General features: G+C 47.8%; 3 protein-coding genes across 5 annotated transcripts; 2 read left to right on the top strand and 1 right to left on the bottom strand.

Moving 5' to 3' along the window:
- Positions 1–19282: 19282 nt before the first annotated feature.
- LOC127390923 (opsin-5-like) lies at positions 19283–25155 on the top strand. The gene is made up of 5 exons (XM_051633081.1): positions 19283–19370; positions 20600–20762; positions 21313–21440; positions 23256–23584; positions 24374–25155. The coding sequence occupies exons 1-5, from the start codon at positions 19283–19285 to the stop codon at positions 24926–24928; spliced, it is 1263 nt and encodes a 420-aa protein (XP_051489041.1). The 3' UTR covers positions 24929–25155.
- A 4617-nt stretch (positions 25156–29772) lies between these two features.
- On the bottom strand, positions 29773–55095 carry SLC9A8 (solute carrier family 9 member A8). Of its 2 annotated transcripts, XM_051633103.1 has the most exons (16): positions 54990–55095; positions 54245–54423; positions 52034–52114; positions 48365–48423; positions 45346–45429; positions 44865–44966; positions 44144–44178; positions 43051–43194; positions 41652–41790; positions 39949–40054; positions 37804–37920; positions 36195–36277; positions 34419–34530; positions 33798–34018; positions 32586–32732; positions 29773–31340 (listed from the first exon to the last, which is right to left on the bottom strand). In XM_051633103.1, the coding sequence occupies exons 1-16, from the start codon at positions 54995–54997 to the stop codon at positions 31233–31235; spliced, it is 1725 nt and encodes a 574-aa protein (XP_051489063.1). In that variant the 5' UTR covers positions 54998–55095; the 3' UTR covers positions 29773–31232. The 2 variants fall into 2 exon arrangements, with proteins under 2 accessions (XP_051489063.1, XP_051489064.1); XM_051633104.1 differs by lacking the exon at positions 44865–44966.
- Positions 55096–59072: 3977 nt separating this feature from the next.
- On the top strand, positions 59073–107770 carry B4GALT5 (beta-1,4-galactosyltransferase 5). 2 transcript variants are annotated; one of them, XM_051633289.1, is made up of 9 exons: positions 59073–59092; positions 96032–96166; positions 99053–99166; positions 99989–100113; positions 100774–100890; positions 101663–101850; positions 102084–102206; positions 102707–102808; positions 104858–107770. In XM_051633289.1, the coding sequence occupies exons 2-9, from the start codon at positions 96049–96051 to the stop codon at positions 105003–105005; spliced, it is 1035 nt and encodes a 344-aa protein (XP_051489249.1). In that variant the 5' UTR covers positions 59073–59092; positions 96032–96048; the 3' UTR covers positions 105006–107770. The 2 variants fall into 2 exon arrangements, with proteins under 2 accessions (XP_051489249.1, XP_051489248.1); XM_051633288.1 differs by lacking the exon at positions 59073–59092 and adding an exon at positions 73813–73970.
- The last annotated feature ends 15923 nt before the right edge of the window (positions 107771–123693 follow it).

Genomic DNA, 123693 nt, shown 5'->3' with positions numbered 1-123693 from the left:
ATTCTCATGATAGTCATACTGTTCTGAGATTTTTCATCATCAACCTGCTTTAAAAAAAGAAAAATCAACCCACAACTGCTTATCAGCTCCTTAGTGAAAAATGTTGCTTTCCCCCAGAGTAAGTAAAATCTGTTCTGTAGCTTTGGGTGCAACATGCTCTGATATAGCTGCCTTACCTGAGATTTTCACAGACCAGCTTTCTAAATCATGGCCAGTGCTGGCAAGCTGCCTTCACCCAGGCAGCAGTCCCTGCACCTCTGTCCATCACTGCAAGGGTGTGAACTCTGCTCTGCACTTTCCTTGCAGTTTGGCAAGACTGAGCTTCTGTACGGATGCAGCTGGGGATCCTTGCCAATGGCATCTATAAAATGCAAACTCTGATAAATGAACTGTTAATCCAAGCCGATGCTACCAACCAGCATGTTTAAAAAGGGACAGCCTGTTTACAGGTCTTGTTGACTTACACTAAGTAGAATGTTCATGGTGAAGCTTCCCACAAGGCAGCTCTGTGATGGAGAGGAGAGACCTCTCCTCTTCCTCTCCTGTGTGGTCTGCTGTGTGTGTCCCTTGCACCACTGGGAGAGGGGGGATGTGTGTGTGGTCCCACAGTGGGGCCACAGAAGCTGGTAGAAGCTCATTGACTAATAACAAGAATCTGTGTGGTCCCCTAAAGGGTACAGAGGAGCCCTGTTAGATACCCATATTAGCACAGTGTTGGAGGATCTCCCAAAGAGCTGACCCCTGGCATGAACATTCCCTCTGTGTTCCTAGGTGGAGCATGGCTGGGTGGGAATGCTGAATGCAACCCTTGGAAATAGCTGCATAACTTCCTCAGCAGTTTCTGACACTAGAAGCCAGCAGACACCTGACAGCACGTTGCTGGCTTGGTTGGGATGTGTAGGTGGAGTTGTCTAACTGCAGTGACAGGGTTTTTGTTTGGCTCTGTTTTTTGGGGCATCCTCTCCCTTAGAGCCCAGCATGCAGTGGAGCCTGTAATTGCTCATTTGGAGAGGGTTATGTTGTGACCCCAAAGGGATGGGGGGCATCAGCAGAGTGCCACTGGTGGCTCTCTCCATTCCTGGCAGCACCAGTGCTTGGGTGTGCCCAAGGAGGAGGGTGGCTGTAGGATTTGCTGGCTGCAGCTAGTTCAGGTTGACTCAGTGGCAGAAGGGGACAAGGATGCCATCTGCCACATCATCTGTTCAAAACCTGTTTCCTTAGGCTTCTTTGCTGGGGTTAACCCATAAGCCTTTCTGTCTGGAGGGGTCACTTGGCACCCCTGTGGGTCACCTCCCCAGGAGCTCAGTTTCCCTTGGAAAGGGCCAGTGGACGTGGCTTCTTTATCAGTCCTGGGATGTGCACTGTGGGGAGAATGTCACCTCCATCTCCTTCTGCTTTATGCTTGGTTCCTGGCCCTAAAAACACAAACCATTCTAGCATCTTCTCACACAGTATTAAATGAGAAGATGTATTCTTATAGCTGTAGCAAGCCTGTTTTATAAGCTGGCTTTGGGCCACCTCAGCAGAAATCAGTGGGCTGTATGCATATGCTCTGCCTCTCCTTTTTAGGGGAGAGTGGGGAGAAGGGCTTCGTTCCCCACGGTGCGCCTCTCACTCCGGGAGAAGTGAAGCCTCTCTTGGGCAGCTGCTGTTACATCTTTTGCTGTGTTTTCTCTTACTCTCTCTTTTGCTATGATTAAATTATCTTATTCTCCTGACCTTAATGACAGAAGTTTCATTAGGTATTCATAATGCCAGGGAGGGGAATGAGCATGTATGTGCATTTTCTACTCTGCCTGGCTGCAAAGTCATGTGCAATAGCTATAGGTGGCACTCTGGTATTGAGTACTGCTTCTGCCTGGCTGTTTCCCTGCTGTGAGACTCTGTCTTGAGAGGGTAAGATCAATTTGGTCAGATTCGGAGAGGACATTTATGTATAGCTTCTGCAGTGAGCACACAGTGTGAGCAAGGCTATAGTTAAGGGTAGGATGGGTAGAAATTAAGTTTAAGGAGTAAGATGAAGCCTAGTGGCAGAACAGCAGCATATAGGAGCACTATTTCCTGGTTTTCCTGCAGATTTCTATAGGCAATTCTTCCATGTAGATGATCTGGCATTTTGGGTCTTGTGTTGATATGGATTTAAGGAAGCTTCATACCTTGTTTAAGGGGATGTTTTATTCAGTGTCAGCCAAGGCCTTCCATGCTCTGGGGTTTGGCTATCCCAGTGCTGCTCCTGGAAACAACTGGGGTGGTGCTGGCTGACTGGAAGATGCTGTTAAGTTCTGTTTCCCACTCCTAGGTCTCCAGTGGAGAGTCAGTCTCAGGGGTCCCTTTCTTTCCCTTTCTATCTCCTGCATTTTAATGTTAGGTAGAGAAGCACTGATTCATTTGAAATGGGTTACCTACTCCAGAGATCACTGACAGGCTCTGGGAATACTTTGCCATGTCTAGGTTTTCAAAACTGCCATTTGCTTGGATTCTTCTAGTGACTTCTTCCTCTTCCAGGAATTGAAGTCTGATTCATTTTCCCCTGCGACTCATAAAGTCTTGGACTATTTAGTGGCATATCAAAAATTGAAAGAGTCTTTTCTGGCAGCATCAAAGCCTGTGGTGTTTGAATCTTTAATATAAAGTTTTTTCATGCTTGGAGAATAGTTTATTTTAATGCTGGGAAATGGAGCATGACAACTGTGCTGTTCTGTATACTACAGTGAGCATTATGTGCTGCTTCATATAACAATGCTTCTGTCCAAGAACTGAAAGAAGGAAGGTGCAGTATTCAGATACTAGTAACTCACCTCAACCTTTAGGCACAAATTTGTCTTTAGTGTAATTCTACTACTTGCAGCTGGGGTTGAATTCTTTCTTTCTGGTTCAGTGCTCATTGCTTAAGATACAGGCTGTTAAGTGTTGCAATGGTGTGGATACCTTTGGAGCCTGGTGTCTGTCTGGTCTTGCTCTGCAGGGAATTTGTTAAGCAGAAGGGTTGAGTCACAGAGACATGGTGTGTAGCCATTGTTCTACTGGGGTTTAGCTGAAATACAATGGGAAGCTGAGGAGGAAAACCTGCTTCCCATTAAGTCATTTTTTTGAGATGTTTTTAAAACACTGAGGCCCACAAACCTGCTTTGGGAGAAAGAAAGGTGGGAGATCCCAAGAAGCAACATACAGCTGTGGAAGTGCAAGACCTACAGGCCTTTGCTGCCGAGAACTCTGCCTGCTAGGAAGTATCAAAACAAAATGTTCCTTGTTGTAGAACAAGCTTAGGTATAGTTACTGTATTTTGCTTCTTGGCTATCCCTGAGCCTGTAGTCTTGGGGCAGGTTGTAGCATCTTTAGGTACTTCTCAGTGCTTGATTTAAAAATCCTCTTTTTCCATTCATTGTACTTCCTACTTCTTTTCAACAGGCTAACAGCCTGTTGGCAAAATGACTTTTACTGAGCTCAAGTAGGATGCTTACATGTCTTGGAAGTGAATGTAGGTTTGACACTGATTTGATTCTGCTCTTTCTGCCTGCAGCTTATCACTCAGGCTTCCCAGTGAAGGACTTTATTTCTTCGGTCAAATATTTTCCATATGACTAGATAACAGCTAGAGGCAGTGATTTTTCTGTCAGTGCTTGGCACTGTGGGTTTTCTGTTCAGAAATCATGTAGCCATCTGAAAAGTAGTCCTAAAAAACAAGCACTGCATTTGTTCAGTGACAGGATAAAATGAAAAGATGGAATATTTTTATTTCCATGGCACTTAAAATTCATCTTTTTTTCCCCCCAAGAAAGCTTGAAGTCAGAGAGGTTCATTCATTGTCAGCAGACACCTTCCCTGTCAAACTGAAAGTCATGCCCCGGTTTCTCCTTTTGTGCTCCCTGAAACATGCTTGTGAAAACCACCAGCTTGGCTGCTGGGGAAGGCCAGATCTCACCCTCCTCCTCAACAGGCTGTAGCTGTGAAGTTTTTTCTCCTGATGCACTAATGTCGTGACACCCAGGTTTGCCCCAGAAGCAGCTTCTTGAAGGGGAGTCTGATTTCCAGCTGTTTGGTCAACAGCTTTCCCATTGCCAGCAAAGAGGTCTTTAAGTGGGTTTGTGATTAAGGAAAATTGTTTGCTAGAAACCTGGCTGAGACACCAAACTAGTTAATGCACCAGTTGCCAAGGCACTATCTTTTAATCATGACTGATACAGTTTTATACTGAAAACAAAGCCTGGCACTATAATTGTGCTGGTTTCATGCTAGTGAAGAACCATGGGTTACAATGTGGTTAAACCTGATCTGTACAACAGGGAGAGGAACGGAGGGTGCAGAATTAATGCTAGATAAGACCACAGGTGTGAAAAACTCATTAAAAACTATCAGGCCATGGAGTAAAGAAATGTGGGACAGAAATTACAGCAAATGCCAAAGAGCAGTAAGGGTAGGAAGATAAGGGGAGAAAGTTATTGGCCTGACAGTCCTTCAGAGAGGAGGAAAAAAAATTGGCTTTAAAATTGAGCCTGGTAACAAAGTGGTATCTAATTACTCCACATGGAAAAGTGACTTTTCCTTGAAATACCGGAGTTTCATATTCTAATGCAGAAAAACAAGGTAGTAGCAAAGGACGTTGGTAGTTTTTAAATGGAATATTAATTAGGAACAATTTGAAAGTCCTGCCAAAGATCTCTTGAAATTTATGCATTTTTAATGCAAATTATTGTGCCATGTGTTTTCCTAAAATAAAATAACTTGTTAAGATACTAAGTCTGCATGTGTTCAAAGTCAACTTTGAACATTAGGAAAAAAAAAATCAAACTAAAATCAAATTAATTCACTGTAGAGTGTGAAATGGTGGGTCTGTACCCCTGCCTGCTGTGGGGCTGTGCTGTGGGGCTTGTCTTCCAGCCTCCCCATCAGAGCTGCTCTCAGGGCCAGGAAACACACAGAGCTCTTAATAGGAGGGGTTGAGGTGAGTTCTTCTGTCTTTCCAAGATGTTCCGAGCAACAAGGTACCAATTCTTTTGTAGCCTGTTAAGATGCATGTTGGCACAAGCTGTATGCTTGGTACCTTGCAGTGTTTTTATCAAACTAGTGGCTGACGTTCAGCTCCTGTGGGCGGAGCAGGTGGGGCTGGGGAGAACAGATGTATGTGGCTTTTGGGGAAGAGGGGAGATGCTATTTGAGGCATCTGTGTGTGATATGTGCCTGGGAAGGTGGGTGATTGAACAGTGAACAGTTTTCTGGTTGTTTGCCTCTTTCTTTGCTGTCGCATTACAAGCCCTTGTCAGCCGCTCTGTCTTGTTCCTTTGGTGTCACCTAGAGCTGTGTTTGATTTATTCCAGTTGAGAATCTAGTCCATCATTCTTAAGGATCTCGGAATGGTCAGGGTTGGAAGGGACCTCTGGAGATCATCTAGTCCAACCCCTCTGCTAGAGCAGGATCCCCTAGAGCAGATTACACAGAACACATCCAGGAGGGTCTTGAATGTGTCCAGGGATGAAGACTCCAATGAAGGATGAAGCCTTATTCACCACTACAGAGGATACATTTCTTTTCAGGTCACTTACCACATGTGGAACCTTTTACAAAGCCACAGCACACAGATCTCCATGCACTTCCATTTGCCTATGTTGGGATATGTTTGTTTTGTCATATGGCCACGTGGTCTTTGCAAACTAATGCCCAATCTACTGTGTCCTTGTGCAACTGAGACTCATGCTCCCTTGGTGACTTCTGGGAGAGCTAAGGGTGTTGAGAAAATCAGCATTTGGAGTCGTTAATGAAGCAGAGAGCCTTGGAGAATAGTTGAGTGAAGCAACAGACCTGAGAGAATTTTAAAATCATAAATTTTTGCTTTCTTGGACCAAACTCAAATTCTTGGCATCAATGCACCTCAGTGCCAGTGGGATTCTGCTCCTGTGTGTGTTAAAGGCCAGGAGGCAAGCACTGGTCTCCCAGTGCTGGGAGCACTAGTTCCACTTTGCAATGCAGATATGAGACATGGATCTGCCTGCACACTTGCAGACATCCTGCAGAAAATGCAGCTCATGGGCCTAATGTGTTCAGTGTATCATAGGAACCTAAAAGTGCCAATCTTCTCAGGTTTTTTTTGGGAGGAGCAGACAGGTACGTGTCATAAAGGAGAGCCACAGTCGAAGGAGAGAAGGAATGGCTGAGCTAGTGAGTGCTCTTTGATCTCAGCACATCTGTTATCTTTGAGATAACTTAATGAAACACAGAGACCCTTTGCACCATCCCCACAGCTCAGCCCTCATAGTTGCTATGAAGAGTTTTCTCTCTACTGATGTTTAAAGAAGACTGTCAGGTATTCCCTCTTGTGACCAGGATTGCTACAGTCTCTGCAGATGGTTCTTGGCTGGTCTGAGTGCTGCCTGCTTATATTTGGAGCTTTTACTCTTTGCTTTCCAGGCTGTTACCTGATCCTAGGAAAGTAACCCCACAAGGCACAAGTTAACTCTTGACTTCGAGCATTGGACCTTCAGCTCTGTCTCCACAGATGTTTGCCCCTCTGTCCTCTGATTCAGTCTCTTCACTAAAATTTGACTGCTGAGAAACTGTGTCAAGGGGTGAAATGAGCCCATCCATGGCAGGGAAGGTGGGGACAGAGCACCATGGTTATTGTGCTCGCTGTTTCCTCCTGGCAGTGCTTACATGGGGTGGGATCCAGCCCCTGGAGTGCTCCTGAGGATGCTTTGCAGTGTTCTGTGTGGGGCTGTGGAGCTGAATGGGGCTGATTTAGAGAGATCCTGGGAGAAGATCTTGAAAGTTGAGGGTTAAAGTCTGGCCAGCTGGACTTCAAGCAGCAAGCAGTATTCGAAGCACAGAGGACAAGTGGGATGTGAGAAGCCAGAATATGCAGGCACTGGGAATTGTGGGTGGCATTGAAAAGCCAAATACAAGAACAGAAAGATATATTTTAATATATATTTCCATTACAGTCACAAGCACAAATGGGGGGGAAATCTTAAGAGCAACATATGTGTTATCTCATGCCTCCATCAAAATATACAAGCATGGATTAACGTCTATTTAACATAAAGCTGAAAGTTTGGTGTACAGATGGTAGGAAGTTGGGCAACAGCATGTGTGTCTTGTAGCATAGATCTGCCTTAAAAGAATGCCATCACCTAGGGTTGTTTCTCATAAAATGTTACCCTTCAAATCCATCCCTAACCTGCTGACAAAGATGCTGCCTCTTCAGCACGGGTGTACTCAGGAAGTCATTGGCCAGTGAGTCTGACCTCAGTCGAGCTAGGTAAGGATCTAGTGATGATGAAATGAGATGAGAGCACAAAGTGGTGTGAGAAATAGGAGCTGGTAAAAGTCAGCCAGAGTGGCTGAATCTCGTCAGACAAATGTAGCAGGGTTTCATCTCCCTCTCCTCTTTCAGGTGGTGATGTTCTGAGTGGAGTTGTGCGCAGGAAGAGGTGGACACAGACATCTGTAAGGCACTTGACACGGCGAGGCCCAGCAGACTGATGGGTAGGATTAGGAGATACAGAGTGTACCTGGGAGACAGCAGAGGAGTAAATGTGACTGGTGTGCTGGAAAGCTCATTGCATGCAGATTTCAGAGCCATGCACAGGCAAGTAATAGGCAGGATCTCTGACCAGACTCTGTGCAAAGTAAATACTACTAGTGCTGTTTGCAAGCGAGGAAGCAGAGGCCTAGTGAGATGACAGCAACTAATCTGGAAGTCAGGAGTGAGTTCCCAGAAGAGGCTGAGGAATGCTGGAAAAAGGGTTTATGCTGTAGTTCTTTGGAGGTGATAAATATTAGTGGTAACCTGATGGTGTGCATCCTCTAATTCTAGGAATTATAAGGAAAATCAGTGTCAAGACAATGGTTTTCTTGTGTGTAGGTTTATACATGAAGATGCCACCTTGGCTTTTGTTGGCAGTTTGGCTTTGGCTGGTGGTCAGTGTTCCCACCATCTCTGTGGACTTCTGTGCCTTGAAATACAATTAACTTTTTACTGTCCTTTGAGACAGGATGTTTTAAGGATGCCATGGAAGAGGCATCTAGGAGCAGGGGCTTTCAGTGGCCTAAGCCAGCTGTCTTGCAGTGGGTGGGTTGTTAGCTCACTGCCAACACCTTTTCCTTGGCTTTGATGAATACAGGCAATTGCTTTGGTTGCACCACAGGAACAGTATGTGAGAAGGCAAATTATTCTTTAGAATGGCTTGTTCAGTCTCACATGGCCTTTTTTGCTCATACAAACTGCCAACAAAGGAGTGTGTCCTCCTGAGGATTACTGTTTCCTCTAGCTCCCACCTGAATCTTTTGTTAGCTCAAACAGATTTGGGCTGCAGTTGTGCTGGTGGCTAGTATGGAGAACACCAAGCCAGGGCAGAAGTGAATCCCTAGTGAGGGTGTCACACCAGAGTCACCCTTTTGTTCTGATATTGCACAGGGTTGTGCTCTCTGCGTGACTGGAAAAGAAGGTTAAGTGTGCCCATCTGCACACCAAGGCCTTCCTACCCCATCCATGGCTGTTTGGTTGCTGCCCCTCATGCTCAAACTAGAGCTGTCTCTTAGGGAACCCCCCTTCCTCCAGCTGCCAGCGCTGCCTGCACGGTGGAGATAGTGTTTGCAACTGGTACAGAGCTCTTTGCTGCCTGCAGATATCCTTGGTATCGGACACAGCTGTTTGGACAGTTCTCTGAGTCATTAATCCAGGTGAGCATTGAGATATTTTCCTCCCAATTGTCTCTGCACTCCCTTGTCCCATTAATACACCCACAGACTAATTTTTCATTGGACTGAAGGACGAGGCCCCTTTCAGCTCCCTGACAAAGCAGGACTCAGCAGCGTTTGGTGGGGCAGCACAGCTGGCTGACTCGTGTTCCTTGTGACCTCCCCTCTCCTGGCATAAAGACCCTCTAACAGGGCTGTGCTATTTCTGGCTGCTTTCACATTCTTGACTCTGTCCCCTTTCACACAGGAGTTGGAATTTCCACCTCCTTCTGATGTGCCTGGGCTGCCTGCTCCTGCAACCATTGGCTCTGCCTCCCTGAGCTCCTTCTTCACAGGTGAGTGACCGTGAGGCACAATAACTCTGATTTCACCTCTGCATCCCACTACACTGCAGCTCTCCTGCTTGGGGATGGTGGAAAGGACTCCTGTCTGAAACACTGTGAAGGGCAAGGCCACCCCCAGAGTCTCCACCTTCTCTGGACAGCACGAAGTGATTATTCAAGCCTCTCTCTGTCATGAATAGTTTCAATGGAGCAATATTCCTGGAGCACAGTATCCTCAGACCTGTTTTGCTGCTTGAGCCCTGGATCCCTGCTGCCTGTCACTTTATTTTTGCCACTCCTGGCTTGGTTATTGATGGGAGCAATTTGCAGTATGTGCTGCTTTATTCAGCAGAGACAAACTGGTTGTACAAGAGAGAAAAATATTCCCATCCCCTTTGTAGGAGATTGAGCAATGTGCTTCCAAACCTCTGCACACGTGTCCTGTCATTGATTCATGTTTCTGTGGACAACTCTGTCATTTGCATACAAATGACTGTGGTTCTTCCAGGCTTTGATATGCCTCAGACTGCAGCTGGGCTTCATGTTCATGCTATGGAACATGTGCCCAATCTGTATCTGTCACTGCTACCTAATGAAAAAGCTTAAACATCACTTCTCTTGCAGGCTCCTCTAATGGTTCAGTTTTAATTTGCGTGTCACGAGCTGATTTTCTGTTTAGATTATGATAAATAATTAAGCATTCAGAACAGGTCCTTAGCTGGTGATCTTGCAAATTTAAATTATGCCTCTCAACATTCCTTCAATCCACTTCTCCTGAAAGGGAAACTGAGGCAACCAGAGGTGATCAAGGAAACTGAGAGTCTTAATGCTGGAAGCAAATCTCTTGCCGGCAGCACAGAGTCACAGGGCATTGCCCACTGTGGTCCAGTTAATCCCTGCTCTGAGTTACCAAGGACATACATTGAAAGATGTGGAAAATCTCATTGCAGTGGTTTCAGGCAATCCCATCCATGGCTGTCTGCTCTGTTCCTCTGCCCAACAGGAATGTCACTGCAGCAGAGTCTGCAGAAAGGAACATGCTCCTGTGCCTCAGCCCCTCCAATCTCAGCCTCATGTTTCATTATAAACCTTCTTTGAGCTGAAACATCCAACTTTGCAATGAAATGGTTCAAGTGTGGTAGAATTTAATCTCTTTTGGTTTGGTGGTGAGGGTCTTCTCATCCGAGAGGTTTCTGTAATACTTTATTCCTAGAAGTTATTGGAGTGGAAATGAAATGTTGCACTGGACATTTACATGTGCCACTGCTGCTGTGGCATGTGCAAGTGGTGCATATGCACAGTTATCACTTCTGACATCAATGTTCAGCATATTAAGAAGCTATTCATATTAAAGAATTTCAGTGCTTTAAAAATCCTAAATGGCAATCTGAACTGCATCACCCCTTCACTTAAAAGCAAAATAGGTACATATATGTGAAGAACCAGGAGCAGTTTGGGAAACGTAGGAGGGCTGTGCTATAAAACTGGCACTTACTGCCTTGGGAATGGATCAGTAACAAGGAAGAGCCTCATAGCATTTTTATTTAGCTGAGGCAGCTTCTGGATGCATGTAGCACATCCACAGAGCTTTCTGCTCAAAAGGCAGAAGCCAAAATCTCAGCCTTGGTCATTAAAGTGACTGTCATGGTCTGGAAGGGCTGTTTCATTCATTCTCTGAGCACAGACCATATGGGAGCTCACTCAGACCTGTCACCACCTTGCCAGGGGACATGGGCTGGGAGAAGGGATGGCCACTGCATGGTGGATGTTGGTGCTCACCAGCAGCATTGACCCAAGGAGGCACCTGGGGCCTCCTGAGCCTGGGCTGAGCTGTAGGCTGAGCCTGGAGAATTGCTGTGAGGTGCTCACTGGAAGCACTGAAGGTGAAGCCCAGGATTGCTCAGTTGGGATGTACCTCAGGTCTGGTTGAAGGCATCATCCCTGCATGACAGTGACTCTTTCTTACTTTGTGTGCAAGGGTTTTGATAGAGGAAGAGCAAGATATGAAGAATATCTTCATATTCAATATATTCAATATATTTTGAATTTTAGGGGCAGAGTGTGTAGTTCATGCTGTCTTCTTAGGGACCCTGGTTTAGTCAGACCTTTCTGTGGTCATGGCAGGTGGTCTGGACTTTTGTTGAGGATAATAATGGATAATTAAAAATTCTTTAGTTAGATTAGTACCAGATGTTTCACAAAGCACTGTTATAAACATCTGTCCAGCTGCTTTAGCAAAATCTAGTTAGGTAATGCAGAGTCTTATTGGTCTTCAGTTTAAGAAAATATACTTGATGAAGTTTTAATTTTTGGCTCAAGTTTGTGTAAATATTTAAAGATTTAGTGGATTAATAGGACTTCACAATAACTCCAGAAACATTATTCTACTTCACAAATGCGAGTAGGGTCTTTTTATATATAGCAGCATCCAAAGATGGAAGACAGGTCTCAGTCTGATTGTCAGTTATCTGTCAAACAGAGTATAAACTCATAACTTTTTCATGGTGATTTACTCTTCCTCATAATTAGATGTAGCAATGAGAATGTATTACATATTTTGCTGGAATTTTCTTCTAGTGATGCTGTAGCTGGATGGTCTCTCAGACACCTGTTCCAGTTTGCATGGAAAAGGTTGTCGTGTTCACACAGACAAATCAAGTGCACAGTTATGTAGTTTAGGTGCCTGAATGCACTAGAATGCTTGCAAATTATTGCAGTCTGTGTCCTCCAGCACAGGGGCAGAGTCACATGGAAGGAAGTCCAAACTCAGCCAGACTAATGGTTCCCAAAGTCTCATCTCCTCCTTGTCCCCAACACCATCAGAGTTGTGCTGCCAGCATTTGAATGGGGTGCTCCTAGGAAAGGGTCTTGTATCTGATAGTTTCTGAAAGGCAGAGGGGTACAAGTTTCATGTTACTTCTCACCATCTGGAGTGCAGAAATGCTAAGCTGAGGTTGGGCAAGGACATGGCACTGCAGAGCACCTCTGATGGGGAGCAGCTGGGCTGCACTGTCCCTTCTTCACCTGGTGCAAAAGTGATACCTGTAGCCTGGCCAGGCCAGCTGGGGAGCAGGAGAGCTGAGCAGCATGCAGGGGAAGCAGCAACCTGCCCTGGAGGGCTGAAAGCCTGAGCCAGCAGCAGGGAGTAGAACATTTCCTTGGTGCAGCTGCAAAACAAGGCAACTTTAATCGTTTTTTCTGTCACCATGTGTAGAGCTGTTGGAAAGCTGTAGGAGGTGAGCAGTGTTGTTCTTTGGCTGTGACATGACTTCCTGGGTTCTTCTGGACAGGAAGATGTAGCATGTGTACACATATGCTTGCATGTGCATTTTCTTTCCCTACCAGCTTCCCTTGGCTGAAGGAGAACTCAGATACCCATTTTGAAGAGCCACAGGAATTTGTTTCTATTTGTTTTCATTTTCAAGTTCTTTGTAAGAAAAAGAGCCCATAAGCTTCATTTCAAAGGTGAAGTCAGGAACACTTGCACCTGGGTCTGGAGGCTGGTGTTGTTCAAGGGGAGGTCCTGCAAGGTCCTCCTGCTTCCTTGGTGAGCATGGGAGTTCTTGTTTCCCTGTGCTCACTGCCACACCCCTCAGTTTTTGGCAATTGTGTTGCACATTCTGCATTTATATGCTTAAAAGCCTAGATGTTGAATTACATTTCAAGACTTGCTTGATTTGATTAGCACAGGCTTTCAAAAGCATCTAGAGAAAGTATCTTCCAACAGGGAAGCTGTTCTTGACAGGAGAACAGGATGAAACAAGCATTTAGAGAGTTAAACCCTGGTCTCATTTGGAGGCATAGCTGGAATTGAGACCTTAGACCAGCAGGATCTGCTGTGCAAAGCCACCTCAGCTGGTGCAAATGGGCTCAAATGGATTGGGAACAAAACTTAGTACTTAAGAGTCTCAAGATTGACTTTGAGTAGGTCTTGTCAGGAGGTGACCAAAGAGAAATAAAAACCTTCTGATTAGCCATCTCCTCTGGGTGAGAATGGCTGATGAATGAAGTGCCACTGGGGAGGAGCAGTGTTGCTGAGGAAAGACAGGCTGAGGTGTAGGTCTGTTTCCCAAGGAAACCATACTCAAAAAATAATGCAGTTGTGCAAACGTGCCCACAAAGTTTAGTGACTATTTGCAGTCCCTGTGTGCAGTGTGGAGTGGAAACTGCTGCTGCTCCTGTTGGACCTTGTGACTCCGGCAAGGACTCTGTGTCCCCTGGTGTGTCATTGAGTGTCGTGTCTTGGGCCCATCCTGGGTGGAAGGGAGAAAATGGGGCCCATTCCTTGGTGGATGTTGGGCTCTTTGAGATAACTCTGTGGAGGGGACTGCACAATGGGGCCTCAAACTTGGCTGAGGCCTTTGTGTTTCTGGAACACAAACAACAACTCTCTTTCTGTTTATAGTAATCCCAGTATGTATCTATTTACATAGCTGTTTGGTCCATAAATGTTTCTCATGAAGGCTCCAAAGCACGTAGAGTACATGAGGCTACTGCTGTGCTATTGCTGTCTTTTTCTCCAGCTCTGGGGTTCCTTTCTAGAAGGAAGTTCAAGCACCCAAGTCCAAGCTGACCAGCTGTCCTGGCAATATTTAGACCTCTAAAAAGGAGCACTAGTGGGTTTTTTTAATATTTTTCCCACTTCTAACTGGCAACCAAAGGGAAGCTTTTGGTGTGGGGAGGATTAACAAAACCTATGGCTAAGTGATGGTTGTGACTGGTGTTTTGCCAAGCAGAGACAGGTCAAATGATCTGAGTGGAGAACAAAACCCGGCTCCGATTGGCAGCAGGCTCAGCACAGCCACCCCCACCTCCTCATCTCCTGTGTCACTCCCAACATGTCCCTGGAGCCCCTCACAGCCCAGCATGGGGTCGTGCAGCATGGCCAGACAGACCTGCAGGGAGAGGTGAGTGAATCGCCAGCCTGAGAGGAGAGGATGGATGGATGGATGGATGGATGGATGGATGGATGGATGGATGGCCGAGGGGAGGGAAGAGCCAACCTGGGAATGCCGAGCCCACGGGCTGCTGCTTTAAACCGCTCTCCCCGTGCCTCAGTTGCTCTCGCTGGGCAAACAGCGGCTCCGAGGGCGGTCAGGGGGGCTGGGGAAAGGGGGGTGCGGGGCTGAGAAGCCCGGTGGGCAGCAGGGGCGGCCGGGGGGTGCAGCCCCTGGCCCTGCCCGCGCGCGGAGCGGAGCGGAGCTGTCCGCGGCCGCGGTGCTGAGCGGGGCCGCCTCCCGCCGCGGAGCTGCTGCGGGAGCCCCGGCGAGTCTGTGGCTGCGGAGAAGGGAGCGGGGCTGCGCCGGGAAAGGTGAGAGGGGCCCGGGTCAGGGGGAGGTGCTGGCAAACCCCGGGGGACACGCAGTGACCCCAGCATCCCCGCGTGTGTGTGTGTGTGGGACACACGGTCCTGGTGGGTGTCCCCCGGGGCAGGACACTGGCTGTGTCCCAGGGGCTGTGAGAGAGACGTTCCCCGGGGGGGATGGAGCACAGCAGCGGGGCAGTGAGTGTCCTGGGGTGGGGAGAGGGGACTGGCAGTGCCAGGCTGGGCTGGGCAGCCTTGGGGACTAGGGGGGTGTGACACATCGCACCGAGAGCTCTGGGGTGTGCACTGCCTGGGCTCGCAGCCCTCTCCGAGGGGCTTGTAGGAGTCCTGGGAGGCTAACGGGGAGGCAGAGAGTGGGTTTGTCTGTCTGTGCCCGGTGGGGATGGGCAGCCCTGACACAGGAAAACTCTGCAACCTACAAAGTAGATTTTGAGTAGGGGACTGAGGGCTGCCTTGTCCTTCCCATGCTGAGCAGTCACCCAGAAATGGTCTTTGCTCTTCTATGACTTTTTAAGGCTTGCTGTATCTGCTAGGCAGGCAGCAGTGTCTAAGCTTCCCCTCTGCTAGGAATTGCAGAAATCGATTCCTGCTATTTACTATTGAAAGAGACTGGAGGTCAGCTGAGTTTTCAGGCTCATCAGGTTTCCTCTTCTCCAAGAAAGGCTCTGACTTTTTTTTTTTTTTTTTATCTGCTTGAAGGAAAGCAACTGTCCAAGTCTGGAGAGAAAAAGGGCAAAACTGACAATCTTACAAAATAAACCATCTGCTTTTTCAGGTAGACAGAGTGCATGTGACCAGGCCAGTCCTGCTGTGCCAGTGTCTTTCCAGGTGCCAGGTATGGACGTGGGATGTAGGTTTAGGTTTGATTCTTCCTGTCAGCACAAGCACAGGGTCTGGGATGCAGAATATGAGGGTTTCCTGGTAACGTACCTGTGGCGGCAGATGCTTGGAAAACTTCATTTCATTTTGAGGTCTGATTAGATTGAGGGGAAAGGAGCTTTCACAGTCTGTCTCTTCTCAGAACAGTCTGAGCAATGGAGCTTAAATCAAATTCAACAGCAGCTTTGTGTGCCCAAAGACTACATAGCCAAGCAGTTTGATTTTAAAGGGCTATGTTGTGCCTGCTGGGTAGCCCCTGATGGAGACATTCTTACCTGAAGTCTCTCCCAGAGCAGTTACAGGTTTAGTCTTGATTGAGCATACTCATGTTTCTGAACTGTTTTAGAGTTGGAGGAAAACTCCAGCAGCTGTTTCTGTCAGAAATGTGCGTGAATGTGTTTAGTACCTGCACTGATGGTTCTGCAGCTTGTGACCTTCCACTAAAGGTGGCAGCAGAGGGAGAGGCTTGTGCAACCTTCCCCCAGTCACACGCTTACCTGAGGGAGCAGCTCAGAGAGGGGGAGGCCTTTGGGCAGGTGTGCAGCAGACAAGCAGAACCAGAACAGGTTTGAATTGTCGGGGAAGCAAGTTACTCCCTGTCTTGTTTCCACAAGGGCAAAGACCACGTAAGCACCTCCTAGGGCCAGGTGTGAAGAGGTCTCAGCATCCTCCTCACAAAGGAGCTCTGACAAGCTACACCATCTTCTAAACCATCTTGGGGGGAAAGACTTTATGAGCCCCTAGTGAAGGCAGCAAAGGAAAATCTGAGATTTTTGCAATAGTTTTTGTACTGATCCCAGCTTCACTTGCCTGTACACTGCACATAACTACACTGAATTTACAGGATCTAGTTTGTGATTTATGTTCAGGCACAAAAATAATGGCTCTCTGTATTTCTATAAAGCTGATTTATTGTCCACATCAATGACATCAGTGTATCTATCAGTGCAGGAGATGCATTTGTATCATTTTCTGTTTTACAATGAGGTGTGTGTGCTTCACAAATAGCTCAAACACAACCATAAAAATAAGGTCTATCCCAAGTAATTTGTCAGAAATAGAGGTTCCTCTCCCCTGCATTGTTGTTACTTTTTGCCAGCTTGATCTCACAGAGACACTTGTAGTTCCCCTGATGTATTGCAGGATGGAGACATGCCAGGGATCTGAAGGAAATAAAAGTCCTGTGAGCTTTGCCAGTTCTCTCCTTCCTTTGCTGCCTGTGTGTGTGCAGGCTGAGGAGCAGGGACAATTCCTTCCAGGCTGTTTATGTGGGGCCTTGCCCTGTCTTGTCACCAGTGCAGCTGTGTGACCACAGTCCCTCCTTTTTCCCAGGCTCCTTGTTTTTAATACTCATATGCTTTGCTGAAGCATCTTGGAGAAGTGGAGTGCATGTCTGCTTCCAAAGGCTCTTGAGGAAGAATGAAATATGGCCTAGGGGAGAACTGTGCATTATGAGAGTTTCAGGAATTATTTGCTCAGCCCTAAGTAAAGGTTGTTTCCACTTAGGTTAATGAAGGACGACATTGGCATGGCCAGAATCACTCTGTCTTGTACAGGGAGGTATAAATCACATGTCCCTGTACCATGGACTCTCTTTACCCTCCAAAGAGCAACAGGAGAGTAAGAGAAATTATTTTCACTGTGCTATGAAGCATTTAGCATCCAGGATGCTCTGTGGAGGAGATGAACCCAGCAGCCTTTCACCACCAGCACTATGTCCTCCTGCCCACCCATAGTACAAGGGGGGCTACCAGTGTCCAGCACCTCAGTCTTGTCTCCTGCTGGATTCACTCTCCTCTCCACAAACTTTGCACCCAGGGTGAGGGACTCCCAGTCCCATTCCTGGGTACTGCTCTGAAGCCTGGGACATCACTCCAGCACTCTGACCCATTGGCTGGGTCTTGAGCTTGCAGGGCTCTCATCACCAGAAGCTGCAGCCTGATGAGTGTAGGGATGGTTGGAGCAACAAGAAATGCTGAGAGTCCTTGTATGGACAAGTGGTGTAACTTGCTGCCCCAGCCAGAGCTGGACTGTTGGTGTGTGCATTGATCCCAAAAGCATAGGCTCACATCTTCATGTATCCAAAATGTGGGAGCTCTGCACATTTTTTATCTGTGGTTAAGGGGAAAGGAAGGGTCATTTTCTCAAGAAGTTCTAAAGGGAAACTTAGAAGCTGAAGAATATGTAGCAAATCCTCCTCCCTCCTTCCCCTGCAGTCTCTGCAGCCAAGCAGTGTGTGCTGTCTGGGCCTCTCAGGCTCTGCTCAGGTTTCCTATCAGTTTGGTTCCCCAAGCTCCCAGGCAGCAAATGGGAAAAGCCCCCTTGGCTGCTCATCCCAGTGCCTCAACTGGGCAGGCAGGGAGGAGCTTCCCAGACCCACAGGTGCCCTCAGCCATGCTGAGGACACGGTGAGGGGACAGTCACCTTCAACATAAACTTGTAAGTGAAGCCCACAAGCAGGTGGCTTGCTGAGCAAACTGAGTTACTTTAGGATGTTTTTAGTGTGATGCAAGTGCAAAGAGACCAGGCAGTGAACTGCTTCCCTGGCTATCCAGTGCAGGCTGAGGAATGCTGTGCAGCTTCCCAAGGTAATATTACCTGGGACAATTTCCTACCTAAACCCTTTTCCTTCAAAGCAGAGCTCAGGGTGGGTCTTGGCCCATTGTTGCTCAGTCTCCAGCCTTGCGTGCCCTGGTAGTTCTGTGGTGTGGACATGGACAGGGAGCTTGTGCTCTGCCCAGAGCAGCCAGGAACCCCAACTGAGTGGGCGGAGGTTCCTGTAACTTCTCATAACCTTCTCATGAGCAGCACCTGCTGTCCTTGAGTCTTGCTGCCAGGGCTTGGTTCTCTGCTCCATGGCCAGGCAAGATGCACAGGGAGAGGGTGGGAGGGGTGAAAAGCAAGGCACCCTGTCAAGTGTGTTTGCTAAGAAAAGCAAATTGAAGCAGGTAGGGAGCTTTGGGAAGGAGGCAGGAATAAAGGATGCACTAAACAGCCCAGCAAGCCAGCTAACAACTACTGGAATGTACAATCAAACCATAAGTTTCTCTCACCACCTCTTTTTTTTTTCCTTCACCTGAAGAAAATATTTTTCTATTTATTTGTTATCAGTGAAAGGAGTGAAGATACTGAGACATGTCTGCTGTTCTGCTCTGCTACCCCCTGTTAGCTTCCTGAGGACTTGGGAACCTTTGGCTCAGCTGCATGAAATAACAGGGAAACTAATTAGGCTGATAAAAGTCAATCATTGAGTCAGGCAACTTGAGAAAGGCAGTGACTTTTCACCACTTTTTCATCGTGGTTGTTGTTCATAGACATGTTCCCTCTCAAGTTCTTCAACACCTGCACCTCAGGCAGCATGGATCAGATTCAGTTACAGTGGGAGAAGGAAGGTCCCAGCCAGGAACAGTGGTGATCAGGGTGACAATTCCTTCCTGTCCCCAGCTGTGGGGTCTCCTGGGCTGTGGTTTGACTGACAGCTTGTTGCAAGTCCCCTTGTCGGGATGGGTCCTTCTCAGCACAAACAGGGCACGTCTCACAGTAGAGGCAATTAATACACCTCTGGGGTGGCACATGAGATCTTGTTCATGTTGCAAACAGAGTTTGGACCAAGTCTCTGCTGTTGTGGACTTGGGGACAGGTGGAGCCACAGGAAGGATGGGGCAAGCCTGGAGGAGGGGGAGGGCTTTGCAGGACATGAAGCCTCCAGCTCCAGCAGCTGGACCCCATGTCCAGACTTGCTGTTGCACATGGCCCAGACATGCAAAGAACATTTAGGTCCAAAGGCTAATGCTAATCAGGAATATCTGTAATTGAAGAAAGGGTAATCAAGTGAGATTACCAGGCTGATCCTGTTCTGGGCCCCATCCCAGCTGTTTGGTCAGGGCTGAACGTTGGGTGATGAAGCCACTGCCCACAGTGGTGGGGCTGGGGACTGCTGGCTTGGTTGTAGCACAGTGCCAGGAGCAGGTTGCAGAGCTGCCCTCCCTGGGAACCAAGGACACTGAACACTCCTTCATTAGCCAGAATTCACTCTCACTTATGTTTGTATCTTGCTTTGCAGATGGGAAATGCATCCAATGCCTCGGTGTTCACCTCCACCTTATCAGAAAGAGAAGACCTGATTTTTGGCACACTCTATTTAGTCTTTGGTAAGGAAAGTCAGCCTGTTAGACCTCTGCCTGCAGCTCAGCTGCCTGCCTGCCAGAGACCTTCAGGCCTTTCAGGCTTTTTGCAGTCACTGGCAGTTCCAGAAGTGTTCAGTCATTAGCAGAGAAAAACCTTCCCATTTTCTGAGTCCTGAGCAAGTTGTCTCCCAAAGGCTAGAAGAATTTTTCATGCCTGCAAGGATGGGGAACCCAAGGGCTGCTCCAGCTGCTGGGACTGCCAGCAGTCCCATAGGCACCTGCAGCTCCTAGGAGTTAGTAAAGCTCATCAGAGATACTTGGTGCAGATGGGATACTGGCTTTGTGGAAACAACTCCTTATGAGGCCGGGAACAAGGGCAAACATCTCAGTACTCTACCCTCCAGCAACTCCAAAGCTCTGGATTTGACCCAGTCTTGCATGGGAATCCTGTTCCTGAGAGGAACCTTAATGTTGACCGTTCAGGAGCTTTGGAAACTGATTCTTATAATGATATTAAATTTGCAGCCTAATCCATTAGGGAGAAACTCTTGTCCTTCCCAGCCTGCCCCAAGAGCAGCAGAGATTCCCCTTCTAAAGACACTGAAACAATTTCCCCCCCCTACACATAATTAAATAAAGAGAGAAAGCCCTTATTATAAAATTTTAATCACCACTGTTGTTTTAAATATACTAATAGCAAACAAAGAGCCTTCTTTTATTTAGTCTGGATTTTCCTTGATCTTCATAATGCCTTTCTTCTTGTTTATTTTGTTACCATGATATTGGACGACACAGACTCACAGGACTGACATTGCCAGCAAGAAATTAAAAAGGCAGAGGGGCCCAGCTCCTTGGCCTCACATCAGAAGAGTGATCATACAAAGCTCCCGTTATTTATCTAGCTGGAAGGAAGTGCCCCCTTTGCTCCTTCCAGCTGGAACAAGTGAGTCTGGCCAGATCGTGCACCAGGAGCCCACTGCAGTCTCATCACATCACTGCCCTCCTACCGAGCACCTCTGTAGGATCTCAGGAAGGGGAAGAAATCAGATTGAATGTAAAGCAGCTCCAGATGTGCTCACAGAGCTCTGCAGGTCCCATGGGCTCCCCTGCTCAACCTGCTCTGGAGAGAGAGAGGAGCTTCTATAGACATCTCCCATCTCCAGTGTTTGCTTCCAAGTATCTCAGGATGGTCCTGGCTCCTTTCCCTCTGAACAGCTGTTACAGACAGTGCTGTTCCTCTGCCTTCTTCACAGGCATCATGTCCCTCTCTGGGAACTCACTGCTCCTGCTGGTGGCCTATCAGAAGAGGTCCATTCTGAAGCCTGCAGAGTTCTTCATTGTCAACCTGGCCATCAGTGACCTGAGCATGACGGTGACACTCTTCCCCTTGGCCACCTCCTCCTTCTTTGCACACAGGTACCTTGTGGGAGCAGCTCTGCAATGGCCAACAGCCCCGGGTGCACTTTTCAAACCTTGTCTTGAAATGGGGAGGCCCCTGACAGGAGTACAGAGGGGCCCAGGGGGTCAGTCTGGTGGCACTGGGGCTCTGTGTCCCACAGCAGGTCCCTGTCCCTCTGGTTTATCACACAGACCTGCTGTAAAAGGGGCTTGGGGGTGGGTTTCTGAGCTGGCACCCATGGTGTGGGCACTGCAGTGGTGTGTGCTGGCTTGGATCAGGGCAACTCCTGCACCCGTGGCTCCATCTGTGCTTGTCACTGGGATGCCAGTGAACAAGTTAAGAGCAAGATCATGCCCATGTTCCCTGGGCAACCAGGTGCTGGTATCATTGCAGCCACCCCATGCATGGCCAGCCTTGCTTCTGCTGTGGGACCAGCAGCTGAGGCCCCATCGCCAGGAGAGCAGCTGGGGAATACCCAGCCTTCCTCCAGAGCAGGGCCCAGGGATCAAATTCCAGGAGCCGCGGGCAGGGGGCGGGCTGTGTTTACCAGCAGGCTTTCCCTGGCAGGTGGCTCTTCACCCAGACCGTCTGCACCTTCTATGCCTTCTGCGGGGTCCTGTTCGGGCTGTGCAGCCTCACCAGCCTGACAGTGCTCAGCACGGTTTGCTGCCTGAAGGTCTGTTACCCAGCATATGGTAGGTGCTGGGACGTGTTATCTGAGCTGTATCTACGTCCCTCCCTAGTAACCCTTGATTTTTATGGGCCAGGTCCACCTATTCTGGGAAAGCTTTGCCCCAGGGCAACCTACTCCCAGTCACTACACCCCAGGGGCAGGCTCTGAAGGCACCTGGGGCTTGTGCATTTCCCTCTCTGCACCTGTGGGGGCTGAGGAGCCCCAGCACCCTGTGCCCTTTGTGTGCATCTCAGCCATCCCCTGCTTCACTCCAGGGCTCCCGAAAAGCATCATCCAAAAAAGTGTTAGGGAGGTTGTCCTTGCTCTGTAGAAAAGTCCCAGCTGCTGTATCACAGCAGGGTGCAGGGTTTTGAACGTCCAGGCAGAGACTTGAGCTTAGACTAGGGCAGACTCTGCAGCTGGGAAGCCACACGCTCTGGCAGTGCAAGGAAGAGCTGCTTTCCCTTGTTCCTGGTGGGAGAGCCATAGGCCAAATGTATTTAATTCACTGAAATAATGAGTACAGGAAGTGTTATAGCTCATTTCTGAAGCCTTATTTCCTCTGCAGAGCTAATGTGTTTGCAGCTCTAAGCTTGAGCAGTAGCTCCTTGTGGAGGACACAGTGCAGAGAGCACCCAAGGAAGCGAGGGGGACCCAGGGGTGTCCCCCACATTTACAGCTCCTCCTGTTTGGAGTTGCTTCATAATTTCCTCAGCTCAGCTGCTAATCCTCCATCTAGCGTGTATCTTCAGCACAGACTTTGTACAAAAGGCCAAAAATAGAAATAAAATGGGAAACAGAAGACAGTTTGATGTGCAGACCAGCACCCCAGGGTGCATCCCCAGCCCCTCTCCCATGGCTCCCTGTCCATCTGCTCTGAGCCTGTGACTGCTGCCAACCATAAATGTCCTTTGTCCCCAGCAGCCCACAGTGCCTCAAGGACAATGCTGGAGCAGAGTCACCTTGGTTCTGTGCTAGCACAACACCTCAGGACATCACTAGAAAGGTGGAAAGAAAGATAAAGATAAAAGTTGGCTGTTAAAAGGCAGCCCAGGTAGGGGTGGCTTTTCCCTCTGCAGGTTCTGCTCTCTAGATGAGCCAGTGCCTGGCACCTGGAGCTCATCTCCCTGTGATGCCCTGGCACATTTTCTGTGAGGAAATGGCCAATCTCAGTGTGCTTTGAATCGCTTAGTTTCAAAGAAAAATGTCACTCCTATGTATGGCTGAAGATTTAGCACTTTATACTGAGCTCTTAGAAGATCGAGGAGTTTTAGATTTGATGGGGAATGGGATAAAAAGGAAAGAAGTCCACTTTCATCAAGGGATGAGAGGAAAAGGTCCTTCAAATGACAGTGTCTGGGATGGCTCGGAGCAGTCCCACTGCTAGTTCTCCCTGCCTTGTACTCAGGCTGCTGCAGTCAGGCAGCCTCCCTCCCTCCCTCCTGGCTGCCTGTGGGTGCAGTGTGTCCCCCTTGGCAGCAGCAGCTTCACGAGCTCCCAACAGTTCCTCTGGCAGCTGATGGGCTGCACCACAGCTCCTGCTGCTCTCTGCTGGGCTGGGGCAGCCCTTCATCTTCCTCATGGCTCCTTGCTCCGGCTGCCTGCCCAAGGGGGCGGGAGGATGCCCACATGTCCCAGTGCCTGGGGTGACCGTTGGGATGGCTCTGCCTGCTCCACAGCAGCAGCACCGCCACGCTGTGCACAGCAGCTCCTGCCCTACCTGGGCAGCCCCAGCCATGTTCCCAGCACTGAGACGTGGGCAGCTGGAGGGCACAGCCCCTCTCCCCCTCCCCCTCACCCACGGGAACCCATCCACAGCCACGTCCCTCTGCTGCAGGCAACAAGTTCTCCCCCTGGCACGCTGGGATGCTGCTGCTGTGCGTCTGGGTGTACGCCCTGGTGTTTGCCACGGCGCCCCTGGCCGAGTGGGGCAGCTACGGCCCCGAGCCCTACGGCACAGCCTGCTGCATCACCTGGAAAACCTCCAGCAGGGAGGCCACGCTCTACATCCTCGCCCTCTTCATCTTCTGCTACCTTCTCCCCTGCCTCCTCATCCTCGCCTCCTACTCGCTGATCCTCTGGACGGTGCGGGTGTCCCAGCGCGCCGTGCGGCAGCACACGTCCCCCCCGCGCGGGGCCCGCGGTGGGCACAGCCTGCTCCTGAAGGTAGCTGGGGCTGGGGGGGTGGTGTGGGGTCTTGGGGGTGTCCCCTGCACCAGCCCACCGCCCCCTGGGCAGGTGAGGGGTGGCAGGACCCTGCTGCCAGACAAGGGGTGTCTGAATCCTGCAGGTGTTTCTATCAGTGTGGGTAGCAACACGTTGCTCCTCATTTAAAGCTGTCAGCTGGAGGAGTTTTCATTTTAAGTTACATTGGGAAAGATCATAAAAGGGGCTTGTGTGAGTCGCTGTTCCCCAGACCACAGGCTAATACTGTAATTTACCAAGGATATGTGGAAGAAAAAAAGCAGCTTGCAAGCCAGGCTTCCAAGGGAATGTCCGTGTTTGCTTAGGGGAAGGGGTTGAGCATGGCCCGTTTCCAGAGCTTCCGGGTTGGTCTGCACCCTGGCACACCCAGAGGGATTTGGGTGCTGCCAAAAGGTTGTTGGAGTCCAATGCTGGCCTGGCCCAAGCCAGGTCACTGGCTGCTTCATACCAGTCTGCTGTGGTGAGCAGAGGCAATTCCCAAGTTTCCCAGGTGGGAGGGCTGTGAGTCCCTGGAAGTGCAGGCTTCTGTGCCCATCCTGGGATATGCTGAGGTGCTGCCCTGGTGTCTGACACCCCAGTGCTCCCCTGTGGTGGGTCTGGAAGGCTGAGCACCTCTCCCTGGGGATGTGACCCACTCTTCAGGGTCCCGTTGCACATGGTTGTCAGGCTCAGGCTGGGTTTTGGGGGGTTCAGCATCCCATGTGTGCCACAGAAGGTTCATGGCACTGCTGTTTCCATCTCCTCTTCCAGCTGAGTGTTGCTGTGTGCCTGGGCTTTCTGGCAGCCTGGACCCCTTATGCCATCGTTGCCCTGTGGACAGTCCTTGGTGATGCCAGCCAGGTCCCTGCACTGGCCTTCGTCCTGTCAGCTGTCTTTGCCAAGTCCTCAACTCTCTACAACCCCCTGGTGTACCTGCTCTTCAAGCCCAACTTCCAGAAGTTCCTCTCCAAGGACGTGGTGCTCCTCCAGGCCATCCGCACCCTGCTCTGCTGCGGCTGCCCAAGCGCTGCGCTCCAGCCCTTCCCGTCCCCGGGCTTTGGTGACCACCCTGGGGCTTGCAGAAGCTGCAACGACACTTTTGAATGTTTCAGTAACTACCCCAAGCACTACAAACTGCCCCAGGCACCCAGCAGCTCACCCCAGGGCCTTCCCCTGGCTATCCTGGCTGACAAAGCTGCTTGCCAGCCGGGACTGAAGAAGACAGTGCAGGTGATGGTGCTTGTCACACAGAGAAGGTCAGGCCTGGGCACTTCACATGTGGCAGGGGAAGCCCTGCCCTCGACTATCATGACAGACCTTCTCTGAGCCCAGCCATGCATGGCTGTGTCCTACCAGTGCAATGGAAGACAAACCCAGGAGCAGCTTTGTTCTCATCTATGTATCTGATGGGTTCCCAGCATGTTCTGCAGATGAAACGGCACAAAAGTTTAAGGCCAACCTTGCCCCTCCCTCTGGTTTGGCTCTTGTAACTCTGATCCCAGTCTTGGCACTTGCAAAAAAAAAAAAAATAGACCCCAGTGCCTGAAATCTGCCCAGGGTGCAGTTCCTCCTGCAGCTTGCTCTCTGGGCCCTTGGCCTCTATTTTTCCATCCTGGTGCTCTGATGACCAAGTAGGAATTTGGTTGTCTTAAGAAACTGTGCCTGGCAGGGAGGGCTGGGGCCAGAAGGCCCCAAGAGACATCCCACTTCCAGCTCCAGCTCCTGCAGCCCCCACTGACCATGTCCTTTCCCATCAGGAAGTGGGACTGTGCTGCTCAACTACCTCACTTGGGATTATGAAGCATCTTTATATACCTCTCCAGAGACTACTCTCCACGTGGGCTGGGTTTCCCCGCTTCCTTGACTTGAGTGCAAACCCATCACCATCCTGTAGATTAAAATGGGAGCTTTAGAGTAAGGACTTGGGGTTAAAATAATCCTGGTGTGAGCACTGGCTGCCCTGCAGTGAAGATCAAACAGGGCTGAGCTTGGGTCTCCCTGTCCCACTCCCAGCACTGAGCTGCTTGTGTCTCCAACCTTTGGCACAGCAGGAGCTGGTTTTGTTTTGCAAGGGGTGAGTAACTCAGCCTGGGTGCTGAGAGAGGTTGGTTGTGCCTCAAAAAAATTAAAAAATTAATTCAAGGTGATGAGAAGAGTCAGCAGCAGAGGTGGGGACACGTGCTGCCTTCGGGCACCCAGCCAGCCGGGTACTCCTGGGAGCACTTTGTGTTGTCACTGGTTAACGAGCTGCTCCCCAGCCCATCGCCAGGGCTGCAGCCACGGATGTGCTAGATGGGAACAGGGAACTTCTTTCTGCAGGGAGTGCTGGCACATGGCCACTGTCCCCGCTGCCATGGCTGGCTGTCCCCTGCCTGCCAGCCCTGCCTGTGAGCCCACCCCGAGCTCTCCCTCCTCCTGCCACTCTCCAGACACGGACGCTGCTATTTTTAGCAGTCACTCCCAGATGTAGGATGTGCCTCTGCCTTTTCCCACTGCTGGTGCAGCAGCCTCCTCCCTCCCGAGGACATGGAGCACTTCCCAAAGAGCCAGAGGGGCCTGCAGGAGCTGGGGGTGCAGGTGTGCTCCTGGGGGAGCGGGTGGCAGATGCCCACCACCTGCCATCTCAGCTACAACTCTGGTACCACTGAGTCCAGGCATTAAAACCATTGAGGTTTGTGGCCTCGGTGCCGTGTCCCAGCTCCAGCAGAGGTGGCACCAGGGCCAGTGCAAGCTCTGTGGCAGGGAGCACGGATGCAGCAAAGGGTGCTGGGACACGGGTGGCCCTTGTCCCCACTGTCCCTGTGTGCCATCGTTACCCCCTGCCACGGCACAGCCCTGATTAGCCCGTGACAACGTGACAGTCGTGGCACTTGCTTCTGTCCCTTGGTCATTTCCACCTAGCCACTTTGCCCAGCAGCTTCCCTGTGCCAGGAGGGGTCACCAGTACTTCTAGGATGTACGAGCATCCTCCCCGGGATGGTTTTGCCCACGTGTGATGCCTGCAGGTGCAGATGGTTGGGGCAGGGCAGGGTTTGGGCACAAGGGCCAAGTAATAACTGAGCAGCCCCGAGGGCAGTGACGCTCCTGCTTCACTTCCTGCTCCTGCTATGCAAACCCCCCTACCCGGCCCCGACATCTGCAGTGCCTGCAAAACGCTGCAAACAAGCAAAGAAAAGTCAGGGCAGCAAGAGAAGAGAGAGGACAACATTTCCAGCTTGGGTACACACTTCCAGGAGAGCAGGGCTGCTCAGCCCCTTCCCACCCCGTGCTCCACCCCCAGCACACCAGGGAATCACAAGCACTCGGTGCCTCTGCTGGCTACTCATCGTGTTGCAGAAATTGTACGTTTTACAGTAAATTCACTCGTGCAAAACCGGTGACTGACTTGGCTGGGTTGTGTGTTGGTGGCTGCGCTCCAGGATAGGTGCAGATAAGGTGGCTGATTTCCCACCAGAGGACAGGAACGCGAAGGACTGCTGCCATCTTCTGGGGGTTCTCAGGGCATGGCCACCCTGAGACAGGCCAGGGGACAAGGATGTGACCCTGGCAGGGCTGGGGCTTCAGGCTGTGATGGGCGTGGGGACACAGCCACTGATGCAGCAACAGGTCCCTGCTTTACTTACCAACGGCCTTGCCAGCTGCTTTGTTCCCTGCTAGCTAAAATATGCTGTGGTCCAGAAATCGCCTAAAGGAGACAGGAAAAGACAAAATCTGCAAAACCCATCAGTCCTTTATTACTCCAGGAAAACTCCAGATCAGCTTCTTCATCTTTAGTTTGGTGTGAGATTATGTCACATGGAGAGCAGGTGATTCTGAGTATGTTTGAATCTACGTTCACCAAGAGCTCCCTGCTGCTTGGCAGCCCGGGCAGCAGCACTGCAGCCCCTGCACAAAATCCAGATCAATTTAATTCACCCCAGGCACCGTGGCCAGGCCAGGCAGCAGGTCTAATGTCTCTCCATAACCCAAGGACTCCCCCACCTGCCAGTCTGGGCCAGTCCTGGCCTCAGCACAGCTGGGACTGGCTTCATCAGTGTTCCCAGCTGGGAGTAGGACCACCAGCTGCCACCCATTACCTGAGGACCAAACCCCCTTTCTTCCCTGCAAGGGCAGCTTTGTAGTGGCTGCTGGGGGAGTGAGCTGTGAGGAGGAGGAAGAAGATGGTAGCTTTGTTCCTCAGGGCTGAGGTAGGAGCTGTGCTTGCTGCTGCAGTTGGGCAGGGCTTGGGAGGTGGTTGCTGGCTGTGAGAACTGGTTTCTTTAGCTTTTGGAGCTGCTGCTGCTGGGTCCCCAGCTCTGAGCTGGCTGGGAAGGGGGCTGTGGTGTTGTGTGGCTGTTTGGTAGGAGCCTGGTCCTGGTGCAGGGAACAGGCCAGGGGCTGCCTGGGTTTGGGTTTGGTGCCTGGGCAGGTGTGTTCTAGTCTCTGTATTTCCTGCTGGTGCTGGCAGAGCAGGAGCACTGGAGCCTTTTATTAGGGGTGGCTTCTCTTTCAAATAGTCCTTGTGCTCCAGGCTCAATCAGCCTCTTGAGGCTTCTTCTAGAGAGTTGCTTTTTAGATAACCCCCTTTCCTGACATTCCTCTGGCTTAATTGCTTTGAGTGATTTCATTACTGCTGGCTGTGGTGGTTAATTGAAGGTATAAATCCCTCCCAGCTGGTGGGTCTTGGCTGTTTTGCTGCTGTTGGCCTCCCCACCAGCAGGACCCAGAGGCAGGACCAGCCCCTCCAGCAGCTCCATGCTCTGGTAGGTCCCACACAATCTCATCCAAATCCTATTCCATATCTGTCACATCTTTGGGCAGGCAGGACTGCTCTGGGCCAGCACCCCAGGGTGGCTGGGGGCTCTGGGTGTCTCCCCTGGCTCCTGGGCCAAAACTCTGGAAGGGGAAATATAACTTCTGGAGGCCTCTGAGCTGCCCAAATTCATGCTCTGGGTCTTTGCCGTGTCTTCTTTGCGTGCCTCCTTAGTTGAAAAAAGAAACAGCCACTGGTTTTGCAGCCTGGCAGAACTTCAGGGCCTCTGTCATTAGTAACATCTGCATCCTGCTTCCTGGTGGTTTCATATTTGAGAGCAGGAAAAAAGGAGTTTACACTTGTACAAGTCCACAGATGACACTAAGTTAGGATGGGGCTGCTTGTACTTGTGGAAAGAGGAATAGAGTTTGATATTGGTCTGATAAAATAAGAAATTATCTAAAGTAACTGCAAGGCAAGTCAGTAAGGAGACAAATAATTTTCCTTTTATAAGTATTTTACTTTAAGTGAAGAAATCCAGGCTGTGAAATGATGGTCACAGAAGTCTATGTATTGATAAATGAACAGAAAATTGATCACTGAAATAATGGTTAAAAGTTCTTCTGTTGGTTCCAAAATAAGAAAGTTAGGGCATATTTTGAGAGAAGACAGAGCTGCCTTAACTCCAAGTTTTGACAAATGTCGTATTTCCTTAATTTTTAGACTAGCTGCTTTTAAATTAAACCATCCAAATTTTCTTCCATTTAATTGCTTCAAAGTGATTTCATTAGTTCTAGCTATATCAGTTAATTGCTTCAATTTAATGTGTACAATTATCCTCGGCAAATGTTTCTCATTAGCTCTCCGAGCACTCTCACTAATTGCCAGCAGAGGGCAGGAAACCATCAATTTACCTTGATGGAAGTTGCCAAAGGGCCGAGCTGTCAGCACAGACCTCTCATTTAAATTTCACAGGTGACCTGTTTCACCGGAATAAAGATAGAAACTGGAGGCTATTTTGTAGTTCAGCAGGACTAGAGCATAACACTAAGCCCAGTGTAACAGCATCGAGGTCGATGTTCACCTCCCAGTGACAAGAGAAGCTCCCAGAGAACTTCCAAGCTAGCTCCTTGGCCTAAAATGCTCAAGATGAGAAGCCAAGTCAGACAAATGAGTGACTAAAATGTAATTCAGTTTACTGTTGTCTAGAAGGAGGAAGAAAAAGTCTGATTTTTCCACACAGTTCCTCATCTAAAGATAAAGCAAGCATGGGCTGGTTTTGGTCAGCACCGAAGCTGAGCTCATGGTCCCTTCAAGCCTCTCACCAGTGCCTGTCTGGGCTCTGTGAGCAGCAAAGGAGGGAGGGGGAAAAGAGGAGAAGGGAGTCCTGGATCAAGATGTTATTTTGGGAAATGAAAAAAAGCTCAGACAACACAGGTTTAGGATTCTGAATACATTCTTGAACTTTTATTCCTCCCAGCAGATAAGCAGTTGATTAAAAACCTTAGCAGCAACACCAGCCCAAAAATATAAGTCTCACACTTTTAGAAACAAATGTGTGCACTTGCATGGCAGATTTAGGTGCAGGACTAGAATTCACATTTCAACAGTGACCATGGAAATGACTAATGAGGAATTTGGGCTGGCAGTGAGAGCAAACTGCTGCATGAGTAACCATGGAAATCATGCAACAAACACTGCCTGTTGAGGTGTGTTTAGTTTTGAGAAAATGGTTGGGGCCATGTAGAAAAAGTGAAATGATGCTCCTGATTTTGAAACAGTGTAAGCAGGTGAGAAACATCACAGTATCAAACAGGACAGTTAATAAAAGCTGTTTGGCACTTCTCAACTGAGGCTGCTTCAGCAATGTGCAGTATTAACCTTTCTGTACCTGGATTTTGTAGACTTCTTCCTCATGTACACATTAGTTCAGCAAGCAGATGATATGAAAAAGGCTTTTGCTTCCACTACAACTTAAAAGTTCCACTAGTGAATTCTGGAGTGTTAGGGACACTTCATAAATTAGGCAAAACAAAAGCTGCTGTTTTCTAAGATTTGAAGCTAAAGTGCCAGCAAGGAGCAACTGCCAAGTACAGAAACCCAACTGCAACTGGCTTTAGTCAAAGAAAAAAACATGTTAAAACTAGAACTTCAAATGCAGTTCTGTACTGTGTCATACAACCCCCCACTTCCCCAAATCATGCTATAATCAGTACTATGGGTTAGATACTTCAGTATAAAAAAAAGAAAAAAATCCCATAAAATAGAAACTGAGTATTTCTTAAATGACAAACCCACCAGTTTTCAGAGGTGCTTCCTTGTATGGGCAACACCTGCTTTTTGTCAAGGTATGCATCTTCCCTGGATTCATAATGTGCAAATCCCATTCATTATAGATTTATTCCAGTCAGGTTCCCTTACTAGTGCTGAAACAAATTCACAGTATAAGCTGTCAAGCTTCTCCATGCTGTGAATGAATATATATATTTTAAAAAAAAAAGTAAAGTGCAATTCATCCTACTCTGTAGTCACACAGTGGCTCTGTACTTCAGCAGATGTTTACAGCAAATTTCATAATAGGAAGAAGACCTCCCTGTTAAACAATGTCACTGTTTCAGGGAAGATGCTTCTGTTTTTCAATAGGCTGCATGAAATTTGCTGTGCTGTAAAATCTGAACAAAAGGTTCTTTACCCAGCCCAGTGTCTGACACTTGGGGGTTTCCACCACTCACTAGTAACACTAAGCACAGATCTGAGGTTTTATGCCTAAACGTGTAGCACGAGACATGCCTGAAATCACAAAGGTCATTCTTAGCTTTCCAGCTTTTCTGCAGTCAGACTCTTGATATTTAAATCCTCTTTCACATGCTCTGAGAAGCTCATTGCACTCCTGCTCTGCTATAGCAGCTCCTGCTCATCATCTTCAGACCCCGAGGGTCCCTGTCGTACCTCCTCGTACCATTTGTTTGTCAGGGTTTTCATCTGGATGCGTCCGTGGTGCAAATCCTGAGGGAAAACCAAACCAGAGCAGTTTGTTACTCAGCTACACCACCCCTTGTGTGCCTGAGCAAAAGACAGACTAGTTTAACAGAGCCCTAAGAAAATAACCCTGGTCCCCAGGCATGCAAAGCAATTCTGTTTCCTATGAGAAAATATTTATCAAGTGTCCAGCCAGTAATTATGTCCAAGGATTGTATTTTTGATGACAGGTATTTTTACCTGTGTTTTCTAGACAATCCTGCTCTGTGGGTTGCAACAATCCTAATGCTGTCTTGATGCCCTGGCTTTGAATCTCACTGCTCCCAAGGTGTTCCCAGGGTCAGGGGGAAGGTTGTGGCCTGCTTTGGTAATTCACATACTACTACTTCTACCTTTGGCTGCAACCTAGATGGCAGCCCTTGCTTTTTTGGCTACCAACTACTAATCTGGTTTCTTGATTCCTTTTTGGTTTTGCAAAAAATGCCTTCAGTGGGTAAGTGCTGAAAGCATTCTTCTGAAAAGAAAGGTATAAAAAAAAAAAAGAGGGAAATATACTGTATTTGTGCAGGCTAGGAAGATGGAATGTGCACACTTCACACAAAACGATCAACTGCCCAGCAAAAGTGCTTAATTCTGTGGCAAATTAGAGAAAGTGAATTCCACAGCCAAGGAGTCCTGGGTTTCTGAGGCAAGGGAGTGAAAATGCCACAGCATTTACGCCTCTTGGAGCCACTCATGTTAAGTTACATGTTCAGTCAGGTGTCATTTTGCTTTAACAGCTTCAAAGTTTTAATTTCCCAGTGAAGAAGTCTTAAAAGTGAAGGCTGCAATTCTGGTGTGTATTTCCAAGATAAAAACTGCTTTCTGCAGAAAAATCCCAACTCCAGAACTCGCAGGACCATATACAGTAAAAGGCAGCAACTGTGTGCCAGCACTTAAAAACTCCCCATGAGTGGCAGCAGCTTTTTCTAGCAACAGCAGTAACTAGTAACTCCTGATACTCCTCATGGTACTCTGCAAGATTAAAGGATAGTTCAGTAAATCCATACAGCTTTTACAGTGTAATTGTGGTAGCCCTGAGAGATGCTCATTTAATACAACCTGCAATTTTACAGTGCAGCTTTTCATTACAGCTGCTCTACATGTGCACAGGTAGTAGATGGCTCACTGTTCCTCATGTAAAAGTTGCACAACTACACTGAGCCTTGAAGGGTACAGACTGAAATGACAACCAGCTCTATCACAGTTTTTCCTCAAGAAAACAAGACTTACTTCTTGTGTGAGTCTTCTGGTGAAGAAAGGATTCAAATACTTGGCATCAAGCCACATAAACCCTTTCAGGTCCTGGCGTTTTATGTACTGGGCTTCATACTCCTCCTCTGTGAGCTCTGATAAATGTTCAGATTCTATGGTATTTCCCTAGAAAGATCACAAATATTGGAACAACCTGAGAAATGTGGCAGGCATCCCTCCAGCTTGTTTCAGCCCCCTGCTCTGTGCTCTCCCTTCTCACAACCAATTCCCATGCTGGAACAAGACAGAAATTTTCATGCCAGCCTACCAGGGCTTTATGACCTTATGAATCTGTCCAGCTGTTGATTCCCAGAGCTACTTTACTTCCCTTTTCCTGCTGAAGGGTAAAAGACTTCAAATGTTCCATATTTTGTATTGACACTATTGCTGAGAGCAGATTTCTAGCATGCAGGTTTTCTCTTGTGAGCTGGACAATGATTTTGTCCAGCAAGCAACACTAATGTCATTGTCTCACTGAAAATGCAGCCTCTCCCTGTGCTCTTCCTATACATACCTCCCTACATGGACAGAATAAGATAATTTAGAAAACTACAAGCTTTTCAAAACCTCATGCCAAAAGAAAAGCTGTTCTTCAGATCCTACACAACAATACCCTACATGTATTATTTTAAGGTTTGGGGGAAAATAAGCAAATGCTCTGGGATACTTTATATACTCCAGTGTTTTTCACATGAGGAGTCAGACAGGCTGTTTTCTTCAGTACTCTTGCTTAGCCAAAAATAGCTTTAAAATAAAACCCAGAGGGTGCTGTTTTTACCACCTTCTCATGGCCTTTGCATTGACTTTTTCAAAATTATTCCCATCTGCCTTTTATGGTTAATTCATGACTCACACTGTACCAGCTACTTTCCCTCTGTAAATGACTCAATCCTGTATCATCTGCTTTATGCTTCTGCAGGGGTTACTTTAATTTGCACGGATCATCTTATAATTAGATTGAGTTAAGAGACTACTTCTCCTCCCTTTGCCTGGTTATTCTGTGTAAACACTAACCAAGCTCTGTCTTGGGAGTATTTTAAGCTTATATTGCTTGGCCTTTTCCTGCCACATTTCCATTGCTTTCATTTTACTTTTCAGTAAAAAATCCACAATGTACGAGTGTTGGAAAATGTAAAAATTCAAATCCAAAACCCCCCTCAGTGATCCTCTCAAGACAAAACTCCAACAAACCATCTTCTCTGTCTTGCTGAGATTAATGTCCTTCTTGTTCCTCTTGCGTGCTTTGGAGTCCTCAATGTCAATCAGCCTGATGAGGGGCATGGTCCCTCCCCCCAGGAGCAGGATGGTGAACAGCACGATGATGATGGTGGTTGTCCCGATCAGCTGCCGCTTCTCGATGGGTTCCAAGCCCAAATGGAGGCTGAGGGCATAGGGAATTGCTCCACGTAATCCTTACCAGAGAGAACAGCAAGTCAATGAAGAGTGAACCAACACCCTGGTCACAGGAATTCTCCACCTTTAAGAGGTTTTTATGATCATGCACCACATCCATGGGCCTGTCATTCGATTGACATGCTAATTTGAGCTCTTCAGATACTGGTTTTCAAATGGTGAAGTTGCTAGACCTAGATTGAAAAGTAAACTTTGCAGAAAAGCTCTAATGGGGATTGCCACTGAATGGTCCTCCAGCAGAAAGAGGAAAGAGAACATATCTATTGCACTTGGGTTTGAGAATGGTGCAAATGTTCAGTTGAATTTTGCTCCACTGATAGAAAACCAACCCCTCCCAGTGCTGCCCACGCAATGAAAGAGAGAACTTTTTTTTTCCAGTCCTCTGTGCTTTGAACTTACCACTAAACCACATGATGAACATCATTTTGGGGGTGATTTTGTGATCACGGAAAAAGTTGAGTAGGTAGGAAAGCGGGAAAATATTCACTGCTCTACCAAACAGAACAAGCACCTGAAAAACAGAAATCAAAGGCCACTTGATGTGTTACATCCACTGCAGCTAGTTTGTACAGGGTAAAGGTGAATGTTCTTTTCACTCCTAAGCCTTGCAAGTAGGTGTTTTTGCTAAACTAACATCAAGAAATCTCTCAGCATAGGTCAGTGTGGAATTTAACTTTTTAAACATTTTGCCTGCTTAACTGAAACTAAACCAGACTTGTCACTGACAGAGACCAGACACTACTTAGTTATATTCAGTAAATGAAGCCCAAGAGGCATTCCAGGGACATTAAGAATTACTTTGGGTAAAAGTTCTCCTCAGTTCAGCTCCTTTAATCATTCCCTTGGTGCAGCAGCTAAGAGGTAATAAGATATTTCTGTTGTCTCTCCATGGACCAGTTTCTCAGAGAGAGAGAGAGGCCAGAAGCCAAACAAACAGCATGTAATCAGGTTCCTCAACACTTCCCTGGCTAGGGTTGTAAAATACACAACACACTGAAGCAACACTTTGGGGGGGGGGGGGAGTAAAAAAACCCCGAAGTAGTATTGATTTAAGAGCAGAGAATTAACACACACAGTGAAAACTTTAACTCAGAAAAGGTTTTCACAATGGCATTGCTGTTAAGCTCCACCACAAACAGACCTTGATAAGGTAAATATCCTAGAATTAGTCAGCAGGATCCTTGAAGGGCTGTGCTGTTTTCATTTATGAATCACCCCAAAATTATGCAATTTGCATGACGCCTGTGAGGACAATGCTACACAGAAGGAAGTGTCACACCTTGGATATATAGTAGATAAGGGAGTTGGGTGTAATGCAGCAAGAACAGTTCCCCATGCTGATACCACTATCTGTAAATTGTAGATAAGAATTCTTCCCTTGAACCATGGACTAAAATGTGCTGGAACATGTTGCTGTACGTGACTGGAAATGGGTTCACCTTTCCCTCTTTTGAGTGCAAAAGAGAATATACTTTTCATGCCTATAGTAAACAATTATAATAGCAAAAGAGATCAGTAACCCACACTGAAACTTGAAGTGCCACTAGATAAAGCTACAGTGAAATACAGAATGAAAGAATTAAGAGTCAACTGGAGTAAGGACTTCCTCTGAAGAAGGTGAGCTCAGAGTGGAGAAGTGATGGAAGGATAAATTCGTTTGTATAAAAAAACCTGCAATGATATGAGAGAGGAAAGACTGAAAAGCTGTAGTTCTGGAGAGATGAAATGAAGCAGACTGTTTCCTATGTAGTTTCTGTGAACTGTCCATTCTCATAAATTGTTCATATGAAGCTAAAGATACCTAAAAACTTGGGGGGCTGTTTTCTGATAAAATGACTTTTGAAATAAAGTGGCACATATAATATCCTCAACATCCTTTGAGATTTCTTTGATTTTAATAAATCTAATAGGGTCAAAACAAGCAAGGTTCTTTTCCTTGTTTTGAATAATCTTGTACAGAAGGGCTTCAAAATATCAGCAAACTGGAATTCCTTAAAGAATTATATATTTGTATACTAAAGTGCTGAGAACATCAACAATAATTTCATGCTATTAGAGTTTAACTTATAAAACCTATAAAATATAACTATTCTAAAATATTTTAACTGAGGTGTTTACCCCCTCCCCAATACCAAAAATGCATCTAAACAAGTATGGAAGAAAGTAAATACCTACTATGCACCAGATGACAAAGGACATCTCAAACTTGTGAGGAAAACTAAAAATAGACAGGCCAAGAAATGCAAAAACACACGTTTCTGAAAAAGAGAAATCACACCTTAAACAACTCCATAGAAGCTTTTGTACTTCTCTTATGAGTTACTATATAGGGTATATAAAATACTATTTCCTGACTTTTGAATGAACAAAATAGGCACAAATGCCCTGATGCAAAAGGCCAGGTTCTTCCACTCCCACTGTCAGAAGACAGCACCTTAGTCTGTGTGTGCAGGCTTTTTTTTTAGCTGTGAATGACTAAGGAATATAAATAAATCCAGCAAAACCTTGTTCTAAAGACTGAGGAAGCTTTTACCTGAGGGATCTAAGACAGATAAGCTGCAGAACACAAGCTACAGGAATGACTACTGATGACTTCTGTAGCTTTCAGATTATATATAAAACTGCCATGTTAGGTACAATCTCATATATTGCAAGTTGAATGCTGTTAGAAAGTGCTCAGTTCATTAAATCCTTATAAATGGCAGCAGTTCATGGCTTTGTGTAATATAATACTGCACTGTATGATCTGACAACTCTTGTATGTTCTAGTAGCCTCTAGAAGTGATGTCTGCAAATCTGCAATAGCACCACCACTGCACCATGGCTGCCCTAATCCAAACATTTTATTTCCACAGCACCAGCCTGTTGCCATTAGAGTTGAGACATTTCATCAGGTCCCTGCTGCCCTAGCAAGGTAGGTTCCTTATCGTCATGGCATTTAAAAACAGGATGGTTTTGGTCAGACACTGAGTTACTGTGGCAAAAGAAGGTTGCTCATGCTTTGGGTACTGGCTACTTGTATTTGCATGTCCAAAACCTGCTGCAAACGTGTAGGAAATGGCACAGAACCTTAAATAGTTCCTTTACAGTGACTTGAATGAATGTGGTTTTTTAGCATTTGTAATAGATTAAGACCAAATCCTGATGAGTTACTGGTGCTCATGCAATGAGTGATTAAATTTAGTTTGCAGCAAGGCTGCTGCTCCCTGACCATGTTCCAAATTCAGCTTCTGGCAAACAATACAGAACACATTTGTGACATCCCCTAAAAAACAGAGATATATTTGTAATTCAGAAGCAAGGCATTTCTTCAAAAGCTTCGCTTGCAAAAGAAAATGGACAGGCTATGGGACTCTGAGCTGCTTGTATCACAACTTCCAAAAACAACTTCTCAATTTGTGAAGGTGTTTTTGCAAGTAGATTTTTATATCCAAACCCATTTTTAAAAATACTGCTAAAAATCCATCTCCTAAAATTAAATATAGACCAGAGGAATAAAAAAAAAAATCAGAGCTCTCTATCCAGCTATTACTCTTCTGGCAAATCTTAGCAGGAGCCTGCAGGATGGGAGAGAGATTAACTGTATGTATTATCCAGTATGGCAGGAAAGGTGACTTTTGACTGCCTGTCACCCTCCACAATTAGGAATTCTTCTCTCAAAGACATGCCCCACTGACATACAAATGGCTAGATGAAAATTCTGCTGCTCCCCTCAGAATCACCATTTCAGGCAAATTAAATTTTAAACTATGAATATTAGCTATAAACAGTAGGTAGCACCTACCACACATGAAAGCAACAGTTCTCAGTGTCTGCTGCATTAAAATCTGTGTAACTGGGGACAGGTTATGGTGTGTGTAGTGGGACATCACGATGCCAGAGAAGAGGATTGCCATGATACCTGTAGGGAAAAATAAGGCAGTCAACAGAAGAAGAGCAGCTTGCACACTGCAAATATGTGTTTATAGCCCTTACTAACACAAAAGCTTATGAAGTCCACAAAAGCTTATGAAGGTCACTTGCAAGCTAGAATAAGTACATGTTTTCCCATAAAAGTGAGGGAAATATAAAGCCAGTTCTTCAGTGTTTTCTCTGCTTTTCACTCTCATAACAGGCAGAGAGGTGAGATCAAAAGATGAATACAAATTTGATAATAGCAGGGCTAGAGAACTGTGATTCAGTTCTCCCAGAAAGTCTGTCACTCTTTCCTACCTGCTGATCAGCTAGACCTGCCCTCTCTAACAAAAGCAGAATGAGAGCAAGAGGGCATGGGTGTGAATCCACTCCAGCATGAAGCACCACATCTAATACCATAAAAAATTAAGAATGACCAGCACATGCAGGTGTACCCCTGATTTTTCTATCAATCTGAGAATCAGAAAAGCTACTGAGATTTAAGAAGTCAGGGTAAAAATTAGCTTTGTAGCAATCATAGAATCATTTAGGTTGGAAGGTAGGACCTGCAACTGTGCAGAATGTCCCTTGTCTCCAGCAGAAAGGGTCACTAAACTATCTCCTGTAAGTTACTATGAAGATTATTCTCAGCTATCAACTAGGGGAAATGCCACCACATTTCCATTACAGAGTTCAGCTGCCCTAATGACACGCACAGCTGGGACAGAGAGAGCAGCTGATAGGCCAGAAGAGCTACCTCAGATTTCATTGTATTTCACAAATCTTTCATTTGTGTTGGGACTTTTTCCATCTACCTTGCTTCCTGGCTCTTGGTTATAGAAACAATCTGATTTTCAACCTATTTTGCTGACTGCTCAAGACACATCACACATGCTGTTGGTTGTTCATAGGCAGCTGGGCATCTTAAAGGAAGTTCTAAGCATTTCCATGGCTGCTGCATGGACTTAAAATTGAAAAGAATGTCATTTGAGAAGATGGTTAGGTCTGAGGAAAAAATGTAGCAGTCCACTTGAACAACTACAGTCCTCCTTATGAGGAAATAACTGACAACATAATCCAGAAGAAACCAACTGCAATGCAGTTGAGAGGACAGGATGACATGTGGGTATAATCTGCTTTGCCACAAATCAAGGAAGTTTAAAAGACTACAAGTATTTGTCTGGAGCTACATGCCCAGGCGTGGCCCAGATGAACACAATTGGAAGGATTAGAATAGCTGAGGTCCAGTCAAATGAATCCTTTGTTTGAAAAGCAGGTGCCCTGAGGTCATTCACAGTTTATCTTTCTGGAGAAGTTATTCTTGAAGGCACCTGAGCAAACCAGAGAGGTTGTCTTTACAAATAAAATGACAAGGAACCTCTGTCATCCTGAGAGTAACTAACTAGGAATCTTACTGCCATTTTTTTTTTACTGCATACCAATTTACAGATGTGTTGGTTATATAAGGCAATAGCACTGTCATTCTGTAACACTTTGTTAACATTTTATATTGATAAACAATATAAATTAGAAATAGAAAAGGCCAGGTGCTGGGACCCTCCAGAACAATCTTCTCACAAGACAAAACTTGTTTTAACAGCAATACAAATATTTTAACATATCAAATTGCTTGCTCAGGTTTCATATAATTTCATTGCCCTACATGTGTGTCAGTTCAGTCAACACTGAATGGTCTCAGATGATTTCCTCAGTACCTCCTACAGGGTACTAGACTGGACATTAAGCTAGCTGATGTGGCTGAGATCTATAGTGTGCAGCTCACATTTTAATCCTGTGTTAGGCAGAGGTAACTGGGGAGAAAACCAGTATATATGTTGGCTAACTAATGCTGAGGAAACTGCAATTATCTTTTTTATACTTTAAAAACATGAAGTAGAGAATCAGAGTTTCTTTAAGTCAAAGTGAAAAGCAAGAGCACAAGTTAAATGAGAAAACAGGGGCCCTCTTAGACACAAGTGATACCCACTCCCTGGATTCATCAAATAAACTTGCACTTACTCATTTTGCTACTCACCTGAGAGTGAGATACCTTCTGCAAGTCCATAAGGAAGGTAAGCAAAGATAATCATCATCCCAAACTCCAGGGAGGGTGTTTTCCTTAAATCAATGTGCTTTAGCACGTACAGATGAAAACGTTATGGAAAAAGTAAATTTAAAAAATTCAAAGAAATTAAAATCTGAGTCATTCCATTACAAAGCAATGATTATGCTTAATGTACTCATCTACTGAATAGCTAATGAAGCTTCACATTGGCCTTTGACTCAAGTATGGGAAGTTTAATAATTTCCCCACAGAGAAACATTAAATAGTAAAGGCTTTTCTAAAAATAGGGGAGAGTTATGAAATAGTGAGTTAAAATAGCTCTCATTTATGTTCTAACAAACATAGTGTCCTTCTGATGCTTAAGATACTTCAAACTTACTCTACATTTGTAGTAATAAATGTGGCCACAAGTTCTGCTTTGCATGTCATGCAGAGTTCTGCAGCACAGCTGCCAAGTACAAGTAGATTTTGTCTCAGACATCATGGTTTGCTGCACCAAGTATGCAAGCAATCTCCTGTTCAGTCACTAGACCTCTAGTTACTTCCAAATGGATATAACAGATCTGCTATAATATTAACAGTGAGGACTATTCCTTCAATCACATCTTGCCTTACACCTAAAATCCTCAACCCACTATCTTTCTTAAAATTCAGAGGATTAGATGCCTGTGACATGGAAGTTGACATTCCTCCTGGGTCATGAACCACCACCAACCTTCATCTATATTTATTTGCTGGCAACTAGTAAGAGATGTCTTTTGCTGCACTGAAATTTTGCATGCTTAGGGTAAATCCAATACTTTGAAGCACAAGTAACTGTAAAAGGGCATATAAGCTGCTTTTCTCTTTGTCTTGATATCAGTTAGATATTGGTGAAAGAAGTGTTGAATGTCTGTCTCCCTCTTTTGTTGTTATGTATGGAATAATTTAAAAGTTCATGGAATCAGGCTAATGAAGCAAGAGAGGAAATATGTCCATGTTTAATCAAACAGCCTCTTCTTGTTATTTACAAACAAAATGCTTAACAGTAAGTCCCAGATGACATGAATAGCTGTTGTACAAGCTCAGCACAAAAGATACCTGCAGTGAAGTCAGTGTCAACATGAAACAAGCTCTGAAAAGTAACAAAGGTGTCTGGATAACAACAAACATCCTTCCTTATCTCAGCAGAGAAGCTTCTAGGTTGTTTAGCAACCAGTTCATGGAAGTGGAAGAGGCAAAATATAACTCTATGTAAATCCAGATAGAACGGTACATAGGGAGAAATAAGCTGATCTGACTCAAAAGCCCTCAGGAAAAGCAGCTTTTCCCCCCCCCCTTTTTTAATTAAATGTTTTATGTATATATATGCTTGTAAAAATGGATCAGTACTGAAATGGAATTAATATACTTTGCATTTACACAACAATTACCATATTTTCATAACACTCCAATGCATGTAATGCAAGATACTATATAGCATTTCAGACCTTGATTATGTTAATAAAAATTTGATGCAACTTTTTAAGACACACCCACACACACTGACATGAAAACAAAATGAGCATGAGCTCAGCCAACAAAATAATGTCTAATAAGAAATATCCCCTAGGAAATACTGGAAAAGAAAAATAATATTAGAATGTCAAAGATCACCAATTTATAGAAGTATCATCAAAATTAACAAAGGATATTAATGCAGAAATAAGACCAGTAAGAGTGCCAAGTGCTGCAGAGCCAAAGAACATCTTAAGGAAGTATCCCAGTGCCTGTAGGAAGGTTTGCCATCCACTTACATCAGACATATTTTCTCTTGTCAAACCTTCTGCTGTGCTAGATAGAATTGAAAAATAAATAAAAAGAAACAGTTATAAATCCTAAGCCTGGATCCAAAAATACCAAACATCTTTTGAGAACAACAACAAAAGAGACTTGCATTTCTTTGTTGCTACCACTCTTAAAAGGCTTTTACTAGGATGTGTATAAAAAGAGGAATGTCAAAAGATGTTAAATCAAATCTTAGTGTAAGCCCCAAAGGGAAAAATAATTCTGCTAAAAATCTAGAAATCCAGCATTGCTCTTCTGAAGAATCCCCAGAATTGTGCAAACAGGCTGTGATAATGCCCAGTATTACAAAACAATTTTCAAACTTTGAAAAGGAAACAAAAGCACAATTTGCAGTAGTAAAAACTCTGGGCATGAAGAAGGGATGGATTGTGTGATCATCAGAGAAGAACAATTGAACAAGACCTCTCATCAAATATTTAGGTGTGCATAAGAGACAAGAAGGTCACCAAAGGAAGACAAAGAAGCTCTTAGGGGAGAAATCTCTTTGAATTTCAGGGATGTATTTCATAGAATTCCACGCAAAGAAGACAGGATTTTAACTAGTGTTTCTTTTGACTGCTGTTAGCCTTCATGGTCTTCCATAAAAGAACCACATTATTAAAAGCAATTAGTTAACTGAAAAATTACTCTAACTTCACTACCTTCTTAGTATGAGTACTCCCATACATTCACAGTCACTTCTGTTAACTTCACCAGTAACATGAAGATCTAGATATATTTTTTTTTATGCACTCAGCCCCAAAGAATGATCCCAGGCAAAGGCTAAGGGCACTGGAGGATGTTATTCCCTGTGACAGCTCCAACATAAATACAAAACTATTGCATGGATGCTGACGTGTCCCCAGCCCCCAGCTGAAGTGGGGCTCTGGGTATAAGCCAATGATACTGCAGGCACAGATGCATATTTTGCAAGGTAAATATTTTTGTCCAAGCCTGAAAGGACACATGTTGCTTTTCTGTTGTCAGGCCTCTTAGATGGAAAGAGAGCTGGGAAACATATGGACTTAGAAAGTAATCAATTCTCTGGGGTCAATGAGATGAGGCACTGAGGGAGTGGTAATAACACACCTATTTACTGTCTTCTGCCTATGCAGTTTATGCTACAGATTGCTTTTAACAAAGAAGGATCATACAAAATCCAGCTTTACACCAGAAATACATGATTACTCTCTATCTGAATCAATAATTAACAGAAAATAATGTGGTTGCTCTTCTCATAAACACAGGTAGTTCAAATGCACTTACTTGGTCAAGACAATAGAGACTGCATCATTGAGAATGCTTTCTCCAAAAACCAACATGTTAAGGACAGGATCCACATTGAGGGCATTGAAAATGGCAATAGTAGCCACAGGGTCAACTGCAGATATTAAAGATCCAAATGCAAAACTGGGCCAACACAAAACAAAAAAGAAAACTAGATGAAAGGAAAATATGTACCTACTAAACACATGAACAAGCAGTAACAAGTAGTTAACATTGTGTTATAGTTTCTACACAATGAAAGGTTGTACCCTCTGAAGTGACAAAGAGGAAGTCTTTGGTTTTCATTTATTGACAAACCAAAGAGAACAGTAAGACAAAAAATCAGATGTAAACCAAACACCTTCACAGACACAGCTGAAACCATGTATCACTCGTGCATAGTGTTACCTGTTCAGGAGTGCTACAGGGGAACATTTAAAGGGAACTGCTAAAACTTCATTACTTTGGAATCCGAAGACAGACAATACAGAAGCAATGAGACTGCTCAGCTGTGTAAAGTTAAAGACTGAAACCAAGTAAGGAAGATTTTTTCCTGTTCATGCATGTTTTACTTGCTATGTTTCTTGCTTGCCACCCAATTTATTTTGGATTTTAACAAAAACCTGCTGTATTGGCTATACAATAAACAAAGAAAAATCCCAGACAAACCAGGAACAAACTTTATTTAATGGTAGGGTGGTGTATTCCTAATAAGCTGATTAGATCCTTTGCCAAATTATTGAAAAATTTATATCATTGACTCTGAAAAACTAATTCTGGCTTTTAAGAGAAGATTTGGACAAGAAAGTTATGTCCTTATCCTACATATAAATAATACTAATCAAAGTTTGCATATTTTAATTTAAAGGTTGGTTAAAAACCCCAGTATCTTTCTTGTCTAGAATAGAACTATGCACAGAATACTCTTTGGAAATCAGAGTAATTAACAGGGTTCAGAAGTGTTCAGTCTGTTTCATACACTGTGTTGCAGCCAAGCAACCTAAACAACAACCAGAAGAGCTGGCCAACTACAGTACATTTATCTTGACTTTATCTTCACTTCATACACTACACCAGTTCCCCAGGAGCTTACCTGTCTGTCATGTTGAGTTTATATATTACATCAGCCTGAAAGAATAGGTAAGACATAAAAAAAATCACAATCAACTGTGTTTTGGTTTTTTTTTCTGCTGTTTTTTAAAAATGAAACTATTGATCAAACCCTAAGTTTATTATCATGAAAAAAATCACAGGAGTGATGCTATCCAGTCTACCACTGCCCTTCAGCAGTGATCTACTGCTCCAATTGTGGTCACTCAAAATCAGGGGATCTGGAACAGATCCTGATGAGTGGAGTAACTAACACATCCACAGGAATGCAAATCTGAGAGGCAAAGAGGAAATAATGGATTGTTTGGCCTACCTGAATGAAGTCTGAGAGAAAACATAATTATCCATATTTAATCAGTGGGAAAACACCAAAACAGAGAAGCAAAAAAAAACCCCAAAAAAACCCCAAAACATTGACAAAAGAACAAATATGTTTAATACTGGAAATTAGAATATGGCTCTAGAGAACAGAGGTTTTGGAACAGCCTCCCAGTAGGAAGACAGTAAGTAAAACTTAACTCAAGCCTTAGGTGCTTTCAACATGTAGCATGCTATGCCTGTGGAGGGGGTTATAACATTGTCTCTGTCCTAGCAGAGAACTGGACTTTGTGACCCAGGATTTAATTTTCATTGTGTTTGTCTGCTCTTGAAAAATGGACTTGCAAGGCAGAGAAACTGAAGTGTTCCAAAGGAGTTTTTCTTACCTGGCCCAGGAAATAAATTCCTCCACCTACAATGAAAGCTGATATTGCAGTGCCAAATACAGAAAAGAGAGTGATGGAACCAATGTTCTGAAAAAAATTACCCTGGAACACAATAATTAAGTAAATCAGTGACAATTATCTGAAGGAAAACTCATGTTCTTCCCATTTTGCCTCCTTCACACCAGCCCTTGTACAGCTCTGATGAGGAAAGAAACCTCTTCCAACCAAGGAGAACAACCTCTGTATGGTACCCAACATCTTGCCAACATTCACCTAACAGCAACAAGCTGCATTCCCTGCATTTTGGGTTGAAGAGGCTTAAATTTTACATTTTCTATTTGCCGAAGATTAATATTCCCTTCTGATTATTAATATGACTGAATTCAATGCAATTATCCTAAACTTCATGAAGATAATTAAAAGCAGAATGTGTTCTAAACAGAACCTCAACATGTAAAATGAGTGGCTGGCAGGGGCTGACCTTGTGCAATGAATATCCAGATTCAAATATAATAGGTGGAAGCAAAAGCAGAAAAAACATATTTGGACGAAACATTTCTTCTTCCTGCAAGACAAGAATGAAGTTTAATTTCAAGGATATCATAACGATTGAAATAACAAAAAATCTTCCAAAGGGGAAGTTACTTAAAAACAAAAGATGTTGGAAAATGAAAATGGCATTAACACTTTCTTCCTTCTTATGTCAAAATAAAAGACTAAAAGACAGTAAACTACTCCAAGGGCTGCTACTTCAATTGTTTGTTTGGGGTTTTTTTAATCCACTGATAGAAATCTAAAATCTAGGTGTTATTTATTTTAAATTACTGTCTCCAAATAAGCTGCACAAGAAACAAAGAAATTTATGGCAAAGGAAAAGTCCATCTGCTTCCACAAAAAGTATTCTGATTTTATCTTACTGTCTCAAAATCTGTAAGGACTGTCAAGGAACAGTGACCTCTTTGGCCTCTGGTTTGAAGAGAATCTAGGTTAACTGTGACCAAGTGCAGTTTCACTAGAAAACCCATTACCTAACAAGAAGAAATCTTAGCACAACTGCAAGTGAACATGCTCAAGATGCACAGCACTGTTGAGAGTCTGAGGCTTGATTCTTCTTGGCAAATGTAATTTGTGCCTGTAATTTAATGGTACTGTTCTGATGGTTTCTTTTTACCATCAGTGATATAAATGAAACCTACTGTGAAGTAAGTTATTTTTGGTGACCTTACTCTTGGTCACCTATCTCATTACTTGGCTCACTCTGCTTTAGGGAGTTGTACCCCCAAACTGGTACTCTATATTTTTCTGCTGGCAGACTAAGCACAGAAGGCAAATCAGTCACAGCTGAATGTGCCTCTCTCTCTACCCACCAGGGTCCCTCCTGGCCCTCACAGTTCTGAATCCAGCACAACTTGTCACCTTTGTAAGCCACGATTAATTTGTTTAAATCCAGGTTAAACAGCTGATTGACTGTCCTGTTAGAACACCAGCTTTCCAAAAGGAAGTGCTCATCTCTTTAGAGTCTCATCCCTGGCTGTACCAGCGATAATCATCTTAAAGGATTTGGGGGACTTAGAAAATAAAACTCATCCTTTATACTGAAATGCTCTAGTCCATTATTCTGCACACACTATCTAGTGTGTCCAGGGAACACAACCTTGTGTCTGTCAACACAGCAGCACTGCTAGAACAAAAACCCCACATGCCTGATTAATTGCACTGTTTAAAAGCCCCTGAAAGCAGAGCTGGACAAGGAGGTGAGAAATGATGAAAAGGAAGGACTGTATTTGTGCTGCACTGAAGCAGAGACCAGGAGAGTAAAACATGAGGACTGTCATCATCAGCCATGCTGACCAGCAAGAATCACCAGCATGTGCACAGTGCAGTGAAGACTTAGTAAGGCAGGACTAAGGGCAGGGATTTGCTCCAGGATTTGCCTTCTACATGGATATAACCTGAAGTTAAATATGCCTTTTTTTTTTTTCATATCAGATAAACACAAATTCTCTAGCAAATTTTAAACCATTTAAAACCATTTTATAAAGTACCTAATAATTAGTGATTAGAACATTTCACACCTGAAATTATGACAGCCTATGTTAAAATCTAAGCTTTAACACAGTGAAAGTAACTGAAATAAATAAATAACAATGTGGTATCTGTGACCCTTCACCTCAGCTGATAATATGAGCAGCATCTCCCAAGATCTGACCAGTGCTCACCAGAAATAAACTACATAATTCATTAGCTGTGATCAGTATTTCCCGTGTTTGTAGCACCAGTGCTCATATCTTAGTGTACTTTAAGCTCTCCTTTTCCTCCTTCTTAAAATGCTGATTTTGTGGCTGTTTGGCTGACTTACCATTTTAACTCAAATTCAGCTGACATAAATCAGGAATGAAAACACACTAACTAGTGCACCACCCACTGTTTCTAGTAAGTAAATATATAAAAATGAAATATCACAACTTGACTCTTGAACCGTGTATTTGCTTAAATGAATGTACACAAAATTAGTGTAGTTAGTTGACAAAAAAAGTATAATATGTAATTTAAAAGCTACATTTGAGTGAAAATCTATACATTTTAATGTCTTTCAACTAAGTAGGAAAAAACACAACTTCCTTTAGGGAAATAACTGTTAAGAAATATTAACCTGAAAGCTAAAATTAAAAGTCACTACTCAGACCAAGAGTTTCAGCTTGCTAATATAAATCCTGGTTAAAACTGGCAACTCAAACCACTGTGATTTCAACCAGTTCACTGATCTAATCCTAGTAAACTGTTTGATCCTATGAAACAAAATCACCATTTAAATACTGCAAGATTTTAAATACAAGCAGGAATAGTGAAGAGTGTGAAAAATGCTGCTGCTTCAGGCAGACTGGTTTTGGCAGTGACTCCACAAGAAGCAATGGAGCACCCAAGAAACATGCTATGATGAATGGATTCTCTTGTGAACTCTCTGTTCTTGGCACCAGTTTGTTGCAGTTTTAAGCATAAGTAAATACAATAAGTAAATAACATGACTTTTAGCACAGCTATTCTGAAGAAGTGCTCCTTTTTACCTATAAATCTATGTTAACAAATTCCTGTAAAACATGACTTAGCAACCCATCAAAACACATTTTTTCTATGAAAACATCTACAAAATTAAGTCCAAAAGGAGAAAGTGGAGTAAACAGTCAAGAAGAACACAAGATAAAAAAATTGCTAAATTTTTTTCTCTGACTGATCCCAAAGATGCCCAGTGCCACCTTCTACCACTTATCTAATAGGAACAGAGTTGGTACCATAAAAAGGATTATTCAGGGCAAAAAAAATACTGTGTAGAAAAAGGACTTTTAATGGGTTGTATTACTATTAAAAAAACCCCAGATTTTGGCATCAAGCATGCTGTATGTAAGTTTTTGTACATTACTTCTAAAGAAACTAATATTACAGTCTTATTTTAAACATTTAAGGATTGATCTACAATTAAAAATTAATTGCTTCAAATGTACCTTCCAGTTGGCCAGCTTTTGAGCCTCTATGATTTTTATAAAAGCTCCCATAAGGATACCTAGGAGAGAATGAAATAACATTCTGAAATACAAAACATGTGGCTGTTGCCAGTAACTGTTTATCAACTCTCAGTCAACAAAGTTTTAAAAGTGAAACCAAGGGAAAACACAAAGGCAGCAAGTCTTTCATTCCTAATTCACAAAAAAAACAGTGTGGTTTTGGGTCCAATATGTGATAGTTTCCAGTATATTCCATAATTATGTAGCTTTCCTACAGAAAAGATTGTCACTTGGGATATTCAAATACTGAATATTGAGAGTGCTGTAACAGTTTTAACTACTCAAAAACCTTCTCATCTAAGCTGCATTCAAACAAAATTCCACCTTCCTTGCTAAAGAATCAGGAAGTTATGAGTTAGGTATCTGTGTGATAGCACAAGACCTTCAACAAACCTCAGTTTTTTGTCTCAGTGAAATCACAGCACTTACTGACTGGCAATGAAGCAGGCAACACAGCCTGATCTGGGTGGAGACACTGTCAGAACGACTTCCCAAATGAATTACACATCTTTTAAGTCATGCAGAAATACTCATTTGAGAATAAAATAATTTTGTCAAGGGTGCTGCAAACTGTTAAAGGTTATCATGCCCTTTCCTCACATATATCTTCAAATAAATAAGGCAGAAATCTCCAAACCAACAAGATTTCTTCCAGAAGTTAAGAATATAATTAATGAACTGTCATTAATTGCTTTCAAGGAGTTATGAGGAATTTGCCTTTAGTCAGATTCCAGATCTGTGCTTCCGCATCGTTGTGTTTTATTATTAACAGAACGGAGCCCTCACAGTCAAGCACTGTGGTGCAGAAGTGAAAATACACTGAATGAGAGGTAAAAAGTGGCTGGGAAGCTTAAAGTGTGCTTTCCTGTAACTCACATGCTTTTATTCTCCCATGCTGTAGCTATCAAAAGAGTCTTACAAACAGCATCACATGGATTACTCCTGATGGATGTGTCATACACACAAAGCCATGAGGCTTAAGCTTTCTTTCATACAGAAATATTTCTATCCTCTGGGACTGATGCCTTCACATAATTGTGCCATGAAACGGTTTACATGGAAAGGAAGAGCAAAACTTTAATGAAGGAACATCAAAGGTCTGCTGCTCTTTGAAGGGGGACAGATGCAGATACAGCCACTCACATGCCACACAAATGCAGGTCTCTACTAACAGTCAGGCTTTCCATCCTGGGAAGGAAGCCGTGTCAGAAGCCAAAGACTAGAACATTTCTCATTTTCACAGAGCAGCAACACTATTGTTAGCTGGTACAGGCAGTACTTGTGTCACTTATAAATAAGTTTACACGGGGAAAAACCACACCACAACAACCACAACCTGTACCTCTGAAGGCACAGACTTCAGGAAGTGTGCTTCCTGAATAAAATTTCAGTGTTTTATGAATTAGTATTGAGAGCCCTCACATAAAACTATGTTTGAAGGGGATTAAAAAGAAACAAGAAACCCTGAACTCACTTCTGCTGAAGTGGAAGGGCTCCAGTGTGACTCTGTGAAATTGGATCCCTGTGAGTAGGCCACTCATGGCCTGTGGGCTACAAGCTGGTCATCCCTCTCCTATGAGCTCAAGAGGCTTAAGTAAAAGGCTGGTCTCAATATCAGAGAGAGTCACAAATTGGCTCTAACAAAAGTGTCGTGGACAGATTAGGTCCTTTCATGATATCAAAAGTTAAATGAACAATATAAATTGCAAGGCAGTAGCAGAAGTTAAGGGGAAAGGATGAGCCTGAATCACACAACTTCCACCTTTATATAGCACAAGGTACTTCTGGCTGCACATTACACACAACAGAGCTACAAAGTGACAAAGAGCTGCACAAAATAATGCATCACCAAGAGAGTTTAATAGCAGCAGGATCAAACTGTGAGCTGGTATTTAAAACCTGTCCCACACATTTTTACAAACTACTCTTCTTTTGTTACTAGATTGATGAATGCAGTTTTTGTTCAGCTGGTTCCATCTATTTAATCAGGTAGATCAGTTTTGTGAAGGGGCTAATTGCAAAGCTAAGTCAGTAAGAGTTAATCTAAACCTCATCTTTTTGAGAATGTTACAGGAATTTTCTTATTACAACCAGCCTTTCTTTTTCCTGAGAACATATTAAAACTCATTATCAAATCAAAGAGAAAAACTTTTCTGGCAACTATTTTTACCAACAAAATTCCAGTTACTCTTAAGGACAAAGATCAAAATCCAGCCTTAGAGAATGAATGCAGTCCTGCCCTGTCCACCAGGAGAGTAACATGCCCTACAAACTGTAAAGGATGATCTGCAGCAGCTCTGATCTTTCTGTCATACTAGAGTAGAGAGAAGCTTAAACACAGAGAAGTCTGATGGATCCTGCTTCTATAAAGATGAGGTGTGTGTGCAATGCCCAGGAAATCCACACCAGCACTAGGTAAGATTTCTTTCAGGCCTATTAGTTTTCCAGCTGCACAGAAATATTGAAGCTCAAACAGGGCCTTGCAAAATTCATGCCTGAAGGAAAATATGTTTTTCTTTCTGCTAACTAACAGCTCTAAGATCTTCTCAATCTAATACCCCAGATGCAGGAAGATTCCTGTTTTCCAGAAAGCATAAGGTACTGACAAGCACCAGAAAGCTTACTCCCTCCCATTGAGAAACTGAGTGAAAAGACAGTCCAGAAATATGAGAGAAGAAGGTACCAGCAAAGCCCAGAACAAAGTAAAAAATCTACCTGCTCAGCAAGCACTACACTCCTTCTTGCCATGTCAGGATTACAGTTAAGCATCTTTCTCTTTTTGTTCTATTTTTAGAACAGCTGTCAGGGAAAGTGTCACTAGTAACAGAAGCAAAACTACCACCAAATATTGTAAACAAGATACAGAGACAGCTGAAAAACTGCTGCTAGGGTTAGTTAGACCAGGTTATTTAAACACTATGTTAGACAGTATGTGGAGAAAACAATGCATTTATTTGGCCTGATTTCCTCCTCATTGACACATTTATAAATCAGGAACAACAGCATACAAATAAATTAAATTACCCTAACATTAAATAACAGGCTTAAAAATACTCCAAATTTAAATAAAATTAAGTAAGCACTTGATCTTCATTGAAGGTGGAATTCCTACAGTTCAAGTCACAGGAAGAGCTCTTGTCACAGTACTACAGGGATAGTTCAGTATCTGACAGTCCAGGCAAATTTTCAGGATACAACTTCAGTCCCCAGCTAGATTAAAATCACATATACAGACTTAATTCTACTGAAACTAATACAAACACATGTACCACTTCAAAGGGAAGGCTAGAGTCTCACTGCCAGGGACTGCTGCCATATCTTGTTCCACAGAGCAGATGCAAAAAAAGAGGAAGCTGCCCAAGTACTTAGGTAGTGACATCCCTACAGTGCCTGTATGTGTCATTTTTCTGGGCCAGTCTCTGCACATATGCTCATTTCTTGGTTTCTTCCATGAATTTAATTCTATGAATTGGCTCTTTTCTTCACTGAATCTAGTCAGCTGCATCTTTCTAGTGATGGATAACATACAACAGAGCGTATTTCAACTACAGACTACTGAGAGTCCCTGAATGAACACAAAGTCAATATAAAAATGTTATGGTTACTCACCTAAAGAAACAACAGCCACACTTTCTGGTAAAAAATGAAGTCGGTATTTTATTAGTAAATGCACCAATATGATGCAAATAGCTGTGAAGGAAAAAAAAATGTAGATTAGGAAGTGTTAGAAGAGAATAAAATATACTTTTAAGTACTATTTCTAAAATACATGGAGCAAAACTTGTCATAAGGATTGAACAGAAACCCACTAATGCAAGTAACCCAGTTTTAGTTCCAACATAATTATCACTGAAGTATGTAAATGGATCAACAAATGACAGAAAAGAACTAGGGCAAACTTTAGGACTTAAAACTATCTTCTAAAAATACCAATTTTACTGCTTTTAAGAATTTCCAGCAAATACAAGCATGCTTCTGTTTAGCAGATCTAATCACCAGCTCCTGTCCACCAACTTTTGAGTACTTTGTTTTGGCAACAAATCAAAAAGCAACCATATCTAAGAAGTAACCCCCACCCCCATCAATGTTATGGCAGCTTGGGTTATTCTTCAGCTGCTGGTCACCCATTCCTTGTGTGAGACTGCTCAGTTTGGTTGCATATCACTTGTACGTATCAGAAGTGCAACAATCAGGCAAGAGGCTGGAAAAAATGGTGCCTGGGACAGGCTTAAAGCACATTTGGGTGTCCCCATATGGAAGAGCACAGGAAAAGCATATGGTACCAGAAGGGAATTCCATAGATCCCATGAACATGGCAGAACAAAGGTCTGACTTTGACAGTGAGGTGGTGTTTGACCAGATAAACAGGCCATAGGAATCTGGGGTCAGTGACCAACATGTGCTACTTAACACACTTTGAATTTGGGGCATGGCTCTGACACAGCCCAGATCAGCTTCTAGCTCTGTCCCAGCTTAGAGCCTTTTAAAGGCCACAGCTCAAAACATCCAGATTTAAGCACATGGCATATGTATCCAATTTTCACCCTTCCTATGATCTCAAATGAGAGATTAAGAATAGGAATAACTATGAACAATAAGCTTTACTTTGCTCAGGGAACTCCCCTGTCCCAAGGGTGATGATTTAATATCCATTATCTGACTGTCATAAATGGGCTGGAACACAGCAAAAAAAATTAAATAAATCAGAGCTCTGTTCTTAAGCCATTGGAATTAATTACCATTAATGGCCCTTTTAAAAGACACACATATTCAGGAATTTTCTTTTAATCTTAGAATGCATTTTGGTCTTTCTTTTGCTTCTGTTTACATTCTGGTGTGCCAGTGAACTCTGGAAAAACATTAACCCTCTTTGAAGACAAATAGATACTGTAGAAATAAGCATCAGCCTTCTACTTTTTTCTGCCCTCAATAACAGTTATCAAGAGACAAACTTCTATTTTTTTCAAACCCAAATTATCTGCAGACATTTCTGCAATGCTGGCAGCTCCATACCTATTATTTGCTCCAGTTGCTAGTGGTAAGAATAACCACTTAGAAGACCAGGTGACCTGCCTGTCACAGAAAAGTGTCTCAGTGTGGTTTGAGTTGGAGGAACCATGCACACAAAGGAAACAGCCACACCATTAATCCTACATTATAGTTTGTTACTGTTACAGTTTTGTTGCTCTAAGCAGATGGTGGGAGATACTTGTATCCTATTAAAGAAAATAGCCCTTACAGAAAAGTTGGGCACCCATCTGCCATTCTAAATGCCTATATATGTAAATCAAGAATGTAACTATGGCAATCTGCAGCTTATTGTTGCACTCCTGTGGCAATGTAAGGAAGGAGAGCCAGATAAATAGATGCTGAATTTTAGTACTTTTACATGTAAATCTGACTGCCTTCTATTGGTTTCTGTAAAAGAAGCCCTGGGGGCTTTCCAGAAGGGCTGGAAGTAGCTAAATGGACATCTATCTAGGCCACTGTGCTCATCTGCAAGCACCATGGAGTGTTCTGGCAGTGTCTTCTTCATACATGAACACATGCCACGTGCTTGATAAAGAAGGCAATTAAACATGGTGTTTGCACTGAGACCATGGTGAAAAGGTTTGCAATGGTCTGTGGCTTTCCACAGGTTTGGGAGCTTCAGGCAGTTATATACCCAACTTTCTAAATCCCTGTGCCTGTACAATATTCCATTTCATAAAGAAAAAAAACAGAGGAGAAATAAAATGCCACGATTTTGAATGTTAGCCTATGTTCTCAGATACAGAGTAACATTAAAGGGAATTAGAAGACTTTCAGTTCATCATTCACCTAAAACAAGAAGACTAAAAAAAATGGTCATGCCACTAGATTGCTCCTCTTGCTGGGCTTGGACTCCAGTCTGAACTGGAAGGATGGGCTTAGCAGGTGTAGGTACCACCAATCTGGTGGTAGCAGCCAGCGTGGTGTGGAGGGTGACATTGATGGCTTCATGGGTGGCATTTGCAGACCTGTCAGGATAACACAACAGGTGATTACACTGGATGGGAGCATCAGGACAAAGACTTAGCCTGCTAAAGACATGCACAATGAAGTTACCCAACCATCCCATCATGCTGAGTTTGTAGCCGTGATCAACACGTTAAGGTAGCTTTTAAAAAGGGGTCTTTGATGACAAGCAAATACTACAACTTCAGATTAACGGAGTCGATTATTGCCGAGCCCCTTCCGGCGCTGCAGCTTGACACGGAGAGCGTGAGGCTGCGGCCGCCAAGTAACAAACCCGCTGTCAGGGGCTGTGGGGCTGCACTCCCCAGCTGCTGCCGCCCTCCCTGCCGCGCAGGGCTGCTCCAGAGCCGGCCTCCCCTCCCGTGGGCGGGACGGGCCCGCACCAGGGGCCTGCGCTGCAGCCCGCAGCGAGGGCCGGGGGACACGGCCCGCCTCGCGAGCCCCTGCTGAGGGGAGAGGCTTCCCCGCCGGGGACACGGCAGCACAGCCCAGCCCCGGAGGCGGGGCCTTCCCGCCAGCAGGGCCCGGGGGAGCGGGCCGGTCCCCCCTCCCGCCGCCCCGCACTCACGCCGCCATCTTGCCGCCGCCGAGCTCAAACGTCCCACCGCGCCCCCGCCACTTCCGGGCACCTGGCGGGGGGGTGGACGCTCTAGCGAGCGCGTCCTCCGTCTCTATGATGGGAGCGGGGAGGGTGACGGCGGTGAGCCCGCGCATGCGCGCAGGGCCGGGCCGCCAGCGTCCTCGTGATCGTTGAGTGTTGGGGAGGGGGGGGGGGGCCCGTTGCGTAGCAACGCCGCGTCGTCACGGCCCGCGTGCTGGGGCGTGACGTCACGGCAGGTCGCGCGCCGGCGGGGGGGCCGCAGCCCCCGGTCCCTCAGGAGCCCCCCGGGCCTGTCCCCCCTGCCACGGCCCGGCCCCCCCGCCCCTCCCCGGGAGTGAAGGGGCTAGAGGACGAGGCGTGTGAGTCTGGGGGAACGGGGGTGGCTCAGGCTGCAGGGAAGGAGGCTGCGGGGAGACCCTGCAGCTGCCTGGAGAGGTGGCCTCTCCTCCCAGGTAAATCACGCTAGGACCGGAGGAAAGGGCCTGAAGCTGTGGCAGGGGAGGTTTAGGGTGGATTATCAGGAAGAGTTAGGAGGAGCGGTCAGACACGAACCGGGGAGGTGGTTGAGTCACTCAGAAGCTGCGTGGATTTGGTCCTTCAGAACACGCTCTGGTGGCCAAGGTTGTGGGGGCTGTTTGTGTTGATGGTTGAACTTGCTGATCTTAGAGGCCCTTTCCAGCCGTGACCATTCCGTGATTCCGGTGCTGGATCTGGCATTGCCTGATAGCTCCTGTTCCCTCAGCAACCATCACCCAAGCTCACAAGTAACCTCTCGGGCCTGAACGGAGGCAGGGGTTGTGATGGCACAGGGTTATTGTTTCAGAGAGTGTGCTGGAATCCCCAGGGTAGTGACTGCAGAAGTGTGCTGAGGAATTATGTCAAACCATTCTGTGGTGCCTGGAAGCAGGAAATGGGTCCTGGCTTTTTCACTCGGCCATGTTCCACCTGCAGCTGCCCTGACCCTTCCTGCTGGCTGGGCAGGCCTGGGGGAGCTCACAGCTGAGCAGATTTCACTGCTCGACCACAGATGGGGAACCCACTGTACAGCAGAGTGAGCATTTATCCCCTTCACATCGAGCTGAATGAAAGCCACAGCCTCAAAATCAGTGTCAAAATGCTCCTGAATTAAAATATTGCCCAGTTGTCAGCCTCACCTGGTGCAAGTTTCCAATACCCTCCGGAACAGACCACTGCTGTCACTTGAGTCTAAGCAATCCTGTGCATCAATTCATACCTACAAATGGGGCTAATTAGCACCTCCCAGCTTACACAGGCAGTCACGGACATCCATCCATTCCCCGGAAAGTTTGAGATGATGGGCACGATGGAAACAACTAGAATGCCAGCATCACATGCTGGGCGTGTTTGTGCAAACAGGCATAGTGCTTTGTATGCCTAGGGGCATTTTGAAGGCCCTTCAGAATATCAGCCATGCACTTTAATCAAAATGAAATTGTAGATTCATGGCACAGACACATGGACACTCGTGAACCGTTTGCATGAAAGTGAAAGCCATTGAAATCAGTACCAACATGTGTGAGCTTTAAAAAACAGTGAGGTTTGGGCACCAGTTGCTTTTCTCTTTGTGTCACAGGTGGCAGAGCTGGAGAGCATCGTTTCCCGTAGTGAGACCAAACCCACACCTCGTCTTTGCTCTCCTGTTGCGGTTTTGTGGTGACCTACTTAGATAGTCTTACTACAGTTACAACCAAATTATTTTTACACACTGGCTAATTTCAGAGAATCTGCAGTTTGCTGATCCCCGTCTGCTTTTACTCATTCTTTCCATCCCAGTGGTGTTTGGGACAGTTTAGAGTGCATGACTTCAGCTTAGGCATGTGTCACTTAAAGCTCACTGGTGCCACTGAAAAACAAGGATGGCCCTTTGCAAGGTAGTTTCCAGAAGTGATGTGCACATCTCAGTTCATTTGCAGGGGAACTGTGGGGCCTCCAACACATCAGGAGCTCAGGTGCTCCTGCTCTTTGCTTGAATTTTTTGCAATGCTCTGGTGTGGAGATTATGTGCAGTGTTTCATCCATGAATAATGAAGCTTGATCCAGAATGTGTTACACTTAAGCTGATGGAACACAGGAAGTTTCCTTGTGAATGCTGTCTTCCTTTTTTTTGTGCAAAAATTCAAATTCAAAGTTTGCCAAGCCTTGGCCAGTTCCAGTATTTGTGAAGTGCTCAAACATGCTGTGTCAAGGCACCAGAGATGTATGGAGGGTCACTTCAGTATGAACACAGGCTGGTGCAGGTCACTCTGGATGGCTGGAAGTAACTGGTAAATAAAGGTGAAAGTATCCCTTGAGAGCATCTTTATAAAGAAATAAGTCTTCTGCAAAATTGCATGGTTTTTAGCTCGTAAGACCTTTTGGAGTTTTTTTCTTTTGCTTTTCTGGGAAGCCTAGTGAAAATGCAAGAAGTTATATCGAAAGAGAGTGAGGGAGAACAGGCAGGAATGTGGCAGAGAAGGACAGTGGGGGCCACATCCATCTCACCTTCATGCAGTACTGCTCATCCTCTGGGTCATGCAACAGGAAGAAGCTCCCCTGCTCCTCACCTGGTCCTTAACCTGTCCACTTAAAAATCAGGGATAGAATTGTTGAAAGGCACCTCTGGAGCACTTCAGTCCAACCTCCTGTGATTCGTGTATGTGTGTGACCTGGAGCTACATGATTCTTGTCAAGTTCTTAGTAAATGGCTAACGGCCATCTGGGTTATAAACTGCAAAGTTAAGAGGAGGTTTCCTAGGGCCTCATCCAGACAGAATTTTGAAAACCTCTAAGGACGGAGAGTCTCCAGCTGCTCTGGGAGACCTGTCCCTCTGTTGCATCACTCTGAGGGCAAAGAATTTTTTCCATGTTGTGCAGCTGAAATTCCCAGTGTTGCACTTCATAACTGGTGCCTCCTTTGTGCAGCTCTGACAAGTCTGCTTCTCCTCCCTGTAGCCCTCTTCCTCCAAATCCTATAGCTGTGGCTGTGCTGCTCTGAGTTGAAAGAAGTAGCTGCATCTTTCTGCAAGGGCCGAGTTTTTTAAAAGCCAGTCAGCAAATGGTGGAAGATGTAGAGCTGTTGTGGCAGTGTTGGTCAGGGAAAAGAGCATGGCCCAGAGTGCAATGTAATCTTCACCTGTTGTGATGGGCTCTTGCGGTTGTCACCAGAGCAACGTTCAATTCTGTATCAGGCTGATGCAGAATAAGGAGAATCTTAATACCTTTCCTAGCCACTCAGATTTTGCTTGGCTTGAAGAGTAGGTTGTCTGGCCTAAGAATGAAGGCCAGAAATTTGAGCTGTTTTGATTTCTCTTGCATTTTCTTTGTTTTGTTTTGGGTTTGGTGTTTTGTTGTGTTGTTGTTTTTTTTTGTTTTGGCCTTGGCCTCGTTTTTTCAGTTGTTTTTGCTCCTTAAATCTTTCAACTGGCACAACCAGAAAATTCCACACTTGTTTTGTTTTACTGGCCTTGTAGCTGTCATGTGCTTTTAATCATGAGAGATTGATGTAGAAAAGGGATGACTGCAGATGTGACTCTTCAGGATATGAGATGACCTTCTCCTCACTGTGCCTGCTGGCACTGGCCAGAAGGGAACTATGGATGGATGTTGGAGGCCATGGGAGGGGTTCAGGAAGGGGTGTGGAAGGAGGGAAGGAAGGAAGAAGCACAAATACAAGCCTGGGAACCTAAAGATATAGAAACCCAGGACTGAACCTCATAAAAGCCAGGATCTGAAGGCTGAAAAACAAAAGGAGGACAAAGATCCTAGGGACCCCTGTGGAAAGGGGAGCATCAGAGGGCCTGGAGGGATCAAGGGCTGTTGGGTCAAGTGAGGGTGTGAGAACAGGGAGTCCCGGGTGCCAGGAGCTGGTCAGCTACTGTGAATTGTCACATTTCTGCTAAAATGAAGTGTCATCCTCAGAACAGCACAGTGGGTGAAGTAACCACGGGTGATACCAAATTATAATGTCTAAAATGTTCTGTATGAAGAGATGGTGATTTTCATGTCTCCTCACTGACTCACCAGCAGGAAATACCATGGCTTGCTTGACTACTTGTTGCCACTGAGAAGGGGTAAGTCAGGTTTACTACCACTGAGATAGCTACTGAGCCAAACACCAGTCTGGTATTGCTGTACAGATGGTTTTCAAGGACCTGGTTGCAGCAGAAAGTAATCTTTGTGGCAGGAGGCTTTTCAGCCTGCTTCTCACTTGTGGTTTTCTGATGCACAGCTACTGAGCATCTGTTGATTAATGTGTGCTGAATGTTGCTTTTAATAGATCCCAGGAATTTCACAGTTGTTTAAGCTCATCTAAGATGATGTGGCTGTAGGTAACACAGTGTTTAGTTTTAATTCTTAAATTATACAGAGCAGCCTAAATAGATAGCTATGTGGAACACTGAGGGCAGGCACAGATGAGTAAGTGACCAGCTGTAACATTGTACTGGAAACGTAAGAGGAGGCTCTAATTTACAGGCACAGGACTTTGTTCTCTCTTAGAAGTGGAGTTTGTGGGCTCTGAAGAGCAAGGGCATGCCAGATTTACTGTAGGGAGTGGGTTTAGCAGCTAAGGCAGTCTTTGGCCTTGCAGAGGCCTGGATTAGCTTTTTAGATTATCTGTAAACACTGTGATCTCAGGTGGCTTGGGTGGTCACCCTGGATTCAAGTCCTCCTGAAATGTGGAGCACTGAACCTCCTCCTGCAGCGTTGGGTAGTTAGACAGTGGGAGGAGGCTGCCAGGTGTTGTAGGGAAGGTGGAAGGGCTTCATCTACATTTACTGTAGAACTGTCCTTCAAGTATTTAAATATTCCAGTCACCTTCATAGTTTGGCTTTATAGCAAAAATAAAACATTTTCCAGGGTGTTGAGAAGGGCTCAGCTCTAAGCTCCCCTGAAGCCAGGTTCCAATTCTGGCATGAAATATGGTGTGTACCAAATAACAAGATGGCCTGGGATTTCAAAGACATCAGGCAAAGTCAGCAGTATCAATAATACCAAAATCAGCAGTGGCCTTAAAATGTCACTATCTGTGGGCAGTGTGTGAGGAAATGCCTATGGCTACAGCACCGAAGTTCCAACAGGGCACTTACTGCTTATGAAAGACCTGCCTTTTGGGGACTTCATCATCCCCCAGGGTTGGCTCCATCACAGCTTCTGAATGTTGGCAGGCTGGGATGTGAATGCCGGGAAGCTGCATTGGCCTGAAAACAACCTCTGTGCAAAAGAATATATCTCCTCCTACTCCCTTCTCTTAATTTTCCTGCATTCCAGTATGAGATTGAGAAAGAGATAACTGATTGTACTTTAAAAGGGAGGAGGAATGATCTTTCTTATCAAACTCAGGGCGTTTGTTTATTACACAGGCAAGGTTAAGCATTCTGCTAAGAAGGTAAGGAAAGAGTCAGCCTCGTAATTTACTTGCTTTATTGCTTTTGGGCAGATGGGAAGGATTCTCTTAGGCTGACTAATGAAATGCTGAAAATAATTTTAAACCCTTCGCTATATAGATTTGTTTTTATATCTTCTTACTGTGTCTTAGTATATATAGCATCCTATTCTCTTGTTCTCTAGATATATGCAGTAGGCATATTTGTGTGTGCATACATGTACACACACTTGTATGTAGAAATATAAACAAATACACAGAGAGACAAATTCTAGGCACGAGTTCTCAGCAGATAGTGTTTCTCCTATTGCTTTGGTATTTGTTGTTTGAAACTATTGGATGCTTGGTTTGTTTGCTTTTCATTTCACATTTTGTCTGGTTACAACAAAGGCAAGTGTAGAGACTTGGATATGGGAAAGAACAACCCCATGTACTAGTATAGGCTGAGGACTGACCTGTTGGAGAGCAGATTAGGGGAAGGGGACCTGAGGGTCCTGGTGAACAGAAGGATGACCATGAGCCAGCAACGTGCCCTCGTGGCCAAGGCAGCCAGTGGCATCCTGGGGTATATTAGAAGGGGTGTGGTTAGTAGGTCGAGAGAGGTTCTCCTCCTCCTCTATTCTGCCTTGGTGAGGCCACAGCTGGAATAGTGTGTCCAGTTCTGGGCCCCTCAGTTCAAGAAGAACAAGGAACTGCTTGAAAGAGTCCAGCACAGAGCCACAGAGATGACTGAGTGGAACATCTTCCTTATGAGGAAAGGCTGAGGGAGCTGGATCTCTTTAGCTTGGAGGAGACTGAGGGGCAACCTCATCAATGTTTATAAATATGTAAAGGGCAGGTGTCAGGAGGATGGAGCTAGGCTCTTCTCACTGATGTGCAATGACAGGACAAGGGGCAATGGATGCAAGCTGGAGCACAGGAGGTTCCATGTAAAGATGAGGAAATATTTTTTCATTGTACGGGTGACTCTTCCTCAAGTTAGTCTAGTTTCTTCTTTAAAGTTCTGTTGGATGCTTAATTTCAGAGGAGCAGTGCAATTTCACTGTTTCCTGCAGCCTGCCACAGTGATTTCTGGAGTGTATCTATGTATGCAGTGCATGTGTATCCATCCCTGAATTCGATGGCACTTTACATGTGTGCATGTGTAGAGGGGATGACAGGGAAAGAAGAAGCCAGCAGCAGAAACTATCATTTGTAAATTCAGAAAAACAAAATAACCACAAATAGAAAAATCAGTTATGGTCAGGCTGGAATTAGAATTTTAAAAAACAACACCCACCCCTTCTCTTACAAAAAACTAGCAGAGGCTGCAGACAGATGTCTTGAGAGACAAAGAGCAGTGCCAGCAGATGCCCTCCTGCTCCCCATGGCTTCTCCAACTACTCTTCAGAATATTGAAATTGTGGAAACTTAAGAGTATGTGCAGCTTCCTCTGGCAGCCAGTGCCCTGTTTGCATTAGGTTGTGAGCAGAGCCACCTCCTTTTCTGTTCTGGACCTGGCTGCCACCAGCTTCCTTGGACACAGGTCCATGTGCTGGAGGACCAGGAGGGTTGTGTCTGCCTTTGCCCTGGGTGACCAGGTGGCAGCTGCTTCCTGAATAGAAGCCATTTATCACCTGGGAGATGAAACCTGAATATCAGCTGCAGGAACCTTGGCCTGCCCCCTGCTTTCCTCCCTCCCACGGCAGTCCTTCGCTGCCTGCCCCTCCACCAGGGGTTGTTCTTAATGCTGAAGGGCAGTGGGCCCTTTTGTTGAGGGCAGTGTTTAGATATTCTCTGGATTACATTCCTGTTGGCATATAGATTATTTTTTTTTCCTTTTTCCTTATCGCAGACTATCCTTAAAGCCCTTCTGTCAGTGGGGACTGACAAATCTGTGACAACTCTGATAAACAGAGTGTTTTGTTAGCTGGATTTCATTTACTAGTACCAGCCCCAAATTAGTCCAAGTATCCATTGTGCTGGTGAGAAGCATCTGCTGTGACATGTCTACTAACAAATGGCAATGTGAAAAGTGAACAACTGTACAAACAACAGCATTTCTCTCTCCTGGTGGTAGCCTGGAGCTTCTGGGCACTCCCAGGACTTGTCACCTCATGCTCACACAAGCAGCCTGTTCTGAAGCTGCCTCCAAAACCTGCCAGCCCGTGCAGGATGCAATGCAGGGCCCTTCCAAGAAGGATGCCAGTTTTCTCTGCCCTTTGCCAGTAATGGGATGGCACCACAAAGGCATGTGGGACACAGGCACCTGGGGTAGGCACTCCAAAGTGTGAGTTAGTGACAGGGTGCACACAGATTTCCCACCGGCTGCATCTTCCCAGCCTCCAGCCTGCCTCTGCTTAGTAGCTCTGATGCAGCCAGAACTACTGAGATCCCAGCCCAATGGCATTTATCAGATCATTGGGAATCCAAGCAGTAGGACCTAGATTCTTTGGTAGGCTCCATTCCTCTGCCCATGGTGCCTCTGCTGGGAGTGAGAAGTTTCACAGCTGAAATGATGCAGGTATCCAGTTCAGTATCCAGCAAAGTGCTAGCAGAAAGAAAAACAATAATCTGAGTGTGCTGGCTCCTGCTCTATTAGCCCATGTTTTATCTCATGTCTCCTTTCCACCAGAGGCAGCTGGTTGTGGTTTTTATGGACGTCCCTCTGAAGTGTCTCCCTAGAAGAATGTTCTGCTTTTGTTATCTCTGTAATTCCCTCATCAAGACAGCAATTCCTCTGTTGATAAAACACAGCTCCTGTTCACACCTATTCCACAAACCCACTTTGACACACAATGTCTCCTCCATATAGCACAGAAAGGGGCATCCCTTCCCATGGCTATATGGACAGAGCAACATTGCTTCTGCAGCCTGGAGCAGAGGCAAGGGGAGAAGTATGGATTTAAGTGAGGTAAAGTGGAAAAGCAACAATAACAAAGATTTAACGCTGGAAAGGGCAGTAACTGGCTCACAGGAAAGAGGGGACATACAACAAAAGAAAGGATGAATGGAAGGAACACTATCTAGCTGTGGTGGGTTGGTAAGCACCCACCTGGTTGCTTGCTCCCCTCCAGTGGGATGGGGAGGAGAATCAGAAAGGCAAAAGTGAGAAGAAACTAGTGGATTGAGATAAAGACAGTTTAATAAGTGAAGTAAAGCTGCATGGGCAAGCAAAGCAAAATACAAATTGATTCACTGCTTCCCATCGGCAGGCAGGTGTTTGGCTGCTCCTAGGGAAGCGCATGGGGTTACTTGGGCAGACAGATGCCATAACCTTGAACATCCCCCCTTCCTCCTTCTGTCCCTGCGCTTTTATTGCTGACCATGATGTCCTATGGCATGGAATATCCCTTCAGTCACTGGGGATCAGCTGGCTCAGCTATGTCCCCCTCCCAGCTTCTCACCCCCCAGGCTCCTCACTGCGGGGGCAGAGTGGGAAAAAGAAAAGGCCTTGATGCTGTGCCAGCCCTGCTCAGCAGCAGGTAAACACTGGGGTATTATCAGCACTGCTTTAGTCACAAATCCAAACCACAGCACTCGACCGGCACTTCTGAAGAAACTCCACTCCTCCCTAGCCAGACCTGGTCTGGCAGTGCTGGAGGAGAAGAGCCTGGAGAAAGAGGAGCAAGAGCTGAGGGCAAGGGGATTATTTCTTTCCTTGGCAAGGCCATTCTCCTTGGATCCTCCTCTCTCTCCAAGAATGGATCAGCTCTGGCAGCCTCCTTTCACCCCTGTAATGACTCCCCTGATAGATCCAGCCACTCCTTCTCTCTGCCACATCCATCCAGCCATGGCACATGGATTGAAGTGGGTGCCCATTGCTGCAGTGCTGCTCCCCATGTCCCTCTCCAGGTGTGGTGAAAGATGAAGCTGTAACCTGGCAGCTCCTGCTGCTCTGAGAGCCAAGGGAAAGCCCAAGGATCAGGCCTTTGGCTCATACTTCAATTAACTTCAGGGGCATTGTCAGAAGAATAGTTGCACAGTCTCAGGGTTTTGACTGGGATGTGTAAACATCTCATCCCTCCATCCCAGTGAAGCAGTCCTGGCTCAAAGTGATCAGTGCTATTCTAAACCTAGAAATCTGCAGCGCTAGTGAAAATGTTAACAAAAAGCTGTTTGTTTAGTTTAAAGTACCCTTACAAACTAAACAGCTTAAATCCAGGTTGCGTCCAATGAGCTGCACGCTGTAATTTTTTTTTTCTTGTTTTTTCTGAGAAAAAAAATGCCCATGACAAAAACAAGCCTGGTTTGTTGTTGTAACTAGGCACCGTTCTTAGTGAACTGGCCTGCTAGCCACAGTCAGCTGCTGTGAGTAACCAGTGGGGGTTGCGTAAGAAGAGAAACTCCTCGAACCTGGCTGAAACCAGCTGTCGTGCTGGTGCGGCGAGTACCTCTTGTCCCTGTGAATCATGAGATGGTGCTTGGGGATACAGAGCAGTTAGGGCCAGTAGCCTCATTAGCTCTGTACAGGCTCTATTGTATCATCTGTAAAACCCTGTAATGAACCTCATAGCTGGTGTTTCAGGAAGGTAGGATGTGTGGCTGACACAAATTCCTCACAATTACACCACCTTAAGTGTTTTCCAGCAAGCAAGCAAGCAAGTATAATTTCCACTTTTGCTCTTAGAAAATTCTGCCTGGTTTTTAATTGGGGTATTTCTGACTGCAGTTACATCTTGTACTCGCTCAGGTTTTTTGTAACAAGCAAATACGAGCCCTGGTGTCTTGATTAAATTCCAGTTTAGATTATTGTATTCTGCTTTGCTACAGTTTCCACCATTTCTATACTAGGTGCTGTGATGCTTGTGATGCTTTGCCTCTCCTGCCTGCCCTGTGTTCTGGGTCATCCTGCACTGTCAGCTGCAGACCCTAGCATGGTCTTGGCCTGAGATCTTGAGCTCCCCAGAGGAAATACAGAGCAGGCTCAGCCTGGTCATGGATTTCTGCCCTGTTTCTGCTGTTGGATCCACAACACACACCCAGCCATATGTAAGAAACCAAACCAACCCCAGATTTGGCTGGCAGCACAAATGGTGCCATGTCACAGTATCCAGGTTGGCACAAACAACCTCCTCACACCGGAAATGTGATGTCCATCAAGAAATGCTCTTTCAAGGTCCACCCTGACGTGACTGTCATCTGTCCCTGTGGATGAACAGGACCACTGTTGTCCTGTGTGGAGGACCTGGGCTGGTGCCTTTCTTTGTGGCTTTCCTGGGCAGATGGTTTGCACACGCTCAGCAAATCTATCGCGCTTGAAAGGTGCTGATCCATCAGACACACGTAGGCAGCTGCCCAGCACCTCCACAACAAATCTGATGCTTCCAGAAGGTGTTGGTCTTGCAGCACAATCACTGTGTGATGGACAGACAAACACTGTACTTTTTCATCCTGATTTTTGCTGTGTGTGGCAGCATAGCTGGGGCTGCACAGCACTGCCAACCAGACTGTGAATCCCAGCCTGCTGTAAATAACTCTTCTCTTCTCCCCAGGTGAAACATCTTGGCTGAAAAAGGGCATTTATCTGGGGAAATGCAGGCAGGCAGTAAGCTCACCTTGGGGGATGGTTGCAGTCCCAAAATAAGTTGCTTCCAGGTGCCTTGGGATCCTTTGCACTGAGGACATTAAATTAATACCTAATTTCATTCCTATAGGCAGGGTCCTTCTTATGTCAACAGCTGATGCTTCAAAGGATTAAGTAATTACAAAAATTAACTGCCCTGTGAGTGTTTATACCAGATTGTTGTGACTGATGCTGTGTAAACCTCTGAGGCGACTCAAGAGATACTTTGCCCTTGAATTCCATGAAGAAAGAAGGACAAGGGATTTGTGTGTGTCACCTCGTGGCCTCGTGTGAAGGTCACCAGCGGGGTGACTCTGGTGAGCATTTCCCAGGAAAAACCTGTGAGTGGTAGTGCGGGTGCTGTGACAAGCAGGTGTGTACCCTGCCCTTTGTGGCAGCTCAGCTCTTTGACACAGGCCTGAACTGTTGAAATTGCTCATTTTCTTTTTTTCTGCTCAGCTGGTCAAGCCAATACCCCGGGAGCAGGCAGTGCTGAGCCTTTGCCCTTGCTTCACCCACAGCTTCTGCAGCAGTGTTGGTCATAGAGTGTGAGTGCTCAGAGCCTGGGGCGTTCTGTGTTTATAGTTGGCAACCCCATATTCAGAGTCTTGCTGTTTTATCTGTTACAAATAATCTACATTCAAACCAACTGGGCCAGAGTTTCACTTTCTGCTCCATGCTGTGGAATTTCTTGGTTGTTAATTTTTCAGAGGCACCCAGCGAAGCTGAGTACTGCAGGGAAGCAGCCTCAGACTGCCTGAGTGTGGAGGAAGTTACACATTTGGCATTCAAGAAGATGTATGCAAATAGCTTTTCCAAGGCATTCTCATCACCATCCACATTGAAAGCAATTAAACCTCCCTCAGAGTGACACTTCCATGCAAAAAACATTATACAGCACATCACCAAACTCCAACACAGCCGAAGAAATAATTGGAGGCAATGATTCTGGGCTCTGAGCTGTTGTTCTCCAGATGAGGCATAAATCAGTTGCAGCACCAAGAGCAGCAGCTGTTTTTAGAGCTGGCCAAGGTCTTTTTAGTTTGACCTCACCTTTTCTCCTCTCAGTTGTGCTCACTCCCGCAAAGACTTCAGAGTCAGATATTTATAGAGCGACAGCAGGAGTCCCACTGCAAGTAGGAACAAAATCAAGCATGAAAGAAAATCATTAGGATTTCCTCAGAATAATATAAATACAGTAAAGGTGCAAATGCTCCTTCAGGGAAAAATAAAAACATATGGCACAAATGGTGCCAGTTGCCAGTGGCAAAAGCAGGTGGTGATTAAGCCTACAGGAGAGGGGAGAGGGAACCCAAAAGGGAGCATTGATGGTTCTAGCAGATCACTCTCCCAGACTGAGCTGCTTCCTAAGCCTTGACTCAGCACGTGCCTAAACCCTGCTGAAGCTTTTAAGAAGGTATTTTGGTGCTCTGTGGAATTGCAGGTTATGGGGAGAGGAAAGGGAGCATGGCCAAAACAGGTACCTGTCAGCTGGCAGCCCTCCACCTGTGTGTTGATGGCACCCAGCTCCTGTCAGCAGCACAGCAGTGCTCTGCACCGGGGAAAACATCTGGAGTATGGTCCTGCCTGGTAGCCACCACGCCACAGCTGGCAGCTCCCGTGGATCTGTGTGGTGGCCATGACCAGGAGCTCTTCCCATGGCTACATTACAGCTCATCACAGCAAACATTTAGCTAGGCTGTCGCTGCTTGGGGGTTGCTGTGGAAGCCAGCAGCATGCAGACAAGCATGGGACAGCAGGGACAGCTTTCCAGCCCTATGATTTCTGTGAAAACTATTTTCATGAGTTTCCATTGACCTGGAAAACAAATGCTTAAACTTTTGTTGGCTGTGGAGGGCAAAGCAAGCCTCCTCTTCCCTGATCAGACCAAGATGAGCAGGAATGACTTTGTGCAATGTTCACTATGCTGCTTCTGAGCGACAAGCCCCGAAACAGAACCTGACCTGGAAAAGCTACATGTGTTTTAAGAAAGTCCTACAAGCCCTTTCCATGTACATCAAAGAACAATGACTACAGAGGCAAGCCCTGGGTGGTCAAGAGGTTCAGCTCTTTGTCTAATAAAATATTTATTCCAATTAATCAAAATCCAAGATGGGAAGAAGGGTAAGATGGCTGGAAGCCTTTATGCTTTAATCCAGCAAAATATCCAAATATATTCACAGAATTAGTTAGGATTCAGCTGTGTGTAAGTCAGGATTTCAGGCTGGAAGTGTAAGGAGGCATCCAGAATGGAGCTGTTTTGTGGGGTCACATGCATAGTTTGGCACTGGTCAGCAACTGAGTGGAAATGGTTAAAATCCCCTCAGCTGTAGCTATTAAAGGTAATGGGCATTTTTTGCAGCACAGCAGAAGAATTTGTATTCTGTATTTGAAACACCATATTTAATGTAGCTGTGGAAGGTTCTTAATCACCATACAACTCTCTTCCCTGCTTGGGAATCCAATTAAGCCGTTGGCCTTTGTGAGTTAATTTTGCATTATGTAATTATGAGTTAATAGAAAGCAATTTCCTCTGAAATGTTCTTTTGTTCCTGGTTGTCCTTGTCCTCAGATTCTGGAAGGCAGTCACATTTATACATGCTGTGAAGTCAACAGAGGTAGAATTTCATCCCACTTTCTTCCCACTGCTCATTTTCAAATCCAGTTGTGTGTCTGAGTAGTCCAGATGATTCTTTTCTATCCCTGTCACCTGGCAGGTTTTGGGCAGGGTTTCACCTCTTCCTGCACTGCCCTTTCATCTAGTTTTTCCTGATGTCCTTGTAATCCCTCTCAGACCAGGGAAGAGCAGCACTCTTCCACACCATCTACAAAAAAGGCTGGCCCCAAGGGAGAGTTTCCTGGCATCCCCATCTTGGCCTTCTGGTGTGTTGAAAATGGCCTGTTTATTTTCTGACTCTCAGACAGTTTGGGCTGTTTGGCATTATTTTAGCCCAGCCATCATCATAGCTCTTTGGTAAGGACTTTGTTATGTGATGTTTTAAAATCTGGATAAATTACTTAGACAAAATTACCAAATAATTTTATCTCTCGTCTGCTGAAGTTTCCTTCCTTGCAAATTTTTGGGAAGTACAGCTGGCTTTATTCCCTTGACAAGATATTTAGATCTCAAAGACATTTTATGAGTCTTTGTGCAAGTCCACTTTGATTGGGACAGATCATCAGCCTTCAGAGGTGGGCTGACACAAACAGAGGCAACAAAATCAATTGAATCTCTGCAGTGCTGTGACAAGCTTTATATTTTAGCCTATTTATCTGATGACAGCCACCTTCCAAGTGAACATGGAGCTCTGCAAAATCACTTCTGTCGATGTTGCCTCCTTTTGGGAGCTATGACACATCTGTTGACTGTGGCAGAATGAGCCATCCCTATGGTTTGGCACGTGTATGGGTGCTATTAAGATCAGAGCCCTAATAGCCTTGTTAGAAAATGTAGTGGGTGGCATAATCTGAGAACATGTCTCAGTGATCCCTCCACAAGGAGCACCTTGCAGCGTTTGGTGAAGTGTTTCCATCTCAATAAACACAAATTTGCCTTTGGTTTCCTTTCTGTTGCTGCCAACATTGATGTGAGATAAAATAGCAGCGCCCGTGGGTGGCAGTGGTCTAATATCCAGCTGAAAATGTCAGGGCCACTTAGGTGTGCTTGTATTGCCAAATTAAGTACACACCCTGTTGTGTCTTTCTGAAAACCTGCTGCATCAATAATTATGTCTATGATCAGCCACACCGCAAACGATAACGCTGAGTGAGTGTTTGTTGCATAGACGGTGTTTGTGGGTGTACATGTAGAAAATATTTCTATTCCTACTCTGTATGCATCCTTTGTGTCCTGCTCCTGCTCAAAGCTGGTGATGATACCGTGTTGGCTTTAAACAGAGCTGGAGCAAGCCCCATGTTTCAAGGAGACTGTTCGTAAAAAAGAGAGGGAGCGCATTGCTTTTGCAAAGCTGAGAGCTGGTCAGCATCCAGTCTACCCCGAGACTCCCTCTCTCTCTGAGCAACACAGCTCAGGTTCCCACTTCACTCACAAACCATCTGGCAGCAGCAACTCCAGGGAAGATCCAAAGCAAACAGCATTGCTGAACAGCAGGAGGGCTAACACGGTGCAATGCTGCCAGTCCTCACCTTCATAGATGGAGGCATTTTCCTAATCACAGGATGAAGTCTGTTCTGGGAAGTCTCTACCATTGGGGCTGAAACTGCCAGAAGCTCCAGAGACCGTGACAAAGACCACAAAATGCTAGTGAGGGCTGTGACATCCTTGCTACAATCTGTTCTTTGCAGAAGTGGCAGAACAAAGAGTATCCTCACAGATTAGATGGTCCACAACGAGCCTCTGTGTAATGTGACAATATGAGATGTGCAGGTGACCCCAAAACTGAGGATACTGGTCCCCGCAGCAACTCTTCATGCTGGCTGCCAGCTCTAGGGTCAGCTCCTGCGCCAGGCTCTGCTACTCCCTGTAGGTGAGTTTATTCCTTGCAGGGTCCAGGCAGCCCCTGACCACCCTCTCCTCCAGGGGCTTGGATGCTTTTGCAGGTGGGTGCAGGGTCTGGCCTGCCACCAGCCTGGCTGTGCCAGCATTCACCAGGAGCCAGCCATGATCACTGCCAGGTTGGTCTCCCACCCACAGCACTTGAGCGACTGTGAATATGCAGCTCCAACCCCTCCAGACTGTGCCTGGTGCAGTAGTGTCTGTACCCTTCCCCCGAGCACCGTGCTCGCGCCGTGGCACCCCCAAGCCATCAAAACAGAGCTTTCCCTCCAGTGATGCAGAATAACTTTTATGTGGAGACGTGCTCTAAGGGTGCAGCGAGGTCTTATTGCCAGAGTAGGTGCACTGGCAGGACCTGTCCTTCCATTCCTGCTCATGGCTACACACCAACAGACCTTACCTTCCCCTTCAGGCTGCCGGCAGAGCTGCACGTACAAGCCCTCCTTAAAGAGTCTCAGACACCATCGGTAGGTCAAATTTTTTAGAAAGTGGGTCTTTGCTCAACTGCCCCAGGCTAAGAGGGCTGGAGTAGCTGGTGCAGGCTGGAGCATGGCAGGTGGAGGAAGGTGGTGGGACAGAACCAGGGCTCCCTGGACATGAGCCACTCACTCCCTGCAGCAGCCCTGCTTGGCAGTGCTCCCACCTCAAAGTTCTAACCTGGCCCTATGGAATTATCCAAAACTTTAAAAATCCTCTTCCTATTTTGTTTATTTTATTTTATTTTTAGGGTGGTGGGAGGGACAGTGGCTTCGTGTGGTGTTTCTAATCCCTTAGCTGGGATGCGGTGGAGAGGCAGGGCAGGGAGAAGAGGGAAAGAGTAAGAAAAAAAAAAGGGGGGGGGAAAGTGAAGTGGATTGACTAGAGCTGAGCCCTGGGAGAGACAGAGAGAGGTGGTGAGTCAGAGCTGGGGCAGCAGGGCAGGCATGCCCCAGCATGGCTCCGGGGCTTCCCTGACTTCACTTCTCTGTGACAGTCCCCATTGTGGCAGCCAGGGCCTGGCAGTGAGTTTCTGGGTGGCTCCTCCAGCAATGTCATAGCTAATTAAGTATGTTCAAAAGGTTAGATTATTGGTTGCGACGATGTCTCACCTTTGACCATGCCTACACCAAACAAATCATAAACCAAGCAAGAAATCTTTTTGGGTTTCCTTGCCCAGGGCATCCTTTTAGGAGTTGGATAAAATCTATTTTGCAATCAGCAAATCCACCACTTGGCCATGCAGTTCTGCTGGAGCACTGTGGCTCCTAGAAATTAATAGGGCTCAGGATTTAATTTATTTCAATGAAGGTGGTGGTGGAGTGGCAATCCTGGAAAACAAGAATGAGTACTAGCTTCCTTGTTCCTGAAGTTGATGCAACTCATGCAATCTCTTCAGGGAAATCCCTGCTTTCCTCAGCCTCCTGGCTCTTGAGGATCCTCTGTCCTCGAGATCCTTGGCATATTAAGGAAATAAATGCCTTACTTTTTAAAGAGAGCTTTTTACTTTTGTGCTAATCCCTGCTCTTTTTACTTTGTCTTCATTTCTATCTCCTCCCTCCTTTGAGAATCTACGTATCCAACAGGAGCGTGTTTGTCTCCCATTTGTTGAATGTGGGAACTGTTTTCTTTATTTGCCCTTACTGCATCCAGGCTGGAAGGGAGGCTAATCCTTCCTGGGATTACCATGATACACAGCTGTACCTGGAGAATCCTTTATCCCAAGATGATGTGGGACCAGGCAGTCACCATCTGGTTGGGTCGGAAATTTGGATTGAGCAATGCCTCATTCCCTGCTGGGAAGAGGCTCACCCCGAGGTGCGGAGGCAGTCGGGGACACACCAGGCATGTCCTGGCAGATGGTCTATCCCCATGTCCCAGCCCACATGTCCCATGTTCCTGGAGGAGCCACTGCCTTTGCTGCACACCCTGGGCAGACGGAGCCGGCCTCTGCCTCGGTGCCTGGTCCACAGACTCACTTCCCACCCTGGGTCTGCAGCCCAGGCTTGGTTTTTGCAGCTCAATCTGTTGGTGAATTACTTCTCCCTCCATCCTCCCCGGAACAAAGTCTTGAGTTGCACAGATCCTACAATTAGAAGGGAGGCAAAAAAAATGCAGCTCCATGGGCTGGACTGGGCCCCATCTGCTCTGCAGCTCCTTCTCCTGGCTCCCCTAACAGGGATGGTGTTTCTTCTCACCCATATTTTTCATTTTCAGGCATCTCCGTATCTCCTTCCAACTCCTCCTACACACAATGGAGGAACTGCCCACAAACATGTGCAAAACTACTTAATTACTCTTTAACCAACTGAGCTGCTGATTGCTGCTAGTGCTGATTGTTGCATTGACCGTGATGACTTCACCCCCTCTTCACTTCTGCCCATCACCTCCTCACAGGCTGCGCCTCCACCCGTGCAATGTCTGGGGGCACCCAGCACCTGTCCCTGCAGGCCCCAGCTGCCTGGAGGGCTGGGGGGGGGGGGTGGGGGGGTGTCAGCCCTTGCTCTCCTGGGTCTCCCAGATTCATTATTGCATCTCCCAGTTTCGTGGTTGGGTGCCCTGAGACATTGCTGTGTGTCTTGGGACCACTGCTTGGTGTTCAAGGAGCATGGCTGTGTTTCCCTGGACCATTGAGTGTTGCTGGGTCATTGCAGATGTCTCAGGGCTATTACTGGGTGTCCCAGGGCCACTGAGCCATTGCTGAGTGTCCTGGGACTATTGCTGGGTGTCCCAGGAATGTATGTGGTGCACTAGGTCTATGGCCAGGTGTCCCAAGGGCATTGTTGGGTGTCCCGAGGTAATCAGTGGTGCCCTAGTACTATGGCTGGGGGTCCTGAGGCAATTTCCTAGTGTCCCAAAGTCACCAGGTCCACAGTCAGGTGTCCTGAGGCCACTGGGGTGTGCAGGGGCGGTGGCCCAGTGTCACAAAGCCACTGTTGGGTCACAGGTCAACGGTTGACAGTCCTGAGGTCATTGCCTGGTATCCCAGGCCCATCAACGTTGCCCAGGCCCACGGCTGGCTGTCCCTGGGGTCACCGCCAGTTGTCCCAGGGGCCACTGCCCGCTGTCCCAAGCCCATCAGCCATCCCTCAGGACCACACTCAGGGCCGCACCCAGCCCCTCGCCAGCCCCGGGAGCGGGGTGGGGCGCTGCGATGCGGTCTCCGCCGCGGCTCCCCGGGCGCTGCAGCAGCGGCGGCGGCGGCGGCAGCTCGCGGCCGGTCCCCGCGCCGCCCCGCCCCTCCCACCCCGTTCCGCCCCGCCCCGCCCCATTCATGCGGCGGCGCTGGGCGCGGGCGGCGGCTGCGAGCGGCCCCGGCGCGGCGCCTCCCGCCGGGCCTCGGCGCATGTGAGCGGCGGCGGCGGCGGCGGCAGCAGCAGCAGGGCGGCGGCGGATCGGCCATGCGGTGGCCCCGCGGCCCCCGCGGCGCCTGGCGGCTGCTGCCCCGGCGCTCGCTGCTGGCCGTGCTCTTCCTCTTCTCGCTCTCCTCCTCCTTCCTATACTTCATCTATGTGGCGCCGGGCATCGGTAAGCGGCGGGCCCGAGGCCCGGGGGTGCGGGGCGGGAGGCACGGGCACGCCGTCTGCCGCTGGAAACGCTGAGTAATTCTCGCCCGGCCGGCTGCGGGGGCCGCGGCATCCCCGGCGGTCGCTGCCCGGAAAGGGGCGGCCCGGGCCCGGAGCCCCCGGCTGCAGCTCCGCGGTGCCCCGGGGTTTGGCGCTGGGCAGCGCGTCTCCGCCTCCCGCCGGCGCCGGGCAGAGCTCGCAGCCCGGGGAGGGGGACTTGCCCCGGGGGGGTGCCCGGTCGCCCCCGGGGCGGGCACGGGCGGCGATGCCGGTGCCCGCTGCGCGGAGGGGCCGCGGGAGGTGCCGGCTGTGCGCCCCGCGGGGCTTCCCCGCGCTGGGGGGGCCGGACCGAGCCGCTGCGAGAGCCGAGCAGGGGCCAGCGAGCCTGCCTGCTGGAGAGTTTGTTTTGAAGAAGTGTTGTCCAAGTGGTTGTGGTCTAAACTTGCTCCCCGGTGGAAATCCTCCTCTTGTTGTCAAGTGGGACGATGAGAAGTGTGTATATTAGGAGTGTTCATGTCTTTTTCTGTAGTGTGCTTAGCCGGGGACTGGAGGAGCCGTGTGTTCCATGTGCCGAAAGGGCTGGCACCTGGTGCTGGTGGGGCTGTGTGCCCACCTCCCATGATCCAGAAGAGCTTGTACCTCAGAAAGCAGCTGTTGCCATCATACGGTTATCTCACTTTTGTGGGGAGGCAAGGCTCATCGTTTGGCCTTCAACAAAACTTTGGCCACAATTAATTTTTGTAAAAGCAATCCTTTCAAAAGAAGTCTTGCACGTGGGAGTTTCTCCTTGAAATGTCATTGGTGTTGCTCATGCCATCCCTAGCTTGGACATCACAGGAAGACCTGTGTGCCATTTTTAAGGTGACTTCTGCAGGTTTGTATTCACAGATGATGTCCTGTGGCTGCTTTCTGGGGTCTTTCGCAGGGCTAAGTGGGGGTCAGCTGGTGTGTGAAGCCCAGCTCGTGGGGCTTGTGTCCTGGGCACAGCCTGAGCTGAGGACATGTGTCCTGGGCCTCCCCACCGTGCACATTCCTGGCTTGGCAGCCGGAGGCTTTGCTGTCCCGATGGGCTGGCTGGTGTCCTGCAGGCTGGCCTAGGAGCTGCTGAGCAGTTCCCTTGCATCCACTGGAGGACAGTTTCACAGGCTGACTGGTCCTGTTTGCATGCAGCCACGGGGCTGGCAGTTGTTTCGTCGGATGCGTCCTGCAGCCCTTCCCTGACCTGAAGAGAACAGCTGTAGAGTTTCATAAGGAAAGTTTTCTTATAAGGATGATTTTGTGCTGCTTCTGCATGGTCACCAGTCTTAGACATGCTGGAGATGCTGCAGGGTATATTATACTGTTCAAAACCAGCTCTGACCCGAGGCCCTTCTTTATGTGGGTAGCACTGTCACATCCCACCCTATTTTCTCACTGTCTGTTGTGCTCAAAGAGGAGGCAGAGAGGTCCAGGTGGTCCCTGTCCCCACCCTGCCCAGATGTTGGTGATGTTCTGAGTCATCTCCCCATCAGATGACAGAAGATCTGGTTCCTTTTTTTTTTTTTCCCCTTCCCCTCCCTCTTTCAGCCGAAAATGTTCTATCATTAAAACCCAGCCCAGTATTCCCGGGGCAGATGGTCTCATCCTCCTTGTGCTTGGAGAAAGTTTGTTTTCAGGCCAGAGTGGTAAGGAGAAGCTTGGAAGAAAAGCAAGTGAGGTGGGACATGAGCCGAGCTGGGGATTTTAATAAATCATCCGTGTGGTGTGTGATGGAGAGATGCCATCAGCCGGGTGTTTGGAGCCTTTGGCCTGCCTTGCGTGGTGGGGTAGGGCTGGGCTGATTTTCTCTGGCTGCTGAAGGGCCTTAGGAGGCCTCTGCCTGAAAACTGTCACTTGCAGGGCGTTTTGAAGTGGCTGAAGAAGGACTTGCAGCTCATCAGCTAAACCACAGGCAGAAGCGTGATTAATCCATTCCTTGATCGTACCTTAATTAAACAATCCAAATAAACAGGACCCAAAGTTGTGAGGGAGCTTGAACCAGCTGAAGACTGGATCTGGAAGAGTTTCCATCTGCTCAGTGCTTCAGGCTTCTGGGAAGGGGCTCCCACAGCCAACCTCTGCTTGTGGGGGTCAGGGACCGGTGGTGCTGGGGCTGGAGCCAGCCTGCCCTGCTGGGGCAGTGTCAGCCCCTTTGGAGCAGCCCCACAGCAGGATGGCAGCAAGGATCTGGTTAATCCCTGTGGCACCAGCCCTGGTGGAGGGGACGAGCATGTCCCTGAGCCCCTGATTTGAGGGGGGAGGGCATGGAATTTCATTGATGTTGCTGAGGCTTGCTGTGTTCAAGCAGTTGTGTGCTGGTGCTGGGAGGAAACTGGGACAGTTGCACTTCTGGGTGCTGTCTCAGCGCATTGACGTGGAGCTGGCATGCTTGCTGGCCCCCTCCTGGCTGGAAAAGCTGGAAAACTGCTTCTGGTGCCCTCTGGGGATGTGGAAGGGGAGCCCACCTTGGGCTCGTGGCTTGTGCTGGCCTGTTGCCCAGCTGGCTGTTGTGTTTGGCTCCTTGCAAACCAGGTAATGCCAGCGTGCCCTTGGTCTGCTCAAGACGGAAATGCAGGAAGAAATTCATGTTTACTGTCAGCAAATTGCCATGCTAGGTACCCACAGGGAGCCCATAGCTATTGGAGCTTATGTTTGTGTTGTGCCCTGGTTTATGTGATGCCTGGGGTAGCTCCTCGCTTCTGTCCTTCAACAACGTTTCCTCCTATGGAGCTGAAATTTTCTTGTGGCCTCAGGTTTGTGCAGAGCAGTCCAATGTAAACAGCCAGCACTGTCTTGCATCCAATATCCCTATGTCCTCCCCACACACCATGCTTGCGATTCACATCCTTGGGCTCCCAAAGCCACCTTGGAAAGTAAACTGCCAGAGACTCAGCTGATGGCACAAACACAGCAAGCTCCCTTTTTATTCAGAGCTGTTCCCCAGTGCCTGCTCACTTTTGTCCCTGCTGTGGCTGGGGTGATGCTGTGGGTCTGTCTCCTCGTGGCCATTGTGCCCTGGATGAGGCAGCCAATTGTTCTGCTGGCAGTGAGCTGGGGCCAGGGCACTGCTGGGCTGTGTGTGGGAGATGCAGGGGCTGGAGGCTCCAGGAGATGCTCTCCTATCTATGTGGATGCTTGTTGCCACTGGAGGGGTGGCAGGTACAAGGTGGTGCTTGCACGGAGGGAAGATCACTTCTGCTCACTGCTTTGCAAGGTCTTGCAAGCAGCAGCAGGGCAGAGAGCTGCGAGGCAGGCTGTGCTTTAATTATCTGCAATCATATTGGCCTCATCTTTGGAAAAAGCAGAGCTTGGCATGGGGTGAACAGTTTTGTCCTGCTCTGGAATCCAGTGTGCACATCGGCAGGTTTTTTTGCAAGGCTCATTCTTGGCGTTGAGGCTCTTGTCCTCCTGGGATAACTGCCCCGCATGCCTCTCGCCCCTCCAGACGGGATGTGCAGAAATGGGCTTGCCAGAATTATTCTGGCCATGCCTGGCCCCTGGTGTTGGAGCAAGTGCCCTCCGAGGAGCTAAGCTACAGGCTCTGAAAATGTCTTGCTAGTTTTGTGCTCTTTTGACAGGGCCTGGGAAATCAAGGGAATTCCTTCCTGCAGCTGAAAACAGTAATGCCTTTACAAGCTGCTTGCACTGCAAGTTGCTCTTGCAGCTTGATAACTCTCTGCTACAGTAGGAATTTCTTAGACCTTGGACTTGGTCCTTGTGGAGAGGGTGGTTGGTGGGAGGAGGGAGGTCAGGTTGCTTGTGTAGCTGTACTTCACTTTTCCCTTGTTGTCTCTCCAGAGGTTGGAGCCTTTTTATTTTATTTTTTTAAACTTAGTTATGCACTGGAGTCTTACTTGGTTGGATCTGATGTAGGAAATTAATGCAGAGAATTTTAATTGTTGAGTGAAAGATTGTTACCTTTGTGAGAGAGCTGTAATTCACTCTGGCTTTATTTCCTCAAAACTTACCAGGAATTACTCCTGACTGGTTGTGCAGGACAGAGGTAGCAGCATTAACCCTGAATTCCATTTATGGTGCAAGAGCTTGATTTTTCTTGGCAGGAGTGGTTTGAAAGTGATTTCTCTTCATGGTGCGTTTTGGCGGACAGCAGAGCAGCATGGTGGAGACCAGCAGCCTCTTTTGTACAGCACATTAGTGCTTTTGGTCCCTTGCAAGAATGTTACATGGCTGAATGTGGCCGATCTGGTTTGATTATCAGCTTAGAGGAGTTCCAGGGGTGAGAATGGCAAAAGATTTTGCTGTCCCTGGTTTGCCCTAAATTGAGAGGAACATGGTACAGTGAGAATTGGTTTGGTTGCCCATGGTGGTAAGGAACAGAGAAAAAGTGGTGGCCGTGGTGCTGTGAAGGGGGATGGCAGTGTGGGGACACCCACCTGGGGCTGGTGAGTCTAGGCACAGGGAGCAGGGAGGTCCTGCTGGGTGTGGGTAGCTGAGCACTGCCGGGGCAGGGACAGCACGTGAAGGTGCAACTCGGAATAATGAAACGAGGTTTGTGCTGTTGTAGCCCTGGCTTTGATCTTCTAGCTCTTCCCTCTGCAGTGTAAGAATGTGTGGTATCTTACTGTAAAATACCATCAGCACTGCCCTTCTTCATCCTCCACTCCTTGATCTGCCAAGCAGCATTTTCCAAACCTGAGGAAGGAGCTGCCTGGTTCTTCAGTGTTTCCCCTTGAGATTTTTGCAGTCATTGGATCTGACAGTGGCTGGAGGTAGTAAGAAATCCTCAAGTGCTCCTTGATACAAGAACTTGAGCTCAGGATCTCCTGTGTTACGTGTGGAGACTGGTGGTGGCTGTGGGCAACAGCTCTTTGGTAGCACTACACATTCTTCTAACACTGAGTCTCCTAAGAGGAGACTTGCTTTCACAGCGCTGCTCCTCTGCCTGCACCACCAAGGCAATGGTGCTGCAGAGCATTGGTTGGAGACCACCTTTTGGTAAAGGCTAACAAATGATAAGGTTTCTTTGAGGGCAGGTGAATTACTAGGTTTTGTTTGCCTGTAAGCACCTGTGTTGTCTGTCAGGCATGTCTGGTTTGGGTTATTTTGCTGGTGGCTCGCTGGGTGTTGCAACTGTAGAGGGCATGTGAAGAGTTCACATTTCATCCATCTCTGAAAGGCCTGGCTTGTGGAAGCTGATCAGCAGTCACAAAAGCTTCCAGGTAGTGAATTCCTGCAAATTAAATGCTTCAAAACTTCAGTGATCTGTAGTGGACCAAACCTTAAAGCAAAAACATTACTGCTGTCAGCCCAGACTTCCAGAAGATTGGGATTTGGAGGCCATGGAAGACAGGGGCTTCCTACAGCAGGCACTTGGTCACATCAGGTGGCTGCTGGCTCTGGAGATAAGGGCTCTGACACTGCTGCTTTGTTTCCTGAGCTGATTGTCTGCCTCTTTTCCAGGTGGACTCATTAATTGCATTAACTTGGGCAGCATCTGCTCTGCAGGGTATGATGAACACCCTGGGGACCACTGCTGGGAATAGAGATGAACAATTGGGGAGCTGTATGTTTGCACTTGTTCCTATTTGAATCCTGTTACTGTTGGTGGATTTTAGTATCCAAGCAGTGCATGGAATCTTCAAATGCTTAATTTTATTGAAACTTATGGGAAGACTCACAGGGTGGCATTGGTGGCCCTCAACAGGTGGTGCTGGCTGGGGCTGATGTGCTGTTGGCTGGATAAGTGTCTCTACTCTCCCTGTGGTAGCACCAATGGATGAAGGGTCTGGGAGACAAACAGTGAGAAAATCTCTCTGTGAATAGCTTTATTTTTAAAGCATCATGGTTACAATAAAACGTGTTTACTTTGACAAAACCTTTGCTGGGTTATTTTAGTAAAGTTTATTTTTGTACTGGCTTTTCCTTCTCCTTTGCATTTGATCTGTTGTTCTGACCATGGTTTTGTCTGGCAGCATTTTCCACATAGGTGCATTAGGGTGATTAATGAGTATTTGGAGGTTTTCTAGCACCTGCCCTAAATACTGTGGGTATAGACTGTGCTGTTGAAATGCAGAAAACCCCCAGCAAACGCAAATCAGAAATTTCTGAGATGTTTGTGGATGTGTTTTTTGGGGAGCGTGAAATTGAGAACATAAAAAACACTGGGGCTTTTAGCATTACCCCAGAGCTGCTAGATTTTTGAAAGAAAAGGCAGACTGAAGAGCTGAGGGTTGGTGACAGTGCCCAGCAGGAAAACCGCTCTGAGCCATCATCATCTACTACTTGGGAGGGTACCAGGGGTGACAGAGGGACAGCACATGTAACCCGCAGCCCGGTGGAAAGCATCCTGGTGGGTGTAGCTGTGATGTGGAGTGATGGACAGGGCAGTTGTGCCCATTTTCCATTAGAAAGGGAATTTTCTGGGGCTTGGTGGTCTTGCTGAAGTGAAGGGGCAGGCTGTTGTGCCTGAGGGCAGGCGACTCTGGGGCTGTGCTCTGTAGAGACTGTGGGTGTTTTGTATAAAGCCACAAGCTTTAGTGCACTGCATTTAATTCTTTGTTTTTCCAAGGCATGTAAATATTATCTCAGGGGTGCAAGAAGCTCGGGTTGAGCTCCTGCCTTGCTGCTGGCTGTGAGGGGGATTAGTGCTTGCTTGGACTGGACTTTAGCTGAGAGTGTGTGGCCATGCCTTGTGACTTCCTAAAGCTCATTTTTGTAAGTTTTTGGTTTTGAGGTGCAAAACCAACAGGCTCTTTGCAAGCCTGAGGATGCATGTGGGAGCCCTGGACTGGCAGAAACCCCATCCAGGGGATGTGTGTTCAAATAGCAACATGGATTTTTTTCTTGGGGTTGTGCCTCAGTTTCCCTACCCTCTGGGACCTTGCTGTGTTAGAAAACAGGTCTTTTCCTGACTGGTGGGTGGGTGCATGTCTGTGTGGTGCCTCCTTGGGCTCCCTGCTCCCTGTGAGACAGTAAATGGGTAAAGGTTACCTGAAAGATAAAGGTTGTGAAATGTTGTTGTACAGAGGATGTCCCTGCACATGTAATGGAAGAAAGCAAATACAGGCAAAAAGCCCCATGGCACAGCTGTAGGTTGGGCTGTGGTTTGAGCAGTCTTCATCCAGTGTTTTGTTTGCATATCTAGGGAATTTCATGGGAAAATAATTGATTTGTTTTATTTGAATGCTATCACCATACAAACAGTCAAAGGAACCTCTTGAATCCTGGCACTGCATTAGCCACCTCCTTTGCTTTGACGAGACTGGGGACCAAGCTGTCCTGAAACTTTAAATATGCTGATCTGCTGCCAAAAGGCTCCAGTGCAGGGATCAGAGGGTTACCCTGCAACAAGGAGGGTGAGCTGGTGCAGGTCTGTGTGATGCCTGTGATAAGGAAGTGTGTGCTCTTAATTTATGACATCTCCCCTCAGCAGCAGGTTGGGAGAGGCCATGTCTTGAGCAGGGTTTTGGATGGAAGGTGGTGAAAATGGCTACTTGAATGCTAATATTTATAAAGTGCCTCTAAAAAAAGATACGTACAAAGCATTCAGAATGAAAGAGGAAAGCAAACACTGCACTGCACCAGGAAGACAAGTGCTAACTGATTTTTTTTTTTTTTTTCCCTCACCTACCTGGCAGGGAAGCTGCTGGGAGTCAGCAGGTGATGCCACAGCACAGGTAAACAAACTGGCTAAAATGGCTGTATTCTGTGACAGGAAACCCTGGAGCTGTTGTGGCTTGAAAGGAGTATGGGCCATGCCCAAGGTATGTGGTGCTTTCTGCACTAGGACTGCAGCAACCTGCTTTGAGGGGAGAACAGTGGATATTAAGTCCTTTTCAGCAAACATGGGGTGCCCTTGGAGCTGGGACCCCCCTGGAGGGGCGCAGGGTGGCCCCTGGCTGCAGCAGCTCCTTCAGGAATGTGAAATGCTTCCACACATGGAGCGCACCCTTATTCTGCAGTCATTTTTTTCCCCCCTCAGTGTTTTTCCAACTCATGTCTTGCTGCCAGAGTCCATATTAATAATGCATGACTTTTTTTTTTATGGTGCTTCCTTCCCGGCGTCCCTTTCTGCTGCTGAGTCAGAGAAGATTGTTATAGCAGCAACCTCTGAAGCAGTGAAATGCCCCTGCAATGCTCAACTGCTGTCATTTATCATCCTGGCCCCTCTGCAGGCAGCCCTTTCCCTTCCCCTGCTCTGGGTGAGGATGCCAATGCCAAAAGGCTGATTCCTGCTACACCAGCTGGTGACTGGCGGGATCAGCTCTGCCGCGTCTTCCCGGCTAGTATTTCATTAAGGCGGATATTCTCTCTGTTGGCTGCTTTATTCTTGGTTTTGAAATCCTGTGAAGTTTTTTTTTCCTGATCTGCCTGAGACTGCTTTGGGATTGTGCCCAAGATCTTTTTTTTTTTTTCCCTCCTTACTAATTCTTGAACCAATTTTTTTTTTTTTTCCTCTTCCCTGTGCTCCCCCCTGAGATCCGTGCCTGGGTTTTTTAAGGTAATTGAGATGACAGAAGTCACATAATGTGTTAACATGGTTAAATTAACTCAAAATCCTTTCAGTGGCAGTTGAAACATGCCTAGCTGCTCTGGGAAGCCTTGGAGCTGCTTATGCATCATGGAGCAGGGATTTGCAGGGCTCCTGCCTCTGGGCTGGGATCAGCCCCAGGGGGTCATCTCCTCACAGAGCTGGTCCCCTCTGCAGTGTCCAAAACCTGGAGAGAAATGGGAAGCAAAAGTGATTTTCAAGGAATTTGTCTTCTAATCACTCAAATAATAAATAACACTGTGATCTTGGAGCAGATCTCTCCTGTCCCACATCCTAGCATGTTCTTCAGTTTGGGTGGGGAGCAAGATCACACAGCCTCAGCCTGGGAAAAGCATCCTTGGGGCTGGGAAACAGCATCCTAAGAGGTTTCCCCCACCCAGTGTTCTGCCTGTGTGCTTTGAAGGACTCATCTGAAGATGTATATAGTTATTCCCAGAGCCAAGCAGGAGAGGAGTGGGGCTTTCTTGAGACAGAGTGGGTTTTTTTGCCAGACTTCCCAAACTGCCTCGTTCTGCTGTGTCCCACTGTTGGGGATGGCACCAGCATGTGTGCACTCACACTGGGCTCTGCGCTGGCAATTGCAGGGAGGTCACTGGCGACATGGCAGGGAAGTGGTGCTGCTTTTCCGTGTCACAGCTGACCAGGGCTGACTGGAGCAGCCCAGTGGCAGTGCTGCTCTTGGAGGTGGGAAATGTGTGTGTGAGACTGACCCTGGTTGCACACCTCCATCTCGCCTGGAGTCAGGCTCTTGGCTATTGAAAAGCCAGGGTAGTCGCTGTTGTGGCATGCATCCCACTCGGCACCCAGGCCTTTCTACTGAGGCTCTAGAGATGGTGTGCTACTGACTCATTCCTCCCAAGGAAGGGGAAGCACAATCCATACGACATGAAGTTCCCCCAAAGCTGTAGTGCAGCCTGGCCCTGAGGGACACCTTGGTGCTGCAGGCAGCCCCGCTTGCCTGGACATGAACCGCAGTGCCACCCGCAACTCGTGAGATGAGCGACTTCCTTCTCGGCTAACAAGATTTAGGTGGATTATGCTATGTATTTAATCAAGGGCTAAGCTTATTGCCTCATTTGAAATGGATCAAAGCCCTTGAAAATGCCAGCCTGGAGACCAGCTACTGAGCAAGAATCTTACTCGGCTGCATTTGTGAGTGGTGAGGCTTGCTTTTGAAGGACCTGGGTAGCTCAGCAGGCTGGTCTCAGACCATGACAGTGATGAAATGCAGAACCAGATGGGAAAGTTTTAAGTGATGGGAAATTAGGAGCAGGCAAATGTTGTTAGTTGTTCAGAAACCCGGAGTATTTGGGGGAAGAAGTCATTCTCTTCTAGCTCTCAGTTTGCAGCCATGTTTTCAGATATATAAAGCTCCATGCTGGCAGATATGGGAGCTGCTCTGGCTTTTAGCAGTCTGGCTTTCACCTTCTAGAAGAGCAGCTTTGATTTTCATGTGAGCTTGTGTAGCTCTGCAGCAGGGACCAGACTCCAGTGCTTTCCCAGGCAGCCCCCAGCCCCTTGCACTGGTCATCAACAGCACTGGAGCTCACAGGGGTCTCATCTTCTCTTGTCCCTGTCCTCACAGCAGTGTTATCCTGGGACTTTGCAAGATTTTGGTTGCAGAGGAATAGAGCAGAAGGTGCTCCTTGCTGCTCTCTTAGCCTAGAAGCACCCTCTCAGGGCCCTAGCCTTGGCTGTGGGTTGGGAGCCCATGTCTGGCATCAAGATCTGTTCCACCCATGTCCAGGGCCAGCAGGTTGCCAGCTGTGGGGTTCCCACTGGGCTTGAGCAGGTGATGCCCTGCCTGCAGCTCAGCCCAGAGAGGGGCTGCCTGGCCCCTGCCTGCTCCCTGGCAGTGAGATCAGTGCCCAGGGTGGAACAGGGATAGGTGTTACAACAGCAGCAGATCCGTGTGTTATTTCTGTGTGCGTGCCGAGGTGGGAGGAAGGAAGTTTTGCCATCAGCAGATACTGAGGCAAGTTTAAAATGACTTCCCAGTGAAGAGCTGTTGTGGTTGCCAGGGTCTGCCTGGAGTGGTAGGGCAGGGTGCACAGCTACCTCCTTCTTCCATGGTTAGGAGCTTTTTGCTGTGAGTGCTGGTGGGTGCCCTGTCCCCATGTCCGTGTACTGCGAGCACGTCCTGCACCACTTTATCTGCATGTGGTGAGCTGTCCCAGCTGAGTGAGCTGTTTAAAGTACATTGGCTATTCAAATCACCTTTCCTTTCTTGAAAAGAGAAGTTTATTCCAGTAACCAACTTCCGTTTCACTGCCATTCAACGTAAGGGGAGCAGCTGCAGCTCATGACTCCTGCTCTGTGAATGTGACTGTGGGCACTGTCTGCAGAACAGAGAGCAACCCAACCAAATGGCTTGCCTGGAGGAGTCTGTGCTGCAGAACAGATCCTGGTGACTTCTGCTTTGAGGTGAACATGAGCAGGTCTTGTGCAGCAACAGGTGCCTGTTCTCCCTGCAGCATCCCCTTTGCTTAAAGCAGAGTTGGGGCTTTGCAGACTTCTCTCCCCTCTGAGGTCCTGCTCAGACCTTTTTGTGGTTTTGCCTCACCGCATGCTGCAGTGGAAATAACCCCAAAGTAAATGGAGAGGGACAAATTCAGCTGCATGCCCCCTGTGCCACAAGTGTGGGAGTCCCTCGTTCATGCTCTCCTGGATGTGGCTTGAGCCCTCCTGCAGAGCTGGCAGAGCTTCTTGTGTGACATCTAGGTGCAAAGTGTTCCCATGTTTAATTTATGGCTAATCAAACCTGCAAATGAGGCTTTGCCTCAGTTCTCCTCCATCCCAAGCCCATTATGCATCCTCCTGCCCTAGCTTGCATTTGTAATTACAGGCAAGGATTGGTCAAGCATCCGTTTGTGTTTCAGAAGCCTGAGTAGGCTTCGTAGCTTGCAATCATCCTCTCAGCTTTCCGGTGTCTTGGGTCATATAAAATGGTCCTACAATTTCTTAAGTGGGAGTTGGATGTGAGAGGGGACAGAAATTGTAAGCTGGCACCTCTGAGCTCTATGTACAGTCACAGGGAGTGCAGGGAAGCCCATTCTGGGATCACCACAGCTTCAGGTGAGCACAGGGGCTTTACTCTCTGCATTTGAGACCAGAAGCCCAGGGCAGGGAGATGCCACAGGGACTGGCACTGCCTCTGTGCAGAAGGTGGCCAATGTTTCCTTTTAGAGGTTTTATTTTTGAGCCATCCAACCCTCCTCGTTTGCACACTGAGCATCCCTTTAGGCTTTGTCATCTCACCCTTCCTCTGCTTGGGGATCAGGATGTGCAGGAGGGTGCCAGCATGCTTCTGGCTTTCCCAGAGCCCACCCTTGTGCTGTGGTGGCAAAGGGCTGAGCTGCTCCCCAGCTCTCCCTGACTTGCCTTTGCCCACCGAGGTCCTGTCTGCAGGTGGTGGTAGGAGCTGGAACAGCCCATGAGCACTTTGTGCCTGTGCCGGACCTCGATGAGCTCCTGGAGCCACTGTGTCTAAACCTTGCTCCTGAACCCAAACTGAGGGATGTGCCCTCCTGTTGGAAATTAATTCCCTCTTTGTTTGTCGAGTCCTGCCCCCTTATCCCAGGGGTTTGTGCATCAGGCAGGCCAGGCCTCCTGTTCCCAGCGTGCTTTATCTTTTCCGAGGTAGCTGAATGTCTGACTCCTGTTTGCAGAGCTTGACTTCTGGGTGTGGACAGCCTGGAATTGATTAGTTTATTTCCCTCCACGCCACTGGCCTGTTGCTCATATCAATGAGCAAGTTTGTCAGATCCCTTGGTAAACATAACTCTCTTTAAGAAACTTCAGCTGCTGCTGTGTGTGAGGAGCTGAAAGGTGTTTCTGTGGAGGAGTGGGGTAGAAGGAGAGTTTGTTTGCTGTTCCCTGATGTATGCCCATGTGTGCTTGTCCCTCTCAAGGGCTGTGAGGGGGGTTGATGATACGGAAGAACATCATCTTGGAAATTCCTAAGCAGTTGCAGAGCCACCAGGCGGATAAGAGCTCAGCAGCCAGGCTGAATGCCCAGTGCCCCATCCCCACAGCCTTCTCTTATCACTGAATTTACACCAGGTTTTTCCCCTGTGTATATAAACCCAGTAAAACCTGTGGGAGTGGAAGTCTGGGGACCACAAGCTTTCCATTCCTTGCAGTCAGCGATGTCACCATTGCCCTGTGGTTACAGCTTGGGGCTGTGGATGCTCTTATCCCTTGCTGAGCTCACTTACCTAATAGCCTTGTTTCTGCTTATCTAGGATTAATATGTAACTTAATGTTAGCGTGTTAGGCACAGTTCTGTGAGTGTGGTGCTCATGGTAAAGGGTGGTGCAAACCTGGCTTCTGATGCCAGGGCACTTTATTTTCCCCCTTCCTGTGATAAGGCTTAGGGGTTTTCTGTGCCTGGCACCGCGGTGGGTGGCAGTGCTGCTAGTAAATGTTTGTCATGGCTGGGCAGGAGGGACAAGTCAGCAGAGGGAGGGAGAGGAGGGTGATCCTGTGGAAAGCCGCAGTGCTTCTCTGTATGGCTGATCCCAGAGAGGGGTCTGGCATGTGCTGAGCACCAGGGTCTGGTACCGAAGCACATGGCAGAACTCTGTGGGATGGAGAGAAGGGTTTTCCATTGTCCCCTATTCAAGGCATCCCAAACACACTCTCTTGCCATGGCTTTTCTGCTGACACCCAGGAAGGCGTCACGCAGGCTGTGATGTGTAGTCTCTTAGTTAAGAGCTAAATAAATTCATAGATAGAGGGATGAATTATCTCCAATGAAGTCATTCTGTACTCTGGGAATGGAATTGGTTGATTTATTTACAGCAGCTGTACTACCTGTTTGCTTGATGGGTGGAAGAGAACCTATCAAAAATGTTAGGTGTTCCAAGGCTACCTAGCTTGTAACAAAGCTAATAAATGTCTTAGGACATCATAGTTCCTACAAAATCCCATAGGTAATGGTCTGTATGGTGGAACTTCAAAGTTGCGTCCTCTTGATAGCTTTTTCATCCTGTACAAACACAGCAGCTGTACTGACTCTTTGCAGCACAGTCTTTAATTATTGCAGACAAGAACAACTCTGTAATCGTACTGCAGAGGCCAAGCTGCTGTGGGTCTTAATGGCACTGTATGGTGAAAGTACCCTTGGCAGGGAGCTCCAAGCTGCTGCCTTTTAAAATCTGGGACAACAATAATCCCACACGATAAAAAAGTTCTCCAAGCTGAAATTTTTCAAGGAGTTGAAAGGGCTGACAGGCTCTCCAGCAGATGAGCCAGGCAGATGCATGGGATGGTGGTGGGACTGGCAGTGCTCCTTCTCTGACTGCTGAAACGGCTGCTTGCCTAGTACCTGGCAACAGTTAGGAAGGAAATCACAACAGAACAGTCTTGGAATATTGCAACAGAAGGGACTTTCCTTAGCTGGAATCTCCACAGTGTAGATCGTGCTTGATGCAAAGCAGCATTTATACTTGCAGAGCTGAAGCCTTTGCAGGACACTATTTTCCCTAGCAGGTGCTGGCTGCAGTATTGCAGCATGTGCTTCTGCTGAGTCTGGGCTCTTTAAGCCAACGAGGAGCTGAAACACCCAACTTCAGGTCAGGCAAGAGCCTGTGGCTTCTGGTGGTGGGCATTGCCCTGCCGATGGGAGCAGTGATGCTGTGGTGTGGTGCTTGGGTATTGCCAGAGTCAACGCCTTAGTGGGGGCAGAGGGTTGTACTCTGCAACCTGCTTTGCACCTCCCATGGGGTGGTTTGTGGTGATTGTTTCCACCAGCACATCCTGCCCTTCTGAGGTTGGAGTCATGAAGCAGCCAGTGGCTTGACGCAGGCAAGCCCACCGCGGGGGCGAGTATCTTTGCCTCAGGTTTTGCTGTTCCAGTGGCAAGAAGCAGGTCCCCTGGGATGCATACATCATGGGCAAAGTAGGCAGGGAGCAGGACTTTTCCCCATGCTGATTTTTTTCAGAGACAAAGAACATGTAAATAAGAGCTGGACCATGCTTTAGCCATAAATGGCAGTGAAAGATGTGCTGCGGGTCTTGCTGAATTAAGCGAAGAACAAATGCTGTCCTGGATGCTGTAACCACAAATCCTGTGCCTGCATTTAAGCCTGACGAGTGGGAAAGTGATTTGTTTAATGCATATTAACTGGGATGGTCCAGTCTGGTGTAAGAGGCAAGCCACTGACCAGAAACAACATCTCAGACCATCTCGGAACTGCTCAGTTGCAGCAAGCATGAGGCTGTACATGTGATAAGCCTTTTTGTTCAGCCATGCTGAACTTGTAAAATATGCTTGAAAAATCAGGTCTTTGTCTGCTTTTTGGGAATATCCTGAACAACAGTCCCATTCTCTTTTCCTCCATAAAAGTCAGGGTATTAAAGCTTCAGACAGTGCAGCTTGTAAATCCATGATTCTGTTGTTTTTCTCTTGACAATTTTATACTCTCTAATGGGTATAGTTAATCTCCTATTGGAAGGCTAACAAACTAGTAATTGCAGAATCTATTTAAATAGTGTGTGATGTATATAGAAATTTTAAATACAAATCCAGCCTCTGTTCTCTGCAGTGGTCTGCCTGTATTCTCAGTTGTTTCAACTGCTGACAGACAGCCCTGATAAAAACACCTGGCTGAATGCATTTCCTGGGCAGTGCACTCCACATGTCCCCTTTTTTTCCTGCACATCCTAAAGCTGCTTGTTTGATGAGTAGGATGCCCAGGTTGGTGCTGGGGGTTGCCTGCAGCAGAGGATTTCCTTTCTCTCCTGCAGCTGTGCTGATTCCCATGACCCTGGAGAAAAGGAGCAGTCCTGAGCAGCCCACATCCTTCCCTGCCTTCCTGCTTCAGGGGCAGCACTGGGGAGTATCTGTTTGCTCCTCCTCTCCCTTGCTTGCCCAAGTTTTCACATAAGCCTTATTTATTATTTTTTTAACTGAAGCTCTCCCTTTGTTTCCTCATCCTGATCCTGCATGAGCATCAGGCTCGGGTGTCAGGGTTCCTGCTGCTTCGAGATGGTGTCCAGGGTGCAGGAATTTCCACCACTTTGTCTCCTAATGAACAAACTCTGACCTGTCAGTGTTTGCTGTTGGTAGCCAGCAGCAGCCTGCCAGTGCTGCCCGCCTGAGAGGTTAGCAACCATTTCCCTCTGCCTGCTGAAGAGCCTTTTATTGTGCATTTAACTGTGCGGTGCCCACGAGTGCCCAGCAACTGCTGGGCTTTTATGCTCTGTGTGCAGAGAAATCTGCTGGCAGCTGATGCTCTTTTTCTCCTTGGAAGTGTTTTTGCTGACCCTGGCACAGGGAGGTGAGATGGGGAGGGCAGGCTGGCCCTCCACAGGGAGAGCTGCCCGTGGCTGCAGAGAGGGAGGGATGGAGGATAAACAGGAGATGCAGTTATGTGCAATTGCATCTCCTGAACAGCAATTAAAGTAGGAGAGTCTGAATCTCGATAGGAAGGGTAATATTTAACTTGGGCATATGCTTGTTATGCTCTGTGCTCCAGCCTGCACATGCTGCTACGCCTGTCCTCACAAAGAGGAATTGCAGTAAAGCCTGGGAGTTGAGCTGCTCTTGGGATCTGCAAGGCCCTGTGGGATCTTATAGCTATTCTCAGCATTACTGCCCTGGTGCATGGGTAAGCTGTGCCCTCTTTTCCAGTACTTAAAGGGTGGCTACCAAGAAGATGAAGACTCCCTTTTTATAAGGGATGCTCCTCCTGGAGCATCCTCTGCCTGGAGCTGGGTGCTGGGAGCACTGGCACTGGGCTAGCCACTGTCCTGGTGGATGTGACTGTGCCCAGGTGACCTGGGGTTCAATCTCACCATAAACCTTGGCTGTTGTTGAGGTGCAGAACTCCTTCTGTGGGGGCTTTAGTGCTGCTAGAGCTCCTTGAGTTCCCTTGGCTTTCTGAGTTTTCCCACGTGTCCAGAGCACATCATGCTTCTCGTGCTAGGTATCCTAAAATTGGTGTAGTGCTCTTCAAAGGGAGTTGCACAAACACCTTAGCTCAGCCAGCTGTGGGATTGCAACCAGAAGTGGCCATCTTTAAATGTGTATATTAAAAATTTAGGCACTATTAGAATAATCAGAATTTTCTTCCCCCTTGCTGAAGCCTCCCCAGGGTTATTTTTGTGCTACAACAGTTCAGGTGCAGATTCTCCATACACAGGTTTTGACCAAGCATCACTGGAGTCTCCCATCTCCCTGCTTGCTCCATGCACTTGCAGACTGTGAACTTGCCAGTTTTGGGGACGGATGGTTTGTAATTACCAGCTTAGTGCTGCTGCTGCACTGTTAGTTCTTTGACCACTTAACGTATCAAATTGTTCCTTCCTGTGCTATTCGTAGGTTGTGCCAGTGACAGCATTAATGCTAAATTCTGTAAAACTAAGAGGAACTTCTTATTTAATTGTTCAGGCACTCTGTACATCTGGGGAATGTGGTGCCACTGGAAGGGTAATAGAGACAGAGGTTTCATGGTGTATTAGCAATGGGATGCTGCTGTGTTTCCTAGTTAGGCTGTTTATGACTTAAGAATGTCATAACTGTCTGTCGCTTCCTTGGAGGCTTCGTTTGATTAAACCCCTTTGTGTTGCTAATGCTAGTGGAGCTGAATTGATGCTGGGATCTGCTGGGAGAGCTTAGAAAAGAGGCTTTACCTAGACATGACTGTTGGTTTGGCTGTGTCTGGGCCCAGCAGGAGGTGTTTGCAGTAGGCAGGATCTCCCAGCCCTGGCAGGGTGTTGGGGTGACCCAGGCCCCACCCTGGCTGCTTGCAGGACCTTCACCCCTTTCAGAGCTTTTGTCACGTCTCCCACATGCAGCCATCCCACAGGCTCTGCTGAAGCTTCCGAACGTCTGGCAAAGGGATTTGTTCAGTCCCTGTTGTACGTTGGTTTCTGATGGTGCTGTTGAGGTGGGTGCACCTGGGGCAGGACAGGGACTGGTGGTGGCTGCCCTTGCTGGAACAGGGTCCAGCTGCTCCAGAGCCCTGGTTCTGGCAGGAGAAGGCTGCATGTTGCAGTGGGACCGTGATAAACTCATCAACAGCCCCTCTTGTGCTCCTGCAGCACTGGTGAGCTAAGGAATCAGGAGAAATGCTGAGTGTGCTAAAGTGGAGGAAGACCTGCTGCTTCCTGAGGAAGGCCTGGCTGCTGTGCTGGATGCTGCTGCTGCTGCAGACAAGCAGGGCTGCTGTGAACCACCTGCCCCCTCTTCCTGACCCCAGCCCTGGGGCCTGTCTCCTGGCACGGGGCTCAGGGGACGTGCCATCCCCTGTGGAGGGAGGTGCTGGAGCAAGGTCCTTCCACAGATGGTGGAAAGGTCAGAAGCAAGATATGTCAGGTCTGTCCCCTTCCTGTGTCTGTAACTGGTGTGGATCACGCTCAGACCTCTTCTGAATCAGCTCCTGAGCTGCAAATTATCCTACTGCCTCTTCTAGTACATATCATCACAGTGAAATTAATTTTCCATGAGAGAGTCAGCTGTTTCTTGATTGGAGTGCTTTGAAAATATCAACAGAGAAATGATTACAGGAAGCCTTCAGCACTCATTTATATAATTGGACTTTACCTTCCTGGTTGAAGTTGTTGCATCCACTGCTGGCTTGGATGAGCACTTGCACTCCCTGTTGCTTATGAGCAGAGATGTTGGGATGCAGCATCCTGAGGGGGGCACCAGCCCTGGGCTGCAGCTGTGTGCCTCTGCTCCAGCTGGTGCCAAGCTGTAGGTCAGATACCATGGTTTCTACGTGTCTAAATCCCAGCAGGGTAGACTTGTCCTTTAACGGTTTAATGAATAATCTTAAGGCAGTAATTTGGGAAAATGGATTCTTACATTTTGCTGATTCATATTCTGCGTGGGTATTGAGGGTCTGCTGGAAATTTGTAGGAAAAGGGGCATCTACTCCCCAAACTCATAGCAGCTAAAATCCCTCTGCTGTCCTTGTCCCACTGCTCAGTGGCTGTGGCCTGTGTGTGTTCTGAAGTGCTCTGTGCTCAAATGGAATAAAGGCAGAAGGCCAATGTAATTTCTGAGATCATCCTGTGTGATTAGATATAAATTGCCTATATCTTGCAACATGGAGAATTTCTTTTTGGCTGAGCCCTGCTTCAGGTCAAGTGGTTGGGTGCACGTTCCTGCCCTGGCAAGGGCAGCAGAGGGGATGCTCAGCATCTCCTTCCTCCTCTGATGGTGGCTCCAGCACTAATTAATTTAAGCACCGTGTGGGTATGAAGAGTGAAATGTTTTCCATTATGTGTTTTAAATCCGTTTTTCTGACCCAAATCAATGGCATGTTCTGGATAAGCATGGGGTTTGTGAAGCCGATCGCATGGTGGTGACTCATTTTGGGGGCAGGAGAAGGAGGTCTTATCCCTAAGCTGGGGTTTGTGGGGTCATGGGGGTTTCTGGGTGTTGGGTGTGTGGGATGTTGATGGCACAGCTCATCCGTGCCCAGGTATCTCCTTAATCATCAGAGTAAAGGGGTTAATACATGAAGAGGCAACTGCTGCCTTAAACAAAGCTGGTGCTGTTTATGCTGGCACTCTCCTGGGATGGTGGCTGCTGTGACAGTCTGCTCAGGATTCCCAGAGCAGCTCGGCCAGCCCTGCCTGGCAAGCCGTGTCATGTGCTGTGCCCAGGCCCTGCTCCGTCTGCCTGCTGAGGCAGCGCCGAACAAGCGGCACTTTCACTGCGCCCGACAAACCTCCCTGCTCCTTAATCCAGGCAGGATTGGAGGCTGATTTGTGTCTCTCGTTTTTTCATGCTTCATCAAGCCTGGCTCTGCTTTCTCCAGCAAGTAGAAGGCATAATGAAGGAGACAGTGAAATTACTTGTTCAGCATCAGCGAGTTGTGCCTTGCCACTGACTCCAGCTCCATGAAAGCTCTGGGAAGTGCAGGCTTGCTGCCCCCCCTTCCCTTATAAGCAGCCTGCTCCTGATAAACATCTCAACTCAGTGGCTTCAGCTGCCCTTCACTCCATGCAAAGAGGAGAGGAGCTGTGTCCCTGCTCTCGGTTAGTCTTTTGGTTTCTGGGAGGGCAGCCGGGCAGTCTCTGACCCTCACGGTTTGCTGGTGGTGGAGGTGAGGCTGTGCAGTGCTGCTCTCCCCCGAGCTCTGCTGTGCTTGCTGTTCCCGTTGCTGGATGTGTTGGTTCATGCTGTTTCCTGGTACAGAGCCTCACAGTACTTCTGGCTGCAGCTTGGGGTGGATGCTGTCACTGGGGCAAAATGTTGTAAATATGTCCTTAGGAGCTCAAGCATCAACTCTTAACCATGTTGCCTTTTGCAACCAAGGCAGAGCTCTGATGTGGGCTGCTGAGCTGAAGAAGTTGCCCAACCCTTGTAGTGGTCATCTAGGAGACCCACCCTCTGCCTGGTCTGCACAGGCAGGTTGGGACAGAGCTGCCCCAACCCCAAGGCCATGCCAGCCCGATGGCAGCGCTCACTTTTCACCACTAACCCCCAAGTAGCCTTTTTTTTTTTTTTTTTTTTTAATTCCCCCAGCAACTGCCATTTCCCTCAGTCCTGGTTGGCAGCTGCCAGGCAGTGCTGGGGCTGTGATGGAGAAGGATGCTGGGGCTGGACTGCTGGTGCTGGGAGGTGATGCGAGCTTGTGCTGAGCTCTGAGCAGGAGTCCAGAGTGTGAGCATATGGAAGCTTTAGGGCTGGATGTGAGGCTTTGCATGGAGAAATTCAGCTACATTTGTTTCTGGCCTGCAGTACCACATCAAAATGCCAACTTCTCCTGGATCCTTAGCCCCTGGGGATCTGCTAGAGCGAATCTCCCATCTTTCTGAGCAGGAGCAGCCCTTGCTGCCTCTCACTGTCATTGCAACAGGAGTATCTTGCCAAGAAACTGCACCTGAGCACAGGTTTGTTTTGTAGCTCTCACTAACTGACCTGGTGGTTGTTCTGGGTTGCAGAGCTGGCTTCAGAAGAGCTGGGACAGCAAAGTGGGTTTAGGTGCAGCTGTGGCTGAGGCAGGTCCTGCTTGTTGGTGGTGTAACTGCTGGCTTAAGGTGCCATTGCTGGCTCCACCATGAAAGGTAGATGTATGGGAAGGGTGAGGCTGGAAATGGGCTCTTAAAAATCCATTTCAAGCCATTTAGTTGCCAAACACTTAATACAGCTGACCCCCTTCTTGCTGAAAATCTGGTGATTCCCCAGGCTGAGCACGGTGGGGTGGCTCTGGGCATGGTGTGTGGCCTCCATTGCCCTTTCAAGTATTTCCTTAGCTGCATGAAAACAAGATATGGTTGGGATTGGGAAATGCATCTGGGCAGGCTCTTCCAGAGGCTGACTCAGTGTGGGTGTGGAAGGGGACAGGGGGACAGTGTGTCAGTGTGTGGACCCATGGGGGGTGTTTGGGGGCACCCTTGCTCTCTGACAGCAGTGCCACCTCGGGGTGCCCTGTCTAATCTGCACTACTGGTGGCTGCCGTGGTGACTGTACCTTGGCTCTGGCAGCTGCCTGTTTCAGGCTGTTGCAGCTTGTGATACACCTGCTGTTGAAATGATCTCTCTGTTAGGGATGATTCCTGATGACTTTCTATTGCTACTGCCCTGCTCTGTGCGGTTTCTCTTTTGTTTCCTTGGCCTGGTGCCTTCTTCACCCCTCCTGGAGTGTCTTTTGACCTGTTTTTTAGTTACTAGTGCAGAATTGGCCTTTTAGATCTCCTTATTTTCAAATAATTTTTTTTTTTCTTGTTTAGCATAACACGTGACTGCAGTGGGGCTGTGGCTGGTACTGTGATGCTGGCGAGGGGTGCTGCTGTGTGCCATCCCCATGGGTGGCCATCCTGCTGTCCTGCTGCTGGTGACATAGGGCTGTGCCTGCCACTCTTCTTTAGGGCTGGTCCTTGCTAGCACTGGGTGTCAGCTTCAGCTGAAACCTAAGGAGGTTCAGCTTCAGCTGTGCCAGGGCACGGAGTCAGCAGGAGAGGAGGGGGGAAGGAACCTGCCTGGTGGAGGAGACTGTCCCCAGGAGCCCAGGGGGCTTGTGCTGCAAAATGCTGCCTGCTCTGGGATGTGTGGATTGCCAGTGGGATGTTTTTTGTGGTGCCCTTTGAGGTGCCTCTGCCAAGCAAGCATCAACCCTTGGCGCTGCAGTCTAGGAACAAATGCCGGTCTCCAGGCGTGCAGCTTAGTTTCCTGTTATAGTGATGTTTCCCAATTAAACCTTCCTACTTAAGCAGCAGAAGGAATTGTTGTTTAAGCTGCAATCCTGTGTTACAGTCTGCATCGTCAGGCCTGGCTGGGTACATTCCCCTTAGGAACCAGCCAGGGTTCCAAACGTGCCTTACGCCTCCGCTTCCCTGCTCTGTGCCCTTCCCAGTTCCCATCGGGCAACTGAGGCGCATGTGACCCAGGGATCCTCCTGGCAGCAGGGAGCTGAAACCAAACAGGAGGCTGGGAGCGGTTCCAACAGACTCCTGTTTCTCTTTCCTACAAAAGCTGATGCTAATGAAAATTTTCCCTTTTTTTTCTTCCCCCCTCCCCCCCCCGCCTTGCAGTGAACACCTACCTCTTCATGATGCAAGCCCAAGGCATCATGATCCGTGAGAACATGCGAACAATAGGAGCTCAGGTGTACGAGCAGGTGGTCCGCAGTGCCTATGCCAAGAGGAACAGCAGCGTGAATGACTCAGGTATTTCTGGAATAACTCTCATTTTGATCAAAGGTGCCATTTCCGTTGGAAATCGGGTTCATCTGAACCACTCTCTCTCGAAGGAATTAATTTGCGCTGGTAAATGCAGAGAGGGAACTGATTAATTGGTTTCTATTTCTATATATAACAACTATATAGATAATTACTATATATATACACACACACTATAAATATATAAAAATAATATTCTTTTCTTTATAAAAAAATTCAAATACTTCCAATTTTTATAAGGGGTGAAAATCCTCAAAGGCCTCAAATGACAAGATGTGGAGCTGAAAACCTCTCTGCTTTCCAGGAATTCAACTTCTTAGCTTCGACCAGTCCTGAGAGTAAACACTTGGAAATTTCAGTGCAAGGATCAGGTTTCATACTTAAAAAAAATAACTTCCCAGGCAAACACATGCACAGAGCCCTGGCTCCATGCACATGGAGGAGCCTGTGGTCGTAAGCTTCACTCCTCCCATGCAAGGATGAACTGAGATGACTTGGCTGGAGATCTGCCACAAATAATACATTGAACTTTGGGCAGAATGCGGGGAGTGGAGTCGCGGGCTCCCACTCCCAGACTGTTCATCATCTGTAATGTAAAGCTGATAACAGGGTTACTAGTTTTAGTTATAAATATGGTACAGTGAAGCATAAATGTAAGTGGCTGCGTGTAAGCCAGGGTGAGGCATTGCCTTCAGGCTGCTGTGACACCGAGCATGTACCTTCCCTGTCAACATGTCACCGGTGTGTCACTCTGGTGCACTGGGCATCAGGCCGAGGCGGTGCTGGGGAGCTCAGCTCAGCTCCTCCCCTGTGAGGGCTTAACAGCAGGGACTGATGGAGTTTTACAAGACAAGATTATTTCCTTATTAATAAAAGCTACAAGCTGTGTCCTTACTGCCCGGCCTGCTGAGGAGCAGGTGGTGCAGATGCCAGATCAGCTGTACTCTGACCAGGGATGGGCACGGGAGGGGAATTAGCAGCTTGCCACGAGATTGACAACCTGGGTTGCCTCCTCTCCCCACCAGAGCTGGCCAGGGCTGCCAGCCCAGGCTATTTTTAAGGCTGGAAACATCCAAGTAAAGCAGATGCAGGGTGAGGAAGTAGCTGATCTGCTAAGGGGAGGAGGGTTAGATGCTCCACTTGCAGTGATGAGAGCCTCTGTTCCCCTGTGGTCCTGGCCTTCGGGGCTCTGAGCCCTCCAAAAATGTTATGTGCTCCTGCTGCCTGCAGCAGACAGAGCAGTGGTGACCACATGAGTGTCAGCCATACCAGCAGTGCTGCTGGTACATAACTGGCTGTGCTCAGGTCTCTTGCCCATCCCAGCTCTGCAGGCATGGGCTGATATCCCTCCTGCCCCAAGAGCCCTGGCTGCAAGGATGGTTTTATCATGCACCAGCACTGTGCACTGTCCTGGGTCGACCTTCCCGGGCAGGCAGGTCAAAGCAGACATATGGTGGATGGTGGTGACATCTGGACGGAACCTAGCACAGTGGCCACAAAGATTATATTAGCACTGTGTGGGGAAAGATATCAGTATCTTCTCTCCCCGGCTCTTCGTGGGATCTGGGTGGGTGGCACTGGTTTGTGCATCCTCCCCACCCCACTGTGGGCAGTGTGGCATTGTCAGAGCCAGGAGAGCAAACCTGCCTGGTACAGCTGCAGGGAGGGACCCAGCAAAGACCTTGGCTGTCCCCTTCATGGCTCACAGCTGCTGGGAGCAGCTCTTGGGCTCTCCTTGTCCCTATCCTACCCCGCAGGTAGCAGCAAATGTCACGTCCCTGCATTCCTTCCTCTCTTCTCTGTCAATGTGAGCCCCATGGTGTGCTTCTGCAGGTACCTGCTGCAGGAATGCCTGTGCATGGTGAGGTAATGGGAAAGGATGAGAGCTTCTCGTCCTGGTGGGTCCAGGGTCTACCTGCAATGGGACTGGGTGGCTCAGCGCTAAATGTCCACTTTCCAGGACCTCTGTGGCATGTAAGGTTGGTGCTGGTGCCCTGTGTGCTGTAGGACTGAAAGGCCAACCCTCTGCTAAGCATCTGATACTTGGAGAAAGTGGAGAGGCAGCATCCTTCTGTTGCAGCTGATGCCTTACTACAGGCTGAGAACTTTTTCTAGTGCCTAAAATAAAGGTCATGCTTAGCTAAAGATGCCTTATGCAAAGCTGTAGAAAGCAGAAGTTCATGGGTATTTGAAAACCTCCTTAAAACAGTTACAGGTGTAACAGGCTGGAGGGGTTTGCCCAGAAGGTAAAAGGATGCAGGGGAATGGGGAGGCTGGAGAACTGTGCCCTGTGGGCACTGCCCTGACTTCTGGGCATGGGGCCTCTGCTGCTCTTGCACGATACAAACAGGAGGAAAGGCTGCATGTAATGTGATAGTTATTGTTGATCCTCTGAGGAGGATGTAAGGCAGGATTTCCCTGTGCAGGCTGCTGCACTGACAGTCCTTGCTGGCCTTGGGCTCTGTCTGGGGACTTCCCTTTCTGAGACCACTAGGAAAGGACCCACAGGAGGAGCATGTCTCCTCTTGCTGTGCCATGGTCCTTTAGGGATGCGGTGCTAAGTAGCTTTTCCTTGCAAGCACCATGTGCTCCTTTACTTTAAGCTGTTTGTATTACTTAAAGGTGGCACTCAAAATTCTTTCTTTGGCCAGAAAATGTGAAGGTTTCCTTGTGGTGTTGTCTAAGGCAGCTGGGTTGCAAGTGTAGTGCTCGTGTTGTGTGGGGACACCTCCATTCCATTGGGGACATCTTCAGCCATAGGTGGCTTTGGAGTCTGCTCTCAGTGGCACGGGGAGGTGGCTGGAAATAACAAAGACCTGCAGCTCAAGTGTAAACTTTTATCTTTTTTGTTGTTGTTGTTGTTCCATTCCCCAGATTATCCTCTTGATCTGAACCACAATGACACCTTTCTGCAAGCCACAACGTTTCTTCCTGAAGACTTTACCTACTTCCCCAACCACACCTGTCCTGAGAGGCTCCCTTCTATGAGTGAGTAGCGTCCTGATGGCCCTGTGCCCCTCCTGCACCATGTGCCTTTGGAGGACACACTCCGTGGTGTTCCCCAGCTCTCTGGCATTGTACCTTTCCCTGCTGGGCACTTGGGATGAATGGGAGCACTGTTTGGAGCCCCGTCCCCTCCTGGGAAATCGTTGTTTACCCTCTCACATGAATTAATCCCTGCTACGTCGGAGGCCTGTCTCCCTGCTGAAGCAGGAGCCCATTGCTTGGCAAACACAAACAAAAGAGGGATTGTGTGCTGGGAGCTGGTGGAAAGGCTCAGCCAGCCCTTTTCCAGGGGTAGCAACAGCGGGCTGGCTCCTTTACCCCTCAACAGCACTGCTGGTCCCAGCACTGGACTGTGCCCGGTACAGCTGGGCAGGGGCTGGTGCAGGAGACAAGCTGGCCCTCCCCAAGGGAGCTGCAGCTGGGGGAAATGCTTCCACCAAAGCAGTGGAAAATTGGGCTTTTGGGGTACATTTTTCCTAAAAGGGGGAAACTGCTCTTTGCTGAGGTGTGGGGTTTTGGGTCTGCTACAGAGGAGTAGAAGGGTGCCCCAGCTGGTGTGGGTCTCTTATGGAGAGCTGCATCTGACAGCAGCCACAGAACCCAACTGCTGAGGTGGTGGAGGTGTTACAAGTCCTGCCAGCAGCATTTCCTAGTCATTTTTTTTGGTGCTTGGGGAAAAGTAGAGGCTGCCTGCATCCAGTGCTGGGAATAGAGCCAGGGATGCAGCAGAGTGCTGCCCTGAGCATGCATGCAGTGCCCCAGGACCACAGTGGCTCCTGACCCTTCCTTGGCTTCTCCCTGCAGAGGGCCCCGTCGATGTAAATATGAGCGAGATCACGATGGAGGACATCCACCAGTTCTTCTCAAGAGACTCTTCAATTAAACTGGGAGGCCACTGGAAGCCGAGCGACTGCCTGCCTCGCTGGAAGGTGAGCAGTGAGCTGTGGAGCCCTGTGTCCCTGCCGAGCACGGGGGGATGTGGAGGGTCCTGGGTGGGTGGTGGGAAGAGATTAACAGAAACATGTCTGATGTGCTTGCAGCTCCAGAGTAATTAATATAAGGATCTCTGAAGTGTGGAGCTGCAGTGCCTGGGGGGCAGGGGGAAATGCTGAGCTCAAGTGCTGCTTTAGTGATGTGTGAGTCAGCCCTGAGCTTCTGCATGGATTGATAAGGGGGTTCCTCCGCCTGCCCCTCAGCTGCTGAGCCTCCCACTCACTCTGCCGCTCTGTCTGGGGTAGGATGTCACCCACAGAGGCCGGGTGTTAACTGCTGGGGACTCCTGTCCCCAGAGGCAGGTGACTTGGGGCAGCCTGGTAGCTGTTGCCTGGCCCCACTCCTGCTGTCCCCAGTGCTGGGCAGAGGCAGTTGTGGGGTGGGGACAGTCTCCCTCCCGCTCAAGGTTACCTTAAATTTCCCCCAAGCAACAATTCTCCAAAAAGTGAAGAAGAAATCCCTGTGGGGACAGTGGGATTGGATGGATTTTGGGTTGCTCAGCCTGACGTGGGGGAGCTGCTGCACCGCGTCCGCGGGTCGGGCTGGGGCAGTAGCGGCTGGGGCGGTGCAGTAAGAGCCATGTCCTCTCCTCCCAGGTGGCCATCCTGATCCCCTTCCGCAACAGATACGAGCATCTTCCCGTCCTCTTCAGACACCTCATTCCCATGCTGCAGAGGCAACGTTTACAGTTCGCCTTTTACGTGGTAGAACAAGTGAGTGAGCCCTGGGGCAGTCGGGGCAGTGGCTGCTGCTGGAGCTTCAGCTGAAGGTGCAAGTGCTGCTCTGCCCTGTGTCCTGAGGCATTTACCTGCCAGGTCACATCATGGGAAGGTTTGGGGTTCATGTTGCAGTGTTTTAAGTTGTCCTGTTCTGCCTAAAAGTGACGCAGCCAAGAGGCATGCCCAGAAATGACTGGTTTGATCGAAAAAATAAAGTAGAGATTCAGGGCTGTGGTTTTTTTAGAATCCTGTATCGGACGAGCTATTTTTAAAAAAGACAACTTTAAAGCAGGTATTTGTGGTTTAAATAACACTGCATTATTTTTGTCTGTAGTAGTTGCCGGGAGCATCCCTTAGGCACAGGAGTTAAGCACTTCTGGTCTGGGCAGTATCTAGGAGACTTTCATGAATGTAAACCACAAGATTTGTCATTTGATGTGTACGTGATCCTGTCACTTAAGCTACCTGCCTTCAGCACCCAGGAAATGTACCTTGATAGTCACCTGTATCTTAAAAGGATTGATCTAAGTTGGGTGTTTTTTTCCAAATGTCTGAGTAATAAGACTTAAGCATCTTTATTTTTGCTCCTGCACAGTAAATTATTTAAGTCTTGGTTGATCTCACTAGTCTGTCTGTTCCAATACATCGTTTCCTTCTGTGGCACCAAGGTCATTGCCCTCCACAGTTTTCTAGACAAGATGAGGATGCACATGTGGAGCATGAACTGTGCAGGGCTTCCCCTGAGAAGGAACTTTCTCCTTCCTAGGCTGGAAACCAACCCTTCAACCGTGCCATGCTCTTCAATGTTGGCTTTCGGGAAGCAATGAAGGACTTGGACTGGGACTGTCTCATCTTCCACGATGTGGACCACATACCAGAAAATGACCGTAACTATTATGGGTGTGGACAGATGCCAAGGCACTTTGCAGCCAAGCTGGATAAGTACATGTATCTGTAAGCACTGTTCTTCCTCCCCAGTACCCTAATAGCTAAAGAGCCAGTGTTAGATATATTTTTTAATTTAAAAAGGCAGAAGGTGAATGTCTGCTTGCTTCTTGGGCTTTGTGCAAAATGAGCATGAGAGGGGAATATAAGAAAGAACATCCGCACATCTCAGGCTTTCCCCGTGCAGGCAGGAGTGCTGCAGTGCTGGCTGGCTCTGCCCTAACCCCTTCTCTTCCTCACAGGCTTCCATACAACGAGTTCTTTGGTGGGGTGAGTGGCCTGACTGTCGAGCAGTTTCAGAAGATCAACGGTTTCCCTAATGCCTTCTGGGGCTGGGGTGGTGAAGACGATGACCTCTGGAACAGGTAGGGGCTGGGCTCAGCTGGTGTCACTGAGCTGCCTTCTGGTGGTGGTTCTGCCAGCCAGGCTGTGCCCATGATGCAGGGAGGTGTCACCACTGCCACCCACTGCTCACTGCATCCACCTCACCTGGCCTGGGGAAGAGCCAGTTTGGCCGTGGGGTCTCGGTGGGAATAGAGCCACTCCAGCCTGCACAGGCAGCAGGTGGGAAGCAAACAGAGAAGGGCTGGTTGGGCAACCACTGGCTTTGTGTGTGATATCCCACGCTGCTGATCTTAAACTGATCTTGGCTGAACTTCTGAAGCCTTGAGGTGCTGAGTGCTCTGTGATTTGCCCGGAGCCCAGGCTGGAGTGGGGAGGTTTGCATAGCTTATCTGCTGTGTGGAAAGGCAAAGCTGCTGTAGGATCCCCAAGTGCACTAACTGTGCAAGAGCTGACAGCACAAGAAGGCAACGGTTGATTTCTGTTTTCATTTTTTATTTTATTTCTTCCCTTTCTAATGCAGGGTGCAGTATGCAGGCTACTCAGTGACTCGACCAGAAGGAGACACAGGGAAATACAAATCAATTCCCCACCATCATCGGGGAGAAGTGCAGTTCCTAGGAAGGCAAGTCAATTTATTTGTTTTTTTTAAGAAACCTAAAGCCCTTCACAAAGAGTCTGTTCCATGTGTGAGGCTCCCTGCAGCTGTTTGAGCAGCCTTGACTCCTGAAGGCAACTAACTGCAGGGAGATGGAGACAGAGCACTGCCTGGGTTCCTCCATCCCTTCCCCACATCCCTACGACAAAGGGTCCTTGTGTTGTGGCTGTAGCTTCTGGGATGCCATCTGAAGAGGGGGTTGTCAGCATGGTAGGTTGGGGGCCTGTCCTGGATATGCAGGGGGCTGTTCCTAAAGAGGTGGCTAATGCCAGATGTCAGAGAAGCTTCTTATGTTTCTAGAAGAAGCTGATCTAAGTGTTGAAGGAGGGATTTTTCAGCCCACAGAAGACAGAGAGCACAAGCTTTCCCGGTGTGTGGCTGCTGAAGCATCAGCAGTCCCTAGCAACACTGACAGATGTCCAGTAGCAGCCCCCTGGGTGTACACTACAAAGGCAGTTGCTGTTGCAGAAGCAACATCCCCTGCAGTGTTGTTACTCAGTAGTGGACACTTCATCTTCTTTTCTCAAAAAGTTAAGCTCTCCCTGCAGCTTTCCAGGAGGGTTCCAGCCCCTTCCTCCAGGAGCCAGGGTTGTTTTGGAGATTGAGAGTTGCTTGAATGGCTACTTTAGCCAGGGACCATGGTGGAATTTGAGTCTTCTGAAAACTATGCAACAGAAAACCTGAGAAATATATTTTTCATTAACAACTGCAGGAATTAACACTTGTAGGTGACAAGCTGCTGGACAGTGCAAGCTCTGTTTTGCAGAGGGGCTCCTGCCTGCAGCTAGCAGAAGGGGCAGCAAGGAGGGTTTATGTTGCAGATACTGTTTGAGCTGTCTGCTGGGCTTTTTTTACAGAATACTCCATTTTGGGGGTAATTTCCATTTGAGGTTATGCTATCTTTAGACATAGTTTTCATTTCTCAGTCAAAGAGAGTGCAGGCAGTAAGAGATGCTTCTCTCATTTCACTCTTGAAAAAGAGAAGTCTGCTTTGGCTTAAAAAGCCACATTTAGTCAAACCCTCGAAGCGTGAAAGGCTGGGAGTGCAGTGGGGGTTGAGCTCTGGTTCCTAATGCTGCTGGTGTCCCTCTGGCCCCAGGAGCCCTGGTTCAGTGTCAGGAGGAGCTGGGGGACAGTGCTGCAGGAGGGGGGATCTGCAGTGACCACGGGCGAGGCAGCACCTCGCCCTGTGGCTTCTCACTTGGGACTTTTCACTGTGAAGAAAGAGTGTTCATCAAGGCACTAAGTGTCTTGCCTGTGTCCTGTTGCTGTGACCTCTGTGAAGCCGGTTTTGGCACTTCCCCCTTCACTTTCACCCAGTCTGCCTCCTGGCAATTCCCTTCCTGGATGCTTTTTCTATCCCCAGGTCCCAGCCCAGCTCCCACTTGCCCTGGTGCTGCTAGGCCTGCAGATAGTGAGCATCCTGTTCTGTTGAGGGTTTTCTACTTATATATATATTATTTTTTCCCTCCCATCTTAGCCCTTGTATCTCATCATGGTGCTCCTAATTTTGGTTGAGGCTGTGTTTGTGCACCAGCTGCAGTTCCCTTCCCCAAACCATCATTCTTCGAGTTTTATTTCCTCATCCCTTATCAGTCAAACTGTCTAGTTCTGCTCTTGTTTTTGGACCAGTTTCATAAAAATAGAAAGAACCACAGCACCCATCAGCTGCATCTCTCTGGCTGGCAAGGGCTTGGCACGGACCCCCTTAGCTCAGAGCCCTCCCAGGAATAGGACCTGCAGATTTTGGACGGGAATCAGGTTGTTTTGACATCTGGGTGCTCGCTAGTGGCACAGGGAGCATTTTGCTGTTTGTGAAGTTATGAACTATAATTTTGTGAGGGCTGGGACGTTTGCCTGCCAGGAATACAGAAAAGGTGCTGGTCATCTTTATTAAGAAACTTGTGGTTCTGTAGCTGTGTTGGTTCAAGGGCTCTTTAGCTGCTGTCATGTGGACTTTGCACAGCTCTGTGTGATATGTCAAAGTGACTTTGGCCTCTGGTTCTTGTTGCACAGGTACGCCTTGCTGAGGAAGTCAAAAGAAAGGCAAGCCCTGGACGGCCTCAATAACTTGAACTACTTTCCAAACGTCACGTATGACGCCTTGTATAAGAACATCACTGTTAACCTGACACCAGAGCTGGCTCTGGTGACCGAATATTAAGAGGAGAAAATAACTTTGCTCTGCCCTTCACCATGAAAGCACCACACTAGACTTTCTTTTTCCAAGGGTTATTGGGACAAGCGACACTTTGTCTAATGAAGGATCACAGTATTTTGGAGAATAAGGCTGAAAGTGCACGCACAAATTGCCCCAGCTGTACCAATCCAGCCCGATGCTCGTGCAGCGCTCTCAACAGTCTCTTTCTTTTCTTTGCCACTTGCTTTCTGGGTTTCAGGGCAACAGATCAGCCTGCTGCTCTCATCTCCACATCCTTCCTCCAGCAATCTCCAGCACCGGGACTCACCTCAGACCCGCTTGCTCCTTCAGGAGGTGGCTCAGCTGAGGGACTCTGGCTTCTGGATGGCAAACATCAGGAGCAGTTCAGCCAGCCACTCTCCTGGGGGGGACATCAAACGACTTCTGATCCCGTTCTTCTACATCTCTGCAGTTTTTTAAATTACCTGCTTGAAGTATATACAACAGAATCGCTTCTTAAAGAAGTGTAAGTGTAAATATGCTGTGTAAATCGCCCCTTTTTATTTTTCTCCTATGGCTCAAATCCAAGCTAGAGGTTTACATACGGTCACTCATTTTAGTCCTGAATTCTGTGAACACTTGTGTGTGCACCACTGTACTTGTGCAAGGTGTTCCCTTTTAAGCCAGTGGGACTGCTTGCGTGATTTAAGCTGTGCATATTCAGAAATGTTTGTGGGACAGGGCCCTGGACTTTCCAGGGTGGTGGTTGAGAATTGCAGCCGTGTCATTGCTTATTCCAGAAATCATGCAGCTGGCTTTTTCTAGGGTGAGTGAGGAAACAGGGATGTTTGTAGGAAAAACTCCCCTTTCTGTCACTTTCACGACATGAGGTGCAAATGAGTCCAAAAGCTATACTGGCTAAAATGACTCACCTGTTGCTGTATATCCCAGTGATGGCAAGTGCAAGCTTGCTAGGTTGCTCAAGAGCTCTCATCCATGCTGCTGTGGGATGGGGCAGCTGGCACTTGGCAGCACTTGCACAAGCACAGCTGGTGGGGCAGGTGGGTTAACGAGTGGGAGAAATGAGGGACGTGTGAATCAAGCTCATGAAAACATGAGGACCAGGCACCTGAGAGCTTGGTTTGATGCCCCATCCGACCTGGACTGTCCCTGCTCCCTTCTCCTGTCTGCCATCCCCTCCTTCCCACGGCTGCTGTGGGCAGGCTGGGCTCTGGGCTCCCCCCTGCTGGCACTCGATCCAGCCCTCGCAGCACCCACACCCGCACGTGTGCTGGACCTCTCTGACTTAAAAGTAAATACGTTGGGGGTTGCTTTAAAATTTCTATTTATACATAACAACGGTAGGTACTTAACCCCCAAAGTACTCCAATTTTCTTCTTATTGTGTTGTTTGCCTTCGGTTTCCTTAAGTTCTCATGGTTTACATTGTTTCCTCAGTTCCATGGAGGTATGATCCCCAGACGCATCTGTTGTGGGTGTGACTGCCCAGGGCATTCCTAACCTGTATCCAGAAAATGTTAGTTTAGGAAACACGAGTTCTTGTTGTGTAGATCTTATCAGCTGGTATGAGAGGACAGCGAGCCTGCCCTTGAAAAGCGCTGATAAGTTTGTACCTTAGGTTTAAAGTCTTTGAACTTACACAGGGATCCAACCTGGTTATTTATAGGCAGAGGTGAGGATTTGCTTTTGATGGTGCATACAGCAATAAAGACTTCTTGCTTCTGAATCTCCATCTCTAATTCACATGGACCCTTTTCAGATGCTGAACCCTCGTCGCCCTGCCCCTCTTTTCTTTCATCTTGAGACCTTGCTAGAAATCTGTATTTGTTTAATGGTGCTTCAAACAAGGAATGTATTTCAACTAGTCCCAAGTTCACCACCCCAGGAATCATGCATGTGTGTGTGAGTAGGTGTTAAACTACCCTAGTCAGGCTTCTCTGCCTTCGATATGTCCCTGACACCCATTGCACCTTGTGTGGAACAAAGAGCCGTTACCTCTGCTCAAAAATGCACTCTATGGTTGGCACAAAAGGGTCCATCACCCCCCCACCCCAGCAGCATCCATCTTCACAGTTCCTTTGTTCTAATCACGTTGAATTTTATTAATTTTTTTTTTCCCCTTTTAAAAATGTGGAATATCTGAAAATGTGCACTGTTAATCTTTATCAGCTATGTCAAATACTGTATAGTAAATGTAACTGTTAAAAACATACTGTCAAGCGCATGTGCTGTTATGGTGTAAACACTCGTATTAAGGAGAACTTGTACATATTCTGGCAGCTGAAACTCAACCAGGCCACTCGTTTGCCCCTTCCATGTCAACGCCGTTGGTCAGCTCCACCACAGGGCAGGTCCTGTTCAATGCTGATTTATTGTTGGGTTAGTTGTTTGTTTTGTTATTTTTTTTTTAATGAGCCATGTGGGTTTTATTTGCAAGACTATTTATTGACAGTTGTTTCTCCGTAAAGCTCTGCTCCTCTAAGGGAGGTACCGTCTGGGCAACGTGCTTCAGGTCGCTCACCATCAGAAGTGGCTTTAAACTCTTAAAGTAGCTTTCCATCATCATGGCTTTTGAGCTTACTGTTATGTTTTTAAGAGGTGCCAGGGGGACGTTTTTGCACTGAAGACTAGTGTTTTAAAACACACACACACTTCTCAGCAAAGCAATCCTTTGTGTCATTACATTTATTTACCCATGTGTTTGTACATTTTTGTATTTGTTAATTTATGAATGATTTTTTCAGTAAAAAATACATATTCAAGAACAAAGATTGCAGTGATTGCTTTTTCTTACAGGATGTCAGGGTGTGCTTTTACTTGAAAGCCCAGAGTAATTGCTTAGGAGAGCAGATGGAGAAGGGCAAGCCCTGGATGCTAAAAGCTGGTTAGAAATTTCTCTTTTGGGCTGGCCAGAAGGGAAATGAGAGCAGGGTGTGGATGCTCATCATGCTCTTACTACTCTGTGTGTGCTAAAGCCTTTTTTCCAACCATCTCCCTCAGTGTAGCACTGATGGATATGCTGGCTGCCTTGAGGGAGGAGCGTTTAGGAAGGTGTTTGACTGAAGGTGGTGCCAGACTTGGAGATGTTTGTGAGGAGGGTTGGTCATTGGATTTTTTATCAACAAACCCAGGCAGACAGATGAAGTTTCTTGCAGCAGCTTTAAAATATCTTCCTCCTGCTCTGCAGTGTACAGGCATGCTAGAATAAATAGCTGGCAGTCCTGTGTTGTTCCAGGCCTTGCCTTTATTTAGCTCTCCATCTTCTGGGAAGCTTCCTCCCACCCGCAGTGCTTGGCTGGAGCCTGGGGGGTGACAAACTCCTTCCAACTGCTGCCAGTGAAGGTGGGAGCCTGGCTGGCTCCTGTACGTACACTGGTGGGAGTCCCTGGCCTTAGTCTGGGGGGGTGCCTGTGCCCCTCTACAGGTACCCCAGCTTTGGGGGGTTCGTTGCCTGTGTCACCCCTGCAGTGGCTGGGCAGGAGGAGATGGACTCCTTCCTCTTTGGAGCACCTACTCTAGAAATCAAGCTTTTTCTGAGCATCTGATAAATAACACAAAAACCATATGTACTTTTTCTCCCCCAAAGATTTGGGCAGCATAACATTTCCTGCCAGAGCTGACTCTTGGTAGGCACCAGACTGGGGTGGCTGTGCCCGTGTAACTAAAGACAGGGCTAGGAGAAGGATGTGGCTCCTCTGGCCAGGCAGATGCAAATGAGTTCCTCCAGCCATATGGGAGCAGGGCTGGTGAGTGCCAACAGCATCTGTCCTGGCAGGACAGGGCCAGGCTCTCTGCCCAGGGGCTGGTGGCACAGTTCTGCTGCTGGCACCAGGCATCAGTGTGTCCCCTGCTTTGAGCTGAGCTCCTGCACAAGGTGATACCCCTGATGAAATCTCAGTACAGCTTCAGAGGCTCCTCCAGCACTAGGTAGCCAGTTTTAGCGTAAAAGTTTCCAGTTGCAGCAATTTTCTTCCCCTTTAAGGTTACTAATTTCCTCCTGGGAGCTGGTAGGTTGGGAGGTGGTGCTGTGAGTCACCAGCCAACGCAGGAGCTTCGTGCTGATGTGCTGTGGCTCTTGGGTTGGCCTCTCTCCTCCTACAGAGGCAGAGGTGCTGACCCCCCACCTGGCATGACCCAGGGGTCCTGTGGTCCACTGAGCCCCCATGTTTGCTGCTCTGGGCACACTCCCCGTGGGAAGGGCAGGGTGTCCTCGGGTATTTATTTATTCTTCCCACGGGCAGGCAGTGGGACAATATTGACTGTTATTTTAAGAAGGGCTCTTGGTAGTCAAGAGGTGTGAGAAGTGAACAGGAGTAGCAGGGTCACAGGGGGATTAACTGTGGCTGAACAGCTGCTCTTAGCAAATCCTGCTGGGGAGAACTTCCCCAAAACCCCTTTCCTCTGAAACACTCTCCCAGGTAGGCAGCCAAGGACCACCAGCAACATCCCGTCCTCTCCCATGATCTGATAGCTCAGCCCCGTGGCCACATCTGCTGTGCTGCTGCCTGCCCTTAGCATCTCCCACCTTCCAGATATCCCCTTTGCCCATCCAGCTCCTTGCTGTTCTCCCAGCAGTGTCTGCCAGGGCAAGGAGCCTTGGTGACATCCCTCCAGGGATTTTGGGCACCCCCTGGGCTGTGACAGCCTCCTCCTGTGCTTTCTGGGAAGCAAGGAGAGCCCCCCACACAGCATATCAGCTGCTGGAGGGAGTGGGACCAGGGCTGAGGACCATTCCCCTGGGTGTGCAGGCTGGGGAGCCACGTGCAGGGCATGGGCAGCTGCCATGTCACAGCTCCCAGGCCCTCCCGCACCGCTGATGGCACTGCCTGCCTGCTGAATCATTTTTGGATAAGATAAAAACAGCAAGAAAGGGAAAAAAACAGTGACTCATCTGGTGTCAGCTGAGTGAAGCAAGAGCAGACACTCCCCCTTGAGCAGCAGGGACTCAGGCTGGTCCTTTGCCCCCGTTGACAAGGCAGGTGCCACCCCCTCCAGTGCTGGCGGGGACACAGGACGAGTGGGTGGGTGTTTGGGCCGTGGTGGCTCATCCAAACAGGCAGAGCTGGTCAGCCAGGGAGAGCTGCAGGATGCCTGGACCCTGGATTGTGAAATCAGGCCCTTAAGCACCATCTTGAGCCACGGGGACAACAGGCAGCAGGGCAGTTTCCAAGTGCTATGAGTGAGGTGGCACTTGTGGAACTCTTGCACAACTACCTGCATCCTGGGCACGGCCTTCTCACCGGGGCAGCAGGTTTCCAACCAACAGGAATGCTGCCTGGGTGATACAACCCTTGTCACCTTGTGATGAGCCTCCTCAGTGCCCTGTGACCTGCCAGTGGGACCAGCCAGATCAGCCTCCCATGACCTGCCCTGGGAGGAGCTGAGGACAGGCAGTGCCTCCCCAAGGAGTGACAGAGCAAATCCAACAGCCTCAGCACAGTCTGTGCAGCCACATCTCAGCCCTGCTGCTGTTTGCATTTGTTGGTGGGACAGGCTGGGGACCCAGGACTGGGAGGTGACACAGTCACCCTTGTGCTGCCCAGGAATCGCACCCAGGTCCTACCTCTCCACTCTCATCCTGGCACTCCTATATCTCTAATTACATTAAAGCAGCTAATTGCATTATCAGGGTGATAGCCTGAGATCCATCACAGGGTACATGTGTGCTGGGGGCTTTGTCATCACTCACAATGTCTTGAGCTGAGACCTTCATTTGACAAAGCAAATTCATAATTCAGAGCTGCTTCAGTAGCTGGAAACTTCTCATAGGTGACTGAGTTGCCTGGAGATGCCACAGCCCCTGGCAGCCAGCCCTAGAGCAGGAGGGGGATGGAATATGCTGTCTTTAATAGAGCTTATTTTTTGGGGGGTTTGAGCCCATTTAGGGGGGGGGGGGGTCAAGTGCGCCAGGGCCAGACTTACAGCAGCAAAATGCCCAGTAGCTGTTGGTAGCCCTGGGAAATCTTGTGGGGAGCCAGGGTTTGCTTGAACACAGATCATCTGTCTCTGTTAGTCAGAACCCGGGGAAAGGTAAAAAGCAAAAGGGGTAAAGGTACAGCTCAGACCCAAACCAGCCTCTGGGAAACAGACAAGAAGGGGAGGGGAGGAGAGCAGTTCCCCAAGCCCTCCCACCCAGCTGCAGCCCTTAATTCAACAGGTTGCAAATAAGGCAGGTGCTTCAGCGCCAATCCAAATAGGTGCTGAGCAGTGCAGCTGGGGAGAGCAATTAGTGCTTCCACCTGGGTGAGGAGCTGTGCCCCACAGGTCCCATCATGCCCAAGAGGGGAGCTGGGTGATGGGGCAGAGTCCTACAAGAGCCTGACCTTGTCCCCTCGCCCTGGGACCAGCTGCTCTGGGGCAGGATGCCGGTGGGGCTGAGGGTATCGTGGTGAGCAGGGGTGGGCGCAGGCGGGGGCTGGACCCCCAGGGAGGCCCGGAGGTGCTCAGGCCCTGCAAGGAGCTGAGCTAACACCGCTCCGGGGGTGCCAGGAACGCGGGGGCCGCTCCCGCGGGGCGCGCCCGGCGGTGGCTGCGGAACGTGGTCCCCAAGCCCCACCTGGTGGCTGCAGGAGCCAGCCCGGCCCTGGGGCCGGGACATTCCAAACCCCTTCTTCCTTTTCCTCAGGCATGGCTGAGACCAGGGGAAGCTGGGGGCACCCCCAGGTGTGTCCCCCGTCCCCGGGCAGCCCTGGAAGGGGCGGTTTCAGCTCCCCCGGCTTCTCCGCAGCGGCCCCGTCAGGCTGCGGTCTGTGCCCGGAGAAACTGGGTGCGATTCCTGAAAGAGGAGGGGAAACCCCAGGTTTTTAAGGGTATTTAAAAAGGAAGCCACGTGTGAGTCTCAAAGCTCCGGGGGAAGCTGAGCTGCCGGTGGGTGAGGCAGTGTTGGGTTTTGCTTCCTTGCTGTGAGCTGAAGTCTGGCCCTGAAGGTGCTCCCAGGCATCCATGTGCTACTTCCCTGATTTCTTTGGATGAGTTATTCCTGCTCTTGCAGCTGTCATTTACTATTAAGAAGAAATAATTCTCATTGTTTTCCAGTTGCTTAATTCCTTTCTTAGGTGCAGTTCCTAGCCATGGGAATACCCAGTGTGGATCTCCCTTTGCTGAGCACAGCTGGTGGATCTGCTGAGGATTTTCTTGTCTGGTGACCAAAACTAGGGAAAGTTCTGAGCTGAAGAGAAACATTTGTCCTCACACTCAGATATGATGTTTCATGTTCATGCTATTTTAGCCTCCTATTTAATCCTTTTCTCTATTAATATTTATAAACACAACATTTTTCTTCTTTTAAACAATGTCACGGCTTTGCTTTAAAGAAAAGAAGTAAAATAACAATTTTTTAAAGCTTGGATATTTTTCAGCTCCCCCTCTTCTCCTTCCATGCCTTTTTGGGCCCAAACTGCTCCTTCCTCTGACTTTTTGAGAAGTGCAGGATCCTTCTGGGTGCTTCCAGGAACCACTGTGGGCCTTGGCTCCCCAGGAGGGATCTGACCAAGCCTGGAAAGGGAGCCAGAGTTCCCTGTGCTTTGGTGTTTTGTTCAGATAAACTGTTTGGATTTTGAAGGGACAGAGTGGGGAGCTGACTCCTCTCTAGCCAAGGAGTCTCGGTGGGTGGTGTGAGCAGGTTTGTGACACTCGGGCTGCCTGCCTGTATGGGAGGAGGTGGGGATGTAAGTTCCCCTGTGGAAAATCTGTAGGGAATAAAGGGTGTCTTGAAGGCTTAACTCATGCATCCCTGCTCCCAAACCCTTCAGGAGCACTGGTCCCACCAGGTGGAGTTTGGGATATGGTGAATTTTTAAACTTGATGTTAGTCTCCTTTCAAGTACTATCTCCTCTTGAGACTCTGCAGCTCATGTTTTCCTGAAGTTCACACAAATACCTCTGGGTCTGACAGTGGTTTCTGTTGGTGGATTCCTGCTGGTCTCGTGTATCTATCTTGTGTCAGTTAGATGATGGGAATCAGTTATTTGGGTTTTTCCGTGTTCTTATTTGGTAAACTTAGGTTTGTATGTTGGGAAACTCACTGAATGCTCTAGCAGGGTCTGTGGATATAAATCTACTTTGAATTAGTAGATTTCTCAAACTAGATATTGAATACAAGAGGTTTTTAGTTAATGTAAACTAGTGTCAATTTATGATGGCAAAATATTGCTAGATTTGTTGGGGAACAGACAGTCTGCTGAAATGTTTGACCCAAGTCAAGTTAAAAACTGAAATGTTGTTCTTTGGTAGATTCTCAAAGCCCAGCTCCAGCAGGGTGGGGATGTCCCTTGTCACCAGCCACCTTTGCCAGCTTCTGGTTGTGTTTTGAGAGGAGGATGGAGGCTGATTGCAAGTAGTCTTTGGAAACTAGTGGTAGGTGGGGCCCTTCTGAAATTCAGCTGGTCTGTTTTGATGTGGTTTGGTTGGTTTTGTTGTTTGGTTTTGGGTTGTTTTTTGTTTTGTGTTGGGGTTTTTTTTTGTGTTTGGTTTTGGTTCTTTTTGGTTTTGGGGTTTTTTTTGGGGGGGAATTTTCTTTTTTTAAAATATCTCAAGTGCAAAATGCAATTATGGGTGTTTTGCTTGAGATTAATCTAAAGGTGCAGAGCCCTAAGATGTTACTGTATTGAGCCTAGCAACTTCCACACTTCCCTGATGCAAACACAGGGAGTTGGGACTGGGCTGTGCCAATTGCAGCAGCAGGCAGGAGCACCTTCAGGGTCTGCAGTGTCTGTCAGTGAATGGCTTGGCCTTCTGAACTGAAGACTGCTGAAACTTTTCACTCCCCTGACATGTGGTGGTTAAACTCACTGAGATGTTTTGCAGCCAGAGGGACTGGATACCAAGTGCTGCTTGGAAACACCCAGGTCTAGCTAGGCCTCTGCTCCAGGGTGTCTGTCTGTGACTCTTCATTGTGTGGTTTGGCCACTGAGCCTGGGAAGACAGCTCATGCTCCACAAACATGTCTCCTAGTACTGACAGCCTGTTAATGCACAGGTATCTGACTTAATCACTTTTTCAGTCCTTAATAACTTTGGCTCGAACAGGGAAATGCACAGCAGAGGGTTTCCATGGTCCTTGCTCAAGAGTTTCTGTGAGAGCTCTGACAGCCTCATTTGCTGACAGCACAGAGTGTCTTCCTTTCCCCTTCCCTAGGGCAGAGAGAAGAAGACAATGTGCCTGCCTGTTTTTTCTTAGTCCTCTGCCTGAGGCAGCTGTGGGGCTGTGTGTGTATGGAGCAGGGAGAGATTTATTTGGCTGGGTAGGATATAACAAGACACCAGTGTTATTGTTGCCTTACTTGATTGCTAAAGCAGCCTGCAGCTAAAATCATGCCACTACTGGTGTGCCAGGACGACTGGCTCAGGGCAGGTTGCTCCTTTGTGCCCTCACTCCCCTTTCTGTGCCTTCTTCAGGGGCTTCTGGGGCTCAGTGCCACCACTGGGCCATCAGCTCTGCTGCAGTGAGCTGAGATCAGCATCAGCCTCTTGCTGGAGGCTCTGCTCCCTGTGTAGGGATGGAGGGTCTAAGACTTGCTGAGAAATATGCTCAGGGATTAAACAGCATCCTCTGTTCAGGCTGGTACAGCTGTAGCCATGTGCATGGTTTCAAGACAGGATATGAATGGAAAGGAAGAGCCTCAGGCAGTCAGGTGAAAAACATGTTTCTTAGCTTGAAAGTTATAAATGTATTCCAGAATGGTGTGTGTGTTTTTAACCAGGTGTCCAAAAGTGAGTAGAACTAAGAGTCAAGAGAGACACTGAATATCAAAATGTTGATGTATCAGATGGAGAGCCCATAGAGTCAGGGCTTCACACCCTGCATTTAAAACAACATGAGAGATTTCATTCTTGGTTTCCTGTCTGCCAATGATGGGTAAAACTGTGTAGCTCTGCCTTCTCAAGATGAAGGCTGGACACATCCACAAGAAGGCTGAGAAAGCAAAGCAGGTTTTGATGCCATGCCTGGTCCATGCTGAGCACGGGTCAGTGCTGGGGGGACTGTGCAGCTGCTCCTCTGCTCTGCCCCTCGGGCTGGGGCAGCAGGCACACAGCGGGATGCTGGGGGTAACTTCCAAGTGACTTTGTCCCTTCCCAGCTGGGAAATGTGCACCAGAGGGGTCAGAGAAGAGCTGTGGTCCAGGGAGGATGAGGGAACCTCTGACCTCAGGCTCTGGTGGGGAACTGAGCTCTCGGATATCGCTGCCCGTGGGATTAGTGTGGTCTGGCACATACAGATGTTTTAAACGTTGGCACCGTTTCCAAGGTGGAGCAGCGTGCGTGTAAACCGGGAGGACTCCCTTATTCCTGCTGATGGGAATGAATTGCCTTTTCCCTCTGCTGCCGCTGCCAGGAGCCGAGTGTGGCAGCAGGTGGCACTGCTGGGACAGGCTGGAGCCTCTGCCCCGGTGCCACGGCCCGGGGACACCGCTGGGCAGGGCTGAGCCCCGGGGGCAGCTCTGGGGACACGGGCTGGTCCCGGCGCTCACGGCCATGCCAGGCCGAGCTCGGGGTCGGAGATGCTGACACATACATCGGGCAAACCTGGTGCAAACGGCCTGCAGCCAGGCTTGGAATTCCTGGCATAGTTGCTGCTGCTGCAAGACTGCATGTCAGCACCTGAATTCCTGCTTCTCTTTCCGTGCAGCAGAGAAGGGGCTGCTTGCATCAAAGACCATCTCTGGAAGCTTCTGTCTGTGAAAAGCTGGAGCAGCAGAGCTGCTGGGACCAGGAGAGGAGCTGTGGGGCAGAGCTGTGGTGCCACAGCTCTGGTCCATGCAGGTAGATTTGCTCGGATGGGCAGAGGGGATCGTGGTTCCCTTCCTGCTGATGGCACCTCCAGGTTCAGCTGCAGCCTCTGCCCAAGCAGCTGCCGGTGGCCAGCACAGCATCTCGGCTGCAAACCCCTCCTGGGCTTTCACCTCACTGGGTTATGGTCACCAGGCTGTTTTAACCCAAAGATTCCTCTATTCTTTTAATTGAAATATTGTAGTCGATATGCCTTGAGGCAAACAAAACCCATGGGAGAGGTCCCAGTTGCTGTGAGCTGTTGAAGCAGGTTGGGGCAGAGGAGCCCAACATCCCTGTGCAGACCTGAGCCTGGCAGACACTGTGCAGGGAGATGCAGCTTTCACAGGGCTCAGTTGGGCTCCCAAGACTCAGTAAGTTAGGATCCAGGGTTGTCCTGGAAAACTTGCTTCATCCTGGCTCAAACCAGAATATGAGCATTGGGTGCTTTTTGTTTCTTTCCTGAGGGGGGCAAGTGGTAGGGCTTTATTTTGGGCTGGAATCCGTTTTGTGGAAGTTACTGCTCATGCCATGGTTGAGATCCCCACTGTGCTGCCCTCGCCTGGGCCAGCCCCCACAAACTGGCTGTGAAGCTCCCATGGAGACAAGAGACCCAGGGAAGGAGGGAGAGGGCTGTTGCCTGCAGTGTCATTAGGAAGAAAGCAATTAAACCCTTTGAAATCATTTGCACTCTGGGTATCAGCTGTTGTAACATCCCTAATTGCTGGGGAGGACCTGCTTTGAGAGGGGCACTGAGGCAGATTGATTCTACATCCCAGTGGCTCTTCAGCACTTTGTTCTTTTTTTGGGTTTGACCTCAGCAAATGCACCTTCCCTAATGACTTGGTGCTGCCTTGGGGACCAAAACACGCCCTCCTCACAAGACAGACTTGCTTGGCTCATTCACAGCCCTGGCAGTTTGCTGGGTGTAATCTACAGAAAGGTGAAACTGCTTTATTCTTTCTAATGCGTGACCAAGTCAGCTTGCTTCAAAAATGAATAATTTAAAGGTGCACACACATTTGTAAATGTCTACATTTTAATTTAAAAGGGACCCCCCTCCTTGAAAGTTTAGGCAGCTGAAGTGGCATTGTGTTCATCAAAAGAGAATGAATTATCTACACAATATGCTCTGCTCTTTAAATTACTTGGGTTTAATGTACTGCACAGGCACTCTATGCACAGCACTATTTTGCTTCCACTTAATCATCACGGTTTTATTTATTAACAAGAACAAAAATACTCAAGTCTGGCCAATCTGACACTTCCCTGCACTGCTGATGGGCTGTTTCCTCCTAGTCTTATGTTGCAATAATTGTGCTTTTGCTGTAAAGAAGCTGCTTCCGAGCCTGCTGTAGTACCTGGTGCTGGGTGTGACCTAGGATGGTGACATTTGTCACCATGGTGGTGCTGATGCTGATTTGTGTTTTGCTGTACGTGCTTTATGGGAGTTCTGCTGGTTCCAGTTCATCTACTCACTGTTTTAATGACTGACTCCTCTTGGGTGTTTATTTTTAGGGTAATGTAGGCCCTGTGGTTTTTTTGGCTTCTCCTGTTTCTCCCAAGGTATCCTGCAGCTGTGGCAGCAGTTCAAGGTGAATCAGAAAAAGTAGCTGGAAGCAGAGGACAAGCTGCAAGGCAGATGCATGGCTGCAGTCAGGAGGTGCTGGATGAAGTGGCTGTCCTGGGCTGGTGGACTTCTGCATATTTTGGTGACCAATAACTCTGAGCTTTACTTTCCTAGACTTGAATTTGCCGGAAAAGAAACCTTTTGGAGAGCTTAGGAGAGTGTTTGAGGGGGCTTGGTGCCTTTACGAGAGGTGCTGAGCCCTGTGCCCATGACTGGCAGCTGTTGCACAGAGTGGGGTGCAGGGTGCAGAGGTTTGCACAACAGGTTTCAAGGGAAAAAGTGAGAGGAAAGAGACAACTGTGGGAGCATCAGCTTCTGGGCAGACTAGCTCATGCCCCTTTTTCCCCACTGGCTGTGGAGGTCTCTCTCACTTGCAGCTTGCCCCTTTCCTGATTTATCTAGTCCATAAATTGTCTTTTCAGTCTACACTGACCTGCCTGAGCTGATTGCACAGCAAGGCAAGGCTGCTCAGCAGAAACAGCTTTTCTAAGCCAGGAATTGATGGCCTGCAGGAGAGGTGTTATTACATTACAGCCATTTCTAAGTGGTGGATCATGTTTGACAGATTAATAACAACTTTTGCTAGTTTAAAGTAAAAGGACATCAGCAGGAGGGAAATGGAGCAGAGATGTGTGAATGCTGCTGCTGGGGACACTGAACTTCCAGGCTGGTGTGGCCAAGAAAGGGCAAGCTGAGCTGCTGAGTGTGCAAAGTGAGGTGAGTCCAGGGGTGACACTGAACACCTTATCTACCTTCTGAAATCCCAGACTAGTCCTGGGCACTGCAGTCAAGAGGATTCTGCTGTAAATGGCTGCTGAGATCTGGATAAGATCCATGTATAATTGTAGTGTATGTGTCAGGTTCTAATAGAAAAATCTCTGCTGTGTATGGCAGGAAGGTACACAGAGACATGTCCTAACCCATCTTCTGGTACCAAGCTGGGACCAATACATCTAGACCATCCCTGACAGACACCCACCTTCTTCCTGGAAGTCTTAATGATATCTCCACCCTGAAGTCTCCTTGGGCAACCCAACCACAGGTCTGTACTGTACTTCTGTAAGTCTTTGAAAGCTTTTCCCAAAAGCCATCGTCATTCTCCCATCTTAATGTTCTTGTCGGGTTCCCAGCAGATATGGAAACAAGGCATTGTTCCTTCTACAGGAACCTTTTATGAACGGAAAACCACTACCCCACCTCCGCTCTGCCTTCTGGTTTCATTAGTTAATTGACCCATTTCCCTCCATCTCCATCTTTTTTTTTCTATGTTTCTGGTCATTCCTATTGCTGTCCTCTGGGGCCTGTCTGTCTTGATGGACACAGCCCAAAATTGGATGCAGGACTCCAGCTGAGGCTTCAGTAAAGGAGGTTTATTTCACGTGTCTCACATACAGCTCTTCTGTTTATGAATTCCAGCATGACAGCTGCAAAACTAAACCAACCAAGCAATGTCCTGGTGGTCCTCGAGATGGTGAAGATGAGGACCATATAAGTCCACGGATTAAATGCAGGCTTTCACCAGGCAGACAAAGGAAACTGTGCTTGGGGAAGTGGCACAGCAAGGGACAGACTGCTGTTAGTGTATGTGCAAGCCTCAGGTTTCCCCTGATGAGAACCTGGGGGCTGCAGAAGGAGGGATTAATTCCCATCCCACTGGGATGCATCCTGTAACACCTCACCCAAATCAAGAGCCATGTGGTTGTATCCCCTGGGGACACACCAGGTGAGTTTTGTCATGCTGGTGGCTCCAGCCCCTGTGGGCTTCATGACCTGAGAGTCTGAGCCTTCCTGCTGCTAGACTTGGCTTCCAGAGCTTGTGTCGGTAGGCTTGCTTATTTAAGCTGTTCTTCTCATTTGCTTTACTCTTCAGGAGGAAAAAGCAATCTGTGGGGAGATGAGCTGCCTTTTTTCTTTATCTCCCTCCTGCCTGGTGTGTATTGCAAAGTTGGGCTCTGCAGAGGATGGTGGGGAGGCGTTTGGAGGAGCCCTTGGTGGTGGCTGGAATTCCTGTTGCCATAACAACCCAATGCAGGCCTTAAATTATAAAATTGGTGTCACCTCATAGCCACCCTCTGTCCTTTCTTCTGCAACAGGAGCAAAGGGGCTCAGCTTTTGTCTCACTGCAACCTGTTAGAGCCCAAAAAGGTCAGGACTGAGGCCAGACCTACAGCCACGTAAACCTTGAGAAGTGCAGGCTTTGAGGTCAGGAGACCCTCTAATGACAAGTGACATGGTCCTGATCCCTTCAGAACTTTGGTGGGGGGCCTTCTCATACTGGTTTAGCTCAGTGAAATTCCTTGGACAGGTTGGACTGAATACAGCAAGAGTGGGAAACATCTAACTGCTGAAGTAGCTGCTTCTCTGCTGCAGCTCTGGCCGTGGTGGGTGGGAGGGGATTGTCTCTGCTTCGGGGCTGGGCAGGGACAGCCCGTGCCAGAGCATCACATCACACTGTGCAGGGACTTCTTGTCATTTCCCAGAGGAAAGCTTCACAGGAGGAGTTGCCCTCTTTTTGTCACCTACCCTATTTTTTTCTTGTGCAAATGCCATCTAAAGGACTGTCCCCTCTGAGATGTTCCCTCCTGTCACCCCTGCTGCTGTCCCCTGCCCGTGAGCATCAAGAGGCTGCAAAGGCTTTTAATGGATATGTACAGGGTGCCAAGCATGAGCTGGCTGCACCAGGGCCAAGTCAAACAGCTGGGACAAAGAATTATCATCTTTCTGGAACTTAAATACAGCCGATTACACCAACTAAGATCTCAAGGAGGGAGGAGAAAGGCTGAGTGCTGGGATGTGCCCTGGGGGGCAGGAGCAACAGGCTCCTTGTGCAGCCACGGGCAGGCAGGAGCAGCAGGCAGGAGTGTGCAGGGTGTCCTGGCCCTGAGAACAGATCCCACTGAAGTCCCTTAGCTTGAGAGAAAGATCATATAGAAAATTTACCAGATGCCTTTGGTATCTCTGGTATGATTGTGCAGCAAAACCATCTGTTAAATTTACATTTATTCCTCAGCAAACTGAAGAGATGCATTTACAAAGTCATACTTACCCTTTTCATTAAATATTGGATTTTATACTATTGATCAGGAGGAGTCCTAAACTACAAGGGTTATTTACTGGTGCAATATAGTGGGAGAGCTCCCAGGATCCTGACTGCACTGTAGTGTTAGTTTCATTCTGTTTAGTTGGTGTAATTTCATTCTCTTAGTTCATAATATTAGAAGGATATTTGGATTGCAAAACAAAGCAACTGATCAATGTGGAATGCTAAAATTAAGGTTTTCCCATAAAATTCTCATTTCTCTTCCTTGTTCATCTGCAGAGACATGCAGCTTGCAAATATCACATGAATCCTCCTTCCTTTTCTTCTCTAGTAACAGTCTCACCCCGTTAATGTTGTGTACTTTTGCCCTGATCTGGTCCCTGAAGATAGTTAATTCTCCTGACATTGCCTTTTATTCCTACTAGAGACCAACAAATGGTGTGGAAAAATCCAACCTTTGCAGTTTTAATTTTGGCAAAACTACAAGTAACTGAATGCAGAACAACTTGGGTGGGTCAAGCAGGTGTCTTCCAAATGCAATAGAAGGCTCTGCTGAATTGTCTATTTTATAATTTTAGGTTTATTTTATCCTGTTGAACTCTTCTGCATTGGATTTGAATTTACATCAGGCCAGAAATCCCAGGGTTTAACAAGGAGAGATACTGCTCTGGGAGGTAAGAGTCAGAAAAAGACAGTAGGGTTCAACATGGTTGAAAGTTGAGTGAAAGAGCAGGAGTTTGCCTTCCATCAGCTGCTCACCTTCCACTTCTCTGTACACATGTTGAGAATTGTTGTGGTACTGCTTTTTAGCCTAACTAATGTACTGACTAGTCCACTGGGATGAATAATTGCTCTGAAAAAACCACCATTGCTGTACATCAGCTTTGTAGCTGTGAAACTGCAGCCTTGGTGCTGAGTATCTGAGGATGCTTGGGGGGCTCCAGCATGCTGTAAAGTCATAACTAAACACTGGGAGCACTCAGAACTGCATCCTGGAAGCAGATTTCAAGAGAAAACAAATCTGTCAGAATCTATAGGATGTGGCTTGCAATTAGGTTTGAGCATTCATCTGTTTTCTTGCAAATCCTTGGGTAGATGGGAGCTATATATAGCTAATGGACTCGTGAGCTCAAGTACACACAACACTGGGGGTTTATTTCTACAGAGTGAGCCCCAGGGTCTGGGAAGGGGGTTGACGTTCCTTGACAGCAACATAATGAGAACTGGAGGGAAGATGCTCTGGAGTGACTCAGCATCACAACTGTACATAGAAAGTGCATTAGTGCAATATTTAGCTGTGGGGAAGAAAGCTCTGCTGGAGTTTAAGCTCCCAACCCAAGCAGCAGTGGCCCAGACCTGCACACAGCACGGGTGGGCAGGAGGGGCTCTGATGGGTGTTGAAATGTTTCTGCTGTATTTGTATTGTCACTCCCCAAGGGCTGGAGCTGCTGTGCATGACCTGCCTGGCTCAGAGCACCTTTGGTGCCTTCTCACAGCTCCCCAGAGCTGCTGCCCTGTGCACCTTCCCCCTGACAGACTGTTTGAAGCAGGGAAGAGAAGGAGGCAGCTGATTTTATCACCCTTTATTCCAGACCTGGGCAAACTGATTTCTCTCTGAGAGCCTAGCAGGATTTTCCAGTGCCTTTGGTAAGCCTGGAGGTACCTAGTGTGAAAGCATGGAATGTCAAGGGCTTGCTTTGCCTGCAATTGCTGATATTTCTGCCCCTTTCCACCAGGCACTGGCTGGAAAGCACATCTCCCAGGCTGCAGCTTTCCAGCTGCTCTGTGCTGACACAGCCTCCTGCTCTCTTTTGGGGGTGGTCCTTCTGGGTCTGGAAAGACTGCATTCAAACCTGGAAATGATGAGCAGGCCAACAGATTTATTTGTATCTACAAAGTCACCTCCCCTAAAATGTTCTTTAGTCCCTATTCTGGCTGGAGCATCACATTTCTCCTGATCAAGCAAATGATTGGGAGACTCAGTCTCAGGTTGTACTGAAAGGACTTGTAAAGCAAATCACTGAAGCTCCTGGGATGGTCTCCCCAGACATTGCTGCTTGTTTGCTCTTGTTCATATCCTAATTAATATTTTTCCACAGGGAAACCCTTGTTTTAGTGAATTTCTTGCAAAATGGAGCTGGTCTGTCGTGGTTTGCTGAATTAAAACCCATGTGATGGATGCTTTAAGAGTAGATGTTCTGAGCCCTGCTGCTTGCATTGTTGATTCTGACTTTACAGCAAGAAGCCTGGTGCCAGTCCTCTCTGCAGGCACATCAGAACCAGAGGCCAGGTTCTTCAGGAGGCAAGAAAAAGAGGCTGAGGGACAGTATTTCTAGTGTCTCAGGCTCAGTGAATTGTGACTGCTGGGGTGAGTCACACCTGCACAACAGTACTTCAGGTCTTTGTCTGCAGTAGGACACGGCTCCTTTCCTAAAGGGACCTGCTTGAGGGGTCCTCCTGCACCCACCCGTGGCCAACATCATCTCAGCAGCCACAGGGAAGAGGTGGAGAAGAGCTGCTAGCACCCAGGGCTGGGGCAGCTGAGCGATCCCCAAGTTATCGTTGTGGAAACTTTAGGAAAATCTAGTTTGTGTTACAGGATAAAATATTTACATTTATTACACAGAATGAACTACACAAGCTCAAAAAATGTGCTTTTTAACAGTGCCTCTTTATGGAATCTCCTTGCCTGCAGCATTCCTGGGGGCTATTAGCTGCTTTAACTGGAAAAAACATCTGTAGGACCTTGGGCAGTCAATCTTAGGGCTGGCATGCTCTTCAAGCATGTTGCTGAGTGAGAAGCTGGTGAATTTGCTGGGATTCCCTGATTTACTGGGGCATAACTGCCCGAGGGGAGGGTCTTTTAAATTTTGCATTATGTTGGCTGGGTTTTTAATATTTAATGTATGGAAAAAGACAATGGCAGGTAGCTGAGAACTCCCATAAAATAAAATTCTCTATTGTGATAATACTGAGGAAACTTTGCTTGTTGTTACTGCTTTGGTTAGTGGAAGGGCAGAACATAAATGCCAGGAGCAGGGTGGGACCTTGCTGTGCCTGGGACCATGTGAAGGGGGGACAAAAGCCCAAGGCTGCAGCTCCCCAGAGGCACACACCAGCTGCAAAGCTGCAGGAGCTTAGCCAGGCCATGTGTTTTAGTCTGCTTAAAACCAAGTGAAAATAATTCCTGCCTTCCACAGTGGATCTGGGTTCTGCTGGAGGCCCCTCAGGAGCTGCCAGGAGCACAGGCAGGGGTT

Source organism: Apus apus, chromosome 15 (genome assembly GCF_020740795.1).
Source record: "Apus apus isolate bApuApu2 chromosome 15, bApuApu2.pri.cur, whole genome shotgun sequence".
NCBI classification, from domain to species: Eukaryota; Metazoa; Chordata; class Aves; order Apodiformes; family Apodidae; genus Apus; species Apus apus.
The sequence above is the reverse complement of the archived record's forward strand: the minus strand, read 5'-3'. Positions and strand labels throughout refer to the sequence as shown.

What these genes read in the sequence shown, in the direction of transcription:
- B4GALT5 (XM_051633288.1), top strand. Translation starts at nt 73,844, where the DNA reads ATGCGGTGGCCCCGCGGCCCCCGCGGCGCCTGGCGGCTGCTGCCCCGG. An exon ending in CTGGATAAGTACATGTATCT is followed by an intron (nt 101,851 to 102,083) that starts GTAAGCACTGTT and finishes TCTTCCTCACAG; the next exon opens with GCTTCCATACAACGAGTTCT. An exon ending in GACGATGACCTCTGGAACAG is followed by an intron (nt 102,207 to 102,706) that starts GTAGGGGCTGGG and finishes TTTCTAATGCAG; the next exon opens with GGTGCAGTATGCAGGCTACT.
- LOC127390923 (XM_051633081.1), top strand. Translation starts at nt 19,283, where the DNA reads ATGGGAAATGCATCCAATGCCTCGGTGTTCACCTCCACCTTATCAGAA. An exon ending in TCCTCCTTCTTTGCACACAG is followed by an intron (nt 20,763 to 21,312) that starts GTACCTTGTGGG and finishes TTTCCCTGGCAG; the next exon opens with GTGGCTCTTCACCCAGACCG. An exon ending in GGTCTGTTACCCAGCATATG is followed by an intron (nt 21,441 to 23,255) that starts GTAGGTGCTGGG and finishes CCTCTGCTGCAG; the next exon opens with GCAACAAGTTCTCCCCCTGG.
- SLC9A8 (XM_051633103.1), bottom strand. An exon ending in AACTGTTGCTTTCATGTGTG is followed by an intron (nt 36,278 to 37,803) that starts GTAGGTGCTACC and finishes TCTCTTTTTCAG; the next exon opens with AAACGTGTGTTTTTGCATTT. An exon ending in CCAGAAGACTCACACAAGAA is followed by an intron (nt 31,341 to 32,585) that starts GTAAGTCTTGTT and finishes GTTTTCCCTCAG; the next exon opens with GATTTGCACCACGGACGCAT.